The following is a 144,179-nucleotide window of genomic DNA, read 5'->3' as shown; positions in this document are numbered from 1 at the left end:
CTGCACACCTAGATTCATCCCCAGTTTCTCCTCTGCCAGGAAGTCCCGCCTATTCTCTCCTGCCTAGCTATTGGCCATTCATCTCTTTATTAAACCAATCACATGTCATATCTTACACATGTGTAAAAAAAATTCCACAACACATTCCTGTGGTCCACATCCCCAGAAATAACAGTAACCTTGGTCTTGGACTTCACAGCCTTCAGGAACCATGAGTAATAAATTCTATTACCTAGACCACATATACTGTAGAAGTTGAAGGTTTTTTTGTTTTTGTTTTTGTTTTTTGGTTTTTGGTTTTTGGAGACAGGGTTTCTCTGTGTAGCTTTACGCCTTTCCTGGAACTCACTTGGTAGCCCAGGCTGGCCTCGAACTCACTGAGATCCGCCTGGCTCTGCCTCCCAAGTGCTGGGATTAAAGGCATGCGGCACCCCCGCTGCCACTACCACCACCACCACCGCCTGGCTGAAGTTGAAGATTCTTAATCCAAAAGCTGAAATCTGAAATGCTCCTAAATCTTCACCTTTTCTGAGCTGGCTTGACTTCACAATCAGAAAACCCCATGCCATGAAACTTTGTTGCATGCAAAAAGCTATTAAAAATAATGTACAAAATTACCCTTGTCTGTGTGTGTAAGATATCTATGAAACATGAGTATTTTGTGTTTGTGTTTAGATCTCATACCCAAGACACTTGTTATATCGATGCAAATATTCAAAAATCTGGAAAAATGTGGAATCTGAAAACATTTCTAATGTTTTTGAAGCCCAGCTGGATGGTGTTATGGCCACCAGAGAAGACTGAGATAGCCCAAACACTCCTTTCCAGGCATTCCTTGTAAGATGCCATACTAACTACTTCTCTCAATGCCGCAACAAAATACCTAGGAAAGCCAGCTTCAGGGAGAAGTCACGGTGGCCAAGCGTGAGACGGCGGGTCACATTGCATCCACAGCGAGGAAGCCAGAAGAAATGTACGCTCAGCTCAGCTCACCTTCTCTTTAAAAGGATTATTTCACCACAACTGCTGGTTTTATTTCTTTCTTATTTATTTATTTTCAGTTTTTATTTTTGAGACTGAGACAGGGTCCCACTGTGCAGCCCTGGCTAGCCTGGAACTCACTATGTAGACCAGACTGGCCTCAAACTCACAGAGTTCTGCCTGCTTCCATGTTCTGAGTGCTGGGATTAAAGTTGTATGCCACCATGCCCAGCTCAGTCTCTCCTTTTTAAAAATGTACTTTTGCATAGTGCAGAGACCCTCATCCCACCCCCAATATGTCCACCCAGAACCTTGGAATGTGACTGACTTTGGAACGCTGTTCTCCAGGCCATCACATTCTTATAATCAGAGCAATAGTGTGCCACACACCAGAAGCTCATAGGATTGGACCCACTAACATCCCCTTATGGGAAATAGGGAGGGTTCATGAAGTAGCTGCAGGAGAGTCCTCACCTCCATAAGGATGTGTAAGCAGTTACAATCACTAAGGCAAGGAGGAGCCCTCTTCTTCGGTAACTTAACTTCCTGTAAGTGGTCCACACTCCTGTAAGGAACCCCAGTAGACCTCAGTGGCCCAGTAAGCTAACTTGGGTAGAAGCATTACTTTGATCTGTTGTTGGTACCTGGTCCCCGCTGAACAGATATTTGTTTACATCTCCCAGGAAAGAGATACTTGAACACGCAGAACCAAGACTGGGTTTGGGAGAGAAGTAGTTTCATTGCTGCTGTGATGATAAAGCATGCGACTGAAGCTCGTTTTAAGTGTCTGTGGGGATAATCCCAAGGTGGCCATCCTTTCCAATGCTCTATGGAATGGCATGCCTCCTTGTCACGGTTGCAGTTATATTGCCCTTGCATGGCTAACAAGATGCAACTGTGGGTACACCATCTGAAGGCCAAGTGTCTTTACAAAGAGCCCCAGGATGACCCTCCTCTTCTATGTGATGTGGGATGGTATATGCCTTTTAAATAAATGGGGTCTGCCACATAAGTACAGGGATGGCCCTCAAAAGGTTGGTGGACTAGAACATATATCTCAGTCTGTATAAGTACCACATGTGGCTGGATTGTAAACTGGAGGTGCAGGCCAGCAGGCTGCTAGCTGAAGAGGATGAGGTAAAATGATAACAATGGAACTGGGTATGAGAGAGGTGGTGTTTGATGCCCAGTTCACCAGGCTGAATCAGAACTGTGTTTGCCAAAGTGTAAAGAAAGAGGTTAATTCAGCAGGAACCTCAGAACAATTATGGGGGGGTTGGTATGTTGTGGGATATTTGTTTACGCTGTGAAGATGAGTCTCTGCCTAAGGCACCTTCTGATTAGTTTTATAAAGAGCTGAATGGCCAATAGCTAGGCAGGAGAGAATAGGCAGAACGTCCCAGGAGAGAACGGAACTCAGGAAGAATCTGAGGCACCCAGGATCTGCCAGCCAGACACAGAGGGAGTCAGATGTACAGAATGGAGGAGAAGTAAAGAGCCACGTAGCAGAATTAATTCAGATTAATATGAATGGGCTAATTTAAGTTATAAGAACTAGTTAAGAACACGCCTAAGATAAGGCCAAGCATTCAAAATTAATGAGAAGTCTCCATGTCATTATTTGGGAACTGGCAGTACAAAGAAAGTCCGCGTACATTGGTGTCTTTGCTGAGCCCTGTTGTAGTGTATGGTCTTTATGATGTACAAAAGGCCATAGCGGATCTGATTGGCATTGAAATTGCATTTGTTACATGCTAAAGCAGTCAGGAGCGAGTGAGAAAGGATGAGACCAGACAATGGAGTCGGACTGGGTCACTCAAAAGTATATGTGATTTGTGTCAATCCAGAGTTCCCATGGAAATGTTTGATAGAAAGCCAATTATTATGCTTACAAGCTTCTGGGAGGTTTTAAAGCCCGAATAACAGTCCACTAAAGAGGTGGAAGAGGTACAGGTGATTCCCACTGTGTCTGCTGCTGTGATGGAAGGAAGTATTGTGAGGTAGCCTCTGCTCTAGCTACTTCCCTAACAGGGTTGCCAAGGCTACCTGCAGCTGAGGACCATGCAGGATTCTCCTATTAAATCATGGGAGGGCTGGTTCTCTACTATTGTGAAGAAAATTTGGTTATGGGTGGATGGCAGGTGTGCCTTGGTTCCTGGTGTCCCTCGGGAGCATTGGGGGGCATGGACGCCAGGAGATGAAGATAAAGATACAGTACTGTGGTGATACACTGTGTACCCCAATAAAACTTATCTGGGGATCAGAAGACAGAGCCAGCCACTAGATTAGGCATAGAGGCCAGACAGTGATGGCACTCACACCCTTAATCCTATCACTCAGGAGGCAGAGATCCATCTGGACCTCTGTGAGTTCAAGGCCACACTGGAAACAGAGCCAGGTAGTGGTGGCACAGGCCTTTAACCCCAGCACTTGAGATCTCATGTCTTTGCTTAGGAAGAACACATATCTTTAATTCTAGGAAGTAATATGGCAGGACACAGAAAGGTGTATAAGGCGTGAGGAAACAGGAACCCACTCTCTTTTTTTGTAGAGGTGAGCTAGTGGCTAAAACAGTTCAGCTGAGACCCTCAGGGGTGAGAACTTAGAGGCTTTCAGTCTGAGGATTCATGGGAACAGGATCGGTGAAGTTGGCTATGCCTTGTTCTGTTTCTCTGATCTTTCAGTGTTCACCCCAATATCTGGGCCTGGGTGTTCTGTAAGACTGGTTAGCAGTTCCTGTTACACAGCACAATGGGACTGGGGTGAAAAGGGGTGAGGTTGGTCTAGGGCAGTGATTCTGAACCTTCCTAATGCTGCAACCCTTTAGCACACAGTTCTTCATGTTGAGTAAGATCATTTTTTTTGTGTGTGATATATATTTTTTATTTTACAATACCATTTAGTTCTACATATCAGCCATGGGTTCCCCTATTCTCCCCCCTCCCACACCCTCCCCTTACCCCCAGCCCACCCTCCATTCCCATCTCCTCCAGGACAAGTCCTCCCCCGAGGACTGTGATCAACTTGGTAGACTCAGTCCAGGCAGGTCCAGTACCCTCCTCCCAGATTGAGCCAAGTGTCCCTGCATAAGTTCCAGGTTTCAAACAGCCAACTCATGCAATGAGCACAGGACTTGGTCCCACTGCCTAGATGCCTCCCAAACTGATCAAGCCAATCAACTGTCTCACCTATTCAGAGGGCCTGATCCAGCTGGGAGCCCCTCAGCCTTTGGTTCATAGTTCATGTGTTTCCATTCATTTGGCTATTTTTTTTCAATAATTGAGTAAAACTGAAATTGATTATATGCCACAGTCGTCCTAGGGACCTCCATGCTATATATATAGCCTCCATGGTTCTATGGGTTGTGGTCTGATTGTTCTTTATGTTATATCTAGAATCCACCAATGAGTGAGTACATACCATAACTGTCTTTCTGGGTTTGGGTTACCTCACTCAGGATGATTTTTTCTAGTTCCATCCATTTGCCTGCAAATTTCATGCTTTCATTGTTTTTATCTGCTGAGTAGTACTCCATTGTGTATATGTACCACATTTTTTTCATCCTGAATAAGATCATTTTTGTTGCCACTTCACAACTGTATTTTTCTACTGTTATGAATCATAATCTGATAGGCAGGGTATCTGATATGTGATCCCCCAAAGGGGCTGCCACCCACATGTTGAGAACCACTGATCTAAGGTGAGCAATTATCAGTCAAGGGAATGCTGTGTACATTTCTCCACGGTGAGAAGCATGAGGGTGTGGTTAGAGACTGTTTCCCCTTTCTAGGGACCCTTCGGCATCCAGGTGGAAGCAAACGTGGGTGGATTTGTGTTGAGCCAAAGTCGTATGAGAACTAACCACTTGGGAGTCAAATTCAGAGCTTACGGACCTCTGGAAGAACGTAATCAATCATTCAGTGAATGTACAGATTATAAAGCAGTGCCAGGAGGAGAGATTAAGCTTGTCCCAGAGTATGTGTTTTGTTTCCCTGGAGTTGGACCTTATTTGCCTAGCCCAGGACCTTTCAGCAGCTGGGGGTGACTTAATGGAGGGTAACAGGCAGAGGCAGCTCATAGCCCAGAGTCTGCCGGACCTGGGTAGCTGCTACTGGCACAGCAGATGAGACATGGACCCACTCCTGCTTCGCCCCAAGCCCCCTTACCTCCAAGACATGGGGAGACGTCCAGCGGCCACACAGCGGTACCCCAGCCTGAGGAAACTTGACAGTTCATGAAGAGTGACTGTGAATTATAGGATGCTAAATAAGGAAGTGCCTCCCATCCACATTGCTGGGCCCTGCATCGCTCTTTTGAGGGAACAATGAATACAAGAATGGCATTTTTTCGTGATGTTTCGGATATTGCTAATGTTTCTATTGTTTCTTCTTTACAGGTTTGTTTGTTTGTTTGCTTGCTTGTTTAGCAGCTGTAGATGTAACCAACCGTCTTATTAAATAAGAAACACAGAAACAATGTAAAAGAGAAAGCCGAGAGGTCAGAGCTCAGAGCTAAAATCTCACCCTTCCTCCTGCTGTCCCAGCTTCGCGAAAAGAGACCTACCTCCTGTCGGTTCGTATTTTTAAAGTATGTTGTTCTGCCTTCTCATTGGTTGTAAACCCAAACACATGACTGCCTCGTCACTGTCTGAATGTACAGCCCCCTAGGTCTTAAAGGCATATGTCTCCAATGCTGGCTGTATCCCTGAACACACAGAGATCTTATGGGATTAAAGGCGTGTGCCACCACCGCCACACTCTTGCTATGGCTCTAATAGCTCTGACCCTGAACACACAGATATCTATGGGATTAAAGGCGTGTGCCACCACCGCCACACTCTTGCTATGGCTCTAATAGCTCTGACCCCCAGACAACTTTATTTATTAACATACAATCAAATTAATATTTCAGTACAAATCAAAATAATATTTCAATACAATTAGATTACCACCACATTTCCCCTTTTCTATTTTAATAAAAAGAAAAAAAGCAAAAGGTTATGACTAACAAAAGAAAAACTATATACAAAAGTACAATAACTATATACAATATATACAAGTAATAAATACCTAAACAGGTATTTGACGAATCAGAGAAAATAATTCCATTATCTATCCTATTTTGATAATTCCAAGATGTATCTAATGTACTTTCTATCCTAATTAATTTTCAACTATAACTAACTAATCTTCAACCATAACTAACTAATCTTCAACTCCCTCAGAGACCCAAGAAGGGAATAATATTAGCTAACAAAAATAAAAACAGGAAGTGCATGCAAGCAACTTCCAAAAAAATTTTGTGAGTTGACAGAAACAGCCAGCTGCCTGGGCAGTCACCTGAGGTTTCTCCGCAGTGTTGGGGCATCATCTTCAGCCTATAGGCTTAGTGTATCTGACAGACTCATTTGTGAAGTAGGATGTACACAAGGTCAACAGTTCAACCTCACATTGGGTGAGAGCAGTCCACGTACCAGAAACACCTGAATTCCACTAGTGTCCTGTCATGATTCAGGATTTTAAATTCTGGAAATTGTTGACAGTTTTTTAATTCAGCTGTCCATTCTTCTTGGCTGTGTATATATGGCTTCATCTCAGCATCCCCTTCTTCTCCACATCCCTCTATTAAATGCCAGTCTACTTTTGAGAGGCATGAGCTTTCAGCTGCTGTTCCATTGAACAACAGAATCCATCGGCCCTCTGCCTGTTAAGCTGCCTTCGAAGAAAAGGGCACTGTACCTTTTCCGGATGCGAAGGCCACTTCAGGGATGGGGCCATATTGTCCTGGCCTCAGAAGATGCCTTTTGATAAAGCCATAACCACACTTGTTTTGGCAAGAATCAGTAGTCCCTTGTTTCGTGATCTGTCTGTCCATTTTGTCCTGTTGATTCGAGGATACTTTGTTGTCCAGTGGCTAACTTTTGCCAGAATGAAAGTTGACTCCATATGCAGTTTCTTCAATGCCCATATTTTCTCTAAAGTAGATTGGTACTGCCAGGAGCCGACATGTCTCAAAAAAGAAAAATTTTCTAAGTTATTAAAACATTTTAAATGCCATATTCTGTAGATCTCTGAAGGGTTTGAAGATGACCTGTCTAAAACATCTCTGCTCAATTTTTAAAACATATCTAATATGACTACAAGTTCTATGATAATGTCTAACTACTAGCTTTCATTTCTTTATATCCTGATAGTTGATAATAATAACATTCAAGGATCAGAAATTTGCATTACATTGTTAAATGGATGGAATAAATACAATTAGAAATATACATATAGCATTTTCTAACAATATCAGTTTCAAATTTGTGTACAATATAAAACAATTCAATCCAATGTAAAGTATTTAAAACTAGTAATTGTCTTTCTCTTTTCTTTCTTTTTTTTTTTTTTTTCCCTTCTTTCTTTCTTTCTTTCTTTTTTTTTTTTTTTTTTTTTTTTTTTTTTTTTTTTTTTTTTAAAAGAGAAAGCCGAGAGGTCAGAGCTCAGAGCTAAAATCTCACCCTTCCTCCTGCTGTCCCAGCTTCGCGAAAAGAGACCTACCTCCTGTCGGTTCGTATTTTTAAAGTATGTTGTTCTGCCTTCTCATTGGTTGTAAACCCAAACACATGACTGCCTCGTCACTGTCTGAATGTACAGCCCCCTAGGTCTTAAAGGCATATGTCTCCAATGCTGGCTGTATCCCTGAACACACAGAGATCTTATGGGATTAAAGGCGTGTGCCACCACCGCCACACTCTTGCTATGGCTCTAATAGCTCTGACCCTGAACACACAGATATCTATGGGATTAAAGGCGTGTGCCACCACCGCCACACTCTTGCTATGGCTCTAATAGCTCTGACCCCCAGACAACTTTATTTATTAACATACAATCAAATTAATATTTCAGTACAAATCAAAATAATATTTCAATACAATTAGGGAGACGTCCAGCGGCCACACAGCGGTACCCCAGCCTGAGGAAACTTGACAGTTCATGAAGAGTGACTGTGAATTATAGGATGCTAAATAAGGAAGTGCCTCCCATCCACATTGCTGGGCCCTGCATCGCTCTTTTGAGGGAACAATGAATACAAGAATGGCATTTTTTCGTGATGTTTCGGATATTGCTAATGTTTCTATTGTTTCTTCTTTACAGGTTTGTTTGTTTGTTTGCTTGCTTGTTTAGCAGCTGAAATGTAAGACCAATTCTTATTTGCTTGGAATTGGAGGCGGGGCGTGGAGAGCCCAGGCATTCTCCGTAAAAAGGCTTCACTGAGCAATGCTAACCTTGAACGTTCTACAGATTTTTTAAAGCATGTAAAAAATGGAAAAGCGCACGGATGAAAACTCAGTCACACAAGGTGCAAGGGTCAGGAAGAGCTGTTACGTTCTTGTGAGTTACACAGTTGGATAAGGTGTAGACAGATAAGGTCACTAGCAGAGTGACTGAGAAAACCGGACAGCAATCTGTGATGGGAAAACGTCAGCTAAGGTGTTTAAACAGAGGGGACCCTGCATAGGTGAGACAAGGCACGTCCAGAAGCCAGTAGCAGAGGTGGGCTGTCTCCCTACGGGCTGTTGCCCAGGATAGCCCCTGAGGTCCTGTATCAGCCGCTTCTCCTGTTGCTATAACAAAGTACGTGACGAAATGGAGAGAAAGGTTTATTCTGGATCACAGTTCAAGAACAAAGGCCACTGTGATGGGGAAGGCATGGTGATGGGAATGTGAGACAGCTGGCCATGTTACATCTTTGATCAGGAAGCAGAGAAGAGAGAGATGGAGACAGAGACAGAGAGACAGAGAACATGCTGGTGCTCAGCTGGCTTTCTCTTAGTCTGGAACCCCCAGACCAGGGAATGGTGCTATCTAAATTCAGAACGACAGTCCCAATTCAATTAACCCAGCCTAGAGATTCCTTCATAGACATGTCCAGAGGATTGTTTGCTAGGTACTTCCAGATCCAATCAAGTTGACAATCAAGATTACAGGGGCTAGCAAGGTGGTTTGGTAGGCGAAACTGCTAGCCTGACACCCCAAGTTTGATGCCAGGAACCCACAATGTAAGAACAGTCATAGCTCCCAAAAGTTGTCACACACGCTAAGTAGAAATTATTCTTAAATTTTTAAGATTAGCTACCCTCAAGACCTAAGCACAATACAGGCTATTGCCGTTGCTAAGGACTGCATTCCAGAACTACATGGTAAGATCATTTGCTGAGAACATCACACATACTGGTTGCAGGATATGGAGAAATCAGGCCGGAACAAGCGAAAAGCCCCCTCTTTACCATCCAGTATGAAGTCTGCTGGGGGAGAATTGTTAGTGATAGGCTTCATCTGTGGATGCAATGTACTCCCGACATCAGCTTGCCCAGAGGCTCTGGCTCACACAATATTCTCACAATTGCTACAGTTACAACCAATGATTTTCCATCTGGGATTAAGGCCACTCCTCAGTAGGAAAGACATGTTGAGCACTTTAAACCTGGGCAAAACCTGTGCCTGGGGAGTCCACAGACCCTAACAAGGAAGCTACAGCTATTGTTTTGCTAAATGGTTACAATGTGACTGTCAAATTGCCTTCCAAATATTTACATTTGTGCCCACAGATTGTTGCCTCTGTTAACCTTGGTCCATGAAACTTCTTTTTGTAGTGCAGGAGTGACTGTTGGGACTCCTAGCCCACAGGCAGCCCTAGATGGAAGTAAAGTATTGAACATTTGCCCAGGCAGTAGTGGTGCATGCCTTTAATCTCAGCACTCGGGAGACAGAGGCGGGTAGATGTTTGGGTTTGAGGCCAACCTGGTCTACAGAGCAAGATCCAGGATAGCCAAGGCTACACAGAGAAACCCTGTCTCAAAGACCACACACACACACACACACACACACAACACACACACACACACACACACACACACACACACACACACACACACACACATCTGTATCACCCCTTCAAAGGCTCAGGGCACAATGCAGAAGAGTAGGTAGAGAGAATGTAAGAGCCACAGAAAAGACCAGAATGTCGTGGGTATGACATGGCTCCTGTCATCTGATCACAGCAGTTGAGATAACTCGCCCCAGACTCTCACATGATTGGGCCCATGAGCATTCCATCATGGAGATGTGGGGAGGTCTTGTGAGCTCATGAGTTCCACAAGGCTATCTCCTTCCCCCAGAGATATAAATGGTTAACAATTGCTGGGGGAGGTCTCTTCTATGGTGGTAGCTGCCTGTAACTTGCCCATGTTTCTTATACAAAAACCCTCATCCCTACTCCTGTAAATAACTCCAATTAAACTGTGTTCTAACAAGATACACTTTTTTTTTTAAGGTGGGGAGGCCCACAGAGATCAGAAGAGGGTGTCAGATACCCTAGAACTGGAGTCACAGACAGTTGTAAGCTGCCATGGAGGTTCTGGGAACCAAACCTGGGCCCTCTACAAGAACACCAACTGCCCTTAACCACTGAGCCATCTCTCCAGCACATATCTTTTTTGTTTTTTTTTTGAGATAGGGGCTCACTATGCTGTACATGGCCATGCATGTTAGAAGCCTTCCAAGTCACGTTCCCCTCCAGAGTCCTCACAGTGACCTCTCACCTCTGTTGTACCACCATAACCCAGATGACTCCACACTGTCCCTGGGAAAGACAAAGAGAGGAACAGCAGGGTAGAAACTTCAGTGTCCAGGAGAAAACTCTTCCTCTCCCCTTCCTCACTCTGTGGCCTTGAGAAGGCTTCTTCACCTTTCTGAGCCTCAGACTTTTCAGATGGGAATGAAAATGCCCTCCCCATCAATGGCTGCCAGGGAGCAGGGTAGCGTGTACTGGAATCATTACCTAATGGGCCCATGTCCCTCTCTGAAGCAAAAGAAAGTGAAGAAATAAAGATATAACAGCATGTGGACGCAGTCCCATCATTCACTGCATGCTTTGCCTCGCCAGAGGAGAACATTTGCTCTTTCAGGGCCAAGATCAACAGTGAAGCGAATTGGGATAATATTGATCCTGAGATAGCTGGAACACCGAAAGCTCACAGAACACACACGCTTTCTCACGCTCCCTATTGTCTGCTTGGCCCAGGGGCCTCCCTGGGCATCTTGTGAAAAACCCGAGGACAAAGCCATATGAACCCTTCGTGGGCCTTCTCTGCCAGTAAGGGTGCCACCCACCGGGGTCAGGGCTGCTTGGATAATGGGTGAGGAGGGCTGGCACAGAACAGCCCCCGGCTGGCAACAACTCAGACTGGCCCTGTGGGAGGGTGAGGGGTGGGATGCTCAGCCAGGAAAGGGGGTTGAAAAATAGAAGGCTAGCTCACTGAAAAGGGACCCCAAGACTGACAGAAAGTCCCCTCCCCAGTCTTCTGGTGTTTAAGGGGAGCCAAGCAGCGTCAGCATCAACCCTGCTCCAAGAGTCACCTTGTCTGTGGACTGAAGTGTGTCTCTCCATTCACCAGTTCGCTTGATGGTAGAATCCCACTCCAGTGTCCCAGACTGCCACATTGTCTCCCAAGAGAAATCCATTAAAAAGACAGATCTTAATGAGATTAGGACAGACCCTCACCCACTGTATGAGAAGAAGATGAAATATTCAGATCAGGCAAGCACAGAGGAAAGGCGTATAAAGAAAGCAAGAAGGCAGCCATCCATGAGTCAGGGAGACAGCCTTCTTCTGTTATACACACGGTCAAGGCCCCGAGGAGAGGCCAGTCTCGCCAACTCTGTCTCAGAACAGAGTTGACATGTCTGGGGGCTTGCTTGACTTCACTTGTTTTGATTTTGAGGCAAGGTTTCATTTAGAGCACAGGTTGACCGCAAACTCATGATCCTGATCTTGTCTCTACCTCCTGAATGCTGAGGTTACAAATACGATGGTGTCTGGCTAAGCCATCAGTCTGGAGTCCTTGAAGAGCAAGTGGACCAGACCATAGAGACAAAGCCTCTGGGGTTGGGGGTTGTTCAACCCTAGTGATCTGAGAACACCAACTTCATCAACAATAATACCAGCCTACCCAGCCCTAATCAGCCCTACCCAGCCCTACCCAACCCTACCTAGCCTTACCCAACCCTACCCAGCCCTACTCAGTCCTACCCAGCTCTGTTCAACCCTACTCAACCCTATCCAGCTCTACTCAGCCCTACCCAGCCCCACCACACTCACCCATGCCCTGCAGCCTGTCTTCCTCCTCTAGACCACTCTAGTCTATAGCCATGTTTTACAGTCCAGACAAGAACGTGGTCCTGGACAGCATCATCTACCACGAGCCTCCACCCCCACCCCAAGCAGCAGCACTTGCTGTTTATGGAGCACTGAGGTAAGTGTGCAACACACTTGCTTCATGTTGCATTGAACCTGTCCCTCAACTCAGAGGTCCTCTTGACCTGTCACACTGGATGAAGAAGTGAAGGCTCCGCACAACCCACTCTGTCTGTCCCCCTGTATAGAGTGGTACCTCATGGCTCTACATCAGCTGCCATGAGCCAGTGCCTTCTTCATCCCAGGAAAATGACACGTTATGACGATGAAGCCCTTCCCCTTCCCCAGCCCTCCACTCCCCAGACCGAAAGCCAGAACAGAAGCCCTGTGCTCCAGATTCCTGGGACACGGTGATCGCACACTAATGAAAACAGACTAAGAAGAAACGGCGTCCCGCACATCTTTGTGCAATAGGAGCAGAAGGAGCCTGGACAGAGCCTGTGGGCCAGAGACGGCTTCAGCCAGGTCATTCCTGGATCCTACATCAATGGCTCTCAGTCAGCACCAGAGCAGTCTGCATTGTGCCAACACCCTAATTTCCAAACCAATCGGATTCTGGAGGAGGCCCTGAGGACAGCCTCTGATCCCATACACCAGCTGCTTCTCACTAACTGTGACAGGACAGTATTGTGCAGACTTGAGATGTCAACCCATGACTTGTTTGTCTGTGTGTGCACATGGACACGTGTACAGGCATGCTGAGGGCAAAGGTTGACGTTCCGTGTCTTCTTCAGTTGCTTCTCCTCTTTCTTTTTTTTTTTTTGAGACAGGCTCTCTTGTCCAACCTAGAGTTTTCCAATTCAGTTAGACCGGCCGGCCAGCAGGCCCCGGGGATCTAGCGGCTGCCCACCCCTGCAGCGCTGGAGTTACAGGTCCTCATGCTTACATAGCACACTCGACCCGGGGAGCCATTTCCCCAGCCCCCATTTATCTTCAAGAATCGCACACACCCAAAAATGTCTGTTGGCTTTCGGTGTGCATTCGAAATGACAGGCTGACAGGTGATCGTTTCTTTGTGGCTTGCCTTCAAAGGGCTTTGAAGGATATTTTGTTATAGGATTCCTCTAAGGGAGAGCATCAAATCCATGTCAAGGCAGTGGTATGAGGAAATCTCATCCATAGTGTGCCCAGTCCGGACTGATTTCCAAATCTGTCAACAGGAAGTCTACTTTATGTCAAAGGGCCTTTTTAAAAATGTGGGATCATGAACTGGGGAGACGGCTTAGCCAATGAGCTGCTTGTCAGGCAAGCAGGCACAAGACTATGAGTTATGTGTCCAGAACCCACATTGTAAAAAGCTGGGGTTGATGATGTGGGCTCGTCATTCCAGTGCTGAGGTGCTGAGGAGGCAGAAACGGGTGGGTTCCTGGGGCTCACTGGCTGGCCGGCTGAGCCTAATCTTAAAGCTCCAGGACAATGAGAGGCACTATCTATGAAAGAAATGGTGGATGGCTCCTTAGGAATGACACCAGAGGATGTCCTCTGCCTCCACATGCACACCCACATATGTTACTGTACACACACACACACACACACACACACACACACACACACACACAACCAGAGCAAAAGACAACTGTTAAGATCGTGTACTGCGAGCCAGGCGGTGGTGGCGCACACCTTTAATCCCAACACTCAGGAGGCAGAGGCAGGCGGATCTCTGTGAGTTCGAGGCTAGCCTGGTCTACAGAGTGAGTTTCAGGAAAGGTGCAAAGCTACACAGAGAAACCCTGTCTTAAAAAAAAAAAAAAAAAAAAAAAAAAAAAAAAAAAAAAAAAAAAGATCATGTACTGCTCTTCCAGAGGACCTGAGTTTGGATCCCAGTACCCATGTAGTGCAGCTCACAACCACCTGAAACTCCAGCTCCAGGAGATCTTATAAATTTTCATAATTTAAAAAAGAAACAAAAGGAAAACCACCTGGCCCGTGTTGGAACTCAGCCCTGCCACCCACCAGGCCCGTATTTCCGCACCTCTTGGCCTCATCTCATGGAGTCACTGATAAGGAAATAAGATGGTGAGAGAGGATAGAGCTGGCCGAGTAAGGGGAGCCTCTAAGGAAACAGGAAAAGTCTACCCGTCTAGAAGTTCTTTAGGAACTCAGCTGGCAGTGACCTGAGCTCACCCCGTCCTGAGCCTGATAGCAGCTGAAGGCAACCGCTCTACCACACCCCACCTACCTCCCTGAGCCACCCCAGGCTTCCCTTCCCGAGACACCGGGGACTGGTTCTGCAGGAATTTGTCTCCAGCATTCAGTTGTCAATTAATACTAATGCTCAGATGAACACGGTGAGCCACGCTCTCCCTGTCCCAGTTTCAAACGGCACAGCAGACCCCACAGCTCTCTGGGCCAGCCAAGCACACATAACCCAACGACAGACAGCTGAGCAACTCAGGGTTCCTAGAAAGTTGTCTTCACTCACGTCCAATTGGTAGTTGATGATCCATCCATCCAAGGAATACTCATCCTAACCTCAGTGTACAGGGAGGGGCTGGCCTTGGGCACAGAGATGAGGAGGCCATGAGGTGTCTGCTCATGCCGTGCCCAGCTCTTTTCTTTTGTGTCTTTGGGAGCCTCTACATCATCGCCAGCTCCCTCTTGGCTTACCTCCTTCCAACAGCTTGTTTTTCATCCCTCAAGGCTAAACTACAATCTGTCTCCTCCTAGTCTCCTCACCCGCCCCCTTCACTCCAATTTAAGACCCTCTGTGCCATGTCCCACGGCCTGCCTTGTGGTTAGCTGTGTTCTGAATGGTGATCACAGCGCCCCCTTCCTTCCTCGATAAATTGCCCCTCCTGCAGATAAATATTGGTCTTTTCTTATACAGACACACTACCAAGCCAGTGTTGTGAAATGTAGTAAATGTTGTAAAAGGCCGTGAATATAAAATAGTCAAGGCAGGAAGTGAGACATCAGTGTCACAACAGTGTGCTGCTATTATGCTTTGATGCTATTGATAATGATAACACGACGTTTGAATTTGTCCAGAAATCAGGAATAAAAGTCAAAAGGCCTGGGTTTGTCCTTCACCTATGACTTTCAAACTGCAGACCTTGGGCAAACCCTATGGATTCCAAGGGATCGTGGCCTGTGGATGCAAGGCAGGCAAGCTCTGCTTTATCTCTGGGGACCATTGCAAACCACCCTGAGTCCTGTGACAAGTCATCTTCCGGAGACACACACAAGTGTAGATTGCCTGACACACTCGCTTCCAGAGCAAACGTAAGTTTAATTCAGTTTTGAGCCCACTTGGCGGTAGATCCTGTTAGATCTCAAAGAAACCAGGGTCGAGTCTCACTTAGTACCTGTAGCTCCCCGAAGCACACTTCTCACTCTGCCCCCTACCCTAAACCTCTCCCTCCCAGAGGCTGGGCTTCAGCTCCCCCGGCCCCCAGCATCTCTTCCCTATATAAGTCAGCCATGTTGGCTCCTGGATGGCTCTCCTCCTGGATCTCGATTGGTCCAACTACCCCCATCTCTTCTCTCTCAGTGCCTCCTCCTCTCTCTCCTCTCATGGCTCTGTTCAGTCGGGACCCTTCCAGATGCCTCTGGCTGTTCTCACCCATGTCCCCAGTAAACTGTCTTCTCAGCCATATCTTGGAGCAGTCTCATCCTCATTTTCCATTCAGACCCCACACCTCTGGCTGTGCAAATGTGTTCGTGAAGACATCTTTGTTCCTTATCTAACGGCTGTCCAGACCTCATTCCCTTGGGTAACTCTGGAACTCTTTTTTTTTTTTTTTTTGGATAGGGTTTCTCTGTGTAGCCCTGGCCATCCTGTAACTTGCTCTGCAGACCAGGCTAGCCTTGAATTTAGAGATCCGCCTGCCTCTGCCTTCTGAATGCTGGGATTAAAGATGTGTGCCACCATGCCTGGCTCCTTGCTGTAACTCTTAAACACATGCAGAAACAGTCATGGCCATCGTCAAAGCTGACATGGTCACGGGGCAGCCTTTGAAGACCCACAGACTGGGTCACCATGAGAACGAACTGACGCAGGTAGGCAGTGCCGGCACAGAGTGCTGTGAAGCCAGGGTTATGATAGCATGCTGGAAACAGTAACCAAAGCCTCTGGGGATGTCCTGGGAGGCTGGAAACTCTCCTTGTAATCATTTATCATGACGTCAGAGACTGAGTTGGGGGGGGGCGGGGGCTGGTATTCACTCTACCCTGTCCAATTCCACTACCCAGGAAGTTGGGTTACAGGTCAAAGGTGAAAACCTGGGGATGCAGATCTTCAGTGGGTCGCAGTGAAAGCCTCAGGTTCTACTGGGGGCTGATCTGCTCTACAGTGGCCCCTGGGCCTCATTTGTCAGCTCTGGAAGGAGACAAAAAGATCTGTCATCACTGTTCTTTGCCTAAAGAGGGAGGAAAAGAGGAGAAGGGATAGGAAGGTTTCTACAAACATGAGCACCCACACACACACACACACCCCCTCTGTGTCTAGGCTTAGCAGCTAAACAGACCTCCCCACCTTCCATGTGACCACAGACTGACATTTCCCTAAGGAGTCCAGGTTATCACTACATCCTTTCCTGCAGGGCCCAAGATGCCTTTTCCAGGAAGCCCTCCCTGATCTGGTTACACAACCTCTGAGTTCAGATCACAGAGTCCCCAGTCCCAGATGGCCACCGCCGCCGATTCCCTGCATTTGTGCCTTAGCTCAGCCAGGCGAGAACTCTGTTTCAGTCACGTATCATGGAGAAAAGAAGTCGGGTCAAGTCACGAAGATGTCACAGCAGACAGAGTTGAAAAGCCATGGACAATTGAACGTCAAGGTGTTAGGCGGAAGTATGCTCGCTCAACGGCCCTTCCCTAAAGCCTCCATACTCCCCGTTTTTTTACAGTTAGTGGCTAGGCTCATACTTCCCAGGCTGAAACCTGGGGGAACTTTTCCTGCACAAACCAAACTGAGAAAACAGACCAAGAGAAAATGCAGACTACTTTATTTGGATATTTTAGGAAGAAAAAAAGAAGTAGGCACAGCCCAGATGTCCTATAGTGAGTGATACTTGCTGGTTAAAAGCTCCACTCATCTGCGTTTTTGTGCCTTGTTTTTAAAGATGGACAAGCAGTCGATGAACTCCAGTTATTTAAGGACAGAGAGTAAACAAATCTCATGCGGAAGTAGGAAGTAGGAAGAAAGCAGGAAACAGAAGAAAACCTTGCAAGTCCACACACAGCATCTCAGAAATGAAGAAGAATTGAGTGTACCCCTGAAGTAAGAACAGGATGATTGCAAAAGGAACACTCAGAATGCGAAGGAAAACTCTTATGAACAAGCACAGTCACAGGAATAAACACAACAAAGAGCATATAAAGAAAACAAAGAGGAGGAGATTATGAAAGAGATAATATACGAAAATGATCCCAGGGGGTAAATGGCCCAGTGGTTAAGAGCACTGGCTGCTCTTCCAGAGGTCCTGAGTTTGATTCCCAGCAACCACCTGGTGGCTCACAACCATCTGTAATGAGAATTGGTGCCCTCTTCTGGCCTGCAGGGATACGTGCAGAGTACTCATACAGAAAAAAAAAAAATAGCTGGACAGTGGTGGTTCACACCTTTAATTCCAGCACTTGGGAGGCAGAGGCAGGTGGATCTCTGTGAGTTCAAGGCCAGCCTGGTCTACAAAGTGAGTTACAGGACAGCCAAGGCTGTAACACAGAGAAACCCTGTCTCAAAAAACAAAAAACAAATAAACAACAACAGCAAAATTCCCAAACTGAAGAGCATTTTTCATATTTTAAAAGTTCTTCAAATACCTGACAAGCAGAACAAAACAAAACAAAACAAAAAAAACAAAAACAAAAAAGCCCACATACACTCTCATAGTCATGAAATGTCAAAACACAAGGGTTATATATAAAGTAGGGTTTTTGACACCACAAATCTAAACTGAGGACATGACCACTCAAGGTATGGTTGAGGGGAAGGTTTTTTTTGTATATGTGATGGAGAGCACAGCCAGGGCATCCAGAAGAGTCCTGAGCAGGGAGAGAATGTAGTAGACTAAACATGACTGAACAAGGCCATGGGGGAGGGGGAGGATTGAGAGAGGGAGAGCCTAGAGAGTGCCCAGGGAGAGGACCAGGAGCCAAGAGAGTCTAGAGAGAGCATGGCTGAAATGGCAGGGCTATATAGGGATGAGAAGAGAAGCCCATGAGCTGGAGAAGTTTAGGATAAGGGCCAGGATGCCAGTATAGAATCTGTAACTGGTACTTGTGATGCTGAGAGAGTCTAGAGGCCAGGATGTGCTTTGATATACTAATAGGCACCACAGTTAGCCTTTTGTCCTGGGTTTCTTTTGGATCTGACAGGTTACAAAAGAGAAAACCAGGAGCATCCAGACTGAGAATCAGAACGGATCGATTTCTGTACAGCACACTGAAAACTTGATAACAATGAGGTGGCATCTTCAACATTCTGAGGGGAAGTTAGTTTTGACCTGGAGACTTTCACCTAGTCTGATAACCAAAAAAAGTGGGAAGGGAGACAAGAGGCAATTTTTAAAATGACAGGCAGGGTGAGCCACCTAGTATGGGTGCTGGGAACAAAACTTCGCCCTTGGAGAGCGGAGATCCCAGCAAGCATTCTGATCCACTGAGCCACCTCCCTAGCCCACAAAAGGCAATTTTAGATGTTGGAGATGCTAATCCATCCCCATCCTCCCCCTGCTGGGACAGAGGGGCAGAAACCTACCTGCTCACCCACTTGATGCCCAGATTGCTTCCAGCCACGTGTTCCTCACTGAGTCCAGTTCTCCAACACACAGAAGGAAAGTTGGTCCTTGGAAGAGGAAAAAAAAATCGTGTACTTTTTAATGTAGAAAGCACAGTTTCATAGAACATACAATCAAACACAAAGTACATAGCTATGTCGTGATAATTATATGAAAAAGAAACAATTAGGAAAAAGGGGTCGGAAAGAGTTCCTTAGGGGACAGTAATGGACCGCCGCTGAGGAACACTGGCTTAGGGAGTGGAAGACTGGCGGGGACCGACAGGAGAAGGTGTTGGAAAAGGAAGCTTCCATAGCTGAGGAGATGACTCAGTTGGCAGAGAATCTACCTAATGTGCAGGAAGCCCTGGGTTTGATCCCCATACAGCATAAGCTGAGCATGGTAGTACATGGTTACTCCATGACAGCACCTTTGACCACAGTAAGCTAGTAATCATTCCTTGTCTACTGTTCCAGTTACCCACCATCAACCGCAGTCCAAAAACACTGAATGAAAAAATTCCATAAATAAGTAAGTTTTAATTTGCTTTAATTTTTTAAGACGGAGTCTTGCTGTGTAGACAAGGCTGGCTGAAACTCACTATATAAACCAGGGTGGCCTTGAACTCTTATCTATCATTCTGCTTAAGCCTCCTCATACAGGCATGTGCTTCTATGCCCAGCTATGGTAATAAGTTTTCAACTCAGCTACATTCTGAGCACCAGATGAAATCTCTTACTTAGGATATGCATTATCCTTTTCTCCAAAGTATCCACTCAGTGTATGTGGGAGTCTGCTGGTCCAGCTCTGACCTGCTCCCACCTATGGAAGGGTTCTTGGGTGGAGGAGAGAGGAATGAGAAAATACTAGGTAGAAAGAAAGAGACACAGGATAGCTTCAGGAGAACCTGGTCAATACCCAACAGCCCAGAACTTTATTCAAAAGGGCTTTTTATCATAAGCCAAGGGGAGCAGCAAAAGACCTCCCCCTTGCAAGATCAAAGCACACCGTACAGCCAAGTGTAGACCCTTCCAAACACCTGGTAAACACGCCCTGGCCAAATTATCTCCTTATGCAGCCCTGCTGGGTAAAGCAAGCTCAGATTCTCTGACCCTGAGTAATTTGGGCTCCTACAAGTATACACCACCCTCTTACTAGTCATGAGTAGCCATCTCAGTTGTCTGATTGGTGGGCATAGTACTACGGTGATCATATTGAAGTAACATTTACCTTATAACAGCCCTGAGTACAAGCATACGATGTTGGTGATTGGGATATGCTGACAGAAGCTGCAAAGATTGTACATGAAAAGATGAAGGTATAAGATAATTTGGGATAAATTACTTTCATATAATGCTTTTTTTTTTTTTTTTGAGTCAGTCTCACTAAGTTGCACAGTCTGGCCTAGAACCTTCAATCTTCTGCTTGCATCCTGCTGAGTAACTGGGATTAAGATCTGTACCATCAGCCTGGCTTGGTTTTGTTTTTGTGTTTCTTTTTTCTTGTGCCAAGAACCTTCATATAACTCTTATTTTAATTCATTGTTACAACTGTCTTATTTCATTTTAGTTGCTGTTGTGAATCTCTTGCTCTGTCTAATTTGTAAACTGAGCTTTTAAATCATTGGTATGTACATTTAGGGGAAAATACTATGTATAGAATTTGGTATTATCCTTTCAAGCATCCACCAGAAGCCTAGTAAGGTCTCCATAGATGAGGGGTCCACTGCATGGCTCCCTAAAGTTCCCAAGGATAAGGGAGGCCACTGCCTATCTCTCTAAGGTCCCCATGGAGGAGGGGACTGCTGTACATCTCCCTATCTTGGGTCCAGAGCATATGTCAGGACTACCTAGCTCCGAGCTCCAGGAAGGCCATTTCTCCACAGGCCCCTTCTGGGCAAAGCAGCACCTATACTTACCAGTTTCACCTGGCTAGCAGTTCTTCCATCATTGTTACGACCATTCCCTTAATATTCTGCAGGAACAGAGAAGGAACCATGTGCCCTGTGGCTTCACAGGCTACGAACTTTATAGTGCCGTGAAAAATGCTTTTAATTAAACTAATATATTTTTTAAACTTCTGGAAAGTACAATAGTTTATACATTGAACTGAAATAAAAAGTAGTTGGCTCTAAACAGTGGAGGTGGGAGGCAGGAAGGAATAAAGGGAGTAAATAAACCACATGTCTGACTCTGGAACCAGCTGCATCTTTCTTCCTCACGCCCTGGAATGGTTTCAGCATAGGGCGTAGCAGATTCTAGAAAGGCTTGGGGATGAGTGACGCGGGTAGACTGGAGGTCTAGGACTTGGCGAAACAGAACGGGACCACAGTACCCTGCCTGGGATCCCTTGAGTCTCTTGAAATGACTTGGAGCCTCTGCATTCAGTAAATCTAGAACCGTCATAAACTCGGGTCCCTGCCATTCATACACCCTTCTCGTCTTCCGTCTGTGCCAGGACTCCAGGCTGCTTCCGAGACTGGAGGCGAGGAGGTATTTAAGGTTAGGATGCTGTACGGAGCCTCTCTCCTCCTCTTCACCCACACAAAGATCGCAGGGAAACCTTGTCCTTCCCTGAGGCACAGGGCATCTTAGGAAGGGGGAGGATTTTTTTTTTTTTTTCAGAATCTATTCTTAACTCTACAGGGAACAACAGGACATAGCTTGGCCTCATGCTCTTTCTTGGCCTCTCTCAGCCCAGCTAATTACAGGTCACCATCAAGGAAAATTAAGCTTCAAAATAGCAGGGATGGTTGTGTACTATATTGACCTGCTCCCTGCTAACCAGACAGTGCTGTTTCTGTTGAAAGAGAAAGAAACAAAGAAAACAAACAAAAGCCAGCCAGACAGGTGGGGGTTGGGGGTGGAATTCAGGGTTTGTCCTACACGTGGTCTACAGACTACATGTAGTTCAGGACAGCCGTGGGTGGGATCCAACACAAGATCATAAAGCTACTTAAAACGTCATAAGATTTGACCCCCGGCTTTAACATGTGACCCAAGACAATTCTCCTTTGTCTAGTGTGGCTCAGGAAACCCAAAGCTTGGACAGCCTTCGTCTGCAGTAGGGGTTCCCACACTCGGCCACCAAGAGTTTGAGCTTGGACCCCACCCTTTCTTTTCTTTTTATTTACATTTGCTTATTTGTCTGTTTTCCAATTTGGTGCAAAATGTGATGCGGGAAGCAGTGGAGGTGGTGTGTGTGTGTGTGTGTGTGTGTGTGTGTGTGTGTGTGTGTGTGTGTATGTGGTGGTGGTGGTGGTGGTGGTGGTGGTGGTGGTGTTTCTTTAACGGGAGAGTTTGCTCAGGGAGCTTATGGGTAATTTTTCTTCTCCCGTCTTTTTCTCAATTATGTTTTCTACTCTTTCCACACTTTGTTTTTTTAAACAAAACTCCCTAAATATAAAGCAAAAAGCTGCAGTGGTTTTCTTGTTTGGAATAAGTAGAAAAGAGCTAGTCATGGCGGTGCACACCTTTAATCCCGGCACTTGGGAGGCAGAGGCAGGCGGATCTCTGTGAGTTCTAGGCCAGCCTGAGCTACAGAGTGACATATATAGCCCAGAACAGGCAGGGCTACATGGAAAGACCCTGTCTCAGGTAAATAAACAAACAAATAAATAATAGACTAAATTACTTGGACTATAAAGTCACTATATCTCTGAATGATTAGGTTTGGGTGGGGTTTTTTTGCTGTGGTGGTTTTCTCTTGTCCATCTCTGTGTTCTAAGTGTCCCCCATGAGAGGCTACTGCTCACATAAGAAGGGAAATACAGGCTCTTCGTACATTGCTTCCCCTCACCCACCCTGTCACACCTGGCATATCTCAAGAGAGTTCCCAAAGTCTAGCCAGGGCCAAGAGCCTAGAGCTGTGCGAGGAAGCTTGGTTTCTATTCATCATTTTTCCGGTTTATTTTCCAGAGGAGGAGGAAGCAATTAAAACGATATTTGCATTTGTTCTTAGGTAGATTCTAAATTACATTGGAGGTAACTTTATATGTGTGTACATTTCTTTCTGATTTTAAAAGTGTGAGTATGAGTGCATGTGGGGTTCAGAGGCCTGTGACAGCAGGAAGAAGGCTTTCACCAGATCCCCTGGAGCTGGAGTTACAGGTAACTGTGTGTCACCAAACATGGGTGCTGAGAACCGAACTCAGGACCTCTGGAAGAGCAGCAAGCACTCTTAACCACTGAGCCATCTCTCCAGGCCCCAAGAAAACTCCCTTCAATGAGCTTTTTGTCTTTCTCTTGAGTTTAAAACCAACAAATGTGTTTTTCCAATGGACTGTAGCATCTTTGAGAGAGGTAGGTACTATTTCTTAGTCATTTTAGTCCCTTGTACTGTCTATTAGGTGAGCTGTGATGGATAATAGAAGTGTCACCCTTCATTCAGCAAACGTATATTGAGGGATCACTGAGCGCCACCGCTTCACTCGGCTCCTGGGAAATGAAGAGCAGAGCATGGGCTGTGAGACAAGGATCCCCCACCTTCTCCCATCTTTGGACAAAACTGATCAGATGGGGCGCGCAGAGGGCTTGCACAGAAGAGTGTGTGGTGGCAGACGCCTGTAACCCCAGCTTTAAGAGGCAGAGAGAGGAAGACTTGTCATATTGCTGCAACAAAATATTTGACAAAAGCAATTGAAGAACGGAAGAATTTGTTATTCTCACAGTTCCAGGCGTTCAGTCCGCCATGGCAGGAAGATATGGCGGCAGGAACAGGAGGTGGCTGGTCACTTGAATCCACACCCAGAAAGCGGAGAGATGAGCGCTCATCCTCAGCTCACTTTCTCCTTTTCAGTCAGTCCAGGACCCAAACCTGTGGAAAGGGACTACCCATGTGTCTTCTCACTTCATAATGTATCTTCCCTCTAGATAATCCCTTAGGGGCATGTCAGGGCATTTCTAATCTAGAACCCACACACACACACACACACACACACACTAAGGGGCTATCTCCTAACTAATTCCAGATCCTGTCAAAATATTAACTATCTCAAGTCATTCTTGGTGATGGCCAGCCTGGGCTACATGAGACCCTGTCTCAAAAAAAAAAAAAAAAACCTGATTCAACAAATTCTAATTCAAGCCTATTCAATATCCTCTATACTACAGGTTGGGCCTTACCCTTCAGGGACAGGATAAGAGAGGAAAACTAGCATTTCTTTCTACTATTTTAGATTTTTACAAATTATTTTTATACAGACTGGAGAGATGACTCAGAAGTTAAGAGCACTGGTTGACCTTCCAGAGGACCTGAGTTTGAGCCCCAGCACCTACAGGATGGCTCATAAATGTCTGTAACTCCAGTCCTGGGGATCCAATGCCCTCTTCTGGCCCTCACAGGTATTGCATGTACATGGTGCACAGTCATTCATGCAGGCAAAACACCCATAAACATAATAATATATAAAATAAAAATTCAAAAAAAGAGAAGAAAAGTTGTTGCTATTTTTATGTGTCTATGTGAGTGTATACCACATGTGCAGGTACCAGAAGAGGGTGTCATGTCCCCTAGATTACAGGTGATTTTGAGCTGCTCGATGTAAGTGCTGGAAACCTAACTTGGGTCCTCTGGGAAAGCAGCAAGTACTATTAACCACAGAGATAACACTTCAGCCCCAGAAACTGGACATTCTTGAAGAGAAGACCAAGAAGCTCTAGAAGCGTTCTTGCTGGCTTTGAGGCATCAACTAAGATCTTCAGTGATGAACACAGGAATTGACATGTCCCTGCCATGCGCCTTGTGGAAAAAGCAGGCAGGTAGATTGCTCAGACGCCACAGCCGTGATTCCTAAAGGGACTCCACTGCAGGCTATCCAATCACTCATCCTTTCTGACAATTAATTGCTTACCATAGACCAGAATGAGCCTGGCTTGGGGGCCCACACCTGAAAAGCTGTGGTCAGTGGGAAGACTAAAATATAAGCAAACACTTACGCAATATAGAGATCCCACAGGAGCAGACAGCTGGACTCTAATAGAGGGGTGCAAAGCTCTAAGACTGTCTCAGAGGTTGGCACGGAGGATAGCCATAAACATCAACAGAGAAACGTAAGTGTCCAGGAAGGAAGAAGGAAAGAGAAAGCAGCCAGGCAGAGGCAGTGGGGAGCATGGGTAGACAAAGCAGGTGGGGAATGGCCTGAGAGTCAATGGAGCAGAAGGGACGTGCCAGGCAGTGAGTGGAGGTGAGGTGCCTCACGGGAGTCCAGAGCTGGCTCTCCACAAGCCTGGTACATGTGTGAAAGATACAGTACTGTGTCCACAGGTGCTGAAGACACTGAAGAACTTCAGGTGAGGGAGTGAGCCATCCAAGTTGGGAGACACTTTCAAGGGAAGAGTCGTGAGCTGGAGTGGTCAAAACACCGAAGGGAAGCCAGGTATGTTGGCATATGTCTGCAATCCCAGTGCTCAGGAAGCTGAGGCAGGAGGGTTGCTACAAGTTGGAGGTCAACCTGGACTACATAGTGAGCTCCAGGCCAGTATGGTCTACAACGTGAGACCCTGTCTCAAAAAATAAAAAAACAAAACAAACAGCAGCAAAAACAGTCAGGGCCATGATTTGGTGGTAGAGCTCTTGCTGGGTGTTCCTGGGGCTCTGGTTGTCATGTCCATCATGGCAAAAAAAGAAAGGAAAGAAGACAGAAAATAAATGAAATGGAAGCCAGACCTGGTGGTTCAAGTCTGCAGTTCCAGCACTCCAGGAGCTGAGGCAGGGGGATCTCAGGTTTGATGACATGATCTACACCAAGACCCTTCCCAAAAAATATCAGTAAGTAAACTAGTAATAAGTGAAATAAAGAAAGGGCTTAAACATCCCTGCACATCGCATTTATAAACTAGAGGCCACATTTGGTTATTTGGAGTTATCTGTGGGGGAGAAAGGAGCATTTGGGGAGGGGAAAGGCTACCGCAGGGGGACAGAAAGACAGAAGGTAAGAGGGGCTGGAGCGTGAATGACTGTCAGGTAATGGTGATGGATAAGAGGGGACAGATGGGAGAGACCGAAGGGGCAGACATGACAGGATTTATTTGGTGGCTTCACTGTACCTGGGATCTGTAGCATCCTGGACTGAGAAATGACCTGGCCATGTGAGCTCGGAGAGATGCGTGACGAGAGAAGTTTCTAGGTAGTCATAGAAACAAAGGGGCCACTGGAGACCAAGTTGGGGGAGGTGTGGTGATATATTGTGTACCCTAATAAACTTGCCTGAGGATCAGAGGATGGAGCCCGCCACTAGATTAGACATAGAGACCAGACAGTGGTGGCACACATCCTTAATCTCATCACGCAGGGAGACAGAGATTTGTCTGGATCTCTGTGAGTTCAAGGCCACACTGGAAACAGCCAGGCAGTGATGGCACACACCTTTAATCCCAGTACTGGGAAGCACATGTATGCCTTAATCCCAGGAAGTGATGTCTGGGCAGAGAAAAGCATATAAGGCGTGAGGAAACAGGAACTCACTCTCTTTAGACTGACGATTTCATAGAGGTGAGAACTAGTGGCTGGCTGTTCTGCTTATCTGATCTTTCAGCTTTCACCCTGATAGCTGGCTCTGGGTTTTTTTTGTTTTTGTTTTTGTTTTTTTGTTTGTTTTTGTTTTTTTTTTAATTAAAAGACCATCTAAGATTCGAACAATAGGGAGGGGAATCTTAAGTCTAAAAGTGGGAGAATCTACTTGTCTGTATGCTGATGGGAGTAAGCCCAGAGAAGGGGGCAGCTTGAGGTGCAGGAGGAAGAGACAGAGGCCAAGCAGAGGCAAGCAGGGCTTTCTTTCTGTGAGGAGTCTGGAGCTGCTGGGAGGGGCGTTGGGAAGCACAGGTGTGAGGGTGAGAGTGTGTTCCCTGTGGCACCTGTCTCCTCGATGACATCAGCGGGCGTGGTTCAGAGTGAGGATGGGAAGCGAGTGTTGGACTCTTAAGGATGGAGGAGAAGCAGGTAATAGTTCGCTGTGCAGCAGGTGAGGCAATGGAGCCTGGAGCAGAGAAGAAAATGTGATTCAGGTACCTAAAGTGTCCATGGGCGCAGGCTGGAGTGACCAGCAGGTCAGCAAGCTATGGTACCAAGTGGGACATTGAGGAGATGGGAAGACGCTCGGTGGGACTGAAAATTCCAACACACGCAAGGAGAACACCCTCATCGGAGCTGGCGGTGAGGTGCAGAGAAAGCAGCCTCTTCATGTCAGAAAAGTTTCAGAAAAAGTCAGGACCTGGTTTCCATTTGAGGGAGAGGTCAAGAAATGAGGGCGAGTATCAGCAACATGGGATTTCAGGGGACATGTCAGGAAGAAACTCAGCAGTCATGAGACAGTTACTAGAAAGTTCCATTCTGCTGCATGGAGAGCATGCTCTCCTCCCCAGCTCTGTCCCAGCTCTGCACCCAAAGCCAACAGATTTATTGAGTGGATGGTGGCAATGAGTGAGTGATGCAATTACCCGAGGGGCGGAGCTGGCTTTTCCTCTGTCATATCGAGGAGTTTCTCTTTCTCAAACTAACCATGATAAACGAAGAGCTTATCCCCAAGTCAACCACAACATTCCTTCCTTTCCTCCACTTCTGTCTTTTGTATTTGTGTGAGTGCCTGTGTGCCTTCTGAGGCTCACTGGGGGGTGGGGATGGGGGTCAGGCCTGGCCATCTCACTGACGCTAACATGACCTTCTGCTCTCTCCCGCCCCAGGAACATCAAGACACGGCTCCTGAATTCTTCTGAGAGGCAGGCTGCTGCAGAGTAGAGGCCCGCTCCCCTCTGACTCCACGCACACAGAGCAGCAACACTTCCTGAAAGGAACATCTCAGCCAGACACATGCTTGGGAGCACCTCCCTCTCTCCTTCCCCGGTGGGGTGGGCAGGCCCGGACCTGCCAGCCCAGGTGACCAGAGAGCCGCCAAACTGAGCATAAGAAGCACTGACTGCTGATGTTTTCGCAGTTCTGTCCTGCATCCAGAGGGGACATGCATGGTTCCATCTACTTCTAGGTTTTTGTTTTTTATTTTTATTTTTTTTAAAGTGTTAAGTCCCATTTTATTTTTTCAAGGTTTTTTTTTTTTTTCTTTTGTCTTTACGAAGCCATCTCTTCACATGGGCTTTGGTGGAGGTCGTGGTGCAGCAGGTCTGAATCATGGTAGGGGTGTTTGGTCCTTCCGGGCTTCATGGGATCGATCCCTGACTACCTTGCCATGAACAGCACAGCTCACATAGTAATGCAGTTTGACAAAGAGTTTGGGAAGCACATAAGTGTCGGAGACACTTGCTTCGGATGTGTCCCTGACAGCAGCGGCCTCTACTGTCTTCCGAATGACGGACTTCTTAGACTTCTTAGTGGCCTTGTCCTTGGGCACGCACCGGGTGCAGTTTGTGCAGCGAATTAGCTGCACATGGCCGTGGCCCTTTTGGCACTTCTTTTTTTGGTCTGAATATGAAAAAGATACCTTATTAAAAAGGGGTGCGACTTAGTCGGCTTCAGCCCTTTCTGGCCAGTAACCGCTCGCAGTCCCAAGAAAGCGAGCCATACAGGTCTCAGGCATTTCAAACCCGGACTTAGAAGTGACACCACCTTGTCACTTCCTCCTCCAAGACTCCGACTCTCAAGTCCCTACAACCCGAGACCCTACTTTTCACCCAGTGCTGTACTTCTAGGTTTTTAATACCCAGCCCCTCCCTCTGCCCCCACCTTACCGCTGCGGGTTTTCACTGTCTAAATAGTTGCGGTCTTTCTCTGGCCAGGCCCCTGCTGAAGAAAACCCATAAATATTCCCAAGAGGAAGACAGCTCCTCCCTGGGCTGCAGGAAGAGCACCAGGTTCCTGGTTTTATCAGCCAAGCCTGGGTGTCTACTGACCCCAGGGGTGAGCTGGTGAGACTTACTCGGAGAGAGAGAGTGTTTGCCCGGATGGCGATCTCCTGGGAGACTTTGGAGAGAAGAGCTGGAGTTGTGGGCATCTCTGATGACGACGGCCTGCACCTGGTGCTTAAATGAGTCTCTGCTGCCACTGCTCAGCATGCTCTGCAGGACAAAGTGCCTCTCAGAGGAGCCCGGACAAGAAAGAATGAGACCCGTCCTCACTAGTCGGACTCCAAGGCTCTGGAAAGAGCAGACTTCAGTTCAGAAACTTCCTCTACCTCTCTATGATTTTTTGAGGAGTGACAGGCATGGTAACAGCGCTCACCACTCAGGGTGCTTGGAAGGATTCCATCGTCAACGAAGGCATCAAGTGGGAGGCGCTCAGCTCATCTCAGCCGCCATCTTTCTCCAGTGTGTTTACAATATTGTTGCTCTATTATAGCACAGCTAACCTAGCATGCTTCCGGAAGCATCCTCTGGAACTTGAGAAACAGGAAAGGCAAAGCGGTAGATACAATGCTCCATCCTTCCTGGGTCCCCAAACAGGCCAGCCAGGCTTCCTCTCTGGACTCAAACTTCCACACCCCCTCCCACATACACACAGTAACTGGGCCCCCTAGATGCCAGTACCCTCCCAGGCCTCTGGACCTTTGCATATGCTGTTCCTTCTACCTGGAAAACCTTTCCTCTTCTTTTTGACCCAAATCTTCAACCCATTCCTTAGAACTAAAATCAGGGTTCCTCACCAGGAAGTGTTCCTGGCCTCGTGGGGCATGGGTCCTCTGTGCTTACACTATCCTGGGACTGAGGATACAGGATTGTGAATTGCTGTGTGCTGGGCCATCTCCCTGCCAGACCAGAAGCCCCGGAGCCAGAGCCTGGACTTCCCTCATCTATGAAAATTTAACAGAGAAGGCACCAGAAGTGTACACAAGTCATCCGTTCACTATTTACTGAGCATGTGCAATGGAGCCCAGGTACATGGGTCTTGTGGTAACAGAAAGTCCAACTCCCAGAAGATAGAGGACACAAAGTGGATAAAAATCATATGCTGAATCAAGTTGTCGCCTCCATGGAAAGGAATCCTCTCTGCCTGCTCGCCATTGAACCCTCCCCTTCTAGCCGGTCTGAGTACTCTGTCTGCTGAGGGAATCAAGGCACCCAGGAATGCACACATGACTCTTTCTCCCCGGAGAGGACCGACCATCCTGAGCTGTACCGAGCCTGTAGGCCAGGCCATGCTCTGTGGCTATCTTTGCACAGGACTTCTCCTGTGAGACTGTTTTCTCCTGAGGAGCAGATCTGAACCCCAGGGTGTCTCCCCTGTCTGCTACATAGAAGGGTACAGTAAAGGAATCTTCACTGGTGATGGCTTCCCATTTGAGGCTTTCTTCTTCAAGGATGAGGTAAACAGGGAGCAGCCCACCCTTGTGTTTCTTTAAACCAGGATTTCCTCTCAGTTGAGACACTGGATCACAGTGGAGGTCTAAGGCAGCCCTGGACCAGGCATGGTATATGGTGGCTCATGCTTACAATCCCAAATTGGCGAGCTGATACAGGACTGTCTGGAGTTCTGGGGCCAGCCTGGGCTACAGAGATCCAGCCTCGTACAAGCAAACACACAACAACAACAGTGGGTAAACAAGGAGTCCCCAGACCCTAAGCGTTGGCCCCAAGCGCTGAGGCTTCCTCAAACTCTTCCTGACTCTCCCTTCCCAAAGACCACATGTGACAACTTCTCACTTCGGAGTGGACCCAACAGTGAAGAAGAGAAGAGGCCTGCTGCTCACGGCTCTCCCGACTTGTCCCCAGCTTTGGACAGAGAGAAGTGTCCAGTGTCACTTAAAGGGTGATGTAGGGGTGACGGGGGCCATAAGCAGACAGACACTCTCTCATGGAAATCTCTCTCTCTCTCTGTCTTTCTCTGTCTCTATGCGTATCTTTCTGTCTCCGTGTGTATGTGTGTGTGTGTGTGTGTGTCTGTCTGTCTGTCTGTCTGTCTCCCTATCACCTGAGAATGTATCTAGGGCCTCCCAATGCTAGGCACCCGGAGCCTCCTTTCTACTAAACTGCCCAGGCTGGCCTTAAACTAACTGGTGTCTTCCCACCCCCCAGGCAAGCTTTGAAGTTGTCATCCTCTAAAGTGGGACTCCAGGCCTGCTCCACCAGGCCCAGCTTTCCTGGCATTTATCTAGGCAACGTAGAATGGTCCAAACTCAGACAGAGCTCAGGGGAAGCTGACTGGATAAGACTGGGTGGGGACAGGACTGAAAGATCAAGAGGCACCACAACATCCACACGGGAAATAACCTGGGGTGGCCCTCGCAGCTCCGGACCCACACCTAAGTGTGAATTATCTAGGGGACAATTTCATGAAGTGCAGGTTCCGTGTGTCTGCTCGCCCTTAGGGTCAGTTCTGCTCACAGAGCACCTATTCTGCAGCCAGGGTTAGTGTCCTGGCCAAGGTGGACTCAAGGCTGCAGTCCACCGCCAGGAAGATTTGCAAAGCTGTCTCTGTCTATCTTTGCACTCCGCTCCCCAAGTATCCATCACCAGGGCAACCAGACTTCTCAGGCAGAGGAGGCAGGTAGGGTACTCTTGGGTAGAGTGCTCCCATCCCAGTCTCAGTTCAACCGCCTCACTGGTCGGAGGTGGCTGGCACTGGATCCACAGCTTCATCACACACAAGCACTGTTGGTGGGAGCACTGTTTCCCACGCTGTGGCACTCCCTAAATCAGAGTCACCTTAGATGGTTATAGTTGAGTTATTCCTGAGGCCGGACTGATTTCTTAAATGATGGGATGCTATGGGATGGTCTATATGTCAAATTGCTCTGATTGGTCAATAAATAAAACACTGATTGGCCAGTGGCTAGGCAGGAAGTATAGGTGGGACTAACAGAGAGGAAAAAAGAAAGAACAGGAAGGCGGAAGGACTCACTGCCAGCCGCCAACATAACAAGCAGCATGTGAAGATGCCCCGGTAAGCCACGAGCCATGTGGCAAGGTATAGATTTATGAAAATGGATTAATTTAAGCTATAAGAACAGTTTTCAAGAAGCCTGCCACATAGCCGGGCGGTGGTGGCACACGCCTTTAATCCCAGCACTCGGGAGGCAGAGCCAGGCGGATCTCTGTGAGTTCGAGGCCAGCCTGGGCTACCAAGTGAGTTCCAGGAAAGGCGCAAAGCTACATAGAGAAACCCTGCCTCAAAAAAAACCAAAAAAAAAAAAAAAAAAGAAGCCTGCCACGGCCATACAGTTTGTAAACAATGTAAGTCTCTGTGTTTACTTGGTTGGGTCTGAGTGGCTATGGGACTGGCGGGTCACAGAGATTTGTCCTGACTGTGGGCAAGGCAGGAAAACTCTAGCTACGATGGGATGTCTATGGCGGATCTCTACAGAGAAATTCAAAAAAGCATGGGCTAAGGGTTGGGGCAATGGCTCAGTCGGTAAACCACTTGTCTTCCAAGCACAAGGACCTGAGTTCGATCCCCCAGAACCTGTTTTAGAAAGCCAAATGTGGTAGGACACATGTGAAATTTCAGTGCTGGTGAGGTGGAGACAGGCAGCTTCTGAGGGCTCACTGGCCAGCCAGGCTAGGCTACTAGGTGAGTTCTTGGCGAGAGACCCTCTCTCACAAAAACAAGGTGGCCGGCACTTAAGGGGTGACAGCAGAGTGAACATTGGTCTCTACACACAATTCATATCACACACCTGTACGCACACTAACATGCATGCACGCAAAAGACATAAAAGAAAAAGAATAGTCTAAGCGATATTTTCCCAAAGTGACTGTTACTAAAATTCCTTCCCTGGAGGAGACATGGACAACATCTACCCCCTCCTAAGGTCCCAACGACAAGCCGAGGGAATTCCACCAAAGTTCACTCTGAGTGAGCCAATGAGGTTAGCAGGCCTCCTTACAGAGCAAGGCATGAGGGATTAAGGGCATGTGCTGGTTTGAAAGAAAATGGCTCCGAAAGGGAGTGGCACGATTAGGAGGCGTGGCTTTGTTGGAGTAGGTGTGGTCTTGTTAGAGGAAGAGGGTAGGGTGAAAAGGACTGAGGAAAAACACCCTGACCCTGGCTTGACCCAAGGACCAGGGCTTAAAATCCCACCAATCCCTGAGCTTGCCCCCGAGTCAGGCTGCAGAATCCCACCAATCCCTGAGCACAGAATCTCACCAATCCTTGAGTTCCCTGAGCATGAAATCCCACCAATGCTTGAGCACAAAATCTCACCAATCCCTAAGCTTGCCCCAGGCTACAAAAATCCACCAATCCCAAGCCACCCTGGAAAGTTCCACCCCCCCCCCACACACACATAAACCCTTCATAAGCTCTGTACCCTGTTCAGTTTGTTGCTGCTTCTCACCCTAGAGGCAGCCACCCTCCCAGATTCTTCCTTCCCAATAAACCTCTTGAGTGAGATTGGTTGTGAGATGTGAGCTTTCGCTGGGTAGAGCCCATCTGTAACAACTTTCACCAGAGCTGGAGCAGAGGAGAACTGTAACACTTTTCCTGGGGAAACTTTCCCCTAGGAGAGCAGAGCTGTAACAACTTCCCTGGGAAAACCCTTTCCTATCAGGGCAGAATTGTTGTTTACTTGTACTGGGGAAACCTTTCCCCGGAGCAGAGCTGTAAGCCGCTACCCTTACAGTGACTTCGTGGTATTCCTTGGCTCCCCACTGTCAGGATACTTTTCGGCCTGAGCCGCGATGCTTACAAAGTGTGTCGTCACTGTGGAGGCAGGCTTTGAGGTCTCATATATGCTCAAGCCAGGCCCAGTGAGACAGAACACTTCCCGTTGCCTGCAAGACTTAGGACTCTCAGCTACTTCTCCAGCACATGTCTGCTTGCACACTGCCATGTTCCACCATGATGATAACAGACTGAACCCCTGACCTGTAAGCGAGCCACCCAATTAAATGTTTACCTTTATAAGAGTTGCCATGGTCCTGGTATCTTATCACAGCAATAGAAACCCTAAGATAGGGCACTCGAGCATGGGAGTCTTTAAAGCAGCCACAGTGTAAGATCTGCCAGGAAGGATGAAGGTTTTCCTCCCAAGCCATGTAGATGGAGTCCCGTACTCTCACCCTTGCCCACGTATATTCTCTAGTCCCTCTCCCCAAGACCCTTCATACGGTTGTTGGGTGACTCACTGGTCAATGTTGATAATGGACTTAGAATCTTAGGTAGCCAGTATTAAAATGTATTAAGTGTGGATTAGAGACGCTATTCAGTGGTAGAGCAGTTTCCCCACCATGGGGAAAACCCTGGCTTCAATTCCCAGAGCTGCATATAAGCACTCTAGAGGGAGACACAAAAGCACACAGGCACGCATGCATGCACTCACGCAGGGACATTGGAGCTTGGCACTTATTCATCAAGACAGCCGTGGTGGGATGTAGATACCCAGTCCCACGAGGACAGAGAAGCAAACGTGGGCAACTCTTCTCACACCTGCTTCCAGGCTGTCCTTTGATTATCTTTTTCAACAGCTGCTCCAGGTTGGTGTTCCCACAGCTGACCACTAGAGGGAGCCTCTCCTCCCCCCCCCCCCCCCCCCCCACTGAGCTCCTTAGGAAAACATTCACCTCTGTTCTTACCAAACCCAGTGGCTCTCTCTGCAAGCCACGAACCCAGGTCATCCACTTAATCACACAGATTCACACCAAGATTCTGGAGGCCAGAACCTGGCTCTGACACCCACTTATTATATAGTCTATGGGTCTTGATCAGGTCCATTTTCTCTGCCAGTTAAAGAATTAAAAGACAGGAAAAATCTGAAGTGCGATGGGTAGCCGCAGAAAAATCAAAAGCACTGCTGACAGAACCAGCAGTTACTCCATCAGCCTGAAAGAGCAGAAACATAAAATGAGGTTCAATCCCACCAACGTCCCCCAACATCTCTCTTGGGTATGGAAGGAAAGGGAGAGAAACACATGCAGACTTCCTGGGGTGTTTGTGAGAACAAGAACAGGGGAATGAGACCCCCAAGTTTTCTCCCTACATCTGAAAAATGGGTATGAAAACTCCCCCAGGACTAAATGAGGTGAGACGTAGATGGCTCTGAGCATACTGTCTCGCAATGACCAACAGCTTTTGGTGTCTCAGCTCCCTTCTTGGAACTGGAGAGAGGGCTAAGAGCACTGTCTATTCTTCCAGAGAACTCAGGCTTGATACCTAGCACGCACGTGGCAACTCACAACCATCTATAACTCCAGTTCCATGATGTCCTCTTCTGGCCTCCTCTACAGGTACTGGGCATGTGTGTAGTACACATACATACAGGCAAAACACATGAAATACACATGAAATACAAATAAATGTATAAAAGCTTGTCCTCAAGTCCCCCCTCCCGAAGGTCAGGTCCTGAGGTTCTGGAAGCGGTGCAGCAGCAGAAAGAAGATGCTTGCAGTTGGCATACCACGTCCCTGAGGGTACCTCCAGATGCCCCTCTAGGGAGCACACCTGTGGGCTCAAGGCTCTGTACCCCTCACTACCTTATAGAGTGGTGCCCTTCTCTGAAGAAATAAGATATTGGGGTGAAAGAGGAGTTGGTGGGAGATGGGTGGGACTTGGGGGGACAAGGCTGTGTCAGGCACCAGCCCCTCCACCTCTGCAGGACCCTGCTACATCCCAGTTTCCTCCTCCTCTGCAGAAAGCAGATGCCCCGAGGGCTCAGCAGGATGTGTTAGGAGACTCAGGCAGGTGATGCTGGAATGTCTTGCCCATAGTAAGTCCTCCAAACTGTCTGCTTACAACACATTTTTTCTTTAGCACACAAATTATTTTGTAGCATTAAAAAGGACAGCGTGTGACAGTCACTGTGAGACCTTCTGGGAGAGTTTAAGTTGTTTACCTTGGAGAGTGACTTGGCGGTATGCAGTGTGGCTACATCTTTGCAGATCCCTTGGTCTGACAACTCAACTCTGAAATCTATACAACAAACAGAGACTCATCTTCCCCAGTAGAGGATTTATTCAGGAATGGATGGTCTATGGAGATCCGTGTGCTGTGGTAAATTACTCAGGTGACGAATGAGGTTGAGGCAAGAGGACCTTCTTTAAAGGCAAAATGAGAAAGATTCTATGTTAGCTTTTTTTGTTTGTTTGTTTTTGTTTTTTGTTTTGTTTTTGTTTTTTCAAGACAGGGTTTCTCTGTGTAGCTTTGTGCCTTTTCCTGGGACTCACTTGGTAGCTCAGGCTGGCCTCGAACTCACAGAGATCCGCCTGGCTCTGCCTCCCGAGTGCTGGGATTAAAGGCGTGCGCCACCACTGCCCGGCTCTATGTTAGCTTTTTAACATAAGAGCCAGGAGATGAGGAGAGGGGCTGTGAAATCTGTAGTAGTTACTTTTCGATTGCTGTGATACAACACCCTGTGGAAAGCCATGTGAGGAAGAAGGGTTTACTCTGGCTTATAGATCCCAAGGGATAGTGTCCATCCCACTGGGAAGACAGGCGACAGTTGGGAAAAGCACAGTGCGGGCAGCAGGAGGAAGCGAACAGACCATATTTTCATCTACACACAGGAAGCAGAGAGAGAACAGTAAGTGAGGTGAGGCTATATGCCCTCAAAGGCTGCCCACAATGGTGTACACCCTCCAGCTTAGGGTTCACCTCTTAAAGATTCCCAAACAGCGCCACCTACTGGGGATCAAGTGTTCAAATACGTGAGCCTATGGGGAACATTTCTCATTCAAACCACCACACCATCTTCTGGGCAGGACATAGTAATTGTAATCACAAACACACACACACACACACGCACGCACGCACGCACGCACGCACGCACGCACGCACGCACATGCATACGCACACTCAGCAGCTGTAAATGCCTGCACTGAGTCTGTGCCAAAATGGAACCTGTTAACAGTTGGGTGTAGCTAGAGGAGGGGATCTAGGGACCTGACTCCTCACTGCTGAACCATTTACAGATAGATTCACGTGTAGCCACTGGTGACCCTACCAGGCTCCAGGGGATAGCTCCGATCCAATGCTTGCCCAGAAGCCCCTGGTGAAGCTAAATGAGTCAGAAAAGTGAAACTCATGAATCTGGGAAAGAGGCTGGCAGGGATGTGGGAGAGGGGGAGTTGGTGAGGTTGAGAGGGAGCTAAGAAGGGTGGCACACCCACACAAGTGTTTTCGGCACACTCTGCTGTGGCCTTTGGGCAAGCTTCTTGTCCTGGCCCAGTCCCATGGGCAGTTTTGTCAGCAGACAGATGTGCATGAGACCTCATCCTTCTCATCACTGTGACAGGAGCAACCTTACAGAGGAAGGGCTGTGGGGCTCGCGGGTGCAGACTCTCCGTTCTAGAAGGGGAAGGCGCGGTGGGCTGCCTGTGGCAGGGGAGTCTGAGGAAATTCATGGTAGCAGAGTGTACAGAGGTGGGCCTGGTATCAGGGGTGGGGAGACGGGGGGTGCAACATTCTAATGGCTTTTTCTCCCCCCCCCCCCCCCGCCTTATTCCGTCTGGGCCTCATGCCACTCACCTTCAGTTAACCTCTTTGAGACACCTGCAGAGATACACCCTTGGTCTCCTGGGCGATTCTAAATCCAGTCAAGTTGAAAGTGGAGACACCACACAGTGACCTCCTGGCTTGTTCGTTTATTTATTTGGTTAGGGTGGGACAACCTGACCAATACTCTAGTGAAACTCTCACAAGCATACAAGAGATGGACATACAAAATGTTAACTGATGTGTTATTTGCAATTATTCCCAAACTTGCAATTGCCTACACTCTCACTGGCAGAAGTCTGGACCAGTAACTTGCAATGGGTAAGCTCACAGGAGGACCCTACAGACGGCAGGTGTGAAGGGACTGTCTCTATGTGTCACCACAAGTAAAGCTTCCAAATCAAGCGCTGAATCACACACACACACACACACACACACACACACACACACACACACACACAAGGTAAGCTTCAGAAGGCTAGACAGACGGAGTGATAGAAAAGTTGACAAGTATGCATTCTATAATGTAGTACGTGTTGTATCTATGACACACAAATTTTAAAGCACACATAATCTTATACATGTTACGGAGCCAAATACATACATTCACAGCGTAAAAACATGCCTGGGAGTAACTAACAACCACATTCAGAGAGAGGGAAAAAAGGAAAGGTCTTGGGAGAGGTTACCAAGCGGACTTCAATTATGTCTGCAATCTTGTCTTTTTTTTTTCTTACATGTATGTACATGCATTTGCATGAGCACATGCTTGTGGAAATCAGGTGACGGCTGTGGGGAGCTGGTTCTCTCCTTCTAGCACGTGGGGTCCTGGGATTGAACTCGGGTCGTCAGCCCGGGCTAGAAGTGCCTTCGCTCACTGAGCCAACACTGTTATTTGGTTCAGCATCAGAAGATACAAACCCTGTTCAAACCCCGGATCCCTGTGTAGCAGGCGAGCAGTAGCTCACACGGATGCTTGCTCTACTTGTCGGCCAGCTGAAACCACACGTAAAATCTTAAGGTCTCTAATATTTCATGAACTTTATTCTGGAGACCCTTGGACTTAATGTCTTCAATCGCCCTTCAGTTACCCACCCTAGCTCACTTGCTCTCATGGTCATAGACGTCCATCCCTCTAGCCCGGCTTGCCAGCTCGGTAGTGAGTTCACTGGCCTGGTGCCCTGCAGTGCCCACCCGTGGCTACGCTGAGTGCTTCCTTCCTGCTGATCAGCTGAGCCGAAGTCGCTCAAGAGCCCTTGACATTCTCCTCCGGACTCCCTGGAGAGGTTTCAAGTGCTACCGAAGGACCAGGGACAACATTGTTTTTCTCACCGGGTGACTGTCCTCAATAACAGGTACCAGGAAGCCTGAGGACACTTATCCAGAATCAAAGCTTTCCGGGAAACTGTCACCAAGCCTTAGCTAGAACACGGGGAAACTGCCCACCCCTACTTCCCTGAGGGCCACCTGCCCCAAACTGCCTTTGCCACAACAAAAGGTACCCCTGGGGTTCTTGAGGTGTCATGGAGGCCAAAAGTAGTGGCCCTGAAGTGACTGCCAAAATCATACTTTAAAAAACACTTAATAAAACACTCCACCAGTTTAGCCTGGTGGGAATCTCAAGAAAAACCCAAACCAGCTCTTGTCTTTCTCTGTCAGAGCCTCCCTCACACGCAGCTGACCCCTGCCTGCTCCGTCAGCCTCTTCTAACACTAAGAGAAATGGACAAGTCTGTGCAGGGGCTCCAGGGAAGACTAGACGGGAAGCTGGAGAGCAGACAGGTGGCCTGCCCTGGCCTCACTGCCCTTCAGCACTGGACTCTATTCCCCATCCACAAGGACATCACCAGCTAGCTGGGTTCTGCCCTGCCCACCAACAGGGGCTGCTCCGCAGAGAGCCAGGCAAGGAAGCCCTGGCCTCCCAGATCTCCCACCCACAGGCACAGGTCGCTCACACCCAAACAGATAACCCCATCACATAGCACAGAGAGGGTCTGTGTTAGACAAAGAAGCGAAGTGGGGGGGGGGGGGAGGTGGCCTGTGACAGAAGAGGCCAGGAGAGGTCATCTGAGCAGTCTGACCTCTAGATACACGAAGAGAGCTAGGCCTGGAGGCATCTGAGGGAGTCATGGTCTGAAAAGGGTATCTGAGGAGGCGAGGGGAGATACAGATGACGGGAAGACAGCAAGAGACAGAACCTGTCCTAGCCTCGGGACAGCAGTGCCATGGCTGTCATTTCACAGCAGGAGAAACTGGGGGTCCAGGAGGTGATGGGGCTCACCTCAGTCACACAGTTTAGCATGTAGTGCTGCAAGCCAGGTCTGACCTCAGGAGTGTGGTCTCCCAGCTACCCCAATCCTTATTTTATTTAGCTCGTAGTGTGCAGGTGACCATCCCTGGAACCCCGGGGGAACCTGGGATACATTCCACAACAACATATTAATATTTAACACATATTACACAACAGCATATTAATATTTCTGCACTAAAGCCTGCCTCTTCAAGAAGTCAATGCAGCACTCAGAGTCATCTAAATTCAGGGGCTGCAGAGATGGCTCAGGGGTGAAAAGCATCTGCTTGCTCTTGCAGAGGACCCAGGTTCTTCACATCACACTTAAAGGACAACTGCCAGCCAGCTGTCACAGTTCAGAGCCTTCTGCAGTCCCTCTAAAGGCTTTGAGGACACACAGAGTAGAGATGCTGGAAGAGGAGGGCATTAAAGGGGAGCGGAAGCAAGACCACCACCCACCCACCCCCCAATACACAAATTGGCTCAGCCCAAGCCAAGAACAGCCAAGGGACAGGACCACGCTGGTACACGCTTCCTGCTATGGGGCGTGTAAAACTGCCGTGCCCTGGGGCAGCAATGGAACCTGGGAGTCCAGGTCCATGGCCCAGTTAGAAAGCACACAAGGCTTGGCAGCAGCTAGACAGACAGCCTGTGGGGCAGAGCTGGGGAGACAGTGCAGTTGGGAAAGAGTCTGCTGCGTAAGCTTGAAGACGTGGCTTTATAACCCGGTACCCACTGGGAAAGGTGGAGACAGGTAGGTCCCTGTAGTTACCCAGACAGCATGCCAGGACCAGTGAGAGAGACCCTATCTCAAAGGACAAGGTGGGCAGCTCCTAAGGAACAGACCTCTGGCCTCTCCATATGCACACACACACACACACACACACACACACACACACACACACACACCGAAACACTCATACATAGAAAAATAAATAAGTAAATCTAAAAGCAGAGTTTGTCGTCGTTGTTTGTTTTTTAAAGAGTGTCACTGCTAGGCTGTGTCCTCAACCTCTACACTAGTTCACCCAGTGAGTGCCATGCAGCAGGAGTTTGGAATACACCGGCGAAGAAAACAACAAAAGATGGTGTTCTCCCACACCAGACACGAGCTCAGATTCAAAGTCTCGTTGCACACAGAGGCGCCTTGAGCGCCTTCAGGCTGGGTGAAGTGGGAGAAAGCGGGGAGCCTGGGCCAGGAGCTTCAGTTTTGAAGAAAGAGTCAAATGAAGCCAGAGTTGCCACAGGAGATGCCCCCACGGTGGTAGGAGTGTGAGGGAGAGTGTCCCTGGAAGAGGGCAGAGCCAGGGCGCAGGCTGCAGCAGGGACGTGCTGGCCATGGCCGGACCGGAACACCTAAAGAGGAGAGGGAGGAGGGGCAGGCTGCTGCCGCAGATCATCACTCCAGGGAGGAAAGGCCTTTTTGAGGACTTTGTCACTGATTACAGATGGGAAAAGGGATTATTAGGGAGTCCTAAGCCATGTGTTACGGGTTTGGGGTGATTGTCGGGGTTACCTATCAGGTTTGGGGAATGAGGGCGAGCTATATCATCCATTTTTATTTTTATTTGTTATTATTACTGTACGTGTGGGTGCTGGCATGCCACGGCATGCAAGTGGGATCAGAGGGCCGCTGTAGGGAACTGATTCTCTTCTTCCACGGTGGATTCCAGAGATCCAAACTCAGGCATCAATCAGGCTTGTGGGGCAAATACATCTTGCTTCTCTACGTGAGGAGCTGCACCATGACCCCAGGATTGTAGGAAGGTGACCTGAGAGTCTCCTAGACTAGCATTCCCAGTTTACATTAACATCTGTATAGGGAATTTGTTGGATGCTCAGCCTCTGGGGTTTTTTGTTTATTGTTTGTGTTTTGACTTAATTGTAAAGGTCAAAATCAACAGATTCTTTCTGCAGGGGGGCCCTCCCCGGTTTTCCCTTCTGAAGACACAGATACGACAGTCCACGCCGGTCTCAGAACTGGGATCTTGGTGAGTTTCACTATCTGGAAAAAGGGCTTGGTAGGTAGACACAGGCTTCAAATCGTGGAGAATTCTCTCTGTAACTTGTGACTTATTTATCCATCTGTTTGCCTACCTACTTAGCAGTACTAGGCAAGCACACTTTTATTTTAAAGACCTTTCCTTACTAAGGAAAGATGGCAAATGAAATAACAAGACTAATAATAGGTAGTTGGCAAAAATCAAGATGAATGATAATGGTGAAGCTAAAAGACGATTTGTTTGTTTGTTTGTTTTAGGTAATAGAAGTAAAAAGGAGAAAGGAGGTCATGTCAGGCCTGCAAATGTTAAGTCACAGGCTGCCCAGGCTAGAGTCCGCTGCGCAGCTGAACATAGGTCGCCCTCTAGTGGTAAGATCCATTTCTGCACCAGCCCCTTTGTTAGGCACAGGGGCTCCATTTCCTCACAAGGCTGCGGAGAATTGCTGCTTTGCCTTCCAAAGTTGGCTTTTTCTCACTGTTGCCTCGCCGTCTCCCCCCCGGGATCGTCTCCGTTAGGTTTTGCTGACCAGCTGTATCAAATCTGAACTGGACCATCATCACGTGTTCAATAATCCCAAGTTTGCAGTTCGGTTCTGTGCCAGTTATCTGAGCCTCCCCCCTTGAAAGGCAGCTCTCCCCAAGCCAAGCATAATGAATCTCAAAAAGGTAAAGGGACTGACCCAACACAACGCAACAGTCAGATGTTTTCCTGGGACTTAAACTTTGATGCCCTCGCTCTGAGCCACAGTCTTTTCCATTCACGCTGCTAAAAGAGGGGTGTGATCTTTTACTCTTAAATGTAGACGGGTGTAAGAGAGGGGTTACATTTTGCCATTGTCATAAAGGTCACGTGGGGAAGATGAGCTTAAGTGACAATGGACAAGGTCGTGCCGCCTCTGCCCAGCTGGATGGCATGGGCTCTGAGGGGCCGAATCACACAGGCTCCGTGGTGCTCCATTTGGTGAATTACAGGGTATTGGAAAGCGAGGCTGTGCCACAACTGGGGGTTGGAATGAAGGAGCCTTCCTGTAAACCAGGAGGGGGCCCTAATGTGTATTTTATGTACTCCAACACACTGGAGAGACAAACAGTCTGGCCGACAGAATGACAGAGGAATTTCTCAGCTGTGAACATTCCCGTGACCCCAGAGCTGATCTTTGAGTACTTCATTTTCAGTGTAGCAGTGGCCCCCAAAGTTCCCGTCTTTGGTTTCATAAACACTACCAGAGGAAGTAATAAATTGGTATAGTCACTTTTAAAAACGATTGACGAATGACTTGTGACCCACTCCTGGGTATGTACCCAACAGAAACGGTCAAAGATATTAACCAAAATACAGCAACTAAGAATGCCATGGCTGTCTTCTTCCTTACAGCCCCAGTCTGGACTCAACCCAATGCCCAACAGTCAGGTGGAAGATAAAGTTGAGATCAAGCATTTCAGAAAATAGAACAAAAGCAATGAGATAAAAATAAATAAATAAATAAGAGCGTAGGTGTCCATGGCTAGTTTAGTTTTGTTTTGGTCAACTTGACCCAAGCTAGAGTTACTTGGGAAAAAAGAACTTCGGCTGAGTCTCCCTCAATGGCTGTAGGCAAATCTATAGGGCATTTTCTTGATTAATGATTGATGTCGAGAAGTCCAACCCAATGGGGGCGGTGCCACCCCTGGACCTGTGATCCTGGCTGGTGTAAAAAAGCAAACTGAGCAAGTCAGGAGGAGCAAGTCAGTCAGCAGCACGCCTCCACGGCTTCTGCTTCAGTTGCGGCCTCTAGGTTCCTGCTCTGACTTAGTGAAGGACTGAAGTGTGGAACTGTTGGCAGAGATAAAGCCCTTTTTCCCCCAAGTTATTTTTAGTCGTAGTGTTTAATCACAGCAATAGAAACCCTAACTGAGACAGGACAGACAGTGTTTAAGAGTAAGAGAAGCAGTTTGTATGCTGTGGCGTAGAATGAGATGTCCTCCGTAAGTCTCAGGCGTTTCAGTACTTGCTCCCCAGTTGGTAGCTGTTTGGGGAGGATTTGGAGGTGGGGCCTTGCTGGAGGAAGTAGGTAACTGGGGTTGGGCTTTGAGGTCTCAGAAGACTCACATCATTTTGAGTGCACTCTCTGTTTTCTGTTGAGGTTCAAGATGTGAGCGCTCAGCCTTGCCTGCTACCATGTCTTCCCACGCTGTCCCCACCCTCATGGCCCCTGACCTCTGGAACCATAACAGTAAAATAAATTCTTTCTTCTATTAATTGCATGGTCACGGTATCTTATGATATCAGTAGAAAAGTAACTAATGCATATGAATAAATAGAACAAAAAGAACACAGAAAAAAATTTTAAAAATTTTCATTGTAGTAAAAGCAATATTAAGAAGGAAACTTTATGGCTACCAAAGGCTACATTTTTAAAAAGCAGATGGGTGAGGAGAATGGTTCAGCAGTAGAGCACTTATCTACCATGCACAAGGCCCTTCCGTGGTGTATCAGCACACACCGTCTAAGCAGGAAGATCCCAAATAAACTATTATTTCAGCCCAGGAAAAATAATACAAATGACACCACAGTCAGTAGGAGGAAGACTGAATGAAGACCAGAGCAGAAGCTGGGCCTGGGTGTTGCTCGGCCTACAACTCCCACTTAGGAGGCAGAGGCAGGAGCATCTCAAACTGAGGGCCAGCCTGAGAGATGCAATAAGATCACTCCTGTCTTTGTTAGGGTTTCTGTTGCTGTGAAGAGATACCATGACCACAGCAACTCTTATAAAAGAAAACATTTAACTGGGGCTTATTTACACTCAGAGGTTTAGTCCATCATCACCACGGTGGGGAGCATGGTGGCACACAGGCAGACATGGTGCTGGAGAGGTAGCTGAGGGTTCTACAACCAGATCAGCAGGCAGCAGGAAGAGAGTGAGCCACTGGGCCTGAGCATTTGAAATTCCAAAGCCCACCCTCAGTGACATACTTCCTCCAACAAGGCCACACCTACTCCAGCAAGACCACGCCTCCTAATCCCTGTCAAAAAGCAACACTCCCTGATGGACAAGTATTCAAATATATGAGCCCATGGAGGCCATTCCTATTTAAACACCACACCGTCTCATTAAAACAAAACAGTATCAACAACAACAAAAATCAAAGCAGAAGTAACTGAGAGTCTGAAAAAAAATCACAAACATTTTTAAACAAACAACTAATTTTTCAAAAGGATAAAACTGGCACACCCTTAGCTAGTCTAACTTTAAAAGAAAAAATTCATTTAAATCAGATATGAGGAAGGCAAGATGACAATAAACTTTACAGAAACACAAAGGAACATTTAAGGTTTTCATGATTGCAGCCAGTAAAGTTGATAACCTAGAAGAGATGGACAAATTCCTGGGCACGTATTTCACACCAACATTCTGACATTGACCTCTTTTGTCAATTTGACTGGATCTAGAATCAACTAAGAGAGAAGCTCCTGGGTTCACCTGGCAGAGGTTTTCTTTTTTCTTTTTTTTTTTTTTCTTTCTTTCGGTTTTTCGAGACAGGGTTTCTCTGTGTAGCTTTGCGCCTTTCCTGGAACTCACTTGGTAGCCCAGGCCTCGAACTCACAGAGATCCGCCTGCCTCTGCCTCCCAAGTGCTGGGATTAAAGGCGTGCGCCACCACCGCCCAGCCAGAGGTTTTCTTGATCAGATTATTTACAGTGGGGAAGACCCACTCTCGGTGTGGGTGGTGCTTTTGGGTGGCAGGCTAGAGAACAGGAATATGAGGGGAAGCTTCTCTTTGTGTCTCACTGCCTTCACGACTCACTGGCGAGTTCATCTCCCCTGTTGCTGACGCTGCTGCATTCCTTCACTGATATTAGATCCCAGCCTGTATGGGCTTCCAACATGGACTGAAGACCCGAGACTCTCAACAGATTGCTGAGGTGTCCAGCTGTCAGATCTCAGCTTCTTCGTTGGAAAATCGCCAGGGTTGGACTACTCAGTTGCAGGAACCAGTCTAATAAATTTCCTTTTAATACACATGCATTGTACCCATTCTGTTCTTCTAGGGAACTCTAATACAAAGATTGACTTAAGCAAATATAAAACCCAAAGCTCATTCTCATGATGAGAGTGAGTCAGTAATAAAAGCTCTCCCATTAGGGCTGGAAAGATGGCTCAGCAGGTAAAGGCACCTGCCTCTAAGCCTGACAACCCGAGTTCAATCCCTGGGACCCGTATAGTGTAGAGAACCAACACTCACAATTGTCCTCTGACCTCCACATGTGAGCCATGGCACTCCACCCCATACATAAAATCACAAGAATGAAAATTAAATTTGTAATAAAGAGAATTCTCTCTTAAAAAAAAATGTCTCCCATAAGAAAATGCCCAATTCGTTGGTGAAAGGTCCATCTGATAAGGGGCCTTTATTTATTTATTTGCCAATAAATCTGATGGTCTGACTTTGATCCCTGGAATACTCATGATAGAATTAGAAAACTGACTCCTGCAGGTTGGCCTCTGACTTCTTCATGTGTGTGGTGGCATGTGAGCACCCATACACATAGACATCCACAAAATAAATGTAAAGAAAACAATTGAAATGCCTGGGACCTGATGGTTCCACTGCTGAATTCTACCAAATGTGCAAAGAATCAATTCTTCCTAAATTACTTCAAAAAATTGAGGAGGAAGGAATTTTTCCAAACTTACACTACACCAGACAGACATATAACAAAAAGAGAAGACGATAGACCATTATCCACAGGGGACATAGAGGGAAACTACCCAAGTCACAGCAAATCAAATCTAGCAGCACATTAAACACATTATTCACCACAGTTAAGTGGGATTCAGGCTAAGGCTGCAAGGACGGCTCAAAAAACACAAGTTGGTGAACAGGATCTGCTACAGCAGCAGGAGGAAGCACACACAGAGCGTAGGATCATACATTAGATTCAATGTCTCAGTCAGGGTTCCTATTGCTGTGAAGAGACGCCATGACCACAGCAACTCTTACAAAGGGAAACATTTAATTGGGTGGCTTTATAGTTCAGAGGTTTAGTTCATTATCATCATGGTGGGACATGGAGACACGCAGGTAGACATGGTGCTGGAGAAGGAGCTGAGAGTTCTACAAGTACTCATAGCTCTCTTCTTCCTGACTGGGGATGTAATGTGATCAACTGCATTGAGGTCCTGTTGCCTATGGCTACTGGTCACTATTCAGGGATACTGTGTGTCTAGGGCCATTCCCCCAATACTCTGCTTTCGAGATATGGCCTGAGAGTAAAGGGAGTTCTTCCTAAACAATCCTTCAGACCTGTGCATTCAAGTGAGCCTTCCCCTTGCAAATGGCTACCTTGGGAGGCCACACACAGATACCAGCCTATAAGACTGCTTCTCCAAAATTCAGAAAGATATCCTTGGCCACAGCTATGGCATCTCCCTTAAATACTTTCAATCGAGAAAAAAAAATCTGTCATTTGAAAGTCTTAATGGGATTCAAAGCCAAAGAAAGGACATTTAAACGGGGAAATTTTCTTCAATCAGAGTCATTATTTAACCAGGCAATGAGGATTGTGAACCATGCAAGAGCTATCCTTTATTGCATCAGCACCATTGCTGTGATGAACTACTTGACAAAGGCCTTCTAAGGGAGGGAGGAAGGCCGTTGGTTCTGGCTCACAGTTGGAAGGGACAGTCCATCACAGCAGGAGAGGCATGGCGGCAGGAGCATGAGGCAGCTGCTCACCCTGCCTCTGCAGCCAGGAAGCAGGGAGATGAAGGCTGGTGTTCAGTCGCTGTCTCCTTTTTATTGAAGCTAAGACCCACCAGCCCACGAGACCGTGCTGCCCCCATGCAAGGTGAGTCTTTCCTGCTCAGTTAAACCTTTCAGGAAAGATTCACTCCTCTGGTGACCATAACATGAGACAGACAGCATTCTGTTTCCAATTCCAAAGATAGTCTTTCTCCACCAAGTCTCTTTGTATGTTAAATGGGTAAAGATAATAATTGACCGGTGATGTTTTCTTTGGCAGAGAAATTCATTATATAAAACAGTTTAGGGCTGGTGAAATGGGTCAGCGGGTGCAACACTTGCCTTGAAAACTTAAGGGCCAGAGCGTGGAGCCCTTGCACCTACATAAATGCCAGGATGGCATGCTAAGCACCTGGAGTCCCAGCATTCAGGGAGTGGATGCAGGGGATGCTTGGCACAAGTCAGCTAGCTGGACTAGCCGAATCAAGGAGCTCTGGGTTCAAGAGAGAGGCCCTTCTTGAACATCTGAGGTGGAAAGCGCTCACAGATATGGAAGCTTATACATACACATGCATCTTCCCACACATGCAAACCAAACTGCAACCCAATTATTTTCAGGATACTCGATTATCATATTTTGAAGTTTTCATTTGATGGATCAAAAAATAAAAAAAAGTGAGCCTTTCTGGTCTACGTTTCACCAAGTCACAGTTTAAGTTCCCATTGCCAAGACCAAGTCTGCCTGCAGCTTTATCACTGATTCATTAGAAAGCATTCTGTTTCCTCTTCCTAAGCCCCTGCCTTCCCTGGGGACTTTGATACACTGAAGTCTGCACACCAGCAAAATGCAAAATTATTATTTTGCCAAAATTATTGGCAAACCAGGAAACGGACTGGAGAGGAGACATGGTCCATTGTCCTTCCTTCAATCTCATGAGCTGGTCACTTGTGTGGGGACAGAGCAAACTGTGTCTCTGTGAGACCTGACAGGACAGGAGAGATCTCCACAGAAGACAGAGGTGACAGGGGACATGCACAGTGGTGTCATGAGAGGAGTCTATATTCAACTAAGGTCAGAAGCCAGACTTCCATTCCCCGCTCTGCAAATCCCATTTCCAGTCTGCAGGGAAGCAAAGCGAAAGTCCTTCGTGACTGCTTTTCGGCAGGGCTGCTTTTCAGCAGGGCTGCTTTTCGGCAGGGCTGAGAGTGGAAACCCTGCACATTGAAGATTGTCGGCCTCAGCTGCCACAGCCATCACAGCTGTGCTCAGGGAGGATGGTAGTCAGGGTCCAGCAGTTAGCGGGGGCGGAGGGCACAGTGGAGGGAGGAACCCGGAGCCAGGGGACAACGGGTGCCTGCTGAAGCTAGCTGGGTCAGCAGACTCTACAGCTGGACCGCCTGGCTGAGCATCCCACCCCAGGGCCACAGAATGCCCAAGCGCAAGTTAGTCAGTGTCCCCGAGTCCCAGTTTCTTCATCTGTGTAACGAGGTAATCATAGCACTCACCTCGTGGGATGTGGACGGGGGTGCATGAGTTATCACAGATACGCTTGAAAGAACTCTTACTAAAGGTTCAATCCTTGACAGCGATACTGGTCAGCTGAAGCCACGACTGTCATTCTGGTTTACATTCTGTCCCTCCAGATTGTGACCCCAAAGAAACCACTGAAGACCGTGAATGTCCAGAATGCAACAGCAAGGTTTATTTTGTAGATACAAGTCTAGACAGGGAACTCATTCTTACACCCAATACAGTGAGGCAGAGAGGAGTTGCTCTTTCTTTGTGTGGCTGGCTTTTTAAAGGTGAAACCCACAAGCCCCTCAGGGCGGTTGGGGGGGCGGGGTTTGCACGGGTGCAACTGGAATTGGTTTATTTTTTATCTCTGTTCTCTTTTAATTGGGAGAGGGTATGTAACCTTTGAATTTACTGGTTGGTGGTTACAATTATCACTTTGGGGGCAGTCCAGCACAAGTCCCAGGCTTTGTCCCTGAGCCGCCATAGGAGCTGGCTGGCCTAGCATGTACTGACCGTGGGGGCTGGCTCAGTGGTCTAGGCTCTGTCCTTGACTCATGCACATAACTCTAAGTTGGTGAGGGGTCCCAGACAGTAAACATCTGGCTGAACTTTGAGCAGTCAGAGTACGTGCAGAAAGGGAGCTACTGCAAGGACTATGTCTTGTTCACGGCCCTTCCAGAGACTGCTTGCTCAAGTCTCAGGAAACTGAAATTGAGGCCTGGTCTCTGAGAGAAGACTGAGCAGCCTGTTATGGCATCTGCTTGGTCCTTTCACCTCCTAGCTGTGCAGCTTGGGGCAAGTCAACCCCAAACCTCTCGGAACTTCATTGTGTTCTCTCTGATCTATAAACAGCATCCCTTCGCTGCAGAGTAGATCAGAGAACCGCGAGATAGCGCTCTGGAAGGCACCTTGAAGGCTTTCCCATACTCTTCCTCTTCCCTAACAGACTCCTACAGAGAACCTTAACAAACCAACTGAAGCCAAGGAGCAGGGAGGGGATGGGTGCGGGTGGGGATCCTTAGCAGCACCATGCCTGAGGGCTGGATTGGCCCCAAGAGCCCAGGACTTTTGGTGCAATTTGGCAGAGGCAGAGGTTCCCAGATTCAGCAGGGTTGGGGCGCTCCTAGGTCTGCTAAAGCAGTCCGTTGAAGCATGCATGATCTCCTGGGAATATGAAAACCAGAAGTGAACAGAAAGGCCACTGCTGTCTAGACTGGGCACTTCCTCCGGAGGTGGGCATTTGGTCCACACTGACCCAGAGCTGGGGCAGTCCTGACTCGCACCTTCATGCAGAGGAGGGTCTCTCATTATGTTTGTGTTCTGTTTGCCCAGCATCTTGACCTCTAAGCAGGGGCTTGCTCAGGTCCAGTCTCCTGGCACTTGAGTTCAGGCAGCCTCTTCCTCTCTGGGTCCTGTGTGATCAGCAGTGCATCAAAGACACGAGGCAGGAGAATAACTCTCATGACTTGATTCCCAGAGTCCTCAGAGATGGGGGCTGCTTCCAGGTGTGGAACCAAATCAGAACTGGCCCCACCCACATCACAGGTCAGGATCTTACTCTCTCAGTAAGTGACCTACAGTGACTGTCCTCTCCCTGGCCTCTCAAAACCTCATTCATTGCTGACCTCAGCCCCCAATTCATTGTTATCTTCTCCACTGTTGCTGCGTCGTTTCAGGTGACCCTAAGTGCCACAGAGGGGCCACCTAAAACCCTGCCCACTCAGTTGGTGAACAGTCTGCTAGTCAGCTTCTGCTTCCTGTGACAAAATACCTGAGACAATCTAATTTAAATAAGGAAAAAATTGTTTTTCGTTTGTTTTCAGTCTATGAGGGACAGAGGGACGCATGCGCGTGTGAGCGCACGCACACACACATAAACACACACACACACACACACACACACACACACACATAAACACACACACACACACACACACACACACACACACGGGCTGTGTCTTAGTTAGGGTTGCTATTGACAGGATAGAATACCATGTCCAAAAGCAAGCTGGGGAGGAAAGGGCTTCTTTGGCTTACACTCTGACATCATAGGCCATCATTAAAGGAAGTCAGGAGAGGAACTCAAGCAGGGCAGGAACCCAGAGGCTGGGGCTTATGCAGAGGCCACGGAGGGGTACTGCTGACTGGCTTGCTCATCATAGCTTGCTCTGCCTACTTCCTTATGGAACCCAGGACTACTAGCTCAGGGAGGGTACCACCTACAATGGGCTTGGCCCTCCCACATCAATTTCTAATTTAAAAAATGCTCCACAGGCTCGCCTACAGCTCGATCCCATTTTCTCAAACAAGAAATCCCCTCTTCAGCCGGCGGCGGCGGCGCACGCCTGTAATCCCAGCACTCGGGAGGCAGAGACAGGCAGATCTCTGTGCGTTTGAGGCCAGCCTGGGCTACAAAGCGAGTTCTAGGAAAGGCGCAAAGCTACACAAAGAAACCCTGTCTCGAAAAACAAGGGAAACCTCCCCCACCAAAAAAAACAAAAACAAACAAAAACAAAACAAAAAAAAACACCAAAAACTAAAAAAAAAAAAAAAAAAAAAAAAAAAAATTCCCTCCTCTCAGTTTGTGTCATGTTGACATGAAACTAGCCAGCACAGGCAGGTATCCCAATGTCCCCTTTAGGGTCATGCCCCCAGTGATCTAATGTCTTCCCACTAGGTCACCCCTGCTAAAGGTTCTTCCACTTCCCAATAGTGCTTCAGGCTGGCTTCTATGTAGATTACTTTCTGCCCTGCTATGATCAAGTACTTGAAAGGAACAATTTAAGGCTCGTGGTTTAAGTCAGTCCATGGTTACCGGACTGCACTGATCCTGGGCCTGTGGTGAGGAAGAATATTCTGGTAGCAGGGGAGTAGTCGCTAGAGAAACAGGGACCAGGGATAACCTTCAGAGGCTTCCAACAAGATCCCAGAACCTCTCAAAATAGCACCACCAGCTGGGGACTAGACACTCAACATAAGAGCGTATTGGGAGACATTGCAGTTTCAAACCATCACAGCTGGAGACCAAGCCTTTACTAAGTGGGCACTTATTTTTTTATAATTTGTCCAGATACAAATTGTAGCTACCTATTCAGTCTCAATGTCTTGTCCTTTACCCCCACAGCAGCCATCAACTGCCATTGGTGACACTGACACTTACCATCAGGGTCATGTCTGTGACCTTCACCACCGTAGTCCTACTCCGTGTCCACGACCTGTCTTCCACCCTCTGATGGTAAAACTCCCATACTCCCCCACCTCCTAACCCTATCACTGTGCCGACCTTCCCTGACTCCCCTGCAAATACTCCTTCCAGGTTGGGTCTTAGTAAACTGGATAAATCCCATCTCAGCTTACACCTAACTCTCATCCCAGCCCTCCCCACGTCCGAGCAGCTGTAGAAAGTGATCTTAACTTTGTTACCATTCTAAAGTGACTTTCACACCTGTCTCCACTCTTGCTGTGAGAACTTTGGTCCTGGAGGTGGGGGGAGGGGAGGGACTATGGAGCCATCTACTCTGCTCCTCTGCCTCCCACAGCAAGAGCTGCCTACCCATGGTCCCAGTCTCTCATCTCACATCTATCCACAGCCCAACACTCCTGCAGACATGTTATCCATGTCACCACTTATGTGCAACTTGACCGAGGTAAAAGCCCACTGACCTTTCCTATCTCCACTTCCCGGCAGCATTTTGTACACCTGACGGAATCTATCAACCAGTCACTTGGGCCCGCTCCCATCTCTGATGGCGCCTTCAGCTCTTGCGGAGAAAGTGACCCTGGATTGCACAGGGCCCCAGAGCAGTGGCTGCAGCCCTTTGCTCCCCACAGACACATGGAGATGCTGAGCTTACCCCCATGGGAAGAGACTGCTTTGTAGATACACCTGACCCCTCACACCTCTTCCTGCCACAGTGGGCAAGCAAGCAGAGACGAGGAAAGAGGGGGCACCTGCATTGTTACAAGTTTTCCAGACTCCCTGAAATGTCTGCAGCGAGGAGTGTGGTTTATAGCCACTGCCCACTCATCCCATTTCACTCCCAGGAACCCAGTTTTACCATCGAAGCTGTAGAAAGAAATACAACTTAATGTAACAATAATGTTCACTCACTAACAGGAGTCAGGACCGCAGAAATGAGGAAGGATCGTCCCTCAAGTTTTTAGTCTTGGAGGAGAGGCGAGCCTTGTAAATTTGATGGCAGGCCCTGCAAACAACAGGCCTGCTCCCTCATGTTAGCGCTGAAGACATAACAAGCCAGTAAACACTTGCTTCATCTCAAGTCTTGTCGTGGGGCAGATTTATCATCCGTACAACAATAAGTGCACATTGCACTTTGCGTCCTGAGGCACCAGGTTCAGTCTGACTGCACACACCAGAGGAAAGGTGACATTTATGAACTGTAATGGCTTATTACCAGCATGACCATACATACCCAACTCGGCATCCACTACTCAGCGGAACATAATCTTGTTAGGACTGAAATGGGGCCCTAAGGGATTCATTTCTACATGCTGCAATGCATAAAGAGAGTTGAGGTACAATTATGCCTCCATCATTTAAACAGATTTATAGATGTGTGAGCATCATGCATGTGTAATTAACTTCCAGTTAGGATCGTTTCTTAAGAACAAAAAAAAAATGATTTTCAATGTCTGTAAGGGGGCCGTGTATGCTCTTATAACTACAAAATTCATTTTCTAGAAACAGCTTTCAGAGAAAGTAGTTCTCAACCTTAAAAGACAGAATTTATCATGGGTGCAGCCCTGGGCCAGACCCTCATATGCTGAGTGTGTGGGATCAGAGTTGAATCCTGTATTCGCTAACTGGGGCAGTTCTGATGTGAGTAGTATGTGCTTGGGAAATCTTGGTCTAGGAAGAAATAAGAAAGTACAATGCAAACATCTATGGTCTCCCTACTGTATTAACAATGCATTTCCTAGAAGTACCTACTCATTTCTAGTTGGGTGTTAGAGTCTGATGTGAAATGCCCTTCCTGTCAGCACGTGTGTCTCTGCGCTTAGTCCCCAGCTAACGCTGCTGTCGAGTGAGGCTGCAGAACCCTTATGGCAAGCAAACATGAAGAGGTGGGCCACCGGAGGTGGGGCTCTGGGGCTCAGTGAGTGTCAGCTTTCTGCATCCCGTTTGCCACGGCAGTGTAACCAGCCACCTCACACTTCGGCTCCCCACTATCATGGAGGGGAGTGGGTCCTGTTACCACTTCCCCATCGTGACCCGATGAGCTGCTTCATGAACTGTGAGCCAAACTAAAGGTGTCCTCCAGCAAGGTGTTTCTTTTGGGTATGATGTCACAAGAATGAGGAAGCAACCTCCACTGGGTATGGCGGTGCATGCTGTATTTTTTAAAAAGATATTTTACGTGTATGAGTGCTTTTGCCTGTATTTATGTGCGCCACGCACATGCCTAGTGCCTGCAATGGCCGGAAGAGGGCATCAGATCTCCTGTCACTGGAGTTAAAAATAGTCGTGAGCCCCAATGTGGGTGCTGGAAACTGAACCTGGATCCTCTGCAGGAACAGCCAGTGCTCTTAACTGCTGAGCTATCTTTCGGGCCCCTGCGGTATACTACATACACTGGTGAGGCTAAAGCTGGAGCATAGTGAATTTTAAGGTCAGACCGGCTACACAGTGAAATCTTATCTCAGAAAAACAAAAAGACTCTCCTGGACTGCATATTTCTCACAGGGGTCATTTCTGCTTTTAAATATTCCTTGCTGTCACTGTAAGATTTTCATGACCTTGAGAGTATAATCTTATATATTAGATCCCCATGCTCTAGGGGAACTAAATAATGACAGGGCAGACAGTCAAAACAAGAGGCTATAGATGACTATCACAACTTCAAAAGGTGCCATCAACACTGCCTTGCTCCTAGCGAAATCAAGAGATCCAATTTCACTTACAGCCATCCTTTAGCACTGTGTTGACTAGCTGAATGCCCTCCAAAGTACAAAACTACGAACTCATATATATTAACTCCCCTTCTTATATGTTGCCATAAACCCAAGGTGATACTGCTTGGCTTCCCTTTATATTTAGACTCAACTATTCTGATTTTAAAAGATGGGATACTTTAGCATTTGATGTGTGTAAAATTCTCACTGTGGAAAAAAAAAAAATCAAGAATACAATGGGAAGGAACAAAAACTGCAAAGCCAGAGAATTAGAAAGGATTTACCACCGTTAACATTAAGTCTGGTATAAAGTAACCAAGTAACTAAATAAAATGGGGGGAGAGGAGGTATGCTATTCAAATTTCTAAAGCTTCCACAAATTTATCCTGGAAAAGGGCAACACGGAACACCTTAAATAACAAGTGTTAATCTAGCCAGGCATGGCTAGTGCACACCTTTAGTCCCAGCACTCTGGAAGCAGAAGCCAAGTGGGTCTCTGAGTTCAAGGCCTTCTAGGGCTATATAGAGACCCAGTTTCAAAAAGAAAAGACAAAAAAAAATTTTTTTTTAAGTGTTAATCTGAACTGGGCATGGAGGTGGTCTCCTTAATCTCAGCACTCGGTAGGCTGATCTCTGAGTTCGAGGCCAGCCAGGGCTAAGTAGAGAAATTCTGTCTTACCACCCCACCCCCAATGCTAACCTTGTCACACACACACCAATAACATTCCACAAGCTCTCATTTCCCCCTCAAGCTCCAAAGCCCCACTGGACAAGGAGCTTTACCTAATGTTACTTCCATACACAGGCAGGGACAGCAGCATCACTGCACTTGCCAGACCCTACCCTCCACTGTCATTCACGAAATTCCAAATGTAAATTCAGCATTTGTAGCTCTATATACTAAAGAAGTGACAGTCTGTAATCATTAAGTTATCCTAGACATTAAAAGCCAAAATACTTGGACTGGTGATTAGCTCAGTGGTCAAGTGTTTGCCCCAGTTCTGATCTTCAGTACCAAGAAAAATGTAAAAAGCAAAGCAATGGTAAAAAAAATATAGTATACATAGTAATAAACAGTACTGTACATCTTATTAAAGTTTGGTTATCAACTTCAATGTTTTCCATTTGGATGTAGTAGGAATCCAGTTCGTATTTGTTATACATAGGAAAAACATTAACCACAAACTACTTTCCCCAAATTCGGAAGTCAGCTTCAAAGGGTAACTGGCATACCCAGACGTGGACTGAACCCCTAGGTAAGTCTGGGAATTTCAGCTCCAACTTAGGTGTCTGGTGGAATCACAGGAAGTCACCGTGCATGTACCAAAGCCTTTACGAACCGAACACTGAAGTCACATGGGAAGATTCCTGGCTAGTAAGGAACCAGCTGCTTATTTCAAAGAACAGTTCATTCTAAAAAGAATCTCTGATTATTTGTTCCCTCGATCCTTCCAAGTTAGGTAAATGTGTGCAATGTATTCACTCTAAAATGTCTCATATGCCTACAATCGTCTGACTGTTACCTTCACTGTTCATAAAATAAACTTTAAAACATTTTGCATTATACTATAAACACTGACCCACTATCAAGACATTTATGTAGAGGCTGATCAGTTTCAAGACTACATTGTGTACAGTGTCTTCTGAAGTTCAAACCTGGAATGTCTGTACATGTGCAGGACAGTGGCTTCCATTCAGTTTTCCTTTCAAAGCCCACAGATCAGATCCATGAAAGCACCCAGACAAATACAACAAATAAAGATCTTAATTGCCTTTACTTTGTGATTCCAGAATTGGACAATACCTAGGCCCCAGAAAGAGCAAGTGTTCTGATGAGCTCAGATGAGGGGGTTGATGACAATACAAACAACCAACAGTTAATCCATCACTTGTAAGTGGGAGACAGAATACAGAAAACCAACTGGTTGACACCCATCTTTTTTTTTTTTTTTGTGAGGATTAAGGCAGAGGGAAGAACTTCACTGTCATGCTGACTGACAAGGAACAGTTTGGGAAATTCGGGTTACTATTTCTCTTCTGATTTCTCTAAAGTTCAGACTAAAGGACTCAGTCTCTTTTTGATGACATGGGACTTTAGCACTGAGCACCTTGCTCAGTGGAGGTCCAATACAGAAGTCTGGAAAAAAAGAGCTGCTGTACATTCTATTTAGTAGTATTCTACACCCAACTGTGAGCTACCTATTAAACTACATAGCAACCCTACAGTTACCCACTCACCTGGTTATTAATACGTATTCTTGCCTACAGATATTTCAGTCTTTCATTTATCAGTGTATTGTTGTATATTAGCATTCACATACACCCTGGAATCTCCTGAACAGGCATGTGAGACTACAATTCTATTGGAGGCATGAACATTAAGAAGTGACACCCCATTTTCACTAAATTCAGGTTAGGTGAAGTTGGTCTGCACCGCTCATGTTCCCAGTGGCCAACAGTTAGCTTGTGTGTCCCTAACCAGGTCTACACAGAGAGAAAGACCCATCTATACACTAAAAAGTCCACAAACAGGGACACAGCCAAGAAAGAGAATCACATGGCCACCAAGCAGTGTTTTGTTATTTCAATCATATGACAGGATTTATCTTTTGGCTTAGCATTAGAATAAATCAACGTAATTTACCTTAAAATTTTTCAAGTACCCTAGAAACATAAAACTTTAGAAAAGGAAGATGAAAATTAGGCCCAGTTTTTTAAATATGAAATGTAGGTGCAGGAGAGATGGCTCAGAAATTGAAAGTGCCCTCTGCTCTTCCCGAGGACCTGGGTTCGGTTCTCAGCACACATGCTGGGAGGCTCAGAACTGCCTATAACTCCAGCTCCAAGGGACCTGACACCTCTGGCCACTGAGGGCTCCCATACACACCTCTGTATAACCATACACACAGACACACACAATTAAAAATAATAAAAAAAATTATTTAAATAAAATACATGAAATGTACCAAAATATAGGGATAAATAGCTACATTTAGTCCAGCTCATCTTGAACTCTCTTCAGCCTCCTGCCTCAGCTTCCTAACTGCTGAGATGACAGGAATACGCACCCTGACTATTCAAATGCAATGCTCCCTCACACAGGAATAATGATAATACCTTTGACAGAAATGACTTGCCTTTTTCTTCAGGTCAAATTTGCATTTTCTTTGAACACTAGCTCTGCACAGCACGAAAGAGAAATCTCAGCAAGAAAGAAATCTACCAGTGACTCTCTTCCGAAGGATGAAACAGAGTATGAAAAAATAAAATTTACCATTTATTTTTCGTTACACAGATAATTCAACGTGACCCACACCAACTTAGTCCACCCATACGTTTTTGCTACAATAACACACGCTGCGAAACTGGGTCAGGAGTCCAAATCAGGGTCAAGTTTCTCCACTTTGATGACTATGTCTGGGTCTAGGGCAGCAGCATCTTGGGGAGCCTCTGTCTCCGATTCTGACAACACTTCCTCCTTGATCTTCACAGGCTTCCCACCAGACTCCTCCTCCTCCGCCTCCTCCTCCTCATCGTCATCGTCATCATCATCATCATCGTCATCATCATCATCTGAAGACTCATCGAGCTCCCATTCATCATCGATGTCCATCTCAAACACCCTCACATGCCGGAGGTTTGAACTTAACTAATGTAAACAAGGCCAGATGAATAGTGCTTAAGTGAATGGCTTAACATTATGTGTCAAGGAATAAAAATCAGAAGCTTAAATCAAAGGATGGCTTTACAGGAGTATATTCCTAATCCTAATTTACTACAGAGCTCAACTCAGCTTTCACTTTATGTAAAATGACCTCTACATAAAACAGTATGGAAGATTAGCAGAATCCAGAGTTATTTTTTCCATTTAGTAAACTTCCTTAGAATAAGAAACTAATAGTCAAGGTTACTACATGCTTGCAATGAATAGAAACAATGACTCAGAAGTGACACAAACAAAGGGCCTCCGGACAATGTATCTAATGAAGGTCCACAGGAGCAAGGTCAGGCATCTGCATTGTCTGCAATACTTACCACACAGGACACTTTGCGAAGGCCATTCCCGGCAACATACTGTGCTTTCATGCTTTCCAGGAGCCTCCAGTGCTTCTCAAAGTGCAAGGTGCGTGTGGGAATAATGCTGCCCTGCTCATCGAGCCTACAGAAAAACAACCACAAGTCAAAAGGGCTCTCCTCCCTGGATCGTCAGGGGAGACTCTTCTACCCACCCTTCCCTTCTCAACAGAATTCTAGCAGTGGCCACAAAACAGCCCTGATACGACAGGCTGTAAAAATACTGCAATGCCAAACACACAGAATATCATGCTAACTAATGCTTAATTTTCTTTCAAAGAAAGAAAGTAAATGCATTTTAAAATTAGAGAGAATCTAGTTACTTCGAAAAATTCAGAGTCAACTAAACTCACCTCTTAGAACAGGCCACATACTCTCAAAATGAACAATGAAGAAGCCCTAATTCTGGAAAACACTAAATACAGATCTAAATTGAATTCCACAACACACTAAGGTAACAATGCCCTTGAAAATGGAACAAAGCCATTCTTAGGAATCCTTCTTCACTAACTGTTAAACCAAAGCTATAGGAAAGCTAATAATAAAGTTTGTGTCAATATAAACAAAACACATACACATACACACACACACTCACACATATACACACACAGAGCTGAGCCTAGCACACAAGTCTGTAATCCCAGCAATTTGGAAACCTGTGAGACAAGAAGATCACAAGTTACTGGGTAACAGAGTGAGTTCAAGACCGGCCAAGGCAATTTAGTGAGACTGTCTCAAATAAAAAGAGGGGTGTGGCACAGGCCTTTAATGCCATCACTCAGGAAGCAGAGGCAGGCAGAGTCCTATGAGTTCAAGGCCAGCCTGATCTACATTAGTGAATTCCAAGCTAGCCAAAGGTACACAGTGAGACTATCTCAAAAAAAAAAAAAAAAGGCTGGAATATAGCAGCATGGTAGAGCACTTTCTTAGCATATGGAAAACCTAGGGTTCAATTTCCAGTACAGCAACAAAGAAAACCAAAGACAAAAAGTATAAAAGTAGGAATATTTCCATTCAGCTGCCTCGATAGTTATCCCTACCAACTAAAAATCTATTATTCGGCATGCCTAAACAATAAGAATCTTTTTTTTCCCCCAGAGAGGGTTTCTCTGTGTAATTTTGGTGCCTGTCCTGGATCTCGATCTGTAGACCAGGCTGGCCTCGAACTCACAGAGATCCACCTGGCTCTGCCTCCTGAGTGCTGAAATTAAAGGTATGCGCCACCACAGCCTGGCGAATCTTTGATATATATCAAAATATAGTTGCTAAGCATGGTAGTGCAGACCTTTAATCCTAGTGGCAGCTGTGTCTTTATGAGTTCAAGACCAGCCTGGTCTATATATCCAGACTTTGTCTCAAAACAAAACGAAAAACCTAGACAAACAAAAACACAAAATACCAGTTAATTATTAGCTAGCATGGTGATACACACCAGTAGTTCTAGCAACTGGGAGGCCAAGACAGGAAGACCATGAGTTCAAGACCAGCTAACTAAGGTAAGGCTGTCTAGAAGAGGGGAGGGGAAGGGGGAGGAGGAAGACAACAGAAAAGCTTCTTGCCCTATGAGGCTGACAATGTCCTAATGAGTCAGTTACCTTGTCGAGTAAGTCCCAGTGAACTCATACTCTTCGGAATCCTCACTGTTATACACTAAGGACAACGGCAACTGAACCAAGATCCTGTCTCTTCCATCTCGTCCCATGGAGTCTTTAAGGATGACTGTTACAGTCTCATCATCATAAAACTGGGCATCTAGACAACTGTAAGTGCTGGAAGTAAAATGTTCTGTTAAAGCAAAACAATCATGACCTCTAAGAAATACTGTATGGGATCACTTCAGGCTGGCACTGAGGTCCAAATAATTTAAGACGCTGACATTCTCTGCAAGACAATTAAATTATGCCATCAGTTTCTATTAAAAATTAGTAAATTACTTTCTGTACTAATTTTTCCCAACATAACTAAATCTTAAAAATAGGTAATCATGAGAAAGAAAAAAATCTGTGGAGCTGGTTCACAGTTTTCAAACAGCTGACATGGAAGGCCAGGCCTTATGTCTACTAAGAGTTCCTAAGTGGCACTCATGCTATATTCTGAAGGTGAAAACCAGACCTATCTCAAAGAATCACTGAAAACACTGGGTTAGAACAGTGTTTTCAGAGTGAGGAAAGACCAGGTAGTGGTCAGTGTCCGCTCTTCCTCCACAAAGCCTCAGGGCTGGCTTGGTTTTCACTATCCTTCTGAACCCTAAGAAAACCCAGTACATCACTTCATCTGTTGCTTCTTCAGGGCAGTAACAAAGACTTCTGTCTCACTGGACATCTGCTTCCTGAACCAAAGCACTTCCTCAGCTTAGAAGAATTGCAGGAAAGCACAGCACATAAGGACACACAAATTCCTGTGAGGTGGTCAAGTTCTCGCCAGTGCTAAGGAAAACTGCCTCTGTGTATGTCTTACGAAGAGCCCTACTCCTCTGTGGGAAATGAGAGAACGCTTTTGCCCCTACCATCTCTGAGTCTGACGCCCTTCTACCCAACGACTACAGTTCACAGAAGCCCCCACCCCAGGACCCGTGCTGGTCATTCAAACAGGGTCAAGTCTTACCTCCTTCGGACTTTTTCAGTTGTGGCATATGTGAAGCTCCCAAATTTAATACCAATAAGTCCATTATTGACAGATCTGGAAGAAAGCACGGGAATAAAGAAGTTGTTATGGAACAAACTGGATCGTCAATAACCTAAACACTTGAAAGAATGCAGCTGGCAGATGGAGAACATTACATTTTTTGCTACAGAATGCTGCTATCTGAGCTACATATGCCAGAAGAAATCACCTTGGTTTAAAAATCTCAGTCATCAGAGTATTCAGATATTTGCTGGGCAAGGTGGCAACTCTTAAATCCTTAATCCCAGCACTGGGGAGGCAGAGGTAGGAGGATCTCTTGATTTCCAGGCCAGTTTGGTCTGCATAGTGTGTTACCAGACAGCCAGAGCCACACAAACAAACAAATAACAACAAAAAGTATTTAGATACTTAACTAAGGATATCTGAAGAGGCCAAACTATTTCTCTATGGCTACATCTCAGCCTCAAAAACTTTCCTTTAAACTGAGATTTAACACCATTTAAGATGCTAATAGAACTGTGAACTTGATTTTTCTTTAGAATTTCAAAGCAAGTTTCTGTGGGCAGAGCCTCCCATTTACTGAAAGATCTCATTAGTCCAAGATAAAAAGCCTTCCATGATGTACTCAGAAATGTTGGGTTCAGCTCCCAATACCCACACTGGGCAGTTTACAACTGCCTGTAACCCCAGCTTCAGGGGATCAAATGCCTTTTCTGGCCTCTGCACACACACGTAGATAAACATACACACACACACACACACACACACACACACACACACACACACACACACATACACACACACACAGGGGATAACAAATAAATCTTATAGAATCCAAAACACTGGAAGAGAAGCTGTGTGTTAATTGTTAAAAAATAATAAAATGTCTGCAATTTCAAACTTTAGATTAATACTTACTGGGAAATATCAGTATGTCTCCTTAAGATACACATTTTATAAACCGAATCTTCTAAAATAGTAAAAAGAAGATAATGTAGATTTGAAGTTTTATTATTCCACCTAAGGAACAAAATTTAAAGTCAGGATATGGTATCAAGCTGCCTAAGATTGAAACAGAGTTATATTATTCACCCAGGAGGGGGAAGAAACTTACAGAAATGGGAATTTTAGCAATCTACGGGCAGAGTCCATACTGAAACAACAAGAAAACAAAATGAGGAAATCTACAATCACTGCTAAACTTACAGCTCACAATGAGTAAAGGGAATTACCTCCTAGCATCTCGGTATAATGGAATGCAAATTGCTTGATTCATCGATCTCCCCATTACATCCTATACAAAGTAAGATTTAAAACAAATTATCAAGGGTGGGGATGCAGCTCATGGTAAGAATGTCTAGCCAGCATGCTCAAAATGTTGGGTTTGACACTGATCCCATCCCAAACCAACATGAAACAAAAAGGAAAAAGACATAATTAGTGCAATTACATACAGAGACACTCCACAGAAAATGTGACTATCGCCATTAAAGTTTGCTTTTAAAAAATCCCTATCATTAAACCTAAAGGTAAGAAACCTTAATGGCAGATGGGAAGGAAAAGAGAGAGAATTTAAAAAGGAGCTGGCAATGATGTACAGGCGAAATGAAAGCCCACCTCTCACTAGTTTCTCAACATCCGTCATTCAGCAGGGAACAATGGGACACGTGAGCTTTGGAATCCAAACTTCAAAACAACTAAGCCTTCTTCTGGGAACAAATCCCTAAAGATGCCAACACTTTCACCAGCCCATTTTTAAAATTCACGTAAGGAGCTAGCAAGATGAACCATGAGAAATTGTCCACTTTAATAATGAAAAACAGTTATATACTATGTCGTTTTCATAAGCGGGCCGGATGCTGCCGTTTTTCTCATCCCCACACAAAGACACGCATTTCTTTCAGACTTACTGCTGGCTTTTGCAAACACTGATGAATAATGGTCTCCATCCGCCTTTTCACAAAATGCAATGACTTTCGAGGGTAATAAGGAAACAGCAAAGGACTTTCTGGTTTCAAACAAAAAGAGAAACAAAACCCAAATCAAGCTAAGTAAAGCAGTAATTAGGAGAAAAGAGAAGCACCCCAGTGTATCTCACGGTGGAATTATTACACCGTTATACACACACCTCATTAAGTGCCATCACAGCATCTGCACCCCATCACCCCCACTGCCCACTACTAAACCCACCTCTCCTCTCACCCAAGCCCAACCGCATCCCTGCTGGCCTAGGAAAGAGCACAGCTCACTATGCTCTGGTGACAGGGGCAGTAGTCAGGGTTATGTTGGAGAGTGTCACATTAAAACAGAAACGAGAAATAAGAAACTACTCTACACAAGTATCTTTTTTTTTTTTTTTAACTTTTTAAAAAGACCATTTTATCAGTAGAAACTGATACATGACCAGGTGGTGGTGTACACCTTTAATCCCAGCACACAGAGTCAGGTGGATCTCTGCGTTTGAGTCCAGCCTGGTCTACAAAGAGTTCCAGGACAGCCAAGGCTGTTACACAGAGAAACCCTGTCTCAAAAAAAAAAAAAAAAAGAATATATGATATAGCATTTTCTCCTTCCTGCTCTACAACGTTGTTTATTTTTGTTATTTATATGGGTTTGTACACGTGAGTGCTAACGCTTGCATCAGATTCCTCTAGAGCTGGAGTTACAGGCAGTTGTGAGCCCCTGGTGTGGGTGCTGGGAGCCAAGCTGAGGTCTTCTGCCAGAGGATCACAGTTCTTAACTGCTGAACTATATCCTCAGCCTGTAAGTTTCTTTTCCTGTTGTCAGTGTTGCTTACAATAACTGTATGAAGCAAGTAATCATCATACTCTCCAATTTACAGGATAAACAAAACAGGGTTAGCAGGCTCCGACAACTGCCTGGAATAAAGGACTTCCAAGAACTATGAATACAGACTCTACTTCTGAAGGCCTGTTCTTCCGCAGCTCTGCAGGTATCCCCTACACACATACCCTGGCCACACTGGTAAATGTATTTTAAACATTAATCTCGTAAGCTCCCGACAGAGAATGGTATGAGAGAAAGGCACATATGATCATTATCTCCCAGTCCTACAACAGTTCCCCTAACCCTGGGAATTCCCTATTGATAGGAAGGCTTCTGCTTTACTAAGGCCACTATGGAAGGCTCCTTGATCAGAAGCTGCACTTTCCAACTCTATCTGCCAACCCTGATGGAGGAGAATGCAGTGGAGGTTGAGTTCAACCACCAATGGCCAGGGCATAATCAGTCAGGTCTATGTAATAAAATCTCTATTAAGGAAAGCATATGCTGGGGCTGCCAGAGACTCCAGGTTGGTGAACACAGTGCTGGGAGGCCCTAGAATCTCTGGCCTCTCCTCCGTAGCCTACTCCCATACACCTCCTGCCTGGCTGCTCCTGAGCTGTCATCTATTTTAGTAAGCAAGTTAGGAAACCTGAGTTTTTCCGAGCTGAAGAGAGGAAAGTATGGGAACTCCTTGCAGTCTGCTAGGCAGAGGCACAGGCAATTCGGGGCCTAGCCTTTTTGGGCAGTCTGGTGGGAATATAAGCTCCCGTTCCTAAAGACTCTGACACTTATTCAAGGTTTATAGTGTCACACTGAAGCAAATATCAGAACCCCCAGTAGGGATTGTGACTGGCTGATGTAATAAAAGGAAAAACATCTCATAGTGTTTTCTACCCATCATGAGAGTATTTGTCATTTTGCAGTCTCTCCAATCAAAGACAATGGACATAAAAAACCAGCTCAAAGAAGTCAGGGACATCCAGCAGGTCTCCAGCTCGGCTATCAACTGGAGCACTATGGACCTGGCCTCAGGTGACTGTCAGCAAGCTCATGAGGTACCTTTCAGGTGGCTGCTGTTTTGGAGGAAGTCGTACCACTGGTTTCCTTCTGTGTTGGGGGGTGACACAAGGTCGTCGTCTTCATCTTTCAAGTACTATAAGTAAAAATTGACCATTGAAACTCAATAAAGAATGAAGCTTCCCAGCCAGGCGGTGGTGGTGCATGCCTTTAATCCCAGCACTTGGGAGGCAGAGCCAGGAGTATCTCTGTGAGTTCGAGGCCAGCCTGGTCTACAGAGCAAGATCCAGGACAGGCACCAAAACTACACAGAGAAACCCTGTCTTGAAACCCCCCTCCCCCAAAAAAGAGTGAAGCTTCCCAAATTGCTTGTTTTCTATTTAGTACATTGCTGTGCTTTACTTCCAAATTCTCTGCAAGTCCATTGTTAAAGTGAGTGGAAGTCAGGCGGTGGTGGCTCACACCTTTAATCCCAGCTCTCGGGAGGCAGAGGCAGGGGGAGCTCTGTGAGTTTGAAAGCCAGCCTGGTCTACAGAGCAAGTTCCAGGACAGCCAGAGCTACACAGAGTAACCCGGTCTTGAAAAAAAAAAAAAAAAAAAACATGAGGGGGCAGAAGTCTACTAACTGCCAAGCAAACCAACTGAAAATGGTTAGAAAGGTCAGAGTGAAGTTAGAGATCACCAACTGAATTAAGTTTGTATTTCATTTCCATGAGCATATTTTAAGTGGTTATAAATTAGGTGCCAACTATCAATGTACTCTAGAGTGTGGCCACAGACCCCTGGGAGTTCTCAAGACACTTCCAAAGATCCAACAGATCAACAGCAGCTTTGTAACAACCCCAAGGTCACTTGCCCTTTTCACTGGCTTGGCATTTGTACCAGTGGTAGGGAAAGTGGCTAGTGTCTACACCAAGAATCAAGGTAGTTGTCCAGACCAGACAGGCACTCACTGCAGTTCCTAGCCCACGTATTTGTTGTTTTAAAATTATTGCTTTTACTAAACCTCAACCTCTGAGTACAAATCTTTAATATTCTGTGGGACAGAACTGGGAAGAAGGCACATGACACTTTTGCTGCACATGAAAATTATCCTATGGAGAGGCACTTGTGGAACTGTTTTAGTTTTAAGTTAGACAAGACACTTCTGAAGACACAGAACTACATCTTTACTTGAAAAAGTGGCTGGAGGAAAAACTATTCATCTTGGTATTAGAAAGGTATCTTCTGGAAAATAAAGTAAGCCCATCACTCTGAGCCAAACAACCAGAAGGTATTTCATGCCAATACAACATTTAAACTCCCACTGGGTGTGATGGCACAGACTTGTAATCCCAGCAGGAAGATTGTAGGTTCAAGGGGAGATGAGGGTTCTTCATGAGACCTTGCCTCAATAAAGAAGCAAACTTTTAAGCAAGAACTAAAAGTTAGGAAATTGCACCTGCCACTGCTAAGTCTGAGAGCTCCACAGTATTAAAGAGTTCTCTGATTAGGCTAGTGTCAATGAAAGGTAACTTCTGGAGACTTACTGGCTGTAACATGTCAGCACCTGATCTTTGACCTCATAGAACCAATATTTGCAAAAATACCAAGATATGATTTTATAAAGACATGCATGGATAAAAAGATTATTTCCCATTAAAGGAAGATGAACAGACTCAGTGACCAAGTAATGGAGAGTTCACTAACAGAATCTCAGATTCCACATGAAAACGAACCTCTGAGAAGCCACCATTGTTGGGTTTAGCATTACTGTATCAAAAGAGACAGACAAAGCTCTTACACTGCTGTTCCCCCTCCCCCAAGAACAAGTGGGGAGGACTCCAGAAATCCTTGAGCTGCATTAGCCAAATCAGCACCTCAGAGCAGAGACTGGACACACAAGTGAATGGGGGACCTAAACTGTCTTCTACTGGCTTGGCAGAAATGAGACTTGCTAATACATAAAGCAATGCCAGGCCACTGAAAATTTCCATGAAAACATTTATGACAAGTGCATTATTTTTAATTAATGAATGAATAAATACTTTTTACACTAATAGTAATATCCACATGTGACAGTTAACACGACTTAAAAGTGCTTGGGATTCTCAATAATCATTCAGAATATAAAAGGGTTCTGAGTCAAATATTTTAGTAACATTTATCTTTGGTCATTTTACTAAAAAGGTAAACTTGCAATATATTTGATATTAAAATAGACATAAACTTTAGATAATACAGATTAACACTAGGTTTTTTAATTTTTATTTTAATTAAAATATAATAATATCATTTCACCCCTTCCTTTTTTCCCTCCAAAGCATCCTACGTCTTCTCCCTCCAACCCTTCCTATGCACCCCACTCCCTCTCAAATTAACACCATTCAGTTTAAAAGTTAGTTCTTAAAATCAAGTTTAATCCAAAATCCATACCTGACCAACTCTTTCAACATTGAAGTATTTTCCTTTCCGATTATAAAGGTCTGGAGCCTGGAAGATAAATACAGGTTAATTCTAAAGTTAGCTTAAAATAAAAAGACAGCAATCTTAATTTAAACAAAAAATATGTACTTTACAAGAAAGCTGTTGTTGCAAGGACTCTTTTAAAGATTGTGAGGCACACACAAAGAGAAGCGGACTAAGTTTGCTAAGGAAGTACTGTCACTGATTAGCTCAATAGTTTCTTTAAAATGTAATTGCTACGGTCTTCAACTAAATTGGATTAAATGCAGCTACCTCTTACCACTGCTAAGGGTTAGTGAAATTATTCGCAAAAACTACAGAAATATAAATTTCTTACTTCATTAAAATGTTCAGTGAGAAATTCAGCAACAAATGTTATATCCTTCTGAGTCATCTGTTAGAAAACAAGACAAAGGAAACAAATCAGGACCAAGAAAGCACCCCAATAACAGACTCCTAAAGAGCACAGTTCAGACCTGGTGGGCTGGCAGGCCTCTTCCATACACCTCCCTAAGGAGACCATGGACACCTGTCCCAATGCTGACAACTAGAAATTACTGTCAACCAAGCTCTGACTTAGGAAAATAAGCAAGCATTTCAGACGTAAGGAAGTTAAAGTAGGGACTATAAGGATGCTCTGTCACATGTCACGGAACTTTAGGAAACACAGATATTATGAAGTTAGGTGGCCATAATAATATGGTGTGAGTTTTTTTAAAAAGATATAAAACACAAAAAGCTAAAAAAAAAAAAAAAAAAAAAAAAAAAAAAGCTGGGTGGGTGGTGGAGGTGCACACTTTTTTTTTTTTTTTTTTGGTTTTTTCGAGACAGGGTTTCTCTGTGTAGCTTTGCGCCTTTCCTGGAGCTCACTTGGTAGCCCAGGCTGGCCTCGAACTCACAAAGATCCGCCTGGCTCTGCCTCCCGAGTGCTGGGATTAAAGGCGTGCGCCACCACGCCCAGCCGGAGGTGCACACTTTTAATCCCAACACTCAGGAGGCAGAGACAAGTGGATCTCTGAGCTTGAGGCCAGCCTGGTCTATAGAGCAAGTCCCAGGCTAGCCAGGGCTACACAGAGAAACCCTGTTGTAAATGCTGTGTAAACATGTGCTGTGTAAGAGACAGCTGACCAGAGCTTGTGGGAACTCACAGACTCTAGACTGACAGCCAGGGAACTGGCATGGGACTGATCTAGGCCCTCTGCATACAGGAGACAGTTGTGTAACTTGGTCTGTTTGTGGGGCTCCTAGCAGGGGGACCAGGCTCTATCCCTGGCACATGAGCTGGCTTTTTTGAGTCCATTCCCTATGGTGAGCTGCCTTGCTCAGCCTTAATGCAGAGAGGAGCCTGGCCCTGCCTCAACTTGATATGCCATGCTTTGTTGACTCCCATGGGAGGCCTTACTCTTTCTGAGGAGTGGATGGGGGTGGGGTGGGGGGTGGGGAGGAAGGAGATGGGGAGAGGGAACAGGAGGAAAGGAGGAAGGGGAAACTGTGTATGTAAAATAAATTTTTAAAAAATGCTGTGTAAACACACTTATTTACAGTACTATTTAGGGGAAAGTGAAAGAAAATAGCCTTCACATGCTCAGTACTAACGTTTTTCTTGAATACGTTGATGTGGACATGCAGGGCTGCCCAAGCTCCTATACACTACCTTGTTCAGCTCAGGAAGCACATGGTCTTCTGTCATTCTCAGCATTGCTAGAAAGAAAAAGGTTTTTAAAATTATCTGTGAAGGTCACCATAAACACAATTTTAATTACAGATACATTTCAAAGGCTAAATGTAAAGGCTAAAGGTTTACTTCACTAAGGAAAACATATTTCTCCCAAAAAATTGAACTATAAAGAATTTAAATCTGATTTATATTTGCACTCAACTTACCTACATACAGCCACCGAAAAAATGCCTTGAAGTTTTTCATACTACTATCTATAACTCTAAAAAGGTAAAAAAATAAATCAGAAAAAAATTATCATGTGCAGTTCACGTATCACTGTTCAACTGTCAGGAAATACAATACCCCTTCCTGCTGTACTTTAGCCTGTCTGGACGACATTTAAACACCCAGAGCAGCATTTTACAAAACAAACATATCCCTAGAAATATTTTTTAAAGGCAAAGTGGTTCTTTTAAAAAACAAAGCAAGTGATTTAGATTGCAACTGGTTCTAAGTGTCATGCTCCAGTCTTCCTCAGTGTTCAGAAACAAATCAGGAAGAAATAGTTTTCAACATTATTTTCAGTTAAAAACAGTATTTACCAGTCAGTAAAAAGAAAAACATTAACTCCAAAAGGAAACCATCATTCCAAATCTGTATGATGTCATCACATCGAACATCAATAGACATGCAAAGCTGATTTCTAATTCTGACAATAAATGAGATCTCTCAAAAATTGAATTTCCCTGGGCATTACACCCAAGTATCACCAAATTTAGTACTGTAAATCTTTATCTTAAAGAAACCACTTCTGAACTCCTTAAGATTACATCGATGAGGTAATTACCCTAAGCAAGTAACACTAGGACTTTCATTCCTGTCTTTCAAACCCTCACCCAGTACTATGCTGCATTCAGCTCTGAAAAGTGAACTAGCATCTGTGATGGTTTGTGCTCACAATCAACAAGACACACTGCAGAATCACTAGGAAGAGTCTCCAGGAGCATGTCCATCAGGCTGGCCTGCTGGCCTGCGGACCTGGGCTGCTCTGCGGGAGTGTCTTGATGGTGTTAACTGAGGGAGGCAGACCCAGCCCACTGGAGGCAGCACACTCCCTGCGTTTGAGTCCTGGGCTCAACAGAGGTGGAAAATGAGTAGAAAGCACTTGTGCATTCATTCCTCTCTGCTCCTGAATGTGGATGTTTTAAGTTCCTGCTGCCTTGACTATTGTTTGTAAGATGAAATAAACAACATCCTTCAAAGCCATGAGAGAGCAAGAGACTGCCGCCTACCGGCAATTTAAAAAATAAAATAAAATAAAAAATAATAATAAAAAAAAAAAACGTAAAAGCAATGGAGAAAATTCTAGGAGTAATATTTCACCTTCCGATCCTAAGTCCCGCCCAAATCATCCACTTTGTTTGAAGGTCCACAGGGGAAGTGGACCTTCCACGTCTACTTTGTGAGTAAGTTGCTTTAGAATGTGCTTCAGAAAAGAATAATTAAGGAAAGGAGGTGACCTGAAAGCCCTGTCTAATGAGGAAAGCAGGAGAGACAGTGTCTCTGCAAACAGCCAGGCAGGGAGCAAAGCATGAAGCCTGGTGAAAGGACACCTGTAGGGCAGAGGAATGCCAGGATGGAGCAGCACCCTCCAGAGAAACCAGGGAAGGCTGTGCTACAGACAGATGGAGCAAGGAAACAAGAAGGCCTGTAGGAGATGGGAGAACACTGTGACTGTAGCACTTGCAAGGCTGGGAAGAGGATTCTAAGTTTCAGGCCAGCCTAGGAACACAGGAAGACCCCGCCACAACCCAACCCAACCTAACAAGACAAGACAAGACAGGAAGGTCACCAATGTTCAGGAAAATCAAGACAAACAAAAAGAATGAAGATTGGTAGGTATAGGAAATAAAATGTAGCTGTGGTTTAGGAGAATGAAGTAAAGGAAGTAACACAGAGACACAGGAGTTAGAACGATTCCTTTGCAAGGACGATTCATGATGAGGATCCAGGGAAGGAGGGGAAAATAAATTTTCTCTTTAAATGATCTCTGTGCTACTGGCATAATTCTGATTAAAAATTATCTTAAGACAATCAGGTCAACTTGGTAGATTCTTATTTAAGTAAAAAGTAAATATTCTCATACCCACACTCCTACGAAACCCATTACTTACTGGAGAAGTTCATTTGCCTTGAGGATGAAAGAACCCACAGCAGTAATAGCATCTAAAAAAATAAAAAAAACCAAACAAGTAAATGTCACTTTTTGAGTAAGTGAACCGTATCTAACATGGTCCTACTGAGAAATTCAATCAGTACCTTCAATGCCTGTAGCATCCAGTCCCAGAGGTTCATATTTTTGTTTCCATGAAGCCATTCCTTTAAGTTCACTCAAATGATACAGTAAAGACTCTGACCCACTAGCAAAGAGCAGAGATAAGTATCATTACTATCACCAAGGTCAGCAATCACCTGCTGAACATTGCTTCATTTCATAAGTAAGATCAAACAACACAATCTTTCTACAGGGAAGAATTATTTCCCCAAACTACTTCTAAGAACTAGAAGAAGCATTTGTCCATCATGACAACTGAGATGAAAACTCAAAACTACCAGATGAGATTCTCTACTCTGACCAAACCATGTCCCTTGCTGGTCAAGCTCTCTACCAACTGATCTGTACCTCTCATCCTAATCCTGGCACTTTACCATATGGACATCTGTTCAACAACAGACACTTTTGTTAAAGGACAGACTCTTACTATGTAGCCCTGACCAACCTGAACTATGCAATGCTGGCTGGTTTGCTTCCAACTTACAGAAATCCACCTGCTTCTATTTCCTGCATGCTAGGACTAAAGGGCATGTGACACCAGGCTGTACTCACAAATATTTTTAAGCTCTGAGTTCATGTCAGACATTAGATGCCGGGGATAAAGTGGAAAACAATGGTAAGTTCCTCACAACATTTAGTGTAATAGGTGAGATGGTCACAACAAGTCATATGGCACGTCTTCCGTGCCTAAGGGCCTTAAGGGAAAGGCACAGGTGAAATGAAGACCCTGATCTACTCCAGACACTGCTGAAGGCTTTTCTGCAGGAGCGAATGAAGCCAGGTGCTGAAGAACTCAAGTCAAGGGGAGGTGGGAGTGCTCCAAACAGAAAGGAGGTTGTCTGAGTCCTTATGCAGAGCTGGGGATGCTTCTCAACAGTGGGTGTTTACCAAACCCGTCTAAGACCCTGGCTCCATTCCCAGCACCATTAGAAATAAATGAACAAACAAATCAAAGAAAAGATATTTATTTAAAAAAGAGAAGGAAAAAAAAAAAGCCCTGGGTGGAAGACACAATATCAAGCTTGGAAAACCAAAAGACTCCTAGTATGGGTAAAGCAGAGAGGCAGGCAGGCTCAAGGCCCTGAAAAAGCCTTGCTTCCAAGAGTAAAGCAAATGTAGTGCAAGTTTTTAAGTTACAATATTAGATGCACTAGGGAAAGTGAAGTCAATAGACAGTATGGTCTGAATAGACCAATGCAGAAGGTACTCAGGGACCTCAGAGGACTGTAGGTGTGTCTAGGTACCCCATGATGAGAGTTGTCAAAATGTAAACCAAAACTCAGCAACCACTTACATACTGCTTCACTCAAGTTGCTATGCACAGAAACAGCAGGCCTGAAAGACCCAGGAGCAAGCCTTGGCCTAATACTGAGGAACACTGGGCCAGTCACATAACTAACTCCTGTGTGAAATGAAGCTGACGTGAGCAAACTGCCGAGATAGTAAATAAAAAAATACATAACACATTAGAAGCTATGTGGCCTATTGCATAATTAAATGGGGTAGGGGGAGCCCAAATGGAGTCCGGCCTGGTTAAAAGATGCTGGAAAACTATTTCACAAAAAAAGAACTGTCGTTACTGACTTCAATCTTGAATACGGTGAGTTCCTAAAATGCCAGTGCAAATAGCTAGAAAAGGCTTGAAAGGAGAATGTCAGACAATGGACAGAAGGAAGCAGAAAGATGACCAATGCCATGTATGTACGGATGCAATATCAAAAAATCTACATCACTTCCATACCTCTGTAAGTGACTTATAACCAATTTTTGTATACTGGAATATGATGACTCTATAGACTGGCCAAGCTTTTTTAAGCCCTAATTAAGAGAAAAAAATACATTTAGCATGTAACTAGGATACTATATGTCATTCCAAAAAAGAAAAAAAGTAAGAATGTCTTAACAGCCATTTAAACATATATATTGTAACAGCACCTTCACTGTTAACTGGTTCATCAGGAGAGTCTGAAGTTCAGCACTAGAACAAAAAAGAAAGTATTTTAGTAACTTCTCCATTCAAACACTGGATGCATCATTTAAAACCTAAATTTCAAAGTACAAACATGATTTTGGAACAAAATAAACATAAAGAAATAGCACCCGCCACAATAAGGATTTTGTTTTATTCACAAAGAGACAAAAATGACACAGTAGGATCCAGAAATGAATGAACTATACATTTCCAAACATCCAGAAGGGTTATACTAATTATTACCCTGGGCAGTTATCTACCCAAGGTACAAGGAAGGAAGAGGCTAGCTTGTCATCATAAAGGTTCCAAGACATTTAACATCCAACGTACATACATTAAAAACAAAATTATCACATTTATATAAAAAGTTCATGGAAAATCTTAAAAACTCACTTTTTGGGGGGAGAGGAGTCTTATGCCAGAATTTTATATTTTATTTTTATAAAGAAAATAATTACTTTTGAAATCATTACTGTCAGAAGAAGGTAGCAAAAAAAGTCAGATCAAGAGCACCAGATGTGCACTCACCTGGCTTTCCCCCACAACAGTAAGTGCATGAATTCATCCTGCACTGATGTCGTTGTAGTTTTTTCCTAGACAAAGTGAAAAAAAAGATGATGCCTATTTTATGAATAATAAGTATATTTATTCAATGTTATAGGAACACAATCTTCTTCCTCTGCTTCACCTTTCCTCAGATGTTAAACTCATCACCTCAGCATCAGTGACTAGAAATGGTCAGTCCCTACTTCAACACCTGCCCTTCCTCTCACCCCACCGGCTCCATCTCACAAAGGGAGGAGTCTGCCATGGTCTGGATGTGGTTTGTCCCCCAAGAGTTCACCACCTGGAGGCTTGTCCTCAGTGTGATGACATTGAAACTGTGGACTCTTTTAAAAGCAGGTGAGAATGGAAGGTGATTAAGTCATTGGGAAGAAAATGAAGGTGATACCCAGAGGACCCTGGTTAGTTCTTCCAAGAGACTACCCAACCACACTGCCTGGCTTCCTTCGTTATTGTGACACACGCTCCTTCCAAGATGCTACTGAAGGGACTCTAGCCAGCCCAAGCATGGCAAACATGGCTCTGGCAGGCCTTGCCCTTCTCCCCAATTCCCTCTGTCTTGCTAAAAACCGTTAGATCACCTTCCTAAAGTTGGCCACCAAGGTCCATTCCCTTATTTGGCCACTTCCTCCTCCTGAGGCTGACTACCAAGATCCAGCTATGAAAGTATTGAAGTCCAATAATCAGAAGCCCCTTTTAGCTCACCTAATTAGCATGCCTAATTAAAATTAAACACCTCATCCTGACACAGGGTTTCCCCTTTTACCTTCATAAGCCACCATTTTCCTATGGGCCACGTCTGTCTCCTCTCTATCTAGAGGCAGTCCTTTGTCCCCCTGGGACAAATACCCCTGCCTCTCTCCCTTGTTCCCTTCCCCTTCTCCCTCTTCCTCTATCTCCTGTCTTTGTCCCTCTGGGGCAAATAAATCTTTGTGCTGAGAACTTGGTCTTAGGGGTCCTGAGTTGATACAGATCCTTTCAGCTACCTGGCACAATCCTCCTCAGTATCTGGAGAACAAATGATGCTACACAACACTGAACCCTCAGAATCTAAAACTAGGAGTTAAATAAACATCTTTATTTGATATATTATCCAGCCTCAGTACTTTGTTACAGCAACAGAAAACTAATACAATTCGTTTTGTACACCCCCCAAAATACTGAGGTCATATTAAGCCATCTGAAATAAATAATGGTCTTAGCCTTTTACAAATCAAACTAATCTTTCTTTTTTTAAAGATTTGTTTTATTTTAAATTACAAGTGTGTGTGAGCGCATGTGCATGCACATGAGTATAGGTACCCACAGAGGCCAAAGACATCAGATCTCTTTGAAGCTGGAGTTACAGTTGGATGTGAGCCAACCAATGTGAACATGGGCCCTCTACAAGAGGAGCAAATGAGCAAATGCTCTCAACTACTGAGATATCTCTCCAGTCTGTCACCTTTTCTTTGAGACAGGGTGTCACTCTGTAGCCCTCATCAACCTTGAAGCCACGGCAAACTTTCTGTCTTGTCTTTTTGAGTGTTGGGATTACAGCATGAACCACCATGCCCAGCTCTGACCCTCATCTACCTCGTAAAGCACAAAGAGAACGCACTTAGTATCTGCACAGGAAGTTCAGTTATTAGGACATTACCTGTACAAACTTAGTGAGCCGAGAGTCCATCTGCATCAGTATTTCTTCCCAGGCCTCACACATACAAGTCAGTGACAAGTTTATATACTATTAACAAAAAGAAAAACACAGTAAAAAAAATACCAAAGCATTTAAGTACTCCTCTAACTCATTAAAGCTATAGGAAAAAGAAGAGCATAGCTAAGCTTTGGTAATCACTTAGCTAAGAAACTAAATTATCCAGTGATTCTTACAAATTTACAGTACCACATTCCCAAGTTGGTGTTTTGGAAAACAAGTATCCTTGTGCTTTTTGTATTTTATGCATGTTATCACATGCTGCTTTGTTCAGCTACTCAACAGGTCCCCTAAGAAAATACCAACCTCTAGAATCTTTATCATCCAACAAAATAAGAACTGCAGTAAAGCCAACAAAAGATCAGTAATTCTTTGCATGTGCTCCATCCGGATACACTGTCTAGCCTGGCCTGTGTCTTGTTCTAACAGAACATATCACAAACATCGCAACTGAGCCCAAGTCTCACAAGTCTCTGCACCCTTAGACTCACACTGTTGAGACTCCTGCAGCCATCACCACGTGAATGAGCATGGTCAAGGTACTAGAGGATAAGGGATGTAGAGAAGAGACAAAGCATTCCATCCTCGGAACACATCTGTTTGCATGACCAGCTCACTTTAAAGTGAGCTACACCAGACACAGATCTATAGAAGCTTCTGGATCAGCCTAGCCCAAACTGCTCACCTACAAAACTATGAGCTAATTTAGGATGGATTTACTATGAACAAAAGCTGAGTCATATGAACTCTTTTTCTACAATAATTTATAAAAAAATTTTTAAGTTGCATTTTCATTATGAATAGTTTAGAAGATTTATAAGATTTTTCCCCTTTTCTTTTAGGCAGTTAACAGGATTGGACAGGAGATTGTCAATTAAATTTCTACTTTTGCTTTAACAAATATTGTGAGATTTGCCTATAGCACTCCTGTTGCAGGTAGTTTTACAACATACATTTTTGATGGTTTTTCTTTATGGAAAGTTAGAAGCTTCCAATAAAATGCTTAACATAAAACAGGCTATGGAGGCATACCTGTAAGAGAGCTGAAATGTGAGTAAACTTTCTGGCCATGCGAGTCACTTCGGGTAAGAAGGAATATAGCAGATTGGTTTCAAGCTACAAAATAAAACAACAAATAAAGTGAGTCACAGGAGCATTTGCTTCTTTTGAAGACAAATTATTCTTGCTCAGCTCAAAAACAAGCCCTTAGCTCAGAGAAGGGTCTGTATCTAACCGTATACCGGAAAACTTATCAGAATCGTACCCCGTAAGCACAACCTATTTTGGAAAGCAGTGAGTGACTGGGGCACAGCTCTGAGTCACCCCTCCCTCCTGTGTAGGTACAGATGCAATAACCATAACGCCCTTATGAGAATAACATTCAAAATGTCCACAGATTAATGCAGAAATTAAATGCAAGTAAAAATAACTAAAGGATGTGGATTAAAACATGACTATCAGTAGTATGAGTCATATTTCAATGTGGTTGTCATTATCCATTGTGTCTGGGATCACAGCATTTGGGAGATATAAGTAGGAGACAGAGGAAGTCAAGGTCATCTTCAGCTATATGCAATGAGTTAGAGATAAGCCTAGGCTACATGAGATCTAATCTCAAAACTACAACAAAAAAAGAACTCTATCACAAACCTCATAGGGGGAAATCACTTTATTGGAGCTCAGATACAAACTTGTTAATCAATAGTTTCTCAGCCTCATAAAGAAGAGCAGATGCAAACAGCTACAGTCGGGCTCTTTGATATTCTGAACAGAGACTGTAGGAAGGACTGCAAATGTAACACTTCAAATTCTTCTGGTCCTACTTCTGAGAGTTCAGATATACTTAGGTTAAAACACTGGGACCACTCAGAATAAATACTTGGGAAGACTCCTTAACAAAACAAAGCTATAATCTAACTATAGAAGCCCAGTCAGTAGCCTAGTCTATGACATAAGCCACAGTTTAGAAAAGATCTCCCCCCATCCCGAGTGATCATTTGACACATGAGGCAGTGTGCTGGCTGAGAACACAGCTGGAACCAGAAAGCCTAGTTGGCTCTCCAATTCTGCGACAACACGGAGTGAGCTCTACACTCCTGTGTGCCTGTAGTCTCATCTACAAAGGAGAGCAACAGCAGCACCTACCCATTCCATTGCTGTGTTTGAAGCACTAAGTGCCTGTCACATACTAAGTGACAATAAATATAAGCTTTCATTACTAGGAGAGACAAAGTCCTAAAAAACTATTCAGTATAAAGCTAAACTGGTCAAGTAACCAATCAGTAAGGCCTTAACAGACTATCAAAACAGTTTTAACTATGAAAACTAAACTGCAGTGTGCAAGAATAATATTCACTACAATGTCATTCAATATACAAGATTTAGAAATCCTAAAGAGCCGTTTATGTTTTGCTGATTATTAGACTCCAGTGAGATGAGTAATTAAAACCTGTGGGGGTGGAATGTGGTTCAATGGCAGAGGGCCTGATCTGCATACCTGAGGCCCTGAGTTCAATTACTAGCACCAGGGAAAAAACTCTATAAACCATGTACCTGCTACTGCTATAAGGTTCTAATACTCACCTGAAAATATGAAACTTCTGCTGTGCCACCGTCGGAAACCTCTGTGACCACCGATAAAGACTTCAAATCGCTCGATAAACACAGAGCAAGACAAGTACCGGCAATCTGCAAAAACAGTTATCGCCATGCCCGATACATTTGCTACTACTGACAGGCTGCATCTGCTTACAATGGAAGCAAAAGTTCACACAAACTTTAAAAAGTAGAAATGCACAAGACTGGTTCCTATCTATGGAGTGGCCCAAGGACACACCAACACCCTACGTCTGTCCTCCTCCCATGAAGGGATCCACACCGAATAATGGAGAACCAACATATTCCACAGAATCTGAGATACCCTCTCCCTTCGTGAGTAAGAAGAGCGAGCTATGGAGAAAATGAAGACTTCACCACACGGGGAGATTTGTACTGAGTTTAGGGCTGCTTTTATGACTGCTTTCACATGCCAATCACCCACTTTAACTCTTGTCCACTGCAGGCTTAAAAACCAATCGATCATAATCAAGTGGACCAATCATTCTGTAAAAGGAAAAACCTTGACTAGTTCCACCAGCAGCTGCTGGCTGCCACAAACACAGGAACACTAACTTCTACCTTACTAAAATTAACCTCTCAACATTTCAACATGAACTCAAGCTGAAAACACCACCAGCAAAACAAACTCAACCTGCTCTCTCCTTGTTCTGTAAGGAATCAGCTGCTGTTTTCTAAGAGAAACAGAAAACTTTGAAGAACTTACCCCTGTTACTCGGGCAATTTTGAACATTCCATAAGCATAGAGCTCAATAAATCCAGAGCTTCCTCCAAGGACAAGGATGTTCAGCCTAAGTGAGACAATGCAGCACGCTGAGGCCCGACCAAGAGCAGAGGCGGCTGCTTTCTTAACCAGACGGGGCTGCTCATCTACACCCCAGCTGCACTGCACACAGCTGAACCCACAGCTAGCCCACTACTACTAAGGCCTGCTACTTTTTTTTCTTCAAAAAGAACAACAGACTTCCAACAGCCGAAAACAACTGTGTTTACAGTAAAATTGCATGGCCCCACCTTGTTTCTACCTCATCAGTAATGAAATGAGCCTTCCGCCAGCTAACACACAGTGCCCTCAGTTCTGTCATGAAGGGGATGAAAATACATTCCGTAGGCTTTAAAAACTGGGAAAATTCAAATTAAATCTAGAAACCCCAGTGCTTCTATCCTCTTAAAATACACTATAACATTACTAAAATTCAGAAAAACCAGTGGCCACACAGTAGACACTGAATCTGTATGCTGTTCAGAGATTTCAATGTCAACAGTGAAGTAACATGAGGAAGAATCGGCTGTCCAAGTTCTGAAAACTCCCACAGATACAAAACATCACCTTCAAGAAATCAAATAGGATATCTGTAAGATTTACCTGACATCTCCCAAGAGCTTAATAATTTCATCAGAATTTTCTTCACTAAAACAAAAACATAAATTGGTTCACCCTTCAATATTATCTTTCAAATAATAAAAGACTACCTTGTTTGAAAATAAGAAAGGTATACTTACCTAAATATTTTTGAAGTGTTGCTGTAACTAGAAGAAAACAGAGATAAGGTATGCTCTTGAGAAGCGCATGGGAAACTAGTACCATGTTAAAAGCAGAAGAGAAACGGCAAGGTTCATTCCAAAGAAATAAAACGGGTACATACTTTTTCGGCAATGTGGGCAGCTTAGGCAGAAGAAGGTTGGACTCATCCTCAGCATTATAAAATGATGTTAAGACACTAAAAGGGAGGGTGTCGAGCATTACAAAACAGCAAAGATTCTGCTTCTCTTTCCATTAAAAATGCAATAAAAAGAGTTCTAGTTTTGTAACTTTACCACAGAGATACATACAAACCCTGTTAGTAAGCCCGTATGAGAAGAGAAAGGGGGAATTAAGGTTTTTGTTTTAGTTTGGTTTGGGTTTTTTTTTTTTGTTTTTGTTTTTGTTTTGTTTTGTTTTTCAAAGCAGGGTTTTTCTGTGTAGCTTTGCGCCTTTCCTGGAACTCGCTTTGGAGACCAGACTGGCCTCGAACTCACAGAGATCCACCTGCCTCTGCCTCCCGAGTGCTGGGATTAAAGGCGTGCTACCACCGCCACCACCCAGCTTGTTTTATTTTCAAAACAAACTGACAAACTGGCCTACTCACTGTACATACAGAGGAATATCAAGAAATGATTTTTGTCAGCATATGAAACATATTTATATACATTCAATATTCAGACAGACTGTGAACTTATGATTTCTGATTTTGATCTAAGAAACTACAGTAAACAAAGTACTAAATAATTTAAAGCAACTGTGATTATTGTATCATTTAATGACAGGTTCTATGGGTTATGCAGACTTGGGGATGTGGCAGTCTGGTGGTTATATAAAACTATGCCATTAATTCTGAACAGTCTATCTTTTTTCATTCTTTTTGGATATATTTGTGTATGTGTGTTCTGCTTGCATGAATGTGTGTTCACCACTTGTGTGCCTGCTGCCTGAGGAGGTCAGAAGAGGGCAGCAGATCCACGGAACTGGAGTTATGGATGTTTGGGAGTCATCATGTGGATGCTGGGAACCAAACCCTGGTCCTCTGCAAGAGCAGCAAGGGTTCCTAACTGCTGAGCCACCTCTCCAACTCCTGAAATACTCTTCACAGCTGGGGTTATAGGTGTGTACCACCATGTATGACTCAGGAATATCTCTATTGCCTTTGCTTTTTCAATTCTATCTTCAAATATAATTGGAAATAAATGGTTGAGAAAGTAAAAATGTAGTGACCTGGAAATCATGTTTTTCACCCTGGAACTCACAGTGCTAAAATTTCCCTTTAGAGAAGCACTGGTTAAGTAGCAGGTACCTGGGCTGGGACACAAATCACATGACATGTTCTGTTTCTCTCGACTTCTAGAAACTCATATACCTATTTGTAATCCTTGAGTATCTGAAGATGGGTTAGTCACTCTGGCTTATCTTTAATGAATTTCAAACCTCAGGCTAAATCCTTGTCACCTGTTTCTTTTCTGTCCCACTTAAGAAGGCTGCCTGCGGTAATATTTTATCTGTGTTCCCCAATAAAATTTAACTGAGGATCAGAGGGAAAAGCCAGCACTATATATAGTAAACATAGAAGTCAGGCAATGGTAGCACATGCCTTTAATCCTATCACTTGGGAGGCAGGGATCTGTCTGAATCTCTGTGAGTTCAAGGCCACACTGGGGAACAGAGCCAAGCGTGGTGACACATGCCTTTAATCCCAGCACTAACCATAGAGGTCTGGAGGTCTGTACAGACAGACAGAAAGTAACAGAGCTGGGCAGGAAGAGGAAGTGCTGTAGCTGGGCTGAGACAGCAAATGAGAGAACAGAACAGAAAGACATATAGGTGTGGGTAGACAGGAAGTAGCCCATTTTTGGGAGCTGCAGAGTTGGTGAGGTGAGGTTAGCTGTGGCTTTTCTATTCCTCTAATCTCTCTCAGGCTTTAACCCCAATTTCTGGCTCTGAGTTTTTTATTAAAAAGACAGTTTAGCAATTCATCTACAGCTGCCAATTAACATTCAGGATTTATAACTTCATTTGATAATAATTTAGTGAAAATTGGGGTTGGGGAACTATTGGGAAATAGAAACTCACATTTTCAAAAACCCTTCTGTCCCCAACATGAGCCAGTGTCACTGATGTCTTGGCCCTTCCTCACTACAACCCAGGCATTCCCTTGTCTACACACACTATCGAAAAATTGTTCCAGGGAACAAGGGAAAGACTGGGCCAAGGACACAGAGGAACTATCAGACTGTCTGCTCCACTGAGCACTGTTCATGCCCTAAGAATGTCCATTACCACAGGACAAAGCTCCTCACAAAACCAACGGCACTCAGATAAATCAAAGTAATAAAAACTGCAACCCTCGTCCAGATAATTTAAACTAAAAATTGCAGTGTATACACACTCACAGCACTGACAGTCATTTCCATTCTAAACAATGAGAATTTCAGCAGGCAGTACCTGTAAAATGTCCACAATCCCCCAACACATGGGAGGCTGAGAGGCAGGAGGATCTCAAGTTTGAGGGCGGCCTGGGCATATAGGAAGGACATGTCTCAGAAATAACATGAAAACAAGCTCTGAAAACTTCCCAACTCTTCCCCCATTGTATTCTACCTGCTTTCCACGGTCACTTCCATCCAATGCATACAAGAAACCGGAGCCTCCACGGAGAAAGAGTGTAAGCTTTCAGGCTTTTCTACATCACACAAAATAATTTTCTTGGTATCAGCGAGAGCAAAGGCCAAAACTAAAAAAAAAGAAAAGAAAAGAAAAGAAAAGAAAATAACCAGAATAAATCAGCATGACATTTCAGAAAAGTAAATGGGCATTTCACTTATTGTCCAATTTTAATGTTTCAAACACATTCTAATAGCCTAAGAGTTCTTTTTTGAGGGCCAGCAAGATGGCTCAGCAGGTGAAACCCTCGTCACTAACCTGACTACCTGGTTTAGTCCCCGGGCCCCACAGGGTGGAAGAATGGAACTGACTCCAACAAGCTGTCCTGTTTCAACACAGGTGCCACGGCACAGGCACCCCACACACCTAAGTGTAATTAAAATCATTTTTAGCTTCGCTTTTATTTTCTGAGACTATAATACAATTACATCATTGCCTCTTCCCTTTCCTCCAAACCATCCCATACACCCCTCCTTGCTCTCTTCCAAATCATGGCCTCTTTTTTTTTTATTAATTGTTATACATACATACATACATACATACATATTCCTAAATACATGTACAACCTGCTCAGTCTGTATGATGTTACTTGTATGTATGTTTTCAGGGCTGACCATTTGGTACTGGATAAACAATTGCATGCTCTTACTGGGGAAGACCATTCTCCTGTTCTCCCATTTCTTAGTTGCCTGTGTTCTTTGTGCAGAGTTGAGGCCTCCAGGGCTTTCTCCTGTCCACATTAACATTTCTATTGTTGTCTTTGTTCAGCTCCTATTTAAACAGCCATGTTGGTGAGACTTTCATGGGTCTATCTATTAGTTTAGGTAATATTTTAAAGACTAAAGAGATCTTTGCATATAGTTATGCTGATTCCTTAAGCTTATCGTCAAGTGTTCAAACTACATGACCTGTCTACTATCTTCCCACATATTCTACTTATTAACTTACACAACAAAGTCTCTAGACTGGAACCGTCTTTCAATGAGAAAATATCTAACAGGTCCCAGGAAATTTATCTTTATTAACAAGAGATATATTGCATTACTCCCCCCCCACCCCCGCCATTCACAAGCCTACAAGACAGAAGGTGGTTCCACTGGCTGGCTTTTTTGAAGTCTTTTATTCTCTTTATTCCATCCCACGTTAGGAAGCAAGAGGACCAGGGCCAGGAACCTGTGTTCTCTGACTCCGGCTGAATTATCTGGGTAGTTCCTCTACGTAAGTCAGTATCTTCCTAACACACACAATTTCAGCGCTTCAAAGCACAGGGTGAGCTTCACCTCACAGTCCCACAAGCCACTTTTCCTGGGGAGGGGCTAGACCAGCCTGCTTTCTCCCCTCCCCCTTTAATAGTTTTGTTTCGTTTGTTGCTGTACTGGTAACTGAACCGAGGGTCGCTCACACTTTCCACTACTAAGCTACATCCCCAGCCCCTCTCTTTCAACACGAATATTAACAGTAGCTTTATCTGTGATAGCTAGCAAATGGAAACGCCCCAGACGTCCTTTAAATCCAGCCACTTTTACCTTTTATTTTGAGAAAGGGTCTCACTAAGTTGCCAAGGCTATCCTCACTCAAGTCAGTGCTTCTCTTGCCTCAGCCTTCCAAACAGCTGGGACTCCAGGCCTACCCCACCATGCAGGGCTCCAGTCACCACTCTCAAAAAGTTAAAAACCCTTGAAATGATCACTTTTTAACAAAAATATGAAATTCTGTTTTATATGGCACACATTTTAACACATATTTGGCTTTAATGATTTTTCCTGGAGATCCTATACTTTTAGATGAATAATAAAGTCCTCAAAATGTTGCTTAAAAAAATTTTTTTTTCCTAAGTCAGGTGTGGTGGCTCAGGCCTGTAATCCTAACACCTTGGGGTAGGAGGAAGATTGTCATGAGTTCAAGGCCAGCCTGGGCTATAAAGTGAAACTGTATCTAAAAAAAAAAAACCAACAAGCAAACCTCTAACTTCAGGGTTAGAGTTATGGACTAGTAATAAAGTGCCTAGCATGTGGGAGGCTCTGAGTTTAACCCTATTTTGGGGGTGGGGGACAAATTCCTCTATTACATTTAATTTCTTATTTGTGAGTGCTTATGGGTATAAATGTGTGCACATGTGTGGAGGTCAAAGGACAACTTATGGGAGTCATTTCTCTTCTCTCACCATGTGGGTGCTGGAGGTCAAATTCAGTTTCTGAGGCCTGGTGGCAAACTACACAGAGCCACATTCCTCTGGCTTTATACACTTTATTCATCTTCTAAGAAAAGGAGAAGAGAATGAGTATGGTATTTTTAAAGCATTCCTGAACGTTCTTTTTTTTTTTTTTCTTTTTTTTTAATTTTATGTGCATTGGTATTTTGCCATGGGTACTGGGTTCCCAGGGAACTAGAGTTACATACAGTTGTGAGCTGCCATGTGGGTGCTGGGAATTGAACCAGGGACCTCTGGAAAAGCAGTCAGTGCTCTTAACCACTGAGTCATCTCTCCAGCCCCCTGGAAATTCTATATTTAGGAATTAATCTAAGGAGTTAATCAAAGTTCTCCCATATGTTCAGAATATTTATCCACTGCCAATAAAAGCTGGAAACTGGCAATAAGATAAGCATCGTGGCCAAAAGATGTAAATTACACTATACAGTGGGTTAGTGTGTGGTCATTTAACATGGCACATCTGTTTCTATTGAGCCTGAACAAAACCTATTGAAATAGTATGTATCAAATGAATTCTGATCAAAGTACACAAATAGATTTCTACATACATATTTTATCAAGGAGTGTTGCCAAAGTGGTTCACCAAAACAGTTATGGCTAGATGATATGTTTTTTTTTTTTTTTTTTTTTTTTGGTTTTTCGAGACAGGGTTTCTCTGTGTAGCTTTGCGCCTTTCCTGGGACTCACTTGGTAGTCCAGGCTGGCCTCGAACTCACAGAAATCCACCTGGCTCTGCCTCCCGAGTGCTGGGATTAAAGGCGTGCGCCACCACCGCCCGGCTAGATGATATGTTTTTAAAGAAGTTTTAAGTACTTACTTCTATTAATCTAGAAAAAATAAGCCAGAGGACATATTCATTTTACAAAGGCAATTTACTATTTTTAATAAGGCTTGTTCAACCTTTTGACATGGTAATACAGTGTTGTCATCTACACAGTTCACACTGGAGAACTGTGCAATGCCATTTGTGAAAATTGTCTTGAGCATGTTAACAGTTTTGTGTTGGGCTACATTCATTGTTATCCACAACCCTATGTAGCCTACAGACCATAGGCTGGACATCCTGATGAACTTCAGGATGCAGCCCACAGCATTTCACTATTCTGACACTGTGAACAACAGCTCAAGCGACTCTCAATGTAGAACAACACACACACACACACACACACACACACACACACACACACACACACACTGAATGATCAGTCACAGTGGACGGCCCCTCAGGTGTGGCAAGTTGCTTGCATAGAGAGTATTTATGAGCCTCATATTCAGTGATAAATGAATCAGGTTGAGAAAAGGCTATGATGGTGCTGTATGGACTAGTGTGTGGTACTTGGATCAAATGATGTAGGACAAAAGAGCAGCAAAAACATAAGCCAAGAACTCTATAAATGTGCTAGACTTTGAGTCTATCTGCCACAAAGCCAGAGTTCATTAAAGAGTCATCTTTGCCAACAACAGACTTCCATGAAAAAAAAATTTAAACATTCTAAAAAGAAAAAAAAAATCTCAAACTGGTATTTATAATTCTAATATAAGTCCAGGTATGGTACCCATCTTTAATCCCGGCACTTCAGAGGCTGAGGCAGGTGGATCTCTTTAAGTTCTAGTCCCAGGACAGTCAGGGCTATACAATAAGACTATATAACAGAATCAAAATCATAACTAAAATATACCAAGAACAATTTATTCTTCTAAAAAGCAGGCTTCCTTCTAGAGTACACGTTATGAAAATGAAGAATGTGTTTATAGCATTATCATTACGTTTGCCATCTGGTCTCCAGGCCAAACAGGTCACTTCTTTTCCTGTATTTTCATTTGGCGGAAAACTCCAAACTCGATGAAAACTTGCAAGTCGATGAAGTAAAACCTAAGACAAAAAGATGTAATAGCAGAAACTTGCAAACTCATTTTCAGTAATAAAATTAACCTAGAGCCACAGAATCAATTTTTTGAATTACTACTTTTGAGTATTTAGCTAGCCAAAGAACAAAAGAGAACAGTATCTGAATGAATACAAGATATTTTCAAAGAAATGGGTGAACTGCGAAAGCCGAACCTAGCTCTGTACCCTAAACATTTTCATATCTTTTTTTAAGTACTTGTATGAATATTTTGCCTACATGAATGTACCACATTTGGGCAGTCGGTGCCTGAGGAGGCCAGAGGAGAACATCAGATCTCCTTGGAACTGGAGTTACAGACAGTTGCGAGCCGCTACATGGGTGCTATGAACCGAACCGAACCCAGGTCATCTGCAAGAATACCACGAGCTTTTCACCAGGCCCTTTTAGACTTAACGTTTTAGAAAAGGTCAAGAAGATTGTCCAAGACAACAACAAAAGAAACAACACAAACAGCACCAAAAGGGAGCTGTGACCTGATTCCAATCTTAGCCCAGGCTTTTAACTATGTCCCTTTCCAGCCGTGGATCTTAAGAGGCAGAGCCATGGCAGACAGCATAATAATGCAATTTGGTACACTAAGTTTCCCCGGATACTAGGATTTCCTGAACATCTAGTGTTCCATACTTGGCTGCACACACACAAATTATCTGGGTGCTATCAGGGAAACTGACAAAAGGTATGAGGAGCAAAGAGGTGTAGGTGAAGCTTTCCATTCAAGATGGCTGTCAGGTAAATAAATAGTGATTCTCAACAGAAAGTGGGGCGTGCTTTGGTTATACTCGGTAATGCACGTTCACATTTCTAATGTTAGAAATGCGAATTGACAATGTTCATACCCATTCTGTCAGGAATCCTGTGAGGCATCAGCCTTTAAACTTAACGATCTTTTAAATAGTTAGCTAGATGTAACCAAGATGTAGAAACCCAGAATACAAGGATTTAAATCATCAAACATCCTCCGTAGCAATTTCACACACACATTTCCAGTTGGACTTGACGACAGCTCCTCTTCCTTCTCCTGCTAACCTGCGTCAACTCTGGGTGGAGTCTGTGGGTCTGCTCAGAGGTTGCATCCCTGGCCAAATCAATCCACGGAGACCTGGGTGTGCAGAACTTTTGAGGGCATTTGTTCTTGCCACACAGGGAAAGGAAACATAAACCACGTTTGGCAGACACGGTCCTTCACACTTCCACTTAACGCCAACTGCCACGGTGAGCTGTAGGGGGCAGGGTAGACAGCGGATGCGCCATGTCTGCAAAAGGGGAAACTGAGGCTCGAGGCATGACGGACTCCTTGCCGGCTCACTTACCTCGCCTGTCGTGTTGGCCAAAGCAATGAGGTCCCGCTTGGGTGACCAGACCAGGAAAACAATCTCCTGGGGCAGTTGCTTCTCTCCCACCACCCGGAAGGATGGGAAACAGGTCGGAAAGCGCAGCATGGGGACTGCCCTGCAACAACGTTCAGGTGAAGGCCGCCGGAGCACCCGGCCACTGGTCTTGGTGCAGAGCCCCGCCTGCAAGCGATACCTGCCAGAGTCACCAACTCGGCCTACGCCTCGCCAGCGGCCTTCCCCGCCCTCTCCCTCCGCCCTCCGCGCTCAGAGGAAGCTTCCGGCGCCGACGCCAGGACGTCCTCGCGAGAGGAAGTGAGTGGCTCGGGGGCGGGGCGCCGGCGGGGCGGGGCGGGGCGAGCGAGTTCCACAGACCAAGTTGGCCCTGGCTAGAGCTGGGATGGGCGGGGCTAGAGCAGGGATGGGCGTGGCTAGAGATGCCGAGGAGCGTGGCTAGGGCGCGGCTAGGGCGTGGCTAGGGCGGGGCGAGCTCTGAGGTTCGCCGGGTCCGCTACTTCTGCTAACCCGGTACCTAGCAAGCACCGAGAGCAACTCTCAGGGCATACGTGCAGATCTAAGGGAACCCTTCCGGGTCTTTTCCGTGTGCTCGGAAATTCTCTGCTGTGGAGGAAGGGATTGTCACAGGTTTATGCTCTGATAAATACTCCCGATCCACATACTCCTGGAACCTCCTTTGACACCCTCTTGATAGTTTTCAGCCCTGGCTGCACAACAGAATCGGAGAGGGAAAACAAAACAAAACAAAAACCGAACAAAGAAACAGACAGACAAAAAAATCTCCCTATCAGACAGCATTTTAGCAAATTAAAAGAGAGTTAACCATTTTTTTTAAAGCACTAAATGATTCCAATTTACAGCCAAATGTTAAAGCGCATACACCCTTCATGACACGGGACAAATAATAGTTTGATTTCTCACACTACTTAAATGGGCACTTCACAACTTGTAGCAAATCCACCACAGTTAAGAGGAACCAGGGTATGGGGCTGGAGAGATGCCTCAGCGGTTAAGAGCGCTGACTGCTCTCCCAGAGGACCAGGGTTCAATTCTCAGCACTCACATGGCGGCTCACGACTGTCTGTAATTCCAATTCCAGGGATCTGACACTCTTGCATAGACATACATGCAGACAAAACACCAATGCACATGAAATAAAATAAATAAATATTTTTTAAAAAGATGAACCAGGATTTATTCTACAGCTATCTATGCAGGCATTATGTGAGTGAATGTGGACTGACACTGCCCAGGCAACCTCAATAGTCAGTATGTTGATTACAACTGCTCTGAGGAGCAGTTTTAAGTATAAAGCCCATTCTGCAAGATGGGAGAGCACCCTTCTTAGCAGAGTGAGTCTACATTTTATCATCTGTAGTGCTTTTTTTACACTGTCTCCCCTACTACTTCACTTGCTGTTCTTGGAAAGAAATTCAGAGCTAACTCATGTGATTCCAGTTTGAAGTTCTAGTAAGAGCTCTAGAACCATGGTATTTGCATTTATAAGAAGTATTTGCATTTATAGGAAACATGCACCCCACTTGTCAATGTGATTGTTGTTACATATGAAACATAAACAGCACACTGCATAATAAGCAACATGGTAATTATTAAAATGACACATTTACTCTTGAACACATGGGCACAAGAGACCACTTCCTAAATATAACACCAGCAGCATAGACACTGAGCACAACAATTAATAAATGGGACCTCTTGAAACTGAGAAGCTTTTGTAGGGCAAAAGACACGGTCAATAAGACAAAAAGACAACCTACAGAATGGGAAAAGACCTTCACCAACCCCACATCTGACAGAAGATTGATCTCCAAAGTATATAAAGAACTCAAGAAACTAGACATCAAAATACTGAACAATCCAATTAAAAAATGGGCTAAAGAGCTAAACAGAATTCTCAAAAGAAGAATTACAAATGGCCGAAAGACATTTAAAGAAATGCTCAACATCCTTAATCAGCAGAGAAATGCAAATCAAAACGACCCTGAGATACCACCTTACACCTGTCAGAATGGCTATGATCAAAAACACTAATAACAGTCAATGTTGGAGAGGATGCAGAGCAAGGGGAACACTCCTCCACTGTTGGTGGGAATGCAAACTTGTACAACCACTGTGGAAATCAGTATGGCGGTTTCTCAGAAAATTGGGAATCGATCTACCTCAAGAACCAGCCATCCCACTCTTGGGCATATACCCAAGGAATGCTCAATCATACCACAAAGATACATGCTCAGCTATGTTCATAGCAGCACTATTCGTAATAGCCAGAACCTGGAAACAACCTAGATGCCCATCAACTGAAGAATGGATTAAGAAAATGTGGTACATATACACAATGGAATACTACTCAGCAGAGAAAAACAATGACAGCATGAAATTTGCAGGCAAATGGATGGAACTAGAAAAAATCATCCTGAGTGAGGTAACCCAGACTCAAAAAGACAAACATGGAATGTATTCACTCATAAGTGGATTCTAGATATAAAGCAAAGAACAATCAGACTGCAACCCACAGATCCAGGGAGGCTATATAGCAGGGGGACCCTAGGATGACTGTGGCTTATACTGGGCAAGCCTCAGTGAAACATTTCACAATTAGGATAAGAATTTATACTGTATCAAGCTGATAATAGAAAAATAAATTTAAAAAAGTGAAAAAAATGACACATTTATTTACCCTAAGGAAGTTCCAGATTTGATAAGAAAATGTCAACAGAGGGTTGCTAAAGTTGTGAAAAATGCAAACCAAATATCCAACCATAGGACATTTTTTTAGATACGGTAAACCCATCCTGAAGAATTCCATTTTTATAGACATCGATTCTCCTATTTCTGAAAAGGTACAGATCACTAAACATTTACAAATATGTTTTTGGGGGAGGGGTAGCTTTAGCATGTTTCATATTTCTAATTATAAAAGAATCTAACTGAAATATTAAGGGAGTTATAACTGGCTTTCTTGAGATTGTAGTTTGAGAGATACTTTTAACTTCTGTCTTCACCTGGGGCACGCGGTTCCTGATAAGTGACTCGGCAGTAGTGTTTCCTTTTGCCCTCAATAAGCATGTAGGATGTTTGTGCAGCCTTATCAACCCCATTTGCAGATAAAGAAACAGGCTCATCTCTGCAGGCTGTTTCTTTTTGCCTCCAAATGGGGAGGGGGGGGTGTCTCATCATGTTACTCAGGCAGTCTTCGAACTCCCAATCCAGCCTTGGTTTCCCAGAGTGGCTGGAATTGCCGGCATGCAAATCCATGTCCAGCTACAGGCTTAGTTCCTCAGAATGCACATCTAACATTAGAGCTCTGCTAGTTTACAGGATAACAAGAAAGTGCAAACTAAGAGTCCTGGAACTTTCTAAGGGGCTAAAAGCCACCTCCCAGAGTTCTGAGATCTTCTCAATCACTCTGGTGCTATTTTCCTCAATCTTGCTGAGTTAACATTTATACTGAAAATGCCTGAAATCAAACAGCAGTGACCTTATCTACACTTTATTGCAATGACCTTCTTAGCTAACCCTCAAGTAATTTAACCCGTGTCTTAATGCTCCAATTAAAATTACATCAAATAAGTGAAATTGGATCTTTCCTTTGCATTTGGCAGAAGTGTTCCTCACCCATGCAGCTCCAGGTGTGTTAGCCTCTTGTGGAACATGGCTAAGGATCTGAGGCAGGAAGTGTTCTATCACATGGCATTTCCATTCACTACGTTGGTCTTTATGTGTACTGACAAGCAGGAAAACGTATTATTTCTGTATGCCAGCTTCTCGTGACTGGAGGTCGTATGTGATGCAGGTAGGAATCTCTGGTCAAACTCAAGGAGGCAAGAGACTTCTGCCTTCAGTTTCTAGTTCATACAGAGCTAGCGAGTACATCAAGTTATTCTAACACATGGAAGGATTAAATTACCTGAAGTATATATCTTAAAAATTATTTTTAAAAGTGCATATTCACACACTCAGAGAGAGAGAGAGAGAGAGAGAGAGAGAGAGAGAGAGAGAGAGAGAGAGAGATGTGCTGCCACTCTCTAGCTCCATAGGAGAGGACAGAGAACATGGTAAGGGGGGGCAGCAAATCAGGACCCTTCGTAGGCTGTTTGTCATATTTGATTTTTCTACATTACATTTTTGGTTTTGCTCTTTTAGTCCCAAAGTACAGCGGTTGGTATTGTTATGAAGTTCAAGGCCTCAGTGCCCTCCCGGCACAGCCGCCACTAGGCCATTACAAACAGCCCTTGTGTGGACTCCACATCCCTCCTGGGGTTGCCGTCTGAGCCCCTTTTCTCTTTCTCACTCTTTCGAAGAAGACAAAAGCAAACCCCATGCCCATCTCACTTCTGTCTGCCATCTCAACGCCTCTAAAACAAGGTTCTCCTGACCAAATTCTCCTGGGTACCTACAAGGTACATGAGACAAGAGAGCAGACAAAATGGGCACTGATGTTGGAAGCCTAAATCTTCCAGAGAGAGAAATAAAATCTGCAAACAGAGTCTAGGTGAAGTCTAAGCACATCTGGTGTGGTACAGAGATGCAGAGAGGCATTGCTTAGTACCCGGGGCTCAAGGAAGACTTTACCAAAGACAACGGCTTAGAGTCAGCCCTGACAATCCCATAAGACAATTCAAGCAGGAAAGGCGGTAGGGGGTATAAAGTGACTCTGGATTTCAATAACTCCTATTAATAAAAGCATCAGAATTCCTTTTTAAGCTTTACTCTTTCGTGTGAGTATAACTGTGAATATGAGTGTGGAGGTCCAGAAAGCAACTGGAATGGGTTGGTTCTCTCCTTCCACCATTTGGGCTCCAACTATCAAACTCAGGCTAGGCTGTGCCAATGTTTTGTTTGTACTCTAACAAAGCTTGCCTGAAGATCAGAGCGCAGAGCCAGCCACTAGTTAACCCTAGAGGCCAGGCAGTGGTGGCACACACCTTTAATCCCAGCACTCGGGAGGTGGAGACAGGAATATAAGGCAGGTGGAGACAGGATCTCTTCCTTTCGGGCTGAGGATCCAGAAGTAAGAAGTCTGTCTAGTGACTGGTTCCTTTACTGGTCTTTCAGCATTTACCCCAATATCTGGCTCTGAGTTTTTATTATTAAAACCAATTAGGATTCGTGCTACACTAGGCAGCAAGCATCATTATCTCCTAAACCATCTCACCGACTCTAGCATATTTTGTAATATAAGAATGAAATTTACCTGTATTATTGTGCTGGTTAGTCTTTTTGTCAACTGGCCACAAGCTAGGGTCACCTTGGAAGAGGTTAAGCCCAGTTGAGAAAATGCCTCCATAAGATTGGCCTGTTTGGAAGTCTGTGGAGCATTTTCTTGGTTGATGATGAACGTGGGAGAGCCCAGCCTATGGTGGGCAGAGCCACCTCTGGGCAGGCGATCCTAGGCTTTCTAAGAAAGCAAACGGAGCCAGCTAGCCGCGGAGAGCAAGCCAGTAAGCAGTGTTCCTCCATGGCCTCTGCTTCAGTCCCTGTCTTCAAGTTCCTGCTTGAGTTTCTGCCCTGACATGATCAGCGATGAACTGTGACCTGGGACATACAAGCCCTTTGCTCCCCAAGTTGTTTTTGGTCATGGTCTTTATCACAGCAATCGAAAGCAAATTAGGTTGTTACTCCTTTAAAATTCCCCCCTTTGGAATTAGAGATTTTCTGCGGCTCTCTAAAGCATGTGCTTTAATTCAGATACTCCAATTTCTAGGAAGAACAACTGACCCCATTCTCAATTCACATCCTACTTCCCAGGGTCACAAATGATTAGTTTATTCTGAGAACACCAGTTATGTCCCTGAAATTAATATTCACTGAATGTTAAGAACAGATTCACTAAACCATTTACTTTTAATTTTCTAAGACAGTAACTATCTTTTTAAATTTTATGTGTCTCTGTGTGTGCGTGTGTGTATGCGTTCTCTCTCATACAGGGCTCTTTGCAGGAGCCAGAAAAGAATGTTGTGCCCCCTGGACCTGGCGTTGCAGGCGGTTGTGAACTGCCCGATGTGGTGCTGGGAACTGAGCTCAGGTCGACTAGATGAACATCAAATGCTCTTAAGTACTGAACGATCACTTGAGCCCTGAAAGTAACTTTGTAAAGCCTATTTTCATTTTTGCAGTTCTGGGAGTTAAGCCCAGGCATTACTCATACCAGGCAAGCGCTCTACTACTTACTAAGCTGGATCCCTACCCCTTATTTTATTGCTTTTATCCTGAGGCAGGGTCTGGCTAGGTTGCCCAAGTTGATCTTCAGCTTCTGATCTTAACCTCTCAAAGCTGGGATTACAGGCATGTGTCACCGTGCCACAGAGTTTTAAAAGATACATTACTCTTGACTGTAACTAAGGCTCAGGTTCCCTAATTCTAAGATGTAATTTGTCTACATTTCAATATTTCCAAAATCAGAAAATCTAAAAACTAGTCAGTATAATTCATGAAGCACTGTTCCTTTCCCCCAGGGAAAGCTATGGTAAGATCAATGTTGAATTCTTTATATGGAGGGGACTAGGCCTAAACACAGGTTCCAGCAATCTTCCCACCTTAGCCTCTAGAATAGCCAGACTGGAGGTATATTCCACAGCACCTAGCTGAATGATGGAATTTATAACGGACATTATCTTAAAATTGAGGAATATGGAGATAAAAATGAACCCTGGCCATCAGGAACCAACTCTGCAGTGGTCACGGTCCCTCGGGTGTCTAAGTTTGGGAGACTCCTATAGATCGGGCCACGGTGTGGTAGACACAGTGAAGTCTGGCCATGTCCCAACCAGAATGGAAACAGAGAGGTGAACTCAGTGACCTCCAGTTCATGTCAGTGTCCTCCCGCCATCCCAGCCATCGGTGTAACAAACGACGGGGTGGAACTGGGGATGAAGTTCAGGGATACAACACTGCCCAGCACACACACACACACACACACACACACACACACACACACACACACACATCTTTGTTGTTGTTGTTGTATGCATACATGTATACACATGGATGTGGGGAATGTGTGCCACAGCTATGTGTGGAAGTCAGTTCTCACCCTCCACTGTGTTTTGAATCAGGGTCTCTCTTATTTCTGCTACTGCACTGGTACCATAGGCTAGCTCCCCAGAGCGTCTGGCCATGTCTGGCTCTGCCTCCCATGGAGTACTGGGTTATACATCCGGTTTTCTCCATGGTTCCAGGGACGGAACTCAGATCGGCAGGCTTGCATCCCAAGCACTTTCAACCACGGAACCATCGACTTGTCTGTCTTCTGATGTCACCTGATGTTTACCACTATCATTCTGATCTGCCCCATGCTTAAACATCTCACAGAACACTTCCAACAGTCCTGGCTTACGGGGAGTAGGTAAGTACCCACAGGGCTCCAGCTAACACCAAGCCAAGAGGCTTCACTATGAACTCCAGTGCAGCTGTTTGGAATCAAGAGAAAAGTCATTATGCAAATCAAGTCATTTACAACTATTCAGTCTTAAAGAGATAAAGCCAGGTAGGTACCTGGCAGAGACATGGAGCAACGAACTGCTTGTTCTAGGAGATGGAACCGCTCTCTTCAGTGCTAGGCAACTGGGCCATCTGGCTCTGTGGTCACACAGCTCACTGACTGCAGAAAACAGAGAGCTGGGCACGTGCGTCTTGTTTAGTCACAAACCAAATCTGACATAAACGAGATGCTCCCAGAGCCATACTGAAGACACAGAGGCTTACAGAGAGGGGTCTGACCAAGGCCATACAGCCAGGAAGTGTTCCTCAACCAGGAGTGAGGGGTTATTCACTATCCTGCCTTCTGCTACCAACTCCTCTCACGAAGAGGTAAACTCAGCACAGGCTGGGACGCCGAAATGACGGGCAATCACAGCCCTCAACATCCATCCAACATCCGAGGGACTGCATACCATCAGAAGACAACTGCAGCAGAGAGAGGCGTAAAGGCATGAGCCACCGAGCCTGGTGACATCAGTCAGTCCCCGAACCCACATGGTGGACAGAACAGACCCTCAGCAGTTATCATCTGACCTGCACATGAGTGCTGAGGCATACATACACAGGTCCACACGGGCACACATACACGATACCAGTCTGTGAATGTAAATAATAATAATAATAATAATAATAATAATAATGATAATAATAATAATGACAACTGGGAAAAGTACTGAAAAAATAAAGATTTATTAATAAAACCACAATTACACTCTTCTTATCTTTACAATGCTTTAGTAACAATTTACCCCATCATCTTCAGATCCAATCTTGAAGTAATTATGCTTGAAGTAATCATACTTCTTGTTGAAAGAACCTTTTGACATTGCAACACGACGTGACCTACAAAGTTCCCACTCAAGGACTGTGTCACTGAGTTATGAAAAAAGTCACGCAGTCTCATAATGTTTAAAAGTGTTTATGATTCTGTGTTGGGCCACATTCATAGCTTTCCTGGGGCACACGTGGCCCATGGACCGTGGGCTGGATGTGCCTTAATGTATGGCATGGTCAGTTAACAAAAGTAGTTTCGTATATAAATTAAAACAAAAGTCTGACTATAGATGTTCATCTGCATTAATACCTGGTAGTTACATATAAACATATGCTGTATGACCATTTTTCAGACAAAAGAGGCCAAAACAAAGACTGGTGGGATTTAAAGAGTGGAAAAAACAGGCAGACAGAGCCAGGGAACCTGCTGAGGGCAGAAAGCTCCCGGGTCTGCAGAGGCAGCTGAAGGGACTCGAAGCCAGCAAATGCCACCTGCCTATTATGGAGCTCGGGAAGGTGCACACCTTGGAAAGCAGCTGGATTTAAGTCCAGTGCGGCACTTGGAGAAAATGGCATCAAAGGTTGGACCATAAATCTTCCTTATTCTCCAGTCACTGGACATTTAAGAGCAAGGATATTGATGGGCCTTTCCCTTCTCTTCTTTCTTCTTGGAGCAGATGTGTGATTCATGGATTGTCCTTTAGTGGCTTCGTTTTTATCTTATTACTTTTTCTTTGCTTCTGCCTTCTGACAGCCCTGAAAAGCAAGGTGCTAAATTATTTTATGGAATGAGCACAGTGAATTATGTAATTATGCTGAAGTTTAATTAACTAGCTAACCAAATAGGGAACTAGAAGACATGAAAGAATTTACTGTGTGGTAAGCATAAATCCTTGGTGTCCTAACCATGACGACAAGGAAATAGACAGAGGCCTGATCAAGCAGAATGTTTCCGAAGACGTTTCTTTAAAAGATGGTTACTACAGATTTAGAACAAGCTATTCAGGACAGCCAGGCCACAGAAGTGAGCAGCCACACCAACGGGCTTGTCTCTTCGCTACATTTATATTGCTCCACTCAGCACTTCCATTTCCAAATCCCCGAATTACATTTTTTTTTTTTAAGAAAGGGATTAATACATGCGGCAGTCAGCAGGGGCTGAAAAATGAAACATCACAACAGGAAAAGAAAAACGGACCACACTCAAGAGGGCCCATTCCTAATGCTCCAAAGCTAACCTTCCTCTCCCTCACAGGTGTAAACGTGCCAGAGAGCACCTCAAAGGATGCCCGGCTTCTGTGTCCCAAGCTTCTGGAAAACGAGCCTCTAAATGACCAGCTGGAACTGCCCCTCCACAACACGAACAGAACTGAGATACAGACAGCCTGTGATGGCAAAATTACTGACCGTTGATCCACTCCTCCATGCTGGCAGAATCATACCATTCCCTGTGGAGGATGGGGCTGGCACTCACAGCACTGGGCATTACCTGGGAAGGGCCTGACTACCTAGCAGCATCAGTTTTTGAGAGTCAGGAGCCAGGACTCTCACAAGCCATAACAAGCTAGGCCCTTCTTGGTTGTTCCAGAACAAAGCCTGGGTAAAAGGCTTCATGAACAGCAGACTATGCCTGAATTGGTCAAACCTGGTCCTCACTTCTTGTTCCCTCAGTATAGTATGTATCAGGTGCAGGGAATGTAAAAATGAGTGGGCATAGTCTTGAAATTCAATGAACTAGGAAACTGAGCAAGGTAGATCTCTCCCTTTCCCGTAATTTTTTTAGGTGAAAAACTTGAAGCCCTGAAGTCCTAGAATCATCCAAGGAGAAAGTGGCAAGGCCAGCCTGACTCCAGAATCTGTTTTCCTACTCACCTGACAGAGACGACTCAACCAGTAAAACGCCAACCCCAAAGGATCCCTGACAAACCTCAGCTATGAGCAGTTGCACTTGGCCACTCAGCAGAGCTGTGCTTGATGTACATCTTCAATAGTTTGTGCTATGGGCTGAGAACACCCACCAGCGCCCCCCCAAAAATCCTCACTTTTTATTGTTTCTTTGCATGGTATATAAACTTCTTCTTTCAACCAGTCATTTTCTTAAGATAGGATAATTTCCTGATAAGTAAAGACTTAGCAAATTTAATGAAGTCAAGTATAATCTCTAATAGAAAAGTCAATGAAGCCATGTGTCTCTATTCAAATTTTAAATTTCTCTTTGGTTCATCTACTCATAAGCAAGATTAAAAATGAACCAGATTTCACCAGGGAATAAGCAGAAGGAAAATAATTTAAAAGCATTCACTTGCAATGTAAATAAACAAAACTTTCAAGAGCTAACTATGTGAACGCTGGTGAACTGGCTAAGTAAAATTAATCATTTTAGTTTGCCTTAAAATTATACTGACCTAGCATTTGTCCTCTAATCTACAGGATTTCTGTAACTGACAGAAGGAGCTTTCACCACAAGAGGGAGCCAGCACCATTTCAGTTCACATCCACAGGAAAATTTAACCATAGAAAACCAAAATACAAAAGACAAATGTAAAATGCTTAGGACTGAAAGATATTGCATGCCATGGTATGCTCAAATGTATATTGAAACAATTGCTATTTATAAAGAAAGAGCATTTTGCCAGGGCTGGAGATGTGGCTCAGTGGTTAAGAGGATTTGATGCTTTTGCAGAGAGCCCAGGTTTGATTCCCAGCACCCAGGCAGCAGCTATAGACCATCTGTGACTCTAGTTCCAGGATAATTTCCGGCTTCTGCAGACACCAGGCAGGCACGGTGCACACACATATATGCAGGCAAAACACTCATACATATAAAATAAAAAGTATCTGTCAATTTCATTACGTGGGTTTTGGGAAGGTAGCAACAGAGTCTATGAGAGTTCTCTGACTGAAGAAAACAATACTACCTAAGGATCACCAGGTACATTGCACCACAAAGGATTTACCCTTTCAATGTTACTAAACACTCCAACAAACAGACTAACTTTAAAAAAACAAAACAAAACAAAACAAAACCAGGCAGGGTCTTACTATGTAGCCCTGGCTGACCTAGAGATCTGCCTGCTACTGCTTCCCCGGTGCTGGGATTCAAGGTATGCACCACCACGCCAGCCAGGCTAGACTAGTAGTAGAGAGCCTATCATCCATGAGTGAATGCCACCTGGGTATGGTAGCACAGGCCTGTAAGCCCAGCACTTGGGGAACTCAAGTTCCAGGCCAGCCTGGACCATACAACAAAACTGTCTCGAAACCAAAATGCACACCAGTTTTCATATACATTAATTCACAGAATTAAAGGCTGAGCATGTTAACTCCTGAGTGTACTCAAAACTACACTGTAAATGATGCAACCACCCTAGATCAACAGGAAGACAGATGGGTTTAGTTGATTATTCAAGGCTTCTAAGAGGAAAAAAAAATCACAAAATCCCCCATTTAATTAATTTTTAAAAATTATTCTTCTACCTTGAACTACTCAGTAGAAATAATCACAAAGTAAGTTTATGAAAAGACATTCTAAATAGGAAGCATAGTTCAACAGGCTGGACCTGAATGGAAAAAAAAGTCCTTCTGGCTATAAACAAATGAATAGACAGAAATAACTATAATTAATCATAGTAACTGAAACTTGAAATACTTCTCAAATTTCCTGACTTATCACAAATAATATCATAGGGCAAAATGTTACCATAATCTCAATTTTCACATAATGTTCAATTTAGCTACTTAGACATCTGCAGGTAGCGTGTGACACTAAGGTTCTATTTTGTTTTCTAATTTAAATCACTGAAACAAGAAGACACGATCCCTATCACCAATTTTAATCTTTAAAACAGGTGCATTCAGGGGCTAGAGAGATGGCTCAGTAGTTTAGAGCCATGGGCTGCTCTTCCAGAGGACCCCAGTTCAGTTCCCAGCGCCCACATGGTAGCACACAGCAGCCTGGATCTCCAGCTCCAGGGGATCTGACGCTCTCTCTGGCCTCGTCAGGCACCAGGCACTCATGTGATACAACATACATGCAGGCAAATCACCCAAACACAGTTAAAATAAAACTATATCTTGGGCGGGGGGGCACTCATCTGCATTAACTCAGCTGATATATCTAGCGGTAGTTTTTCTAGACATGCTATAATTATTGGAATAATTTTTGTTTTGTTTTGTTTTTGTTTTTTGAGACAGGGTTTCTCTGTTTAACAGCTCTGGCTATCCTGGAACTCATTCTGTAGACCAGGCTGGCCTCAAACTCACAAAGATCCACCTGCTCTACCTCTGCCTCCTGAGTGCTGGGATTAAAGGCATGCGCCACCACCACCCAGCAACTGGAATAATTTTACTCTGAGTTATCAATGCCAAATGTTAATGGGAGATGTGAAAACAATCATGGGGAAAAAAATAACATTTTATATATTTAAGTAAAAAGCATGTGTAAATGTTCTTAAGAGCTGACAGAATTTTCAGATCTAACTATTACTAACATAAATAATGTTTATATCAAATAATGTAAGCTAAGTTTGTTTGCTTAGCTCATTTTAATTTGGCTAAAGAGATCAAGCTGTAGTGTTTGAATCCCACATAAACTGGTAACTTCTGTTTTAACACGATACATTCAGCCCTTTTCTGCTTTGGAATTCACACTTTTCTGCTACGGAATGGCGTGCTCCATTGCATCCAAAGTGCCTTCACTAACTCCTCCTGCCACCAGGTAGGTGTCTGCCCCCATCTTCCCATACAGCCCGACCTGAGTATCATTTCCTTCCATGAAGTCTGAACTTTCACCCTAGAATTACAATTTCGTCTGAAGCATGGGAGATGTGAAGTTAGCCACTTCCTCCTGGGGTTTTGGCATCTTGTGTCTAACCTGTCAAGCCTGAGCTCTTTGAAGCATGTTCTTTACTTGCCTAAGTGTGTCCCCCCCCCCTGCAATCCACGTAAATAACACATAACGGTGAGAGGAATGATTTAGCACTCCCGAATCCTCTGAAAGCTTTGCACTTTTGTAGATTGCTCCTAGAAAGCTTGACACCAGCAATCTTCCTTTTTTCTAGAAAGTAAAAGAATTCAACTAACTTGTTAGCTCTCTTGAAGGTGCCAATGTTGGGACAATTGCTGCGTTTGTGATCCAATGCACCACAAATAAAGCAGCCATCTCTAGGGCCCGCACAGGAATGGTCTGGGAGTGTACAGCGGTTACAGGTGCTACAATGGATCCAGGCTGTAAAAGAAAAACAAGTGTCAGGAGAGGTTCATTTAACAGGATTTTTCATTTCATTAACCTGAGGAAGGTTATATGAATAATGTTTACTTCAAATATTGTGGCTGGATGGGCTTAGCTCATTTTACTTTGGCTAAAGAGATCAAGGCGAAGTGTTTGAATCCCACATAAACCAGCAGCTTCTGTTATAATGCGTACACATTCAACCCTTGCCCAACACATCATGACCTGACAGCCACTGCCACAACAGAGGCTGGCTGAGAGGCACAGTGCCCAGCTGAAGTAATGGAGCCAAATGCCACACTAACATAGGCTAGCAGTCAGCTCTCCCTATGACAGACATATGCGTAGGTAATTATAAAAGTCAGTATCGGGCCGGGCGGCGGCGGCACACACCTGTAATCCCAGCACTCGGGAGGCAGAGCCAGGAGGATCTCTGTGAGTTCGAGGCCAGCCTGGTCTACAGAGCAAGATCCAGGACAGGCACCAAAACTACACAGAGAAACCCTGTCTCAAAGAAAACCAAAAAAAAAAAAAAAAAAGTCAATATCGGTCTCTACATTATTTTCCTTTTATGAATATAATAAAAATCTTATTCACGTGAACAGAACTGGAAACTGTTTTCCCAGGATCTCAAACACTTACAAGGCTTCACACACTTTTTGCAGAGAAAGCAATGGCTCCATTTCCTCCCATCCTACAAAAACAAATTTTAAAATGTTCAATTTGTTATAAAAGCCAAGTTCCACAATTAAAAATTAAAATGTCTTATTAAAATATGTGTAAATTATTCATTCCTTATTTCTCCCTTTCCTGGGCTTCACAATTAAATACTTTGATTTTAATTTATGCATTTCTCCACTTAACTCAAATGCCTCCTTGATGGGCCTCAATTTCCTTAACTATGAAACCAGATTTATCCAAATGATCTTGAAAATCCACTCTGCTTCAAGCCATCCAATCTTCACAAAGAAGGACGCAAATGAAAATTTCAAGAGAATTAATGATTCCATAATTTTATGTTCTCTCTACTACATAGCCCCTAATGAAATTCATATTTGAGAGCTTCATGTAATTTAGAGAGATAGATTACAGGTTACTACTTGAGTAACTTTTTTAAATGTGAAGTAAAACATACCTAGACAAGTACATTCAACATAGACATGCACTTTACTAGTGTTAAAGCAACTGTGTGAAGGATTGGGGCCTCTTGAGGCCCTAGAAACCCGGCCGGGCCTCTCACCACAGCACGCCTCCTTCCCACCGGGTAGTACCTGTCCTGATTTTTGTGAGCATCATTTCCCTATTCTTGTTCATTTTTACCACCCATGTGCATATTTCTAAATATGTTTTCCCCCTCGATTTTAAACTTTATACAACCTGACCATAAGACAGACCACTTCTAAACTAGTTGAAAATAGTTATATGAACCTAAACTTTTCTTTGGAAAATCATTTGTGCTTTTTAGGAACGCTAAACTCCAAAGGTTCTTTCTGACTAGACTTAGTAAAAATGAACAAGTAGCTGAAAGGTCATCCTACCTCCCTAAAAAAATCTTCATTATTGTTCAAAGTTGGAGGCAAGCAAGATGTCCTCCACTAGGTGAATGGTTACAAACTGTGATACTCCCAGACAACGGGAAGTCATTAACAAGAACGAACCTTTTGCCATGGAAAGACAGACAGGAGCTTTAAATGGCCACTTCAAGTGAGAAGCCAGTCTGAAAAGCAGTTACACATGCTGTGTGACTCCAATACAATGACCTTCCGGAAAAGGTAGCACTATAGAGACAGTGAGATCCGTGAGCAAGCAGTGCGGAGATGTTCAGGGGACACAGTGAGGCCACTCTGTTTGACCCTACGGTGGCAGAAGCAGGTCATCCCAGTCATCCCAGTCAAGGAACACACAGCACCCAAAGTGAACCTCACAGGAAAACGTGGACTTGGGGGTTAAGAGTAAGTGAGTTCATCAACTGTTCCCAGGGTACACTCCAGCCCAGATCCTGATGAAAGAAGGCTGTGTACGGGAACGGGGGTAGGAAGTATACACGAATCTCAGCACCTTCTGCTTCATGTGCAGCAAATCTAAAACGCTTTCAAAAGCAAAGGCTCTTGAGAACAACACAGGAGCTAAACCCACAAACAGGAGACCCACAAACAGGAGATGGGTCGTCTCTTGTTCTGCAGCAGCTGTAAAAGAGCAGAGAGTGACCACCCCTATCTCTCGGGGGCTACTTAGAGGACTAAATGTGTGAACCCATGCAAAGCTCTTACCAACAAGCCTAGCACATAAAAAGTGCACAGTACATGTTACTAATCATTACTTCATCAGAACAGCAATGGTATCTAATGGTCCAATGCCTGATTTGAAACATCATAATTTTACCCTTAACAGACATATAAATTCAGCACTTAGTGCCTTATTTGAAACACTCTTGGTAAGTACCATATGAAAATGATTGAAATAGCTATTTACAATGATGAAAGAAATTAAGTACTTTTAAAAGCCTGTTTTCGGGTTGGAGAGATGGCTCAGTAGCAAAGACATTAATCACCAAGCCCTGAATTTGATTCACAGGACTCACCTGGTAGAAGGAGAGACCCACATCCTGGAAGTAGTCCTCTGACCTCCACATGAATGCTGTGCACACATGTGCCTACACATATGCACCTTCCACACTCGAGATTTTTTTAAGCTTATTAAATTTATAATCAGAAATAAGGTACTACTATATTAAGATTTAGAAGGTGATAATACATATAAATTCAAGCATTAACAAAACCTATTTTTTTGTTTTGTTTTTGTTTTTTCAGACAGGGTTTCTCTGTATAACAACTTTGCTATCCTGGAACTCACTCTGTATACCAGGCTGGCCTTGAACTCACAGAGATCCACCTGCCTCTGCTTCCCAAGTGCTGGGATCAAAGGCATGTGCTACCACTGCCAGGCAACAAAACATTTTAAGAGAAATAAAACTATCAACTAACATAACCAACATTTAAATAAAAATGTATTACATAAGAGGACCATACCTTGGATGTGCAAGAATTACAATGCATACAGTGCTGATTCTCAAGAGAAACATATCTCTGACAGAGGGAGCAAAATCTAGAGACAGAAACAGAGAAATGAGTTGCATGTATTCATTTGAGATTCACAGAACAGACAAAAGCAAACAAGGTACTTGCTTCAAAAATTGGAGGTAATCAGAATTCAATTCAATGTGAAATTATGAACCAAATCTAAGAGCAATACAAGAACCACCTGATTCAATACTGAAAGCATTTTACTGTCCGGTACACATAACTGCATTTTCAGATGGCCCGTGAAGCTCAGAGGGGTCTCACCTGTACCCTTCTTCTGTAGGGAGGATGATTTTGTTGGGGGGAATGTTGGTGAAAATCCTCACAGGAGATTGTTTGCGACCTGTCTTTCCATGTTTGTAAAGTGTGTGATTATCATAATCTACCTAGAAAGTAAAGAGAAAATTCACTCAAATGAGTCAACGTTCTCTAAGCTCCTTTAACCAATAGACAAACAACTTGATGCTAAGATACAGGCTGAAGCAAGTAGTGAACAGGAAACTCCTAAGAGCAAGACCACTCACAGCCAACCTCGAGATGCCTCCACAGCAGGGGCATCTCATCACAACAAGGGTAAGGGGTTATGACACATTCATGTTGGTGGATCATGGGAATGACTCGAACTTGACCTAAAAGGCTTCCTAAGAAAGTCTGTTTTGTAATTAGCTTTATTTCTGATGCTAAAAACAAGGTCTTTGGAGATGTGTGTGGGTGTCACTGAGATGGTCCACTTCCTTGGGAAGACATTTGTCATTCACCAAGTCAAGTGCATCCTCAGTCTGGCCTTCCACTCGCCATCTGTCCTCTCACTTTCTGATGGAACAGAGGTCAGGGGTCAGACAACGGCTGTCACTTCCTTGTTAGATGACCTTAAACAACCTTGTGGATGTTTTTAAACTGTAAAAGGAGGTCACAGATCCTGACCTGAAGAGTTGCTCTGAGGGTCAACACTTAGTCCAGAGTCTGGCACAAGGCGGAAGATGTCGAGGAAGAGAGAAGGGAGTCCACCTGTGCTTCGGCGCCCCACAAACACTGACCTCCCCCCAGCACCCGTACTTGTCATTTCAGCTGAGTGTCCAACAGAGAGGCCCACAGCATTGTTTACTCAGGTCTAAATTCCCTGTCCTCCTTCAGCCTGCTACTCACACACATTCTCAGTTTGACTTTGGGTCTGTTGTGAACCCATTTGGCTACTAAATCTGTTTTTCTTCAGCTCAGTAATACTCAGTGTTTGCGCAACACCAACATTACCCAGGTCCTGTTACAAATGCAAATGTTTACTCAATCCAGCACCTACTATATCAGAGGCTTTGGGAGTGGGGCCCAGCAGTTGGTTTTAGCAAGACTTCTGCACACACTCAAGTTTGAGGAGCACTGCTTTAGGTCATCCCCAAGGAGACCATGAGATGGTCAGGATCTCAGGACAGGTGGATCCCAGCTCCCACATGAGGTGCAATGAACTGTTTTAATTAGAAACAAGGATACACGTAGGAAGCTGGAACAGACCAGGTTTGCAAGCTAACTTTTAATAAGCAAAGCACAAACATGGAAGGAAATCATGACAGGGAGACAGGAGTTTTTTTTAAATCATTTTAAAAATGTATCCCTAGATTATTCATACATGTATACAATGTATCTTGATCATATGATATCCTACCCAAAGAGAAACTCCCTTTTCCATTCCCCCTGACCCCACCCCAATGCTTCCTCCTCTTACTTTCATGTCCTTTAAACACACACACACACACACACACACACACACACACGCACGCACGCACGCACGCACGCACGCACGCACGCATACACACACACACACACACACATGCATGCAGGCACGCACGCACACACACATACACACACACACACACACACACACAGAGAGAGAGAGAGAGAGAGAGAGAGAGAGAGAGAGAGAGAGAGAGAGAGAGAGAGAGAGAGAGAGAGACCAATCAGAACTATCTGCATGTGCATACATGAGGTCATCACTCAGCATGGACAACCTACCAGCAACTACACCCTAGAAGAAAAATGACTCCCGGTCTTCCAGCAGCCATGGGTTGTCAACAGCTCCTAGCTAGGGATAGATCCTCACAAGCCACCCTCCCATCCACGGCAGGATGCTGACAGATCTGGTACAGTTCATCATAACTACTGTGGGCTCATGAATGCTTTGGGCACGTCATGGCCAGACAAACGGCCCTTCACAGCACTCCTCCCCATCCCCAGACTCCTACATTCTTTTCCCTCCTTCTTCCGTGATGTTTCCTGAGACTGGTTAAGGATGCCGATATTCATGTCCCACTTCAGGGGTTCAGGGGGAGTAAGAGAGGGAAAGCGCAGGAGTGGTTATGACCTGAATACATCATATGAGAGTCTCAAAAGAATACATTTAAAAAATTACATGTAAAGTTCCAGTTAGAGCACAGCCTAGGAGGTCCCACAGATCTGTGTCTTGCTTCAACAACGTTTGGATGGAACAGAGCTGGGGACTCCCTCTTTCTTAGCTTCTAGCAACCTTTTAGTCTCTCTAGTTGCTTTGGCTCCTAGGACCAGCCAGCACCATCTCTTTGTGGTTAGCTCCATGTTTCGGATCAGCCATGACCTCCTAGATTCATCAGAATTACCCCACCAAAGTGCAAGCTGCCGTAAACTGCCTGGTCAACTTGTACCTGCGGGTCTCCTACACCTACCTCTCTCTGGGCTATTTTGATCGGGATGATGTGGCTCTGGAGGGTGTTGGCCACTTCTTCCCAAACTGGCCAAGGAGAAGCATGAGGGCACCTCCTCAAGTTGCAGAACAATCACGGAGGTGCACTTTTCCAGGCTGTGCAGCAGTCATCTCAAGATGAGTGGGGTAAAACCCAGGAGGCCATGGAAGCTGCCTTGGCCCTGGAGAAGAACCTGTGCCAGGCCCCCTGGGGTCTTCATTTCCTGGGTTCCGCCCACACAGACCCTCACCTTGTAACTTGTTGGAAAACCACTTCCTGGGAGGAGATGAGAAGATGGGCAAGCACCTGACCAACCTCTGTAGGACTGGCTGGGCCACAGCCAGCACAGACTGGCATGCCACAGCCATGTCTGGGCAGGTATTTCTTTGAGCAGCTCCCTGTCAAGCATGACTAGGAGACCTCCCCTTCCAAGTGGGCTCTCTCCTCTGCGCAGCACCAGCCAGACTCAGGACCTCCACCTGAACCTTTCAAGCCAGTAGGCAGCTTGTAACCACCCTGTACCCCTCCCCACCCCCCAGCCAAGTCTTGAACCAAGTAAAAATAAAGCTTTTTGAAATATTAAAAAAAAAAAAAAAAGAGGTTGGAGAGACGCCTCAGAGGTTAAGAGTACTGGTTGCTCTTTCCAGAGGTCCTGAGTTCAGTTCCCAGCAACGACACTGGTAGCTCACAACTGTCTGTAATGGGATCTGATGCCCTCTCCTGCATGCAGATAGAGTACTTATATACATAAAAATAAATAAATCTTTAAAAAAATTAGCAAAAGACAAAACAAATTCCATTTGGGGCAGAATACCCAATGGTACTTATTCTCCACACTTCAACCAAACTGTTAGGGGTCAGGCTTCTGAAGGTAGACTGCTTGCCTCTCCGCAGCTCTGGTTTAACTCAGGGTTACCACATTTAGAAGGAAATGCACTCCCTGAGGCTCACTAACAAGCTTCAGCAGTGAGCAAACGCTAAGAAGATGAGATGAGGGGAGGCAAGGAGCATGTGGGAAGCCCCCGCCCCCAGGGCTTCTGACTGGCTGCCAGCGGGGCCGTCCTCAGTCATGCTGACTGTGGTCCATGTAGGCTGCTTGGAGGCCTCTGCATATGCACAGCATCCCCATAAGCGAGGACTGAGTTAGCTCCCATTTGCAGCCCTGCATTCAGTCCCCACATTTTAAGAAAGACACTGATAAAACCGGCTCATTTCTACTGAAAATAATAGCAATGAATAGGATTTATAGTTTAACAAATTGGGGGTGTTTGCTCAGAAAAGACTGGGAAGAACTGACAGCTAGTTCATAACTGAAGGGGTATCATATGGAATAGAAATTAGACTTATCCTTTATTGCCTCGGAGAATAGAACCAGGAGCAATGGTTAGAAGTTAATGGGGAGCATATTTTATCTCAATATGAGAAAATTCTCTAACGATTAGAGCTATTAAATAAATTGAGTTGCCTTGTAAGGCTGTAGGACTCTGCGCCCCGAAAGCATTGGAGTGAAGCTCGATGAGTGCTTGTCATGAATTTAGCAGAGACGATTATTACATTGGGAAGTCAGCCCAGGTTACCTCTACGTTTCTTTCCAACTTTCAAAATCCTATGAATATATGTTACCTATTAGAGGCAAGACACAAGAATAGATTTTACTTAAAACATCAACCTAAAATAGTAGTTTAAGTAGTTTTCTTTTAAGGGGATTTAAATTTATAATGTTTCCCCAGTGCACTCCTTTGTGGGCCTGAATATATGTGGTACCTTATTAAATTCAACAAAAGATACCCTGCATGCAAACTTACGAGTGTCATAAGGAAAACCATTCTTCCCCAGAGAATCTTGTGAAAACTTTCAAATGCTGGAGAGTTAGAGTGTGGGAAGACTTCTACTGAGTGGGATGTTCTGTGCACTACAACAGCAGATGGAGGGGGGCAGTTGCTTTATGGTTTCCCAAGGAGCTAGAGAATGCATGTGTCAGGAAGGTGGCTGATTGCTCGATTTTGCATAACCTAATTGAGATTATTATTATTTTTAAATGCGGGTTTGTTGTGCTAATTAACTATAAACATATGGTATGTAAAACGCATGCTGCTAGAGTAAATTAATGTACCTCTAACATACATCCATATTTCATAGCTTCATCCACACAAATAAACCTCCCGTGGAAGTGCTGTAAAGCAAACACAATTTTGCAAATTGCCTATCGCTAGTGCCTGAGCTGATCCACCATGTTCCCATCATTATCCCTGACATCTCACTCACAATGATGATGAGAGGCATTTTCAAACAGAAAATTTCTCCCACAGAACTGATTAATGTGATGAAGTACTGTATAGAAATGAGGGAAAGCACAAAATCTCTGCAATTCCCAACTTTTAATTTGAGCCATACGCAAATGTCTTCGGCTACACGAGACAGAAAGTAGTGAGATGGAACACTGAGGTGTTAGAGCACTAATCCTGTACCGACTATGCTCCAGGAGGGATGCCAGGCCACACTAGCATTTGCACAACTCCTCGAGGACTGTGCTCTGTGTAGTTTCACTAAGGTCTCAAGACCATGCCTCAGCTCCACCAACCGGCTCCCATCACCGCAGTCAGTCCTGTAGTCATAACCTCCCAGCCTTCGAACCCCGATTTCAAATTCCCACACAGACCTCATCCTCCTTCTTATTTAATACCTACTAAGTCTTTATTATACACAGGGTTTCAAGAATTTGGTTGCCACCACCCCCCTTTTTTTCTTTTCTTTTTTTTTCAAGACAGGGTTTCACTCTGTAGCCCCAGGCTGGCCTTGAACTCACAGAGATCCACCCGCCTCTGCCTCCCGAGTGCTGGGATTAAAGGCATGCCCAAGTTGACACCTTTTAATATTCAATAATTTCTCAAAATTCCTATCAAATATCTTTTCTACTGTAAAGATAAGCTGGAAAAGGTTTCCTACACAGGCTGATTATAAAAAGGAGAGCTCTGACAAAGCAAACAGCTCTACTTTCAACATGTAAGATGTGCTCCATGATAAGAAATGACGAGACACGAGAGAACATTCCAGGAGGGTTGAGATGTGGAAGCATCTCACCGGGATGTGATAACCACATGACCACTGCCACTCCCTGACCCAGCTCCTAGCCCTTCACCTGTGACAGACATCACTAATCGATCCTGTTAGTTCACCACGTGAGCCTGGCTTTCTCTGAACAAATCTAAGGAGTCACTACTGAAGGATTCTCAGGCTCAGCGCTGTGAGGGAGGCCTGTCTGCCATCTGTCTGCTCTTCCAGGCACTGGCTTTACAGGTGAGGCAAACAGGGATCGGGAAAGAGCAGCTGATCATCCCAGGTCACATCACTCCATGGGCAGTGCTGGGACTCAGAGTTGTAGCTCTAGATCAGAATTCCCCTTCTTCCTAATCGGCCTTAATGAAGCTGCAGTTAGGTTTCTCGGTTTCTGAGAACTACTTTATCATTGAAGTCCACATGATTTATGTTTCATGAAGGTTTGCAGCATTTGGACCGGCCACTTATCTGAAAAGCATCCTCCCTATCCCTAAAAAGAGATTCAGTGATTCTGTTTTGTTTAACTTTTTGACTATGTTGTGGCTTGGAGTCTTATTGTGGCTTTGGTGGTGATTGGGGCAGGGGTTGGAGCTATGTGAGAAGATCTGTAATGGAAGACAGGAGACGTGCAGTTTCCCTTTTATTTAGATTTGTCTGCAGTACTGGGGATCGAACCTGGGGCCTCAGGCATGTTATGTTTTGGTGTACAGATCTGATTCTCATTGTTCTTCTCAGCAGTTGGCTTTTGTTTTATGGAAAACATTGCTTTGCATGTTTGCAAAATTATTTTTTAAGACTTTTTTTTTTAGACTTATTTATTATGTATACAGTGTTCTGCCTGCATGTATGTCTGCAGGTCAGAAGAGGGCACCATGTGGTTGCTGGGAATTGAACCCAGGTCCTCTGCAAGAGCAGTCAGTGCTCTTAACCTCTGAGCCATCTCTCCAGCCCCTGAACATTTTTTTCAGTAACACAGTGAATTGTACAATTATTTCCAGGAAGCTTAGGCTGTCCACTATTCCCCAAGCCCTTTCCTAACGACACAGGCAGGCTAAGGAGGTGACGTATAAATGGCAGTCTGCACTGACATCCTTTGCCTACCCTGTTGAAGAGCTGCCTCCTTTTTTTATTTTTAATTTAATAATTTTATTTTACAATATAATTCAATTCTACATATCAGCCACGGATTCCCTTGTTCTCCACTCTCCCGCCCCCCTCCCCTTCCCCCCTGCCCACCCCCCTTTCTAATCTCCTCCAGGGCAAAGACTCCCCTGAGGACTGAGATCGACCTGATATACTCAGTCCAGGCAGGTCCAGTCCCCTCCTCCCAGGCTGAACCAAGCGACCCTGCATAAGCCCCAGGTTCCAAACGAGCTGCCTCCTTTTGCCCCATCACCATTTCAAATCCTGCCATTTCTGTGTATACAGATGCAACCCCCTTCCAGGAGACCTGTGCTATCCAATCGTAAGTTCTCAGACGTACAAAACGAAAAGAAGGCTGACTACCCGAAGGATGACCATGCTGACAACGGCAGCCTGCACTCTAAGTGTAGAGACTGGCCACACCCTCTCATACATTACTTCAGGAGACATACCTGTTATCGTAGCTATTAGCAGTACTAATGCTCTCACCATCAACATCTTCACTGAACAGAGAGGCTAAGCAGCTGAGCCAAGACTCAGGCCCAGATCGTCTCAACGCTAGAGTCTGTGCTCTTTCCATTCAATCATTTGAAATAGACGGGACACCTACTGTGTGCCAACCATCACACCAGGGCACCACTTCCTCTGAAGGCAGCAGCAGGTGCCACTGAGACTGGAACCAGCTCAGTTATAGTTTAAGTCAGCTGAATCTGCACTGCAAATGCCAATTCCAGAAGCAGCCCTCCCTCAAACAAGGAACAAAACCTGCAAGCTTGAAAAGGAGGGCACACAGCTGTGGAGGGAATCGTGATGGAGGCTGTATTTTACCTAGAAGTCAAGGCTGAAATGGCTTACACTACCCACTTTTGGAAAGGACCCTGTTAATATGGCTCAACAGCCACAGACATGCCCATCACACCTGAGAAACTAGTCAGTTTTCCAAATCTATACTGGGGAAGCTATGGGAAAACTCTATGCATTAGAAACGCTTACAGCAGTTTCATTTATAGAACTTAAAGAGAGAAGGAACATAAGGGAGAAGGAAACGACAGCTCAGCCGGTTAGGAAGTGACTAGAAATTATTCAAGTCTACGTAGCCACCTTTAAAAGCACGAACTTCTAAGAACAGAGAAGCAGTCCTCAAAGTCTTTTCCAACGGGCAGGAACGTCCACTTCTTAGCACTCACAACCAAGAAAAGGAGGTGAAAAATAACCCGGTGCCACTGCTGTCTGCGGCAGCCCCATGCTCTGGGTAACTATCGTCCCTTCCACGTCATCGCCACGATGGCAGATGCTCTGAGAGGAGGCAGACGAGAGCGAGTGCCGTCTTGCACCAGCTGGTAAAGACGTTTACAATTTAATAGCTGAAAAGCTTTAGTCAGTCCATTATTCAGAAACTCAAGAGGAAAAATGCCTTTGCAAAAAAGAAGAAGCAGTACTAACTTGGTGACCACACCAAGTAATGGTGACAAGGTTACTTTAGAACCCAGGGAAAGAAAGAAGTTGAGGGAACAGTGGAACCACCTGGGCCGTGGCCTGTATTTAATCTATGCAGTACCAGGAGGGATGCTCACTTTGGTGGGCCAGCACACTCACACAGCCATCTCTGCTTCTTTAGACACCCCACTGCTGACAGCGTGCCCCTCCCTTTAGAGCTCTCAGCATCCTGAGTGACACACAGAAGGACACATGACTTTCCACCAACCAGAAACGGAGATTCACTTTCCTGTAGCCTTGAACAGAGCAAAACAACGCTCCCACTGAGGGTCCCAGGGCTTGGGCTGCTCAATCGGCCGATCTAACACCCAGCTGCACCCCGCAATCACCTGGGTCACTTGAGAAAGGATTTTCTCTTAGGGCTTTCTGCTCTGATTCTCTGATTTTGTCTGACAAGGGTGTTTTGTCTTGCTTCGAGTGTGTATACTCAAGAATTTGTATTTTTAGCAAGTACCCTAGAAGTTGCAGACATTAGGAGCCAGGGACTAACCTATACACAGTATAATTCAGTTGTTGACACAGTTCAAACCACTTTAATTTACTAAAATCAAAGGTTAGTCTTATCAGAATATTCCAGCAGCACATCCATTCCCCAGCCATGCCCGAAGGCAGGGCGTTACTATACCTGGTAATCCAGCATGTGGAAGCTTGGGAAAAAATGACAAATCCGTGACTCGAAAAAATAGGGGAAAATCCAGAAAATGGGCAATTCTTTCTGACTGTCATCTAATGGATCACACAGAAAAAAAAAAAACAAAGTTAAATGGATAAATAAAAGAAAACAAGCAATCGATTGTAAAAACAAAAGTAGTTTTCAGTAGGATTTCAGTTGTTCAGTAACTGTCAGTCACACAGAAAGAGAATGTTTACAACGGTACATTCTACCCCGACCTTAACCAAAGGTGATGGAAATATTACACATCCAAAGCAATGCACAGACTATTGTTCTGAGCAGTGATCGCAAGAGCAGCAAATAATACATGATCTTTAACATCTCTGCTTCTCTAGACACCCCACTGCTGGCAGCGTGCCCCTTTAGAGCTCTCAGAATTCCTCTAAATTCTGTCCCTGAAGCACACTGCTAACATAGCTCAGCTAGCGGAGAAGCCTGACCACATGCCCCCGACACTCGTGTAACTTATCAGCTCACAGGCCAGCAGCAGCTGCATCTAAAACTGAATGTACTGACGACGGGACAACTGAACGAAACACTTGGAAGTCTCAAGGCACTTCAAACTGAGACATTTCCCCACTCATTAACCCACCTCCGGAGCTGGAGGTCTGTGTGTCCTGTTACTGTGGACTGTCACTAGCCTACTGGGTGTCCAACCTCCACATAAATCATGGTGAAATTCAAGGCTCTGGGCCTGAGGTTGGACAATGTTCTGGTTAAGTTGTTTTGCCGACTTGGTATAAGCTAAGGTCATTTGGGAAGAGGGAACCTCAGTTGAGCAAATGTCTCTGAGATTGGCCGGTGGGGTATTTTCCTGGTTAATGACTGATATGGGAAGGCCCAGATCGTTGTGGACAGTATCACTCCTGGGCGAGCGGTCCTGGGATGTATAAGCAAGCAGGCTGAGCAAGCCATGGGGGTAGGGGGTGGGTGCAGGGGGTGGGGAGCACCCGCCTCTGTATCAGCTCCTGCCTCTAGGTTCCTGCCTTGGCTTCCCTCACTGGACTGTGATTCAGGATGTGTAAGGCAGATAAACCCTTTCCTGTCCAAGTTGCTTTTGGTCATGGACTTGATCACAGCAACAGAGCCCACTATCTATTCTCGGCATCTAAACGGCACCCGCACACAGCAGCCCTCACTGAGCATTTTTAAACAAACGGCAGCAGTTACTGTTGGGCTTCACAATGCTCCAGAATCTTACAGCCATGTTACCGAGAAGCCATTGTAAAAACAAGACTAGGGGAAGAGGAAGTGTCCCATGATCATGAGGTCTGCCATGACCATGCTCTTCAAAAGAGCCCAAGAGCTGCATATTCCATCAGTGCTGGGCTTGGCTAGTATTGACAGGATGCAGACACATAAACACACGCTCATTTTGCAGTAATTAAAAAAAAGATACCTTGGCTTTGACCTTCTTTCCACATAGCAATTAACTTCTTGAATGTAATAGCCAGAGGTTCAACCAAGCCACCAAAAGGAGGGTCTGTCACCATAATCACGCCTTCACCTTCCTCTTCCTGTAAGAATGTCCTGCATACTTCAAGGGCAGCCTGCAACAAATAAAACGCCATTTCTAAATTAGAACAGAGAGCGGCCCTTTATCCTACTGGGAGAATGCATTACGCTTAGTCTCTCTCAGGACTGGAAACGTCACCAAGTCACCCTGCCACTGCAGAGTCCCTCAGTGACATCCAAAGTCTCTCTTAGTCATTTAACGTCAGATTGTATCTTTGGGTTCCTCGATAAGCAGGTTTTTAAATTGCAAATTCAAATACCATCACTATCAGACAACTACACATTTCAAATAGTTAAATTAAAAAACTAAATTTAGTAACCCAAAAGAGAGAAAGCCGTCACCCGTGAAAACAACCTACACATTCAATTCAACAAACAGGAGCAGAGGCGGTGCTGAGCCTCGAGGACACAAGGAGGCACTGGCTGTGGTTTTGGCTGTCTGTCCTGTCTGTTGCCACAAGTTCAGCTTAACAACTGCTTCGTAAGCACGCACACACTTCTGAGTACCAGGTAAGCAGCAGACATATTGGAGCATGCATGGTAATAAAGGAAGCCTACAAATGGCAAAACCCATCTGGTCCTGGAGACTCTGCCAGTAACACACTTTCCCACCAGGCTGCTGGCGTTTCCAGTAGCTGCCAAACTAACAACAGCTAGGAGATTGACCAGTTTCTGCCTTGAGCGCAGTTAACAGAGATGCATCTATCATAGAATCGCCAGTCTACTGACTTGGAAGTAGTTTGCAAATCAACACCCTTCAGTACTCAAAAAGCATAAGCGTTTAAAGTTATATGGAACTTTAGCCTTAGCTCACTAATGCAGCATCAAGGATGCAAACCCAGTTCCTTATGCATTACCCTAACCTCACACCTCCCTACCCCCCAGTTTCAAATGGTTACACCAACCACCCCACATCAGTACCCCTGCATCTACACCAATACAGCGCTTCTGGGCCTCACTCCTCACCCTGCCTTATACTCTTCAGAGCAGTCCACAGAGCAAGCTGGCCTTGACTTCCATCTGGGCACGGCTACAGAGTCCACCCCCTGCCTCCTTCCCTCCACTGTCCTAGCTGAGAAATGCTGCCTCATCCACTGTTAGGTGACTTCAGTTCTCATCCTCCTCTCCATGGACCTAATCAATTCCCAGATGCAGATTCCTACTGATACCCTTTGGGAAACAGTGGAACACTCGATGCTGTTCATCGAGATCCTTGGTTTTGGCAGCTCTCATGGCTGAGACACATCCCATGGCAAATTGATCTCATTGAATAGAAAACTATGTTCACTACAACACAAGACTCATGTTTCAACCCTAACCAATAACTTGGTATTTGTGTTCACTTCCTGAAAGCTCTGTTTTCACCCTGTTCGGTTTTCATTCCATCATGAGCTAATATCTCAGAGGGCAATACAAAGTAAAGCATGAGTCCCAGTTTTAAAACGACTGATTGACAATATACTCTCCAGGGATGCTTCAAACTGTCGTTGATAATTTCCAAACACCTCTGAACAACCTCCTGTTGGGTGTGACTAGTTGATTAGTTACGGATTTGACTCAAGGACTAACGAGAGCTTCAGCTGGGAACAGCCATGTAGGTAGTAGGAGCTGTTTCTCTTCAGTGATGTTAGAAATATCACCTTGAAAGCTGCTCTTTTTTCCCCCAAACAACTTTCCTGTTTGTTAGAGTTTGTTTAAATTTATTTATTTATTTATTTTAGTTTAGTTTGTAGCCTTGGCTACCTGAAACTTGCTCTGTAGACCAAGTTGGCTTCAAATTCAGAGATCTGCCTGCCTCTGCCTCCTGAGTGCTGGGATTAAAGGTGTGAGCCAGCATAACCAGCTTTTACTTATTATTTTTTTAAAATAACTTTAGGTTCATGGAAAAGCAAGAGAAAGATAGAGTTCTCATACAGTCCCTGCCTGAAATGTGCATTTAATTGCAGTATGGTAGAAAACGAAGGAGAACGTGCCTGCTAGGGGTTCCTGGGAGGCCGGAGGAAGTAATCTGGAAAGCAAAGGAGCCAGGGGACCAGTAGGGGCAAAGGCCCTGTGGTGGGGTCACTGGACTCGCTGACAGTCTCTGCCATGCATCCTGAACCCAAACAGCAAGGCTGAAGACAAGGACAGGTGAGGCAGGGAAGGTTAAGAGAAGTCAGAACACATGGAGCCCTGTGGGCCTCGCCAAGTGTGGAGCACTCAAGTATAATTCCAGCACGTAGAAGGCAGAGGCGGGAAGATTCCCTTAGTCCGAGGCCAGGCTAACCTACTGTACGTGATGAGTGGCAGGCTAGGCAGACTAAGACGCTGCCTGAAGAGAAACGACGAAACCGGAACAAAGATTCCCTTCTAGTTGCTCAGTAAATAGCCAGTGAAGGAGACGGACGTGACTCAGTGGTGGAGCACTTGCCTAGCACACATGAGGCCCTAAATTTAATGTCAGCACCACTAAACAAAACAAGAAGAAAAAAAAGGAAAACTACACTAAGAAATGATTAAAAAAATAATAGCAACAAAAAGGTACTCTTGAATTTGTTAATCAACAATAACAGGAAAAAGAGATGATGGTCATAAATCTTACCTTTCCATCGAAGAAATGATGGTTGAACATATTATAGCGGCAAAAGCTATCTTCCAGGTAAAATTGCGAGTATCTGTAAAAGAATTCATTACCAAATGACATGCTCAGGCACACAATACAGTAAATAAGCAAACACTAAACTATATTTTTAAACTACAAAATCACATCTTGATTAAATAAATTTCATCATCTTTTGTTTGTTTGTTTGTTTTTAAATAAGAAATACTTTACAAAAACTTAAGTGAATCTATAACAGTACATATTGAATTTATTTTCCCAGGTAGGCCAGTGGCAAAACCAAAGAATCATACAGAAGATACAGGTCCCAAGTAGGCTGGTGGTACAGGCCTGCAAGCCCAGCTATTTGGGAGGTTGAGGAAGGAGGATGGAATGTTCAAAACCAGCCTGAGTCACAGAGTGAATTCAAGGGCAACTTGAGATTACCTCAAATAAAACGTAAGGGCTGAGAACAGAGGTCCTCAGTGACGGAGCACTTGCCCAATTAATATTCCTAAAGTCCTATGTTCAACTCTGAACTACACAAGCAGCAAACGAACGACACACATTCTCATGGACCAGAACACCACACATAAACAAACGGGCTAGACATATTATACAACTTAAGTCTGCAGTGTGATCACAATTAAAATACGTCTCTCCTGGTTAAGAGTTTCCTAAGATCTTATTTTCATTTTTAACTATGTGTCTGTATGGGGGTTTGTGTACATGAGTGCAAGATGACTGCAGAGGCCAGAGGCTGCCGAGCATCTGGATCGAGAATTACACGTGTTGTGAGGTGCTTGATGTGGGTCCTCTGCAAGAGCAGTCTGTGTTCTTCTAAGCCATCTCTCCGGTCCCTCATGGTTAAGGAAATCTTAAGTCAACATTTCTGCTCAACAGCTATTATTTCTCCTGTGATTAAAAAAAAAAAAAAAAAAAGCACTTGATGTAAAAGTTTTCCTTGTCTAATGCAAATTAGTTTGATAAAATATATTTCTCAATATAATACTGAAAGAAGTATGAGCATTTAGTGTTTGCTGAATTTGAGCCAGGAGAGAAGCATATTTATTTACTGAATGAATTATTCTATCTAATCACTACTTTAAAATCACTACTTTAAAAAAAAATGCCATCAAAAATGAATCAGAGTACCAGCTTTGAGAATTGAGATTGTATAATTTTTTTTTAACTAATTGGCTAAGAAAACCTCATACTGCATAACGGCTTAGTTTATATTTACTTAATTATGTAGAAGACCGAATCTTTGGTTTCCCAGCCGACTACCTGTCCCCTCATCTGTGGACCTGGCCTTGCTGTCTTCAGTGCTGTTTCCGGAGTTTTTCACACAGAAACGTGAAAAAATCTTGAACTTTTTCTCCCTTATTATAAGTAATTCACATATGGACCACGCCATCCTTGTTGGAAAAACTGGAAAAAAATAAAAAATCAGGAACGCAGCCTTACTTCTACAGCCCCTTGAAAACCGCAGTAGTGGCATGGCTTGTACCGCACGTCCCTCACTGTGTGTAAGGACTGCCACCAGGGTGAGTGTTCCTTACGGCAGGGGCCCTGGTCCAGCCTCTTCTGATTTATACTGTGGTAAGAGCACAGGCTCTGTGGTGAGAAGATCTGGTTCAAGCTCTCGGTCCCTTGTGTACTATGTAACCTTAGGAAGTAAATCAGTCAACCTTTCCGAGCCTCAGTTTCTTCATCAATGAAATGGGAAAAATAAGTTCCCTAGGACTTCATAGAGCAAGTAAGACAATGATACAGAGCACACACTAAAGCGTATATTTACTCTAATAAATATTAGCTATAAAGACGTGTCTTAATGCCACCAGTACTAGAAAATCATGGTTTTATTCCCCAGATCATAATCTACACCCCTTTCTGCTTGCCCTGTGGAGAGGGAGTCATTCTGTTAATGGTTAAGCTGTTCACCATTCCCTACTGTTATTTAAGATGCAGTCGGCATATCTGCTGTTTATAAAATATGAATGGGAACTGAAGGAGTAAATAAAGGCTCGGGCACCTCAGGAACACACCACAAACTGCGGGGTGATGGCAACTACTATCAGTAGACAAACAGCTTCCCGTGTCATCAAGGGCCTTGCTTGCTTGTTTGTTGATTTTCATCTTCTGAGACAGGATGACATTCTGTTCCTCAGGCTGCCTGGAACTCACTGTAGCCCAGGCTAGCCTTGAACTCACAGTGGTCCTCCTGCTTCAGGCTCCTAAGTGATAGGATTATACATCTACACCACTGTGCTCTACTTTTTAATTGTTTAACCAACCCTACTACTGCCAGATGTGGTCTACCTTCATTTGAGGGAGTTCTGTCCTTTAAAAAAGGAAAATACAATCCTTTTAATTTATCTTTCTTTTTGTTCATTGTTTCACAAAGGCAGAGTCACTTTTAAAAATTAAAAAGAGGATTTGATTTACATAAACTCCAGCACAGCACACCTGTCCAACGCATTCTGGGCAGCAGTATGCAGAGCCAGGCGGGGAAAGGCCAAGATTTCAGTTCTAAGTTTCCATCAAAAATAAACAAGGGAACATAATTATTCATATTTTAAATGATATAAAAAAATCACCCAACATTGCCCTCTTAAAATGAAATTGGCCACAAAGAATTATTCTCTCCAGTGAACAAGGCAAACAAAACCAATCAGAAAAGCATGCACTTGAAAACTGCTCAAAAGGACATCGGCTTAATTTGGCCATTCATTCTCTTTAAATGAGAGTCAGTCACCAAGTGTGAAGCACGCTCTTCCACAGGAAATGTAATCAAGAGCTGAATAAAATTACTTCATAAATGAACCTAAGAAATTCATTTTTTGCTCTAACTTTATTTGGATAATAGTTTGCCAAATAGAGTCTCACATCTTTCACGCTAAAATTAGAGCGTAGAGAAACCATCTTAGCAAATGTTAACTTCACATCACTCAGCCCCCGCTATCTATAGCCCACAACAGAAAACACTGCTGTTGAGGTACTTGTAGAGCCTTAACAGGCCGCTCATGGGGCAACAGGAAACCAGAGTGCCCTGAACTTGTGACAATCCTCCTGATTCAGCCTCCTAAGTGGTAGGATTACAGGCATGAGCCATCAGGCCTGGCTATCAACGTTTGTGTTGTGGGAACTACCAATGTGACCTAGGAGAACTACCTTCCAAGTGCACACCCCCCCACCGAGGGCCTCCCATTAGGTCCCAACTAACCCTAAAGGTTCTACTACCCCACAACTGGGGGATATTGGGAAGCAAGCCAATCAGGCCATTGGGGGGGGAAAATACAGTATAAATAAAACATGCATCATCCACACATTGGGATATTACTCATCCATGTAAAAGAGGTGTCCTGGTACATGCTCCCACATGGATGGACCATGAAAGACTGCCTACTCTATGACCCTGTGTACAGAGATACCCATAAAGAAGGCAGAGTGGTGGCCAAAGGCTGGGGCAAGGAATGAATGCTCACTGGGAGAGTATTTCTTTTCAAAGACAGAGAGAGATGTGGTGCCACAATCTTATGAGCATACCTGAGAGAATTGTTTTGTATGTGTGAAATACATCTCAATTAAAAAGAAACATGCCTGAAATACAGCAAATGAAAAAAACACTGTTGTGGACCTATTTTATTTTTAAATGTTTAAAAAAATGTTAAAAGATTGGAAAAGTGAAAATCTGGATTTGGGGTAGCCGAATCTACAACCACTTTCCTTTACAAAAGAAACCTGAGATCCTTGCCCTCTGAGAAGCTCCTGAGGTGACAGAGTGTGGTTTCTCCGGCTCCTCTCTGCCTGAGTCGTCCACAGTTCCTCTTGAAGTCAGAGTCATGGAAACTGTGTGAACTCACGGAGGTCCCTGCTACTGATTCCTGCTGAGGGAAAACCAGCCCAGAAGGAAGCCCACTGCCTCTGTCTTGACTGCTTCGGGGGCAGGCACCAGCTTTGTCTCACGGAGGTGCACCCATCTCCCCTTTCCGTCCGTCCCCTTTCCGTCCGTCCGTCCCCTTTTCCGTCCGTCCCCTTTCCGTCCGTCCCCTTTTCCGTCCGTCCCCTTTTCCGTCCGTCCCCCTTTCCGTCCGTCCCCTTTCCGTCCTGTACAGAGCATGGTCCATCTGCCCGGTCAGCGCTGCCCGCAGTGCTGGCTTCGAGAACGGGAAGTGGCACGTGGCTCCAGCAAGCTAATCAGAGCACTCTTGGGTGTTCTGCCACCAAGGCTCTCAGGAAAGACCACCTCTTCCTTCTGTTGGGGCAGCAGGGCCAAAGTGAGTGGAACACTGCTGCCACCCAAGTGCCCCAGCAGTGCGAAGGAGGCTAAAGGACAGCACCTGGTGATAAAAGGCCCCACAGAGAGATGGAGTCTAACAACACAGTGTGAGGCCCAGACTGGAACAAAAGCTGGAGGAGGCCTGGACTTCAGCAACATGAAGGAAGAAACGCTTTCATATCAACAGATGCCGAGACACCAACACAGTGCTCGCAACCAGTCAGAGTGCCTTAGTCTAAAAAATACGAAATGAACTTGGCAAAAGTTACCGGTTCACACGAAAACCTTCATGGAACACGGCACGACAGGAGAAGGAACGGAGAGGGAAGGCTGGAAAGGAGAAAGGGCTTATCTACAATTCAGAGGACAAGGATTTCCACTTGCAGTTGAGAATGCCTGGCTTTGAGTTCTGGCTTGGTCACTGGCTTCTTTGTAGGCCCGTTTTTTCACCTGGAAGATGAGGACGACGGCACCACCTACTGTCTAGGGCTATTATGAGGAATGAATTATACAGTACTGGACACATCCTAAGAACTCAAGAAATACTTTGCTACATGATAAAAAAAAAAAAAAAAGGTTAAACTTCTACATATAAAACAATGCATTTATAGTGACTGCCACTGTAGGAAAGAATGGAATACAGAATTTTAAAAGAGAAATTGATGTCTCTATACAGTGGCTATTAAACAATCACAGAAAGAAAGGCAATGCTCTTGTATACTGTATGTATAAGCCTTTCGAAGATGGTGCTAACTAAAAGAAGCCAGACACAAAGTCGCATACTGAATGGGTCCATCCGTATAAAATGTCCAGAACAGGCAAACCCATGGAGCCAGAAGGAAGCTGTCAGGAGGTGACCACGAGGTTTCTTTTCTGTGTGATGGGAATGCTCCCACACAAGCACAGTGGATTACACCCGTGATCCCAGCACCTGAGAGGTAGATCAGGAGTTTAAGGCCAGGCACTCAAGGCAGAGTGGACTAGATGAGACCCTGTGCCCCAAATAAAGAAACAGATAAAATGTTCTGGGAGTAGACAGTGACATGTCTGCACAACATACTGACCACTCACTGGAAACCAGTGAGACACACATCTCAAAATGGTAAATGATAATAATTACATCCCAATTTAAAAATATAGTCGAGGAGAGATGGATCAGCAGTTCTGAGCACATATTGCTCTTACAAAAGACCCAAATTCAGTTCCCAGCACCCACATCAGGTGGTTCACAACCACCTACGACTCCAACTCTGAGAATCTGATGATGCCCTCTTTGGGCCTCTGAAGGCACCTACACTCACATGCACATTCCCACACACAGACACATACACATAATTTTAAATAAATCTTTATAAAAGAAATCTGTATTACGACTTTGGGAAGGTCCGCTCCTGTTAAACACAGACAAGTTCTGTCAACAAGGGGTAAGTGGTTAATGAGCCAGCCCTGTCCCTATGGCTAAGAGAGTGGCATGAAGAACCAGGAACCGCTGCAGACAGTATAAAGTTGACTTGGAAGTATAAAGAAAAATACCCCACACAATCTGTGCTTTTGGAGGTGGCAGGTATGTGGGCATACGAGGAAGTCAGGGGTTAACGTTGGCCATCTTCCTCAGTCGTTTCTCCACTTCCTTTCTGGAGAAAGGCTTTCCTCCTGAATCTGGAGCTCACCTTTTCGGGGAGCCTGGCTGGTCAGCAAGCCCAAGCGATGCTCTCATCACAGAGCTTCACAGAGCCGGGGTACAGAGTTCATTCTGTCACACACATGGTTTACCTGAACTCAGGTCCTCGGGCACGCGCGCCTCCCCCATTCCCCCTCCTTAACCCTGCGCCATCTTCCCAGCCCCAAAGCCCTGCTGTTTCATGTGACATTTTACACTTTAAGAATCTGCTTGCGGGGGGGGGGGGGGGGATAGCTCCGTGGTTAAGAGCACTGGCTGCTCTACCAGAGGACCTGAGTTCAATTCCCAGAACCCACGTGACAGCTCACAACTGTCTGTAACTCCAGTTCCAGAGGATCAGACATCCTCACACAGACATACATGTAGACAAAACACCAATGCACATGAAATAAAAATAAAATTTTAAAAAGTCCCTGCTTTGGGGCTGCGCAGATTATCAGTGTTTAAGAGCACTTGTTGCTCTCACAGAGGACCCAAGTTCAGGTCCCAGCATCCACATGGTGGCTCACAGCCATCCTTAACTCCAGGATCCGATGCCCTTTTCTCACGTCCACAGGTACCAGGCACACATGTGGTGTCTAGATTACATTCAGGTAAAACACTTACACATACAAAATCATTTTTCCAAACCTGCCTTATTTTCATATTTATTGTCACATATTCTAACAAATATTGTAGCACTGATCAAACAGACACTATCATATCTAAATGAAAGACAACGTCTGATCCCTTTACTATATTCAACCATATGTAAACACTTCCAAGAATAACTGTCTCATAAGGTCTCTATGAGGTGGCACTGAAAGCAGTACAGAAACTAAGAGGAACACTCAACTCTGCACACTCAGGCAGTGGAGGGGCGCTTGTACCAGTTACACTCCAAGTCAGCACTGGCTGTCATCCCAAGAGGAGATGTGCCATCCGGTTCCCTCACACCGCTATCTCCCACGAACATACCTGCTTCCTAACTCTCAGCCCAAGGCCTGCCTATTCCAAGTCAGCACTCCCTCCACTTCCGGCTGCATCTGGGAAGCAGTGTGCACATCATCTGGTAAGACTGTGTTTTTAAAACCTCTTATCACATGAGCAGATCTGAAGCAGAAACAAAGTCCCAACAATCTGACCACAAAGGAGGCAGTTCGGTTTACCTGGAAGGATCAGGACATTAGAAAGGACTGAATTTTGGAGGACTCATCTCTAAGTCACATACAAGGAGACACATTCAGAGGAGCATCTGTGACGCACAGTAGGAAAAAGAGAAATCAACTGCCAGCTGTTTTGAGATCCCAAAGGTTGAGTGTTGGTGTTACATGACCAACAAGGTGTTCCCAACCTACGACTACTGAATGTAGTTAAAGAGTGTGACAGGTTATGAAGAGTTAAGGAGAGAAAAACACAAAGAATGAGACAATAAAGAAGAAATACTATATTATAAACCTACCGAAAATCAATATCCAATAAAAGGCTTTTCGTGTTGGACTTCTCACCTGGTGCTGCCAGTCTGATCTGCTCGTGTAGCCTGAAGCAAGCAATGAAAGCAAATTTAATCAGAAACTACAAATGCCACAGACAATCAGCAAACAAAACCATTGCTGTTCTTCCCCCATCTCAGACATTTCAATGAAACACTGCAGAGAATCTGGCCCCGGTGAGTTCTGCAGATATTCTTTAAAGGGCAGAATTTAACAGAGAAATCTAACATAAAAAATTTCAATCTAAGATCAGAAAGCATCCACCCTACATGAAGGCTTCCCTCACATGGGATACAGGCTGCAAACTCTTTGAGAGGCCACGCTTTCCACTTCCTCTCACATCCAGAGCTTCACGCCTCACTCTGCACACAGTACCTCACTCTGCACACAGTACCGAACTGCTTCGTACAAATGTTTGTACGCATAGAGTCGTGCTGAGAGGAGAACTTTTGAAAGTGGACCGGACCTGGGTGTTCCAACACAGAGTACTCTTCTGAAGCCGAGGGTGGCGAGGAGGCCCGCCAGGAACTGGCAGCTCCTCTCAGCAAAGAGGTACTGGGCATGCGTCTTCTTGTTCTCCAGTGGGTAGAGCAGCTGACTGGGCCTTCGGAGCTGGGTGATGGAGATGTCGGACAACAGCTGGTGCTCACCGTGCTCCCCCCAATCCACAGGTAACAGCAATTGCTGGCAACTTCGACAGAACTTTCTTTGAGTCAAGGGCAACTGAATAAAACTCAGGTACCTTCAAGACACAACAGAGGACACGGGGAGTGTGTTAACTTTGTTTTGTTTTTTAAGACAATGTCCTTTGGGCCGGGGGTGGGGGGGGTGGGGGGGCGGCGGCGGCGGCGGCGGCGGCGGCGGCGGCAGCACACACCTTTAATCCCAGTACTCGGAGGCAGAGCCAGGTGGATCTCTGTGAGTTCAAGGCCAGCCTGATCTACAGAGCAAGATCCAGGACAGGCACCCCAAAACTACACAGAGAAACCCTGTCTCCAAAAAAAAAAAAAAAAAAGACAATGTACTTTGCTATTTTTAGTTTTCACAAAGTATTCTTACTTCCCAAAGAGTATTGCATAAAGAAGCAAAAATAAGAAAAAGGATCTATGGAATGTTGGCTAGAATTTATGTCTGGCTGTATACCTACAAAGTGGAAAAGAGTCAGCAATTTCATAAGAATTGAGATGCTCCAATTTAGTCACTGAATGAAGATCAATATCCATTTAAAATGTGAATATAATATATTACTCAAACAATTTAGTAGTAATGGCAACTACTAGCACATTTAAATTTATTGACAAATCCATGTGCTCTAACTTTGACATGTTAAACAGTCTGGCTCAGTTGGCAGTCATTTTAAAATGAGAAATCAAAATCATTCTTCAAGTTCTTATGACATATTTAGCAGGAAAAATTACCTCCTAAAAGGAAAGATGTTCCGACCGAGCTCTCTGCTCTTAGCAGTACTGACACAGGCAGTCAGCAGTCCCTCCCCAAGCCGGCAAGGCAGGACCCAGAGCCTTTCAAAGGACTATTCCGGACAGGTGTGGCACACATGTCTGCAACCCTAGCACCATAAACTGAAGCAGGAAGATCATGAGTCCCAGGCCAGCCTGGACCAAACAGTGAAACAGTCTCAAAAATCACAAACAGGGTCAGTATTGGATACCCCATTTGTTTGCTTTCAAATCTGTTTAAGAGTTACTATATCTCAATTTCTTTTTGTTTTTCAATGTATTAAAGATTACTGAAGAAAACACAGTCATTATGTCTTAAAAGCTGATAGTTTTTATACATGTGACACCAGTTACAAAATCAGAGTAAGAATACAGAAGGACAAAGAATGAGCCGTTAAGGACAGACAGGAGCATGCGTGTGTGAACGCAAGCATGGCACACGGCTGTGCTCCAGGAGCCCTGTGGTCCACAGGTTCAGTCAACCAACGTTGGAGCCGCAGGGCAGAAGCTGTAAAAGAGGAATCCTGAGCACATTAGAACTTTTTCTAAGCAGTTTCACTTCAAAGGCCCCAGGCAGTGACAAATATTCTAAACGGGTACACAGGAAATCAGCTGGCTGCCTACAACTGAAATGTCTTCAGCCCCATGGTAAGTGCTCCACTGACAGCTTTATTCATGACTGCAAAGAAGAAAGAGAGGAGGAGATGAGGAAACTCCACAGTGACACACAGTCAGTCAGCAAGGAAGGGCCCCAGGGCCCAGATGGCCAGTGGGAAGACTAGCAGGACTTTAGCAGCCCTGATGCTGAATCACCATACTGCCTCTCCATCCAGGGGTGGACTCACTGAGTCCAGACTTACCATTCTGACCCTCAAAACCTGACAGAACATGCAAAATAAGTTTCCAGATACTGTACAACTCAAAACACTGACTGGAGGGAACAGAGCGTGGGGGAGCAGCAAAGAGGCAGATCCCTTTCAAAAATGAAAAGAAGGGATCCACTCCCACAACCTTATAAAGGAAACCTCAAGGCTGACATCTTACTGAGGAAAGACTAGCTGCCTTCCCCCTAAGCTTGAAGCAAGCTATTCTTAGATTTCATCTGCTAGAGTTTCTAGCCAACCTAATTAGACAAAATAATGGATGGGACAGGGAGTATTAAAATTTCTTTAATCATGGTCAGCATTGTCATAGATGTATAAAGTCCTAAGAAAAGCTTCAGAAAGGCTGCTGAACTGGTAAGCAAATTTATCCAGGTCATAGAGCAAAAGCTATAGTAGAAAGTCAACTGTACTGTTGTTCCAGACTACAAGGCCACCAGGTTGGTCTCCAGTGCAGCCAAAAATAAATAAACAAAGCAAAAAGAACAGGAGGGGAAGAATCAAACACATACCAATGAGGCTGCCCCCAGTGGGTGCTTCCACAGCACTCACTATGCATTAAGCAGTGATCAGACCCTTCCTAAGCTCTGGGCAACAGTCACCAATTACTGCTAAAAACCACCAGCTGAAAGGCTGAGAGAGATTTTCACATAGGCTAGCTAATATCGATCTTAATTCCATAAAAGGGAACAGCCAACCTTGTGTGCCTTACGGTACACAAAAAGAAGGAAAGGGAGGGAGGCTAATTCTAAAAGAAATCACCCACAAGAGCCGGCTGCAGCTACTCTGGGCAAGGGCAGTTCTTCTCGAAGCTTCAGGACTACTGCTTCCACTGCCTCCGACAGCTCTTTCAAACTGAGATGGAATCCGCAGGCTGCACAATTCCCCAGTTGCTGTGTGCAAGTCAATGGTGGGTAGGGTATTTATGAAGTCATGCTCCATTGCCATAGCCTAATTCCAGGTCATTTTCATCCCCACGAAAAGAAACCACACCCCATTGGCAGGTGCTCCCCATTACCCCACCCTCCAGCCTTGGCCACCACGACTTCACTTCTAGTCTCCAGGGATTTGCCTACTCGAGACATGTCACATAAATGGAATCACGGAGTAGCTACACACAGATTCTTATACAAAACTTTTAAATAAAAGACTTTCGCTTCAAGATGGAAACTGCTTTGACTTTCAGCCAAATCGATACGTAAACAAGTCTGGCCAAAGGGCTGTTCTGGGCACTGAAGCCAGTCACAGAGTCCGAACAAAGGTGAGGACGACAGCGGCAGCACAACGCAATGCGGGGGGAGGGGGCAGTTGGGGTGCAGAGCTTTTGCTATGGAGTAGCACATAGACCCACATATAGCCTGAAACTAAAGAGTCAAGCTCAAGAACGCTAAGACAGACTCAGAAGCATCAAAAGTAATCTAAAGGGGAAAAAATTCACCTAAAATGACAGTGATAAAACACAAGGAAGAAACAGACGGTCTTTTCTCATTTTACACGGATAAAGGTCAGAGAAAGGATTAGCATGGCACAGAACGGCACAAAGGAGGGCTAGCAACATGACTTACCAGGTAAAGCACTTGCCACAAAAGCCTGATGACTTGAGTTCAATCCCCAGGACTCACAAAACCACAGTGGACAAGGAGGACCAACCCCCCCAAATTGTCCTCTGACCTCCACACCTGTGCTGTGGCCACGTGCACCTATACTTACACACACATATCATACAGGCAAGTTTCAAAGGTGATAGAAAAATATAAAAGAAACACCACCACCACCCTAAAAGGGAGAAAACACAAACTATAATATAAAGAAAATAAGAGAGAAGCAAAAGTAGACACCAAACCCAGAACATGCAGACTGTGAAAGCAAGACAAAAATGGGCTGCTTCACCGTGACAACGAAACACAAGTGACTTATTTCCAGTGCCAGAGGCGCTTAGACTGAAGTTGGCCAGGTCACAAGTGAGCGAGCAGTAGGCCCTGCCCCCCCCCCCCCCCCTGCTTACCTAGGAGCTTGTAGTGCATCGCAGATAGGATGCACTGGACAGTCTACATCCTGGCGGAGACCATGTATCAGAGTCAGGAGGGAATCTTGAGCCCCAAGAGGATGGGGAGTTTGGGGCAGGGCTAGCAAGTTGACTTCACCCACATGCTCATTCATAAAAAGCTCTGTTATCTCTTAGCTCCTGTTGACACCTTTACAGGATGGATGGAGGCAGCAGTTGTGATGGAACACATCATCCCCCGATTTCATGTGCTATCCCCCCAAGCTCCTGGAACATCAGTGCTGGGACCACCTCTCTCAAGCGGGCACCTATCCAGGATAGATAGTCTGTCTAGCGACTGGGACCCTCCACCCTCCGGTTTTCCGAACTGTCCCAATGAGGGGCCTATCTGCTCTTCTGCCTTGCCCATTCATCTTTGTCAGCATAACCAGGGCCCAGCTCCGTTCCATTCTTACTGGCAACCTCCACTCTCCCCATGGCCAGTCCCATTCATATGGCCGGTGATAACAACTTATTTTTCCTCCTACTAACTTGCCTTCTCCACTTCTTCAACAGACAGATCCTTGAGGTCTGGAGGGTGGCAGTTAACCGAATGCTTCTTCTCCCACACCTCCCGCTGAGCGTGAGCCCACTGACTCCTGACTCCCTGTCCCCACATCATCCTATGCCAACAGGAAGTAGCCACACTTGGACCAGTGCCCATGCATCCAAGATTGAGATGTTCTGTTGGAAGCTCTGCCTCAGCCCCCCTCCGCCCTCTCCAAACCCTACCCCATCAGAAAGCCCACCAAGTTGCGGCTCCTCCCCCAGAGCTGCTCAAAACCACGCCTACGGGGTATTTAAGCTCCAGTCCATAGACCTGCCACATGATTTCTCCTCCTCCCTTCCCCCAAGATCACTCAGGAGTGCTTTGCTCAAGTTAAACCTGGTCCTTTTCCTTTTAATTCAGCTCGATTTGGCTTACTGCATTGGCGGAGGAACCCACTACTGGGCAATCAAAATGCTTAGCAGTACCCAGTTGGAAGCCTTATGTGGCCTTGCTGGAGGAACTATGTCACTGGGGCCGGCTCTGAGGTTTCAAGACTCATGCCAGTTGGTGCTCTCGACTTCCTGCTATGGTTTAAGATGTGAACTGTGGTTCAAGATGTGAACTCTCCACAGTTCCTGCTACCATCTCTTGGGTCCACCATCAAGGACTCCAACTCTCTGAAACATAAACCCACTTAAATGCTTTCTTTTATAAAGTTGCCTTGGTCATGATGTTTTATCCCAACAATAGAAAAGCACCTAATACAGAAAGCAATAGTGGGCAGACAGGACCATTCGCCCAACTAGAGTAACAAATATCAAAGGGAGGAAAGAACACTACTCTCTGAACCCTGATTACTTCCTTCCTTTAAGGCCTCCCAAGCTACTCTTCAGAGGCCTCCATCACCAGCTCATTAAGCCTTTCTTGACAGAAGATAAACAGATCTTACATCTATTTCATATCTCATGACCACAACATCATCATTCACCTATACTGCTTTAAATTTAGCATTCAGACAGGCTTTTGAAGTTTGAGAGAATGAAGGAACAGGAGACGGAAGCTCTCAGGATTACTCAGCTCCTGCCTCCTATTTACTGCACATGCCCTGAGGGAGAGGAAATTTCATTCTGCCGCATGGCTCAGCATGATTCACAAATTGCAGGCTAGCATTTTGAAATGTCATTTTTATTGATCTCCATTTGATGTTCCATTTGCCTTTCCTGGAGTACACAAATTATGTTTATGGCATTTGTCTAACAGCAGACCTTGAAAATCTAAGTTTAAATGAGTTCTGAAAAAAAATAACCAAATGAAATATCAACCAAGCAAAATTATCTGGATGCACATAAATTAACACTGATCTCCACATTCAAATTTATCTTCCCCTCAGACTTCATAGGTCACAATAAGGATGGAAACACACCATATAATAGAATATTAACACATTTTAAAGCATAACAGGCAGCTGAAAACTATAAGGAAAAGCAAATCTCAGGCACAAAATGTAAATCTGTCAGCTGAGCATCTATGAAATACAATATGATTCAAAGACCACATTAGAAAAAAACGCTTATCAAATCCCATTCCATAAACGAGAAATCTGTGCAACATTCCCAGGCCCACAACAAAAACTGGGTAACAAAGATCTATTCATCTTACTGCCATCATTCTTTTTGAACAATTTCAAAACAAAATGCGCCAGCTGGGAATCATGGTCCATGCCTATAAGCCTAGCACTTGGGGAGTTGAGGCAGGAAGATTGCAAGTTCAAGGCTGGCCTGGGCTACATACCAAGACCTTATCTAAAAACGAAAAAAAGCCAGTAGGAAGCTCTTCCTACTTACACTGAGACCATGGTTGCTTTTTATCCTAAGTATCAAGTTTAAATACAATTTATGCTTGCAATATAGTTCTTTAATAAGCTAATTTACAGATGAGCTGACATGATTAAATTACCTAAATTAGAAAACAATTACAATCTCAAGAATATATCATCCTTAGGTTCATTCACACACAAAAAGGAACTCCTAGTCTCAACATGAAGACATATTAAGGAAACAAGTAATCCACTAAGCTTGATTTTAAAATTGCCAAGATCTCAACACGATTTATCTTAAGGTAAATCTTAGAAGAATGACCTACCTAGAACTTTTACTCCACACAGCAAATAACAAAACATGGGAACATGACTAGAAAGCAATGCAGTGAAATCAACTCAGCCTCTATTAATTTCCCAAACTTGATTAGATGTCATGTCTTCACAGTGTGCGGATCAGCTAATGCACAGGTCAGTAGTAATGTCTTCACTTTCTGGAGCACCTAAGTCATCTCAACAAAGTGAACTGAAGCTTACATAACACATTCTTCATACTCTACATCTTTGTGTCTATACAGGTTTAAGCATACGCACATACATTGGCTCCAATGTTAGCACTTAGGTTCTCTTTGAACTTTTAACAAATACCTGCTGTATGAACAAATGATTAGAGGGACTGATGTTTCTGACAATATAACCCAAGGTTATGGGTCATACATGGTTTAAGATGTTGAAGATAATTTTATCAAAACATATTCTCGAGAGAGCAGCATAAAATAGATGAAGTTATGCTCTCAGTCCCCACCCTCAAATAGCCTTTTGGACATTCAATACTTTATATTTTAGCCAATTTTATATTTTAATTATGTATTATGAACTGGAGAGATGGCTCAATGGTTAAGGACACTTGTTGCTGTTACAGAGGACCAGGGTTTGGTTCCCAGTACCCAAATGATGGCTCAGAACCATCCATAACTCCAGTTCCAAGGAATCTAATATTTTCTCTTGGCCTCCTTGGGTATTAGGGACACACATGGTGAACATACATACATGCAGGCAAAATACAAACATAAAATAAATCTAAAAACAGATTTTAAAAAATTCTTTATCAGTCAGGTGTGGTAGAATATCCTTTAATCCCAGCACTCAGAAGCAGAGGCAGGTGGATCACTGTGAGTTTGAGGCTAGCCTGGTCTACAAAGCAAGTTCCAGGACAGTTAGGGCTGTTACACAGAGACACCCTGTCTCAAATAACCAAAATAAAATAACCTTTATCATGTCTGGAAACACAGTTAAATGGTGCGTGCTTGCCTTGAATACATGAGGCATGTGTGAAAAATCACTCCTACTCTCTGGCAGTATGGAGATGAGAACAGAACTCCACTTCCAGGCTACAAGTTGATTATGTAGAGAAAAGGATCACCTAGATATTAGCATCTAACCATGTCACTAACATCCTTATGTGATATGAAAACACGCTTACCAGATAAAAATGGCAGAGTATAAAACTAAAGACACATTATGACTACAACACCATAAAAAAAGCAAACTTTAGTGTCAATTCCAGTGTGGTCCCCCAAAATGGTTGTGCTGGTGACAATGTCCTAAACAGACAAACTCTGGCCAGGAAAACAGGATAGTTATTGGGTAAACAACATATGGCTAAAGGCCGGGTTTCTGGTTATGAGGAGTCTTCCTTAAACCACCAGAACCATCTCTTGGGCAACTACCTTGGGCAACGGCATCCAGTCCTGGTCAACCAGCTCCAGACCCCACCCTGCTGACTGTCCTATTTCTACCCGTGGAGTTGTACAGTTTGGAGGGTTCACTTCGCTCTCGCCTACACTTAGCAGAGGGAAAAAAAAAAAAAGCTAGCAGCAAATCCTCCCTGACTGTCAAAGGGATGGGTTGCTGCCAGAAAGCACAGGCCATGCTTTTCTATTTCCTAAACCATCAATAATCTGTTTCCTACAGTTATGATAATCACATCCTGACATATCTTTATCTCCTGTCTGCATACAGTAAATCATTATCAGTCACTAATTACTATTTGCTTCCATGTCTAAACTGATACTTTGAATCAGAGAGGCAGAAAGTATGAATCACAATTCAGTTCAGTCATTCTAACAGGACGGACTTCAAGTTACTTCATTGCTCCAAGCCCCCATTTTCCCACCCAAGTTGGCCACCTTGGCAGGACTGAATGTCACCTCAGGTAAAACATCTTGCAGACAGCCTGGGCTACAGAGCGAGATGCAGGAAAGGCGCAAAACTACACAGAGAAAGCCTGTCTCGAAAAAAAACAGAAAAAAACAAAAAAACAAAAAACCACCATCTTGCAGAGCACCAGCCTCATACGAATGCTCACTCATACTCACTCCCTTCTCAGCATTTTTCACCTCTTTGGTTAAGTACTGAAGTAAAGGGGCAATCAAGTTATCTACATAAAAGCATCCTCTATCACAAACTTTAAAGTCTTGGGAAGCAGCCGGGGCAGTGGTGGCGCACACCTTTAATCCCAGCACTCGGGAGGCAGAGCCAGGCGTTTGTTCCAGGTCAGCCTGGTCTACAGAGCAAGATCCAGGACAGGCACCAAAACTACATAGAGAAACCCTGTCTCGAAAAACCAAACAAAGAAAAAAGTCTAAGGAAGCCCAGGCAAGATGTTTTATTTCCTTATTCATTTACTGCGGTTTGAGTTGGGTTTGTTTGCTTTACTTTGTTCAAGACAGGATTTCCCTTCTTAGCCCTGGCTGGCCTGGAATTCCCTACATAGAGCAGGCAAGCCTGAAACTCACAGAGAGTACCACCTACCTCCCAGTGCTGGGATTAAAGGAATTCACAACCACACCCAGCTATTTTAAACAGGCCACAGGACTCCTTTTTACTTGGCCAGAATAAGGCTTCACAGTGCTGAATGCTGAATCCTGAGTAGCAGAAGGAAGTACCATAAATGAAAACCTATCTGTCATCAGTAAACTGTCAATCTTCCTGGATAGCTTTGCCCAGAACATGGAGCACTATGCCTAAGAGTCAGGGCAGAAATGAATTCTTGTCACAGGTTTCCTATGGAAATAAGTCTATGAATTCCAATGCATCCAATAACATCTTAATAACGCCAGTTGTAAAATGTTTTCAGCTGCCGGGCGGTGGTGGCGCACGCCTTTAATCCCAGCACTCGGGAGGCAGAGCCAGAGGGATCGCTGTGAGTTCGAGGCCAGCCTGGGCTACCAAGTGAGCTCCAGGAAAGGCGCAAAACTACGCAGAGAAACCCTGTCTCGAAAAACCAAAAAAAAAAAAAAATGTTTTCAGCTTTTGCCTATAATCCTGCACTTGAGCGGCAGAAGCACACAGATTGTGAAATCAAATCCAGCCAGAGCTATATAGTAAGAGTCTATCTCAAAACAAACAAACAAACAAAAAAAAAACCAAAAAAACAAAAAAACAAGGGCTAGGGGCTGGAAAGAGGGCTCATGTGTTAAGAAAGGATTCTGCTCTTCCAGTGTACCTGGGTCCAGTTTCCAGCATGAACGTGGTGGCTTATAATCATCTCTAATCCCAGTCCCAGGGAATCCAATGCCCTTTTCTGGCCCTCTTTCTGTGTGTGTGTGTGTGTGAGGACACTCACACACACACACACACACACAGAGAGAGAGAGAGAGAGAGAGAGAGAGACAGAGACAGAGACAGAGAGAGAGAGAGAGAGAGAGAGAGAGAGAGAGAGAGAGGAGGACACAAAAGTACTTGAATAGATAATTCTCCAAAGAAATCACAAATGCCAATATATACATGAAATAATGACCAACATCAGTACTAATTCGGGAAACAAAAATCAAAACCACAACACGCCACTTCCCAACTACTAGGATGACCTGACATAAAAGCTGGACCCGTGCCACATGCCCAGGCATTCACAGTGCCCCTATGGGAAGAGCGGGGTGAGGGAAGCAGAGTCCCTGGAAACTTGCAGACAGACTAACCCGGTCCACACAGCTGTGAACACGACAGACCCCAATTCAAAAAAGCAGAGGAACACCTCTTCAAGATATCCTGTGACCTCAAAGGGCATGCTGCAGAATGTGCACATGTATGCCCACACAGCACACACACACACATTAAAAATCATAATAACATGGCTAAGATGTCATTTACCGCTACAGCTCTTGCCTATCATACACAAGACCTGTGGTGTTTGACCTCTAGTATCACTCAGAAAAAGTAAATGTTAGCCAGATGGTGGTGGCGCACTTTTCATCACAGCACTCAGGAAGCAGAGGCAGGTGGCTCTCTGTGAGTTTGAAGCCAGTCTACAGAGTAAGTTCCAGGATAGCCAGGACTACACAGAGAAACCCTGTCTCTGGGGGGAAAAAAAAGTAAATGTAACCTCTATCCATTGCTGACAGGGACATTAAATTGTTTTCAGCCACCGTAGAAAAGTTGGGTAGCTCCTCAAAAAGAACTAAATAGTTAACATATGACCAGGCAAAGCCTCCTCTGTGTCTACGGGAAAGATGTGAAAACACGTATTTTTGTATGTCTGTGTTCACTGTGGCATTATTCACAATAGTCAAGAGGTACAAGCAAACCCAATGTCCATCAACAGAGAGATGAGATTTCAGAATGTGGTTCCTACATACAATGAAACATTAGTTAAAAAACAAAGCTTTGTTATATGCTGTAATGTGGATGTGCCTTGAAAACATGCTAAATGTAAAAACCATAGATATCAAGAACAAATAGTATATTATTCCACTCATATGTACCCAGAATAATCAAATTCATAGCAACAAAAAGTAGGTAAGAGGTCACCAAGGTTTGGGGTTGGTGGGATGAGGAGTTACTACTTCACGGTGGCAGAATTTCTGTTTGCCGGGATAAAAACATCTAGGAAACAGCAGCAATGGTTGGACACATCATGAATGTAATCAAAGACAGTGAACTGTACACATACAAATGGTTCAAATGGAAACCCTTGTGTTTAAAATAAACAAATGAAAGTAAGCTTAAGGGAACAGAAAAAAAAAGGTAACATTACTGCCAAAATTCTAAAGAAAAAACATCACACGAGTACCTTTCTATGCATTGTGCGCGGGATAGAGGGGGCTGCCATCTTTGGTTATGAGCTTCTCGGGCAGCAAGTCTAGCTTCCGACAACTAAAAGACAGAATAAACCTCATTCAGTCATTTATTTATTTATTTACTATCAGGAGGGTGGAACACACCACCACCCCCTTTGTATCTTGGACTTCCCAGTCCCCAGAGCTCTTGAGAAATAAATGACTGTTGTTTTATAATATTCGTGTTAGAAAAGTAGAAGTTGTTGGGAGTAGTGGTTCACGCCTTTTATCCCAGCACTTGGAAGGCAGAGGCAGGCAGATCTCTGTGAGTTTGAGGCCAGCCTGGTCTACAGAGTGAGTTCCAGGACAGCCAATGATATATAGTGAGACACGGAAAAAAAAAAAAAAGAATAAGTTGCTGGTCGGTGGTGGCGCACACCTTTAATCCCAGCACTCCGGCGTCAGAGGCAGGTGGATCTCTGTGAGTTCTGAGGCCACCCTGGTCTATAGAGTGAGTTCCAGGACAGCCAGGGCTAAACAGAGAAACCCCGTCTCCAAAAACCTAAATTAAATTAAATTAAATTAAATAAATAATAAAGCTGAAGTTAAAACACAGAGGTTGACTATTCAAACTAATTTTCTTTTGAGACAGTAACACAACAGTATCAAAGTTTAGAGTTAAGTAATAACTCCATTCCCCAGGGGGAAAAAATCCAAAGCATGGGATTTTCATCCCTCTGAAAAGGTATTTATCCTGAGCGTGCAGAAAAGAAAAAAAAAAGTATTTATCTTGGGGCTGGAGAGATGGCTCAGCAGTTGAGATCAAATACTTCCCTAAGACCCAAGTCTATTCAAAACACCCACATCAGGAGATTCACAACTGCCTGTAACTCCAGTTCTAGAGGATCCCAAGACCTCTTCTGATATCCACAGGCACTTTTACACATTTGAACATACCCATAAAAAGGAACACAAACACACACATACAACTAAAAATACAATGTAAATACCAGTGTACTAAAATAAAGAAAAGATATCATTTTATACAATGTTTAAACTGCATGTTTTATTGGTTCACTCTGAATAAAACTGGCCAAAAATGTTATCATACCTTTTCATCTTCCCATTGAAAAAAATTACAGTCTTTTCTATCTCTACAGGCTGAGCAGGCATAAAACTTCCGTGTTTCTTCCTTCCCTTGGCTCACTTTAACAAACAGAAGAGTGGGCCCTAGTTCCAGAATAGGCAGGGGGTTAAAAATGTGTCAAGCAGTAGTCTACACCAAGTCATTTTGCATAAAACATATTCAGGCATTATGCATAGTTTATAATTCAATGCACTATTCTGTGATAAACTTTTCTTCAGTTGCACTGATGCATTAGAATATTAGAAATAATTTTAAAAAACTGCTCTCTCCAGAAAGAAAATGCTTGCTGTCTACGTTACTAAAGACACTAGCTTGGGTCCATAATGAAAGCCGGCTTAAAGGAATAGACCTGGACAAAACAAAGGGAGAAGCCCAGAGAACTGCGCGGTTTGCCATTACTGGGGGAGGGGTGGGGAGGAGGGCGACACCGGGCCGGGGGTGTCTTTTCAGTGACAACCTGGGCTTTACAGTTGGGCAATCAATTTACAGATCTCCAAGAGGGAAAGTTGATTTAACTTTCTTTCTTTTCTCATTCTAACTTAAAAATAAACAGACAAGCAAAACCCCAGCAAGTCAACAAATGAAATCCCCCTAAGGACTTGTCAACGGGAACCTTTCAGTCCTGTGCATTCTCCCTTCTGCTCACTCCCTACCCCGCTCCCCAAAGCAGAGGTGTTAACAGCTCTGGAGCCAACGCTCCACCCGTCAGGGCGTCTCCAGGGGGTTCTTAAATACCGTGGAAAACACTTCCTGAAACCCGATGGTACTCAAGCATCCACCAGGTGAGGAAGAGGGACCGAGACAAGCCCTCCCTGCCAGAGACAAGTCCTAAACAGCCCACGGAGGATCCAGCCCAACCCCCGCCATTGGCGCCAGCCGGCCAGGCTGAGCACAGACGCCGACCCACCGTGTGGGCACAGCGGGGCGGGAGCCGCGGGGTCCGAGGGGACCGACAACTCCACCCCGGACGCCCTGCGCCCCGCGCTGCCTTCACCCTCGGGGGACTCCACAGAGTCCATGGGCGCCGCCATCTTCCCGCCGCCGTCCCGAAAGCCTCAGTCCCAACCGAGGAGGCGGAGAAAGAGCGCCGCCGCGGCTCAAGGGACCCACAGCGCCCCGCGTGTCCTGGAGGAGCCAAGCCGTCCGACGCAGAGCTAGAGAGGCTTGGGGGGCGGGGGTTGGAGGCGGGAAATGATGATAGACCTGTGCTGAGTGCTAACCTATAACCAGAAGAGATGAATCTGGTTGGTTGGTTGGTTGGTTGGTTGGTTGGTTGGTTGGTTTTTTCGAGTTAGGGTTTCTCTGTGTAACAGCTCTCGCTGTCCTGGAACTCACTTTGTAGACCAGGCTGACCTCAAACTTACAGAGATCCACCTGCCTCTGCCTCCCAAGTGCTGGGACTAAAGTGTGGGCTACCACTGCCCGGCTAAAACAATAGCTGAACTAGCTAACAGCTCAGCAGCTCTGTTGGCTTTTACAGTCTAGACTCTTTTGTTTTGTTTGTTTTGTTTTGTTTTGTTTTGTTTTGTTTTGTACAGGGTCTCATGTAGCCCAGGCCCAGCCTCCAACTCCCTAGTAGCAGAGTATGACCTTGAACTCCTGTCTGTCTCCTCCTCCCAAATACTGGGATTACCAGCATACATCACCATGCCTGGAGCTCACCTACTGTTGTACTTGATTATTGGATTCCCGCTGATATTTGTACATCAGGAAAAGAATGTCCCCATTTGCCAGTGACAATTTTCTATGAAAATAACAAATAATCTACAGTTTTTATAACTTCTAGTTTAATTTGCATTTGGCAAAATTGCAAGATATGAGACTAACATACAAAATGATCATCTAAACATATAATTTAGAATACTACTTAGAATTCCCAAATAAATGGAGCATGTATAAGTCTAACATGCACAGATCTCAGAGCAGAAAACTAGAAAATGTTGCTGAAAAAAAAAATCAAGAAAGATCTAAATAAATGTGGAAGCATAGCCTGCTCATTAGATGGGAGACGAAACACAGTAAAGATGCCAGCTCCTCCCAGGTTTAATGCAGACTGATTTAGTGCAATTTCAAAGCATTATTCTGAAATTTATAGGAAAAGGCAAAGAAATGGGTAAAATAATTTTGAAAGAAAGTAACGGGGGGGGGGGGGGGACACTAGTCTATACAATTCCAAGCATGGTGATCGTAGTAACCAAGACTCACACTATATACACAACACATCTGATTGTTAATAAAATTGCCAAATGTGTCATTTTGTAGTATCCCTAACACAGCACAAAGCACACACATACAAAGATCAACAAAAGTTAATCTGAATAAGGTACATGAGAAGCTACCACATAATTAAAAAGGTAATGCAGGCTTCAAAATAATGCAATTTTCTCTTTTGATGAAGAACTTGGGTGAGGGGGAAAATCCCATGCCTTATATTTAGGCACACAGTTACCAGTTTACAACAGGCAGGTATTCTAGGAACTGTGCCACTAGGGGATTTTGTTACATAGACATTAGTGTAGACTCAACACAACTGAGAAGACAATATCACCATGGTCCTAATTTTCTAGAGCACTGTTGTGTGTATATCCATTCAATGACTGCAATGTCATTATGAGGAGTTAGCTGTGATTAATAGACTATATAAGCACTGGCCAAGAGGGTTATGATAGTCATTAGTAAGTTATGATTATTTTTATTGCCTAATAGTGTCTTTAGTTCATACTGGGTGCAGAGATACGCTGAGAGCCTTGGGAGGATTCTAATGGAAACTGAAAAGAGACCTGAGCACTGGGATGGACTCTGGCCACATGTCTCATCATTCAGAACTTAATCCTAAGGCTAAGACCCAATGAATTCAGAAACTCTTCCCACAAAGGCTCTGGACAGAGCAGTGACCTCCTACAAGCACCAGGAAGTCTATCCCATTGTCCTTCGAGAACTCCAACCACCAAATCTCCTTCAAAGGCTATGAATGAAGGCAGATCATTTTATAGAGGATGTCTTACCATTATTTCTATCTTCTGGTAGTCCCCTAAAGCCTGCTGAAGAAGGTTGGTCCCGTCACTCCAACCAATCACGACTGACACTGTAGCCACTTCTGTGGCATCCTTTTCCAGTCAAGTTCCAAACCTTGGCTGCACTCTTTGCCACAGGTAGTTTTTCCTCTTAGGCTCCCCCAAGTCTTCTAGGTTCTTGGTAGAATGTGGCTTCTTCAGCAGTCTTTGCTTTACTGCCCCAATCTCAGAACTTAACCCTGATGAGCTGATCTTGAAGCCACCCCCCCCCTCCCCCCCGTTGCTGGAGGGCTTCTCTCCAGGTTCCCCAAGCCCCGCAGTCCCACAATCCACATACAAAATAATCACTCAGACGCTTATATCACTTATAAACTGTATGGCCATGGAAGGCTTCTTGCTAACTGTTCTTATATCTTAAATTATCCCATTTTTATAAATCTATACCTTGCCACATGGCTGGTGGCTTACTGGCGTCTTCACATGCTGCTTCTCCTGGTGGTGGCTGCAGTGTCTCTCCTCAGCCTTCCGCTTCCCAGAATTCTCCTCTCTCCTTGTCCCACCTACTTCCTGCCTTTCATTGGCCATCAGTGTTTTATTTATATATAGAACAATATCCACAGCACTTCCCCTTTTCTTCTTTTTTTAAAAAGGAAGGTTTGTTTTAACTTTAAAATGGTAAAATTACATATAACAAAACAATTACCGAGCAAGAATTATAGTTACAATATTAAAGAAGATGTCCTATCTATCTTATATTTGTGAGTTTAAGGTTTTATGTCTAACTTATCTTTTATCATAACTGAGGAAATTATAACTATCTAGTTTTCAACCACATCAAAGACCTGAGAAGGAACATAATGGTACCTGAGAAATGGTAGATGGATGCAAGCAACTTTTGGGAATCTTGCAAAAGTAGACCAAGACAGCTGGCAGCCTGGACAGTCACCTAATGTTTCTCAGCATTGTTGGTGCATTCAAATTGGCTACAGGCCTAGAGTCTCTGACAGACCATTTTTAGAAGCAGGAATTCTGAGAGACCATCTTACCCTGTCTTGGCAGAGTACAGTGGTCGCTTTCCTTGTGTCCCGCTTGTCCAGAAAGGACAGCATTATATTTGTACTGTCAGCCATCAAGGCAAGGGCAGTTCTTTGCCCAGTAGGCCATTTTGTGCCAAGAAGACAAACTTCCCAATGGAAATGTCTTAGAAGCCCAACATTCTCTTGGGATCAAATTGGTGCAGCCAGGAGCAATTGTGTCTCATGTCAACAGAATTTTAAGTTATTTAAATGCCATATTCTCTAGGTCTATGAAGTGTTTGAAGATTACCTATCTATCTGAAATATATCTATGTATATCTAGAAGACTTAACTAACATGGCTACAAATATGATTATCATAGATGACTAATTATTAATCTATTTTTAATTATCCATTACAATTTTAAATGAGTTACATAAACATAATACCTCAAACAAGAATAGAAATATATATATATACAGTATAACAAAATTAACTTTAAGTTTGTATCAATAAACTAAAATTTATACCAATGTAAAACATTTTAAACATAAACAGCACCCCCCCCCCAAGAAGTCTTCTCTCTGATTTCCTTTGCCAGCCCTGAAAAGCTCCAACCATGGAAACTTGGCTGGGAAGGCATGTGATGTAAAGGGACTATGGGGGACTTCTGAAACCTTTGAAAAGCAGTGACAACACTGAAGAGCTACACACCCTGGAACCGACACCCTCTTGTGAGCTATTGAGACTCACTGAGCTTTTTTGTTGTTGTTGTTGTATTTTGATTGTTTTTGTATTTAGAGACCAGGTCTCACTGTGTATCACTGGCTGATCTGGAATTCAGCATCGCAACAGCCCGGCTTCAAACCTGTGTTCATCTTCTTGCCTCAGCCTCTAAAGCACTGGGATTACAGGCATGTGCCACCACATCTGGCCTTTACCTAGCATGGCTGATGTGCTAGACAAAAGTCCCATGGAGTGCGTCTCTGGGAAGCCAGAACAGCCCTGAACGCGAGACTGGTTCAGGGGCAGAGTGATTGCCTTGCATACAGGAGACCCTGTCTCCCACAAAGCAAAACAAAGACAACCCTGTACACCTGGAAGTTTGCAAAAGGCCTGTCATCAAATCTGGAAGAGCAGCCCAGCTCCTTTTTCCTGCTTGCAAAGCCTTTCTGGCAAGAAAGCTAGAGAGAAGGGCTGGAGGAAACAGGACTCATATATGAAAGTGGCTGTGCCCTCTAGAAATGTAAAACAGAAACCTTGAGATAAAGCAATCTGCTACAGAAGAGAGCTGTACAAATGGTGGGCCGAAGGTGTTCTCCAAGATTTGAGTTAGGCTTGTCAGAAATACCAGGTTGTTCGTCAAGCTGAGGATATGGTGGTAGGTTAGAGCGGCCTAAACCCAATGATCCTAAGAGTATCTGTGGTAGTTTGAATAAGAATAGCTCCCATAGGTCTATATATTGAATACTTGGTCCTCGGTTGTGGAACTATTTAAGAAAGATTAGGTGTGGCCTTGGAGATGAGTCACTGGGGGTGGGCTTTGTGGTTTAAAAATCCCATACTGAAGCTAGGCATGGTAGCACACACCTTTAATCCCAGCACTCAGGAGGCAGGGGCAGGAAGACATCTCTATGAGTTTGAGGCCAGCCTGGTCCTCAGAGTGAGTTCCAGGTAGAGAAACTCTGTCTCAAAAACCAAACCAAACAAAGAGAAGCCCACACCATTCCCAGTGTCTGTCTTGTGCTTGTGAATCAGACATAAACTCTGTACACTGCTCCGGCCCCATACCTGTTGGCCTGCTACCGTGCTTCTTGCCGTGATGGTTATGGATGGAGTCTACTACCCCAGGAACCGTGAGCCCCAAATTAAATGCTTTCTTTTGGAAGTTGTTGTGATCATCATGCTGTTACAGCA

General features: G+C 44.7%; 2 protein-coding genes across 7 annotated transcripts; both read right to left on the bottom strand.

The window, feature by feature from the left end:
• Window positions 1-57,957: 57,957 nt before the first annotated feature.
• Anapc4 (anaphase promoting complex subunit 4) lies at window positions 57,958-88,458 on the bottom strand. Its single transcript, XM_006976087.4, has 28 exons — window positions 88,112-88,458; window positions 86,659-86,764; window positions 82,617-82,749; window positions 80,131-80,205; window positions 79,988-80,014; window positions 79,851-79,895; window positions 79,191-79,275; window positions 78,452-78,556; window positions 76,901-76,984; window positions 75,812-75,898; window positions 74,137-74,201; window positions 73,572-73,614; window positions 73,378-73,454; window positions 71,621-71,721; window positions 71,476-71,527; window positions 69,526-69,581; window positions 69,296-69,342; window positions 67,979-68,035; window positions 67,612-67,668; window positions 65,239-65,332; window positions 63,303-63,400; window positions 62,625-62,686; window positions 62,507-62,545; window positions 62,311-62,412; window positions 61,372-61,446; window positions 60,363-60,536; window positions 58,729-58,852; window positions 57,958-58,342 (listed from the first exon to the last, which is right to left on the bottom strand). The coding sequence occupies exons 1-28, from the start codon at window positions 88,238-88,240 to the stop codon at window positions 58,064-58,066; spliced, it is 2,478 nt and encodes an 825-aa protein (XP_006976149.1). The 5' UTR covers window positions 88,241-88,458; the 3' UTR covers window positions 57,958-58,063.
• A 7,863-nt stretch (window positions 88,459-96,321) lies between these two features.
• Zcchc4 (zinc finger CCHC-type containing 4) lies at window positions 96,322-139,354 on the bottom strand. Of its 6 annotated transcripts, XM_042285995.2 has the most exons (14): window positions 139,140-139,298; window positions 138,197-138,315; window positions 137,100-137,182; window positions 125,807-126,082; window positions 125,310-125,387; window positions 117,909-117,981; window positions 115,212-115,362; window positions 113,765-113,865; window positions 104,999-105,120; window positions 104,684-104,759; window positions 102,297-102,348; window positions 101,507-101,651; window positions 97,063-97,180; window positions 96,322-96,517 (listed from the first exon to the last, which is right to left on the bottom strand). In XM_042285995.2, exons 1-13 carry the CDS (start codon window positions 139,261-139,263, stop codon window positions 97,111-97,113), a joined length of 1,470 nt encoding a protein of 489 aa, XP_042141929.1. In that variant the 5' UTR covers window positions 139,264-139,298; the 3' UTR covers window positions 96,322-96,517; window positions 97,063-97,110. The 6 variants fall into 6 exon arrangements, with proteins under 6 accessions (XP_042141929.1, XP_006976150.1, XP_076402410.1 ...); XM_006976088.4 differs by having other exon boundaries at window positions 96,322-97,180; window positions 139,140-139,354; XM_076546295.1 differs by having other exon boundaries at window positions 96,322-97,180; window positions 125,716-126,082; window positions 139,140-139,350.
• Between the last annotated feature and the right edge of the window lie 4,825 nt (window positions 139,355-144,179).

This window comes from Peromyscus maniculatus, chromosome 10, assembly GCF_049852395.1.
Source record: "Peromyscus maniculatus bairdii isolate BWxNUB_F1_BW_parent chromosome 10, HU_Pman_BW_mat_3.1, whole genome shotgun sequence".
Classification (NCBI taxonomy): domain Eukaryota; kingdom Metazoa; phylum Chordata; class Mammalia; order Rodentia; family Cricetidae; genus Peromyscus; species Peromyscus maniculatus.
This window is presented reverse-complemented; position numbering and strand designations above follow the sequence as displayed.

Excerpts from the sequence above, each read along its gene's own strand:
- Anapc4 (XM_006976087.4), bottom strand. The coding sequence starts at position 88,240 with ATGCTGCGCTTTCCGACCTGTTTCCCATCCTTCCGGGTGGTGGGAGAG. Across the intron at positions 68,036-69,295 it reads TGCTTCCTGAGCTGAACAAG|ATGACTCAGAAGGATATAAC; the intron begins GTAGTGTATAGG and ends GTTTTCTAACAG. Across the intron at positions 62,687-63,302 it reads AGTGTTTGCAAAAGCCAGCA|GATGTAATGGGGAGATCGAT; the intron begins GTAAGTCTGAAA and ends TACTTTGTATAG.
- Zcchc4 (XM_006976088.4), bottom strand. The coding sequence starts at position 139,263 with ATGGCGGCGCCCATGGACTCTGTGGAGTCCCCCGAGGGTGAAGGCAGC. Across the intron at positions 138,316-139,139 it reads CGCCCCGCTGTGCCCACACG|GGCCCACTCTTCTGTTTGTT; the intron begins GTGGGTCGGCGT and ends TTCTGGAACTAG. Across the intron at positions 113,866-115,211 it reads GAAAGAAGGTCAAAGCCAAG|ATGACAGTCAGAAAGAATTG; the intron begins GTATCTTTTTTT and ends GTGATCCATTAG.